This window comes from Rhinolophus sinicus, linkage group LG15, assembly GCF_036562045.2.
Source record: "Rhinolophus sinicus isolate RSC01 linkage group LG15, ASM3656204v1, whole genome shotgun sequence".
Classification (NCBI taxonomy): domain Eukaryota; kingdom Metazoa; phylum Chordata; class Mammalia; order Chiroptera; family Rhinolophidae; genus Rhinolophus; species Rhinolophus sinicus.
In genome coordinates, this window is record NC_133764.1 from 3,782,888 (window position 1) to 3,927,066 (window position 144,179).

A 144,179-nucleotide genomic window follows, 5' to 3' on the forward strand; every position below is an offset into this window, starting at 1 on the left:
GCCCACTGCTGTTGACAGTTAAGATCTGAAGGATTTTAAACAAACTGTGACATGGTCAAATGCACTACTCAATGTGTACAGCTGTATACGGTGGTCCTCATTAGAAGTTTTCAGATGACTTGGGCAAAAATGTGGAAGACATTGAAAGGGGTAAGATCAGGGGCAGACTGAACACTTACCAGTCTATGAAATAATCTAAACAAGAGCTGATTAAAAACCCTGAAATGGGGCCAGCTCAGTGGCTCAGGCAGTTGGAGCTCCATGCACCTAACTCCGAAGACTGCCGGTTCATGGGCCAGTGGGCTCTCAACCACAAGGTTGCTGGTTCGACTCCTGCAAGGGATGGTGGGCTGCGCCTCCTGCAACTAGCAACAGCAACTGGACCTGGAGCTGAACTGTGCCCTCCACAACTAAGACTGAAAGGACAACAACTTGACTTAGAAAAAAGTCCTGGAAGTACACACTGTTCCCCAATAAAATCCTGTTCCCCTTCCCCAATAAAATCTTAAAAAAAAAAAAAGCCTGAAACGAGGCAGAGGCAGTGGGGATAGGTAAGAATGAACTGGAATATAAGGGAGGTAAAAACCAACAGGACTAAAATAACTACTGGTGAAGAGAGTGGCTTCTTGCCTCCCTGTCAAGGTTATGGTGAATTGAACAAGAGGAGGTTTGGGGGTGAAAACAATTGTTTTAGATTAAACTGCTTAAGGTACTTAAGAGATACGTAGTTCCAGGTGATCACTATGTTTCTGAAACATGGGAAAGGTCTGGCGCAGAAGACCAAAATTGGAGGGGGAAGTGCATCCTTTGTTAGGCTATTTTCAAGATTTGAATTTAAGAAACTCGAAAGAACGGGAAACAAAAAACTTGCAATGCTCTAATCTCATGAAAATACGTAACTTTATAAAATTTTAGGTACATACTTTTTGTGCTCGGAATTTTCACTTAACATTTTACAGAAAAACTCAACTAAATGCCAGAACCATGGGTTCCCACCCTTATTGTCACTATATGGTGCATGTATATGACCTCAGGCAAGACACCAGCATCATGGGCAACAGTTTCCCCACCCACAGAGACCTCAGTGCTGCTTGCAACCTTACACACATATTTATACATATTACTACAGTGCACATGCTTGCCATTTTTAGTGGCTATAGTGTTCGAAGGGGCTAATAATTATAGGAAAATAAAGAGCCATGAGGAGAATAACAAATAGAGGACTAAGAGTACGTTTACAGGCACATATGCAAGTGAATTGGTACCAGAAGATATAGTCAAAGAATGAAACCTAATAGTCTTAATAACATTTTAAAGACCAAATAAAAGTTTAGCAAGGGAAACCAGTTCTTAGATTTGCATAAAAAAGGTCCTTAGAATTCAAATTCTGATCAGAAACCTGCCTTAAGGAATGTGATAGGAAAGGAGTGTCATTATCTTATACAGTAAATTATCAAGACATGTAATAGTTAAAACAAAACAAAGTAGGCGTTGTAGTACATTTAGTTGCTTTTAACTGCTCTCTGCTTAACTCACTTGCCAGACTCACCGACAATCTCCCTTCCTCTGTAAAATTTTCTGATGCCTTGGCACAGACCTCTTGTAGATAAGCCTGCGACTTTGTAGTGTACATAAACACTTCTATTCTCTCCAATTTAGTTGTATGCTTAACAAGTTAGCTGTTTGCTTTCAAAATAAGTTTGTCCCATTATGTAATTATCTCTCATTACATAATTAGATATTAGACAAGTAGAGTTGTCTTTATGAAAACTAGGTTGAATGGTTGGAGAGGCTCAAAGGCTACTTGCTAATCACACTCTTGTAGCAATGAGCATCCCTAGTGCCCACACCTTGATTTTGAAATAGTTGTCTATTAAAAAGAGCCAGGGATACATGGAGGAATGGCTCAGATCTGGGGCATTGAAAGTGCAAGGTGAACCTGAGATATCTTGTGTCAGAAGGCAATTAAGTGCCCGAATACTGGAGAGGAACGTCCATGGATGTAAGAACTACCTGAAAGGTTACAATTAGCCAAATCTGGGATAATTTGAGAAACAATGACCATAATTTACCATAATGCATTGAATCATTTGTCATCACTGCCAACTCCTTACTCTGAAAATTGGTGAAGAACTGAGCATGACCCTGACTCAAGTGCATTCCAGTTGATGAAGCAAAGCTCTTCCTTACAGAAGAATGCCAGTCAACAAATGAAGAAAGAATTATAGAAGTAGAAAACCACCATTTTGCAAATCTTGATGAAATAACTGATTCAGGCAAAGATCAATATCATTGAATAACAAAACCACCAGGTGAAAGTTTGCTGGTAACCAGGTTATCCATATGCTGCCAAGGTCTCAGTCCACAGATTATTTAACTAACAGGAAAATCATACCTCAATTGAGTAATCAAATTTTGCATCACTGATAGTGAGTCAACCAGACATTAGGTTGGTGCAAAAGTAATTGCGGTCTTTGCAATTATTTTTAAGCTTTTAAACAGCAATTACTTTTGCACCAACTTAATATTAATAAGGCTTTTGATGTGATTAATGACATACATCGGTAAAGTGTTAATGTTAATTAACAATGTTTAACTGGAATACATTAGGCCCTAACTGCTAATTTAAAGAAACTAGAGGAACAAGATAAACCACTGATTTGATTTAATAAACAAACTGATTGTAAACAATCAGTTAAATTCTGAATGTGATATATTCTACAACTGACTTGCTCCATTCAAAGAAAACGTCCTGGAAAAAACAATCAAAGGTGGGAGACTGTTCTAGACAGATGAAACAGACATAACAATCAAATACAACGTGTGAAACTTGACTGGATTAACAAGGAAAATTAAAACATGGGTTAAGCATTAGATATTAGGGAATCACTATTCATTTTTTGAGGTATGTAATGGTATTATGGTAATTTAAAAGGCTGTCACTTTTTATGAGATGCATGCTTAAGTATTTAGGGGTGAAATGTCATGTTTGTAAATTACTGTCCAATTGTTCAGAAAAATATGGCAAAATGTTAATTTTTAAATCTAAGTGGTAGATACAATTTGTTTTATTATTAACTTTTCTGTATATTTGAACATCTTCATAATAAAAAGTTGTGGAAAATAAGAATATCTGCTAAAAAATTTGAATTACATGTGGGCCAGATAACTGTAAAAATGGGAAAAATATACAAACATCTGGAATTCTCCACTATTATTATTCTATTATTTTATAAGGGCATCAATTGCTTCAGTGTATCAGTGGAAGACCTTATAAATGCATTATTTACATAAAACACATAAATGCAGGAAATACAAATGCAAAGAAAGGCTCTATGGACGACAATACTCCACACATTCGTTCCAGAGAAAAAAGTGTTATGCAAGGTATGAAGAGGCATTATAAATATTGCATCTTAAGTACAATGGTTATTTTTTAACCATATAACTATGGCGTGAGCATAATTTGAGTATTACGCAACCTGGACACAATTTGCTCTTTGTGAAGGGTAATTCCATGACATCAAAGTTAATGAATGTGAGGACAAGGGAAAGCAACAAATTCCTGAAGAAAACACTCCACAAGAAAGCCTTGAAGATGTCTTCCCTTCGGCACCTGTTTGTAGGATGTTTATATAAACAGTCAAATGAAGCCGCATGGTCAATACAAGCCTAAATTGATATTTATGATGCCAGAGTTTCTATCAATTTTTTCCTCATCTAGCCCAGGAAAACTTCCTGTGCAAAGAGATTTGATGATTTCTTAGGAATATCCCACTGTTAAGATTTAGAAATTCTGATTATTCATTTTTAAGTAGTTCCTATTACCCAATGACTGATATTTGTTAAGTATTTCTTTGCATGTATGCACAAAAAGTTATACTAATTTTATTCTGCATTCATTAATTCTTATTACTCAACTTATCTACTTATTTATTCATTAATTCAATGAATATATTGACCACCTACTATATGCAAGGCACTGAAGAAATAAGAGCAAGATGAAATCTCAGCTCTCACAATATTGTCCTATATTCTGATAGTGGAATGCTGCGATATTAAAAACAATAGTATTTTTACCTATTTCTATTTCCACCAGTTTTCCTTTTATGCTTTACAGGACTTTGACAAACTCAGTTATTATTGTTTAATGATTATTGCATCAGTGAACAGTTTCTGCATCCTTTTTCCAATGAAATTTTTCTGATATTTTAAGAGTAAACCCTATTTTACTTATATGTATGAAAAAGTACCAATTACAATTATTCCTTTAAAATCAGTCATTTCACTTTTAGTTTTTTCTCATAAACAGGCTGACTTTTGTTTTATTGAATTAGTCACTTTTCTTAGGTAATCCAAGTCCAGTAACATTTCACGTTTTAAGTTACCTATATATTCTTTCTTCATTGTTACGTCGTCTTCACCTTCATTTTTTCCCGATCCACTTTCTGCACTAAATTCGTATCTATTTTCCATTACTTACTTTTTCTAACACTGTTTAAATAGCTGCTTTTCAGTACTCCCTGGTCTTATGATACAGGGTTTGGCAACCCATTTGGCAGCTCATTCCGTGACACACTAGTTAAGCTCATGTCCTTACTTTATCTTTCATTACTTTAGAAAGCTTTCTGTTGCTTAATTCAGCTGTGATTTGCAGCACTACAGGAAGCCCTAAAAGGATCCAATTAGGAAGTTTGGGTCCTGAGCACAGTAGGCACTCAAGAAGCGTGTTTCAATGGAGGTAATGGACTTTCTACAGTAAAAGTCAAAGGGGAACCTTAAGTTATAAATTTAGGACTCAGGTGAAAAACATGAGAACTGTATATTTTCTCCTTCAGGATGACAGATGTCAAAACCTAGTGAAACTAAGGCTGTTTTAGAGATAAATTTAAGCTTGCGTGTTTAATTTTTGCCTATTTAAATCTGTACATGTTTAAGGGTTAGATACAGACATTAGTTTTTCTATCCTAACAGATCATCTTTTATTAGGGTTCTGTTCTTCAATATTTCAGTATTTAGAGGAAAGTATAATTAAACAGTGACCACATAGAAATCTTTTAATTTCAATTTTTTTTTCAAACCTACTGGTTCCTCATGGCAGTTATGGCATTAACAGGAAAAGGGAAGTAAAAAGAGGGAACCCTTTCCATACTACTTAAGGCTTCAAAGCTGGGAAGAACTAAAGGCCTGGAAGGCAGCTTTTCTTTTCTATTATCCCAGGATTTCTCTCTAGTGTGAAATCTCTACTCGATGGAAGCTTTCCCAAGTTACATTCATAAGGCCTCATTGAGAAGTATCTGAAATAGAGTAAGAGTTGGTAATTTACAGGTTTCTGACTACTCTTACTTTCACAGGGTTTCTTTCTGGAATGAATTAAACTGGTATCAAATAATATAATAATATGAAGTTTTCTTCTTAAATTTCACATTAAATTTAAATAGGTTATATCCACATTACTAATTCTGATACTTCTGCTCAGTGATATTTAACATATATTGCACTTCTTTTGAATAATATTTTAACATACGGAGTAGAAAATAAAATTTAAATGATTAAATTGTAATACCTAAATGAAGTCTCCCACATCCACTAATTTCGATGTTTGGCACCTGTATGAACTCGCTGATGCTGAATAAGGTTTGTACTCTGGGTGAAGGATTTACCACATATACGACATGCATAGGGCTTCTCTCCTGTGTGAATTCTCTGGTGTTGAATAAGGCATGTTCTCTGGCTAAAATTTTTATCACATTCATTACATTTATAGGGTCTTTCTCCAGTATGAGTTCTCTGATGTTGATTAAGTGATGAGGAATAAATAAAAGCTTTCCCACATTCGTTACATTTATAGGGTTTCTCTCCGGTATGAATCCTTTGATGCTGAGTAAGATTTGCACCCTGTCTATATGCTTTCCCACATATGTTGCACTTAAAAGGTTTTTCTCCATTATGAATCCTCTGATGTTGAGTAAGGTGTACACTCTGGCTGAATGCCTTCCCACACACACTGCATTTATATGGTTTCTCTCCAGTATGTGTTCTATGATGCTGAGTAAGGTTTGCACTCTGGCTGAAGGCTTTCCCACATATATTACATATATAAGATTTCTCTCCAGTGTGAGTAGTTTGATGTTGAATGAGAGTTGAGGAATGAGCAAAGGCTTTTCCACATTCATTACATTTATAACACTTTTCTCCAGAATGAATTCTCTGATGTCGAATAAGGTAAGTACTTTGACTAAATACTTTCCAACACTCATTGCATTTATATGGTTTCTTTCCAGTATGTATTTTTTGATGTTGAAGAAGGTGTGTACTCTGACTGAAAGTTTTCCCACATTCGTTGCATATATAAGGTTTTTCTCCAGTATGAACTCTCTGATGATTAATCAGTGATGAACTGTGGCTGAAGGTTTTACCGCATTCCAAGCATTTATATGGTTTCTCTCCAGTATGTGTCCTCTGATGTATAGTAAGGTGTGCACGCTGACTAAAGTCTTTCCCGCAGTCATCACACTTATAAGGTTTCTCTCCCGTATGAATTCTCTGATGTATAGTAAGGTGTGCTCTCTGGCTGAAGGCTTTACCACACTGGTGGCATTCGTAAGGTTTTTCTCCGGTATGCATTCTCTGATGTGCAATAAGAGATGAAATGTGCCTAAATTCTTTCCCACATTCTTCACATTCGTAAGATTTCTCTTTGGTATGGGTACTTTGGTGTTTCACGAGGGATGGGTTTTTCCTAAACTTTTTCCCACACACATTACATTTATAAGGCTTCTCTCCAGGATGAATTGTCCTATGTATAACACCATATGAGACATGATCGAAGGTTGCCCTGTCTTCATTATATATAGAAGTTTTATTATCTGACTGGGTATCAAACTGTATAATTAGGTTTGAATGCTTTTCAAAATTATTTCCATATATATCATATTTAAGAAGATACTCTTCTGTAGGGTCATCTTCTTGTGAAAGAACTGATCTCAAACTGAAATTTCTTTCATCAGTGGGAATTTCCCTGAAGGTATTTGTTGATTGCCTGTCTAATTTGTCATCACAGTCATATGGTTCTTCCAATTTGATAGTCTGGGTCCCACCCGTTGTGAGTTTGGAAATATTTTTAACTGGATTATGATCTTGGGCTTCTGTTTCCCATTCTGAAATAAAAAAGATATAAAAAGTTTTCCTCTATTTGGAGAAAGGAAACTGCCCAAACAGAAATAAAATAACGAACATGAATAAAATGCTTAAAAAGACCATGGCACTGACAACTTCATAATATGATCCTTAAAGTTTGGAAAAGGAGAATAAAAGGGCAGAAAGACAGAAGACTAAATTGAAAAAAAGAGAGGCTCCTCACTATTCAACATGGGCACAGAGTAAATAGGTTAGGTCAGGGGACAGAGCTAAGAGAAAACAGTGGATAAAATGGTGTGCGATAACTGAGGATGACTTCAATTGTATAATTATTGATAATTATATAAATTATGATTTATGTAATGGGTTCATAAAGTAGGGATGCTATCATTACTCCTTCTTCCAATCTACTCTGCATAATCCTACATAATATTCCAAAAGCAATTTCATGGAGTGCTTTCCATACCTAACACTATCTAGTAACTCTCCTGTAGCCTAAAACAATGGTTCTCAAAAGTAGTCCCCAGACTAGTGACATGAGCATCACTATCACCTAGAAATAAATTTTAAATTATTGGGCCCCCATCAGACATACTGAATCAGAAACTTTGAGAGTGATTCTGAACAATCTGGTTTTTAGCAAGCCCTCCAGGAGGTTTTGATACACACTGAAGTTTGAGGATCAGTGGTGTAAAAGAAAAAAAGTTAAAGAGAAAAAAGTTTAAAATAAATGCCACCTAGCATTCAATTCCCCCAAAATCTAGCCTTTTCTGTTCTACTACATTTTCACCATACCTCATCTTCAGCTTAACTTAAAGTTCAAAGTTATTCACATAACTTCAAAACACTTCCTCATAATCTTCTACAGGTGCCATGCTAATTTCAGACTCAGGCCTTCTCGTATACCTTCTCCATCTATTAAAAAAGCTCATATGAAGTACAGATGAAGTTGAATCATACGAAATTGTCTTTTTTGTAGATCAATATGGCTGGAACACTGACATGTCTTGGCACATCCTCAACAACTGAAGCTATTAAAAAGAAATCAGGCCACTTAGATGATCACAAAGGTTCGAGACAACCAAGAACTAGCGTAAGGTTGAACAATAAGGTTCCTCTTCTACACAAGGCCACTCCTTCAAGACTGGAAGAGGTAGCTGTTTTGCCTAATACATAGAAACAAACACAGCGAGCCATGCAAAATGAGGAAACAAAGAATATATTCCAAATGAAAGAACAAGAAAACAAAAACACCTGAGAAACAAACCTTAAGGAAATGGAGATAAATAATTTACCTGATAAGGAGTTCGAAGTATTGGTCATAAAGATGCTCACTGAACTTGGGAGAATGGATGAACATAGTGAGAACTTCAACAAAGAGATAGAAACTATAAAACAAGTCCCAGAGCTGAAGAATATAACAACTGAATTGAAAAATACACTAGAGGGGTTCAAAGCAGACTAGATGAAGCAGAAAAAAGGATCAGGAATCTTCAAGACAGGGCAATGGAATTCACCCAAACAGAGTAGCAAAAAGGAAAAATTAAAAGAAGTGAACATAACTTAAGAGACCTCTGGGACAACACTGAGCTGGATTAACATTTACATCATAGGGGTCCCAGAAGAAAAAGAGAAAGGGGCAGAAAATTTATTTAAGAAACAATGGCTGAAAATCTGGGTAAGGAATCTGACTTCCAGATCCAGTAAGCCGATAGAGTTACAAATAAGATGAACCCAATGAGATCCATATCAAGACACATTATAATTAAAATGTCAAAAGTTAAAGATAGAGAATTTTAAAAGCAGTGAGAGAAAAAGAACTTGTTATGCACAAGGGAACATCCCTAAGACTATCAGCAGATATTTCATCAGAAAGTTTGCAGGCCAGAAGGGCCTCATATATTTGCATCAAAGGAAAAAGCTCCCAAACAAGAGTACTTTATCTGGCAAAGTTATCATTCAGAATTAGAGAGATAAAGAGTTTTCCAGACAAGTAAAAGCTAAAGGAATTCACTAAACCACTCTTACAAGAAATGTCAAAGAGACTTCTTTAAGTTGAACAGAAAGAACACTAATTAGTAATAAGAAAACATACGAAAGTATAAATCTCACTGGTAAAGGTAAATATATAGTTAAGATAGTGGATTAATCACATATAAAGCTAGTATAAAGGTTAAAATACAAAGTAGTAAAAATAACTATAACTACAATCATTAAAAAGAATACACAAAATAAACAGATGTAAATGTGACATCAAAAACAAATGGGGGGGAGTAAAAATGTAGAGCTTTAGAATGTGTTGAAACTTAAGTTGTTAACAACATAAAACAGACTGTTATAAATATGGGTTGTTATATGTAAGCCTCATGATAACAACAAAGCAAAAAACCTATTAATAGATAAACAAAAGATAATGAGGAAGGACTCTAAGCATAACACTAATGAAAGTCATCAAAACACAAAGGAAGATAACAAGGGAAGGAACAGAGAACTATTAACAAAATGGCAATAAGTACATACCTATCAACATCACTTTAAATACAAATGGACTAAATTCTCCAATCAAAAGACATAGAGAGGTTGAATAGATAAAAAAACAAGACCCATCTATATGTCTATATGCTATCTACGAGATTCACTTCAAATGTAAGGACATATACAGGCTGAAAGTGAAGATATGGAAAAAGATGTTCCATGCAAATGGAACCAAAAGAAACCTGGGGTAGCTAAACTTGTAGCAGACAAAATATACTTTGAAATAAAGACTGTAGTGAAGACAAAGAATGGAATATAAAGAAATAAAAACAAAGACATAATGATAAAGGGAGCAATCCAACGAGAATATAACATTTATAAATACTTATGAACCCAAGAAACAACACCTAAATATGTAACAGACCTAAAGGGAGAGATAGAGAGCAATACAATAATAGTAAATGAAGTTAATACCCCACTTATGTCAATGGATAGAGCATCCAGACAGAAAATCAATAAGTAAACATTGGCATTAAACGATGTATTACAGCAGATGGACTTCATAGATATACCATGTTTCCCCAAAAATAAGCCAGACGATCGGCTCTAATGCGTCTTTTGGAGCAAAAATTAATACAAGACCCGGTCTTATATTATATCAGACTGGGTCTTATTATTACAGTAAAATAAGACCGGGTCTTGTATTAATTTTTGCTCCAAAAGACGCATTAGAGCTGATCGTCCGGCTAGGTCTTGCTTTCGGGGAAACACGGTACACAGAACATTCCATCCAAAAGCAGTGGAATACACATTCTTCTCAAGTACACATGGAACATTCTCCAGGACTGATCATATATTAGGCCACAAAACAAGTCTTAATAAATTTAAGAAAATTAAAATATCAAGTATCTTTTTCAATCATAATGGTATAAAACTAGAAATTAATTACAAGAAGAAACTAAAAAAAATCACAACTAGGTGGGGGTTACACAACATGCTAATGAACAACCAATGGGTTAACAAAGAAATCAAAGGAGATATCAAAAAACACTTTGAGACAAACAAAACCAGAAGCAACATAACTAAAATTTACAGGATGCAACAAAGCAGTTTGAAGAGGGAAGTTTATAGTGAGACAGGCTTACCTCAAAAAAAAAAACACACAAGAAAAATCTCAAATAAACAATCTAACTTTACACCTCAAGGAACTAAGAAAAGAAGAACAAATGAAGCCCAATGTTAGTAGAAGGAAGGAAATAACAGAGTGAAAATAAGTGAAATAGAGACTAAACAGATAACAGAAAAGATCAATGAAACTAAGAAATGGTTCTTTGAAAAGATAAACAAAATAGAGAAACCTGTATCTAGATTCACCAATGAAAAAAGAGGGCTCAAATAAATAACATCAGAAATAGAAGAGGAGACATTACAATTAATACTACAGAAATACAAGAGAACATAAGAAACTACTATGAGCAATTATATTCTAAGAAATTGTAGAATCTAGAAGAAATGGATAAATCCCTAGGAACATACAACATTCCAAGAATAAATCATGAAGAAACTGAAAATCTGAATAGATTGACTACTAGTAAGGAGATTGAATCAGTAATCAAAAACCTCCCAACAAACAAAAGTCCAGAATCAGACTGTTTCATTGGTGAATTCCAAAAAACTGAAGAGGAAGAAATACTTCCAAACACATTTTACGAAGCCAGCATTACCCTCATACCAAAATCAAACAAGGACACCATAAGAAAAGGAAATTACAGGACAATATCCCTGATGAACACAGATGCAAAAACCCTCAACAAAATATCAGCAAATAGAGTTCAACAGTACATTAAAGGGATCATACACCATCATCAACTGGGATTTATTACAGAGACACAAGGATGATTCAACATCTGCAAATCAATCAATGTGATACACTACATTAACAAAATGAAGGATAAAAATCACATATCATCTTGATAGACGCAAAAAAAGTATTTAACAAAATTATAAACACCCTCAACAAAGTGGCAACAGAGGGAACATACCTCAACATAATAAAGGCGATATATAACAAGCCCACAGCTAACATCAGACTTAATGGTGAAAAGCTGATAGCATTTCCTCTAAGATCAGGAACAAAACAAGGATGCCCACTCGCCACGCTTACTCAGCACAGTATTGGAAGTCATAGCCAGAGCAATAAAGTAAGAAAATGAAACAAAAGGCATCCAAATTGAAAAAAAAAAGAAGTAAAACTGTCACTATTTGCAAATGACATGACTTTATATATAGAAAACCATAAAGACTCTACCAAAAACGGTCAGAATAAACAAATTTAGTAAAGCTGAAGGATATAAAATCAATATAGAAAAATATGTTGTGTTTCTATACACTAACAATCAGAAAGAGAAATGAAGAAAACAATCCCATTTATAATTGCATGAAAAAGAATAAATTACCTAGGATTAAATTTAACCAAGGAGGTGAAAGACCTGTACACTGAAAACTATAAGACACTACTGAAAGAAATTGAAGACGACACAGTCTGTAGATTCAGTGCAACCCCTATCAAAATTCCAATGGAATTTTTCACAGAAATAGAACAAGCAATCCTAAAATTTGTATGGAATCACAAAAGACCCAAAATAGCCAAAGCAAACTTGAGAAAGAACAATATTAGATGCATCACGCTCCCTGATTTCAACTCTATTACAAAACAATAGTAATCAGAACAGTATGGTATTGGCATAAAAACACACACATAGATCAATGGAACAGAATAGAGTCCAGAAATAAACCCATGCATACACAATTAATCTACAATAATGGAGGCAGGAATATACAATGGGGGAAAGGACAGTCTTTTCAATAAGTGGTGTTGGGAAAACTGGACAGCCATATACAAAAGAATGCAACTAGACTACTATTTTATACCATATACAAAGATTTAACTCAAAATGGATTAGAGACTTGAATGTAAGACCTGAAACCATAAAACTTCTAGAAGAAAATTTGGCAATAAGCTTCTTGACATTGGTCTTGGCAATGATTTTTCTGGAACTGACTTCAAAAGCAAAGGAAACAGAAGCAAAAATAAACAAGTGGGACTACATCAAACTAAAAAGTTTCTGCATAGCAAAGGAAATCAACAAAATGATAAAACAAACTATTTTTTTTAGAGAGACTGGGAGAAAATATATGCAAATCATATATCCAACAAGGGGTTAATATCCAAGATATACAATGAACTCATACAACTCAATAGCAAAAATAATTAAAAGAAGAAACCAATCTGATTAAAAAATGGGCAGAGGACCCGAACAGACATTTTCCCACAGATATACAGATGGTCAAGACGCATGGGAAAAGATGCCCAACATCACTAACCATCAGGGAAATGCAAATCAAAACCATAACGAGGTATCACCTCTTACCTGTTAGAATGGTTATTATTAAAAAAGAAAAAAACAAACAAACCAAGAAATAACAAGTGTTAGTGAGGAAGTAGACTATTGATGGGAGTGTAAATCAGTGCAGCTACTATGGAAAACAGTATATAGGTTCCTCAAAAATTTAAAAATATAACTACCATATGATTGAGCAATTCCATTTCTGGACATTTATCCAAAGAAAATGAAAACACTAATTCAAAAACAATATATGTACCCCCATGTTCATGGCAGCATTATTTATCATAGCCAACATATGCAAACAACCTAAGTGTCCACCCATGAATGAATGGATAAAAATGTGGTATATACATATGGAATACTACTCAGCCATAAAAATAGAGAATCTTGTTATTTGCGACATGGATGGGCCTTGAGGGCATTATGCTAAGTGAAGTAAGTCTGACAGAGAAAGACAAATAATGTATGATTTCACTTATATGTGGAACCTAAAAAAAACACAAAAAAACAAAAACACAAATCAAAGAACAAAACCTAAGAACCAAGCTCAGAGATAGGAAGAACAGATTGGTGGTTGCCAGAGGGGAAGAGGTACGGGGTGGGCAAAATGGGAGAAGAGGATCAAAAGGTACAAACTTCCAGTTATAAATTAAGTCAGTCCTGGGGATATAATGTACAGTATGGTGACTATAGTTTATAATACTACAATGCCCATTTGAAAGTTGCTAAGAGAGTAAATCTTAAAAGTTGTTATCACAAAAAAATTTATAACTATGTATGGTTACAGATGGTAACCAGACTTATTGTGGTGAAATTTTGCAGCTTATATGAATATCAAATCATTATGTTTTACACCTGAAACTAATATAATGTTGTATCAATTACAACTCAATTTAAAAAACTTAATTAAAAAAATTGCCCAAATTTGGGACAATTGAGCATCAAAAACAAAGGAACCCCTCCCCCCCACAAAGTTACAATTAATGGACTAATAGCACATTGAATTTTTAAAAATCCCTTACTTAGTCCATATATATATGTATGTATATATACATACATATATATATGTACATACATATATATATACACCTATATACACACACACACACACACACACATATATATATATAAATATATATATATATATATATATATATATATATATACACACACAGAAAAATCGGGTAGGAGGAGGGACAACTATTCTTTACAGAAGAGTGCTACTAACCATTTAGAAGAGGTGGCTGAATTAGAAAATCATATTTTACAACTAGCAATGTAATAAAGCAACGACCATTAGTGGATGCTAAGAACCTTAACTAAAAGGTTATCAGGGAACAGAACAGTCATATGGCTTCTAAGTATCAGTCCACAGATTACTTACTAATTAGAAAGAAAAAAAAAAATGCACCTTTAAAATAGATCTGGTAGACAGTACCTTAACCAAACTGAGTATCAATAATGAGACACACTGATGTGTTTCCTGCGGAAAGGCAATGGAAAGTATATACCTATGAAGTATTCTTGGCAAAAATGTTTAATCTGAATCTAACCATGAGGAAACAATTAGACAAATCTAGATTGTGGGTCATTCTAAAAAAAAACCAACCCGGCCTGGATCCTTCAAAAAATGTCAATATCATGAACGATTAAAAAGAAAAAAGACTGGGGAACAGTTCTAGATTAAAAGGGACTAATACACAAGATAACCACGTGGAACACGTGATTCCTGGCTGGATCCTGGATTGGGGAGAAAAACATCTATAAAGGATATTTTTGGACACTTGGAGAAATCTGAGTATTTGACTATGTATTAGATAACATTATTGTATAAATGTTAAATATTTGGATTGAGAGAATGGTGGTGTACTTATGTAGGGGAATATTCATGTTCTTAGAAGACATATGTAGAAACATTTAGCGGTGAGATGTCATGATGCTTGCAACTAACTTACAAGTGATTCCAGTGCAAAAATGAAATATATGTGTGTGCGTGTAAAGAGATAAGGCAAAAGTGGACGGTAACTGGTGATTCCAGGTAAAAAATTCTGCAGGTTTGAAATCTTTCAAAATGAAGTTGTTGTGAAGGAAGAAAGAAATGGGAACCAAAAAGTTCATCAATAGGGAATATGAGACACAATAAAATTTGATGCAAGTGTTTAAAAAAAGATCAAGGAAGCTCTTTACATAATCATTTGGAACACTTATCAAGATATACTTTTAAGAAATAAAAGCAAAGTACAAATTGTGTATAGTATGTTACCATTTATATTAGAAGAGAAAAATGTTTTCACGTCGACTTTATATGCAAACAAAACAAAATAAACACCCAGAAGGATAAACTAGAAACAAGAGTAGTTGTGTGTTGAGATGTAGGAACTGAGTGAATGTGATATACATGTGGGAGAATTTTGTCTGGCTTTATATAAAATTTAAAAACATATTTTCTATATTGAATTTTTTTTTTTTATCTTGTGAATATATTACTTTTTTTAAATTAAAGTTTATTGGGGTGACAATTGCTAGTGAAGTTACATAGATTTCAGGTGTACAATTCTGTAATACATTATCTATATCTCACATTGTATGTTCACCACCCAGAGTCAGTTCTCTTTCCATCTCCACATATTAGACCCCATTTACCCTCTTCTAGAGCCCCCGCTACCCCTTTACCCTCTGGTAACCCCTAAACTATTGTCTATGTCTATGAGTTTTTGTTCCTTCATTTGTTTGTTTTGACCTTTTGCTGTTTTCAGTTTTATATACCACATATCAGCGAAATCATATAGTTCTCTACTTTTTCTGTCTGACTTATTCGCTTAGCAGTATTATCTTTTTAAATAATTACAAAATAAAAAAAGAATGAGTTAGAAAAGTGGAGGCATGGGGCTATAGGGTTTTGTCAGTAAACAGAATAAAAGAAGCTCAAAAAGAAGTTAAGGTTTGAAATTTAAGATTTTAGGAGACATTCATGCATGCTTAAATAAAGAGGGAGGGAACGATGGCACGAGAAAACTCCAGAAAAAGCTCTAAGGGATGGGACTCAAGGGTCATGGAGAAGGATAAAATGAGACATGGGGATGCTATAAAAATGATGTTTGGAAAATCTCTTCTTGAAGATGGCCTCTGTAAGGGAGTGATGCCAAACAGCTCAGTGTTCTTGACAGACTGGGATACCTTTGTGAAAAGTGATTTGGCCATATTTAGAAGTGTATCTCACCGTACCTAGGGTAACTTAGGCTCTTACGTGCAAAGATTCTCATTTGCCGGTTATTCTCTCACCTGGACTAGGTCCTTCTAAGATTTCTTTTATCACCATCCATGGTTCTTCCAATATGGGAATCACAGTTGGTCTGTACACTGTAAGTCCTGTTCAGGAGGAATATAGTGAGTTTTGTCCTGGAGATAAACATTTGTTCAAATTTTATTACTGACTTGTTATCCATGTGGACAGACTTCTCCAGGAAAACAATGGTTCATAGATGTGACCTAATGAATTAGGTCAATGTCCTTTCAGAGCTAGGTTAAAAATTTCCTGCCACCCTGGAGGATATGTGAATAGAGATAATGTTGTGAAGGAAGAAAGAAATGGGAACCAGAAAGGTACAGCCTTAGATGGTGGCCCTGAGAAGCTGCGCATCAGTTTTCAATTATCTTTCACTTCGAAAACTTTCATTTGAGAAAAGGGAATAGAACAAAGCCATTTCTGTGCCCAAATGGGATGAGTACACTCATCTCTAGGCCCCATTCTTAACAAAGTACTTTAGAGGTCCAACCCATTTTTAACAACGGAGGAAAGAAAAGATACTCTGGTAGTATGCTGGGAGGAATGGGTGTAGATGATGCTTACCTAGAGAAACCATGTTCCAATAGTTCTGTAATGTCACAGTCTTATACAATTCCTTCTGTACAGGACGCATTCGCTCCCAGTCCTCCTGGGTGATATCCACAGCCACATCTTTGAATGTCATTGATTCCTAAAACATCAAATATAACTTAATTTGGTTCAAGAACTAGTAGGAAGGGGATAGTGATTAACACCAGGTATTTGTGTGGTGGGGGCAATCATTGAATCCTGAACTTTAGTATGACCCTAAAGGTTATCTAGTCAAAACCTTCACCCAATGTATGGATAAGCAAACCTGATGGCCTTAAATGGAAGTTCGAAAATAAAGTAGAATTTATCATTGCCAATTGCCACCAGTGCATATATTTCTCAATCTAGAAAGAAAGCGTTTTGAACATAGATGACAGAGTTGAATGGTTTTGCTTTTCAAGCTTTGCCTTAAGAATAAATTTAGTGTGTTATAATTTGAACTTTTAAGATATTTTGTGCGCTCTATGATGAAATGCAGAACCCCTTTCTCCCACTGTTGCACTACTATACTTTTAGATTCTTGATTACTCTTACATGTTTTTCAAATAAACTTTAAGTTTCTTAAAAAGAATATATTGGGATTTTTGAAATCACAGTAAGTTTATAATTTAGGGAGAACTGACAGTTTTACAATATTCAAGGCTTCTTTCACATCCCACAGAATGACATAGGACACAAAGGTATTGCAAAATTTATACTATGCTTAGCCCTAGCTATTTTAAATTTTGGGGGGTAATACTGTGAATGGAATCTTTTATTTTCTCATCTATCTGATTTTTATGTATATGTAAGAGAGTGATTAACTTTTGTATGCTATTTTCTGTAAGTCATTTTACTCAAGTTTTTTATTATTGTTTCTAACAGTTTTACCTTTAAGTTTCTTAGTTTTTTTTCAGTTAAATATTCATATTACCTATAAGTAATAATTTTACACTGGTTACCAATGTCAGATCATTCATATTTTTACAGTAAACCTCTCTCTTAAGGTGGCCTGAGTTGCTCTTCCTTAAAATAACTGATTCATGATCAACAGTAACAACACATAATACTCGGCCTTTAATTACTTGTTAATGAGGAAAAATATTAGTAACTATTATTTATCCTACTGTGCTCTTATTGATTACTTACTGTAATCCAAGCTAACAAGCTTCATGTTTCATCCTCACAATGTAAGAGGAGTATTCTATTTATTAGAGTTGAATAACTCAGGCTCATAGTGATTAAATGTCTTGCTCCAAATTACAGGTTCAATGGCAGAACCAGGAACCAAACCTAGATCCATCTGGCTGTGCAGGTCAATCCTTTAACCTCAATGTGATATTGTTGTCTTAAAGTCGAAAAGCGAGGAAAGGCATATCAAAGGAAGGCAACAGATCTCATTTCCTACACAGGGCATTCACCTACCTTAACATGCCAAAGTGACTTAAGGAGAAAAACTGAGGCTTAGGTCCTTGATAGGACTTTTGGGGTCACGAAGTTAGACAGCCAGGATCGAAAATGTCCTCACACACTATGAAGGCATTTTTAAAATCACAGAAGAAACTAAAACTCACTTTGGTTACCAAGTCATTTAGCCACCCTGCCTGGAAAGCATGTCTTCCTTTGGGGTCTTCTTCTGGGGTCTCTTGGGAAAGGGCAGAGTTCTGAGGAGTAGCTAGGGAAGAGAGAGACCATGGTGGAGATTAGTCCTGTTTGAATAGCCTAGGAAACTCATCACCAAATAGATGTCTACACTTTCTTAAAGGGAGAAGTCAGAAGGAAACCAAACAAAGCTCCCCTACTTCAAAGAATCAGCAGGAAGAGACGATGACTTGTCCTAAGATGTCAGTACAGGCTTTAAAAACAAGTCTGCTCTGGGACTCTTAAGTATATGTACCAAATTCACAATTTTCTGCTAAATCCTCGTGACATAAATTTTATGAGTTGTCTCTTCACTTAATAAGGAAATGTTCTTTGGACACTTTTCTATTTATTTGAAAGTATGTTACTGCAAAATCAAATTCACAAAGCAAATGATTTATTGGCAGAATGGTTCAAACCTCTGCAGGTAAACTTCCTGAGGACTCACACGGGTAATTTGGTTGTGTCTTGGTCATTGTTTGATGACACATCTACTCTGGGTTTAGATAACGTGTTTGGTTCCAAGAAATCTAAAGGAGAATACCATACAGGATGGGGCTCATGTTGAAAACTGTTCTAACTCACTCAATGACCTCCGTTCTCCCAATTTCTTTTACAGGCTGTTCCCTGATGTGCTCTAACCACCCAGGATTCCTCCCCTCTCTGCTCTGTAATTCTCACCTTCCTCTTCCAGAATCTCAGTCAAATCCTCCACCAGTGTCACCACTTCCTCATTGCTCTCTGGGTACTGGGACTTCACCCAAGTCCTAACCTCCCCAGGCAGGATGGTCAGGAATTGCTCCAGCACCAGCAGCTCCAGAATTTGTTCCTTTGAGTGAATCTCGGGTCTCAGCCACTTACGGCAGAGTTCTCGGAGTTGATTCAATGCTTTTCGAGGACCAGCCAGGTCTGGGTATGAAAAATTCCTAAAATTCTGTCGACATGTCTCAGTGTCACGCAAGCGTCTTGAAGCAAAGACTTCCTTTTCAACACTGTGGAGTCTACTCTGAGCCTTGTCTGGCTTCCACATTAGATGGATTTGGGAGCGTGAAGAACTGGTTATCCTCTTGCTTGGGGCTGACATTGTTACAGAAAGGAGAGTCAATTTGACAATATCCTTTATTTCTGTAGTAGTGAGCCAACCGCTTGAAGTTTCATGCTAGAGCCACAAAGACATTCTATCTAGGGCTGCAGAGACCAGGGGCAGAAGAGAGTCAAGGTAGAGTTAGCAGCCTTAGTTACAAATTTTGAGCCCCGAACTTAGAGTGATGGTTAAGAGACCCTGAAACACAAGAACAGACCACATGGTCAAGAATTCCTGGTGCTCTCTGCTATACACAAACAGAAACAGACTACCCAGTGTGCACAGATAAATAAAGACTTTACCTTGGTCTCCCTCCCTTATATCCTTAAACTTGCAAGATAAATGCCACCTGCTGGGGGTGGGGGTGGGGGTTGGGACTGCCATAAAAAGGTGATGGTAGAAGCAAAGACTTGAATAATGACCAAAATAACAGATCAAACCTCCAACTTGTTGAAACAGAAATTAAACATTTTTTTACCGAAAAAAAAAAGAGAAAAGCTTCAGTATTTTAGTTACTGATGTTATAGAAGCTGTAATGACCGATTGACAAGAGACACTCTTATTACTTAGAACTGGTAGAATTTCTTAATAAAGCGCTCAAGGTTCCCAAAGGAAGAGTCAGGAAAAAAAAGGCGAGCCATTTACCTGCTTTGCATATTAATACCAGCCTATTCTAGCTTTTCTGTCTGAGGGCTGGGGAGACAAGCCGGTTGGACTGGAAAGAAATAGAAGAGGTTGGTGTGATTTGAAGCCCTTGAAGGGCTTGCTTCTAAAGGACACAATTCCTTATGAATAAATTTGAAACCACAATCCCCGAAGAAAACCTCAAACAGGCCTGACCTGGAGAGGTACCCGTAACACCTGTCCACGGATTCCAGCTCTGAGCTCTCAACGAGTCTTGTCACCAAAGCTAACTGTTTACCAAGCCCTGCAGAGCGGATGCGCCAGCCTCGCCTCCCCTCCCGTCACCTCCCCTTCCCAGCCGGTCTCCCTAACTCTTCTTCAGCTGTAGAGTCTCGGGCAGCGTGGGAGTCGGGACCCGGCGACGCGCTGGGCTGGGACTGGGCCCCCTGCTGCGACAAGGGCGCCCCCACATGGACCGGCTGAGGCTCCGGCCATGACCGCGCGGACACTCGCCCTCGGCGCCCGCGACATCATTACCTGTCGCTGGGACCTGGCGGACGCACAGCCAGAGCGGCCGGGAGGCCCCGGACAACAATGGCGGCGGGGGCTCAGGCGCCTGCGTGGCGGGCTTAGTCCCGCGCTGCAGAGGAGCCTCTGGATCCGCCACTTCCCTTCCCTGGAAAGCACAAAACGTGTCCCAGCCAGGAGACGCGCGTTCCAGCCGGGTCCTGAGAAGCGCGGCCCGGCAACCACTGCGCCTCGGTTTCGCCGCGACCTCGCCTCGGCGCCAGTGCGCATGTGCGCAAGGCGAACGCTGCGCGCCCGCTGAGCCAATCGGAAGCTGCTGCCCGGCCTTCCTTCGCTTCAGCCTCGTTCCTTGGATTTGTCTCCATGGTAACCTCCTCCGCCCATCACTTGGACTTGCTTGTTAACCTTCAAGGTTCTGAAGGAACTTGAAAAGTTTCCTTGGGCAGAGACAGGTCTGGTAGACCACTTAGAGGTTGGGGAGCTACCAACATTTGGGAAAGGAAAATGTGGATGGGAAGGGTTGGAGCCCCGTGTTAATTAACCAGAGTAAACCTGGTGCCAGAGTTCCTGGAGGGATAGACAGAGAAGATGTGGGTCTAAAAGCAGAAAGGCTCAAAGTGCTGTGAGTTCAGGCTTTCCTGTAAATAAACGTTCACTGTTAAAGGTTCTGATTCCCACCTCAGGAATCTGATTATGAGACTCTCAGACTGGAAAAAAGAACAACATCCAAAAGCATATTGTTTATAAGACTCAAAACAAATATACATAAAATGCTTGAAAATAAAAAGATAGAAAAACATATTCCAGTTGTTCCTGTTATTTACTGTTGTTTTGGCAAACTATCCTGAAACTTAATAGTTTTAAAGAACAACCTTTTTATTATGCTCATGGATTCTGTTGTTCAGGAATTTGGGATGGGAACAGTAGGCGTGGCTCTTCTTTGCTACATTGTGTCTGGAGCCGCAGTAGAAGTGATTTGATGGCAGGGAGGGCCCACTTCCAAGATTGCTTCTTCACTCACCTGTCTTGTGCGTGGGCTGAGATGGCTCAATCTTGATCTCAGCTTGGATTTGACCGGAGTGCCTACGTATAGCCTTTTCAGCATGAAGGACTAGGTGGTTGGATTTCTTACATGGTGGCACAGGGCTTCAAGGGTGGGTGTTCTAGTGAGCAAGAGAGAAGTTCCATGGCTGATTATGGCATAGCCTTGGAAGTCACATAGCATGACTTCCATCATATTCTTGGTCAAAGCAGTCACAAGTCTGTGTAGAATCAAGCAGGGGCAGATGTAGACCCCCACCTCTTGATGGGAGGAGTGTCAGAGAGTCTTAATATTACCACATCACACAAATTTGAACAAAAAGAAAGTTGTGTGATGTTGTGTGGGTAGTGTGATGGTTATGCCTAGGCTACAGGCTCCCACTATTCAATCAAATACTAATCCAGGCTTTATTGTAAAGGTATTTTGTAGATGTGGTTAAAGTCTGTAAACTGAGTTGAATTAAGGAGATTATCCGAGATAAATTGGGTGGGCCTGATTCAATCAGTCGAAACGCCTTAACAGCAGAATTGAGGATTTCTCGATGAAGACGAAACTGTGGACAAAGCTTCCAGCCTATGCTTCCCGACAGACTGCCCTATGGGTTTATTTTTGTTTTTGTTTTAAATCTCCCATTCGGTTGGTTGGATCTTTATTTATTTATTTTTAAAGATTTTTTTTTTTTTTTTTTTTAAATAGGAAAGGGGAAGAGGATTTTGTTGGGGAACAGTGTGTACTTCCGGGACTTTTCCTAGTCAAGTTGTTGTCCTTTCAATCTTAGTTGTGGAGGGCACAGCTCAGTTCCAGGTCCAGTCGCCGTTGTTAGTTGCAGGGGGCGCAGCCCACCATCCCCTTCAGGTCTGGGGTACCCATTCCCTCAGCTGCCTGATGGCTCACAACTAAATACCTCCCTGGGAATTGTCCTGGCTGAAGGGAGCTGCCTCTCATAGGTTATCTCTCCTCCCAGGGGCAGCCAGTCCACATCCAGTGGTGCTCACTGCAGGTGTTCAAAGACCTGGTCCCCTTGCCTCAACTTGCAACCTCACTAAAGGGCCATCCTGGCTTGTGTTCCCTGTAGAATCAATTGAGGCCTCTGCTGCAATTGCACAGCACTTCAACTTTTTCTTCTGCCTAATCTTCCTTACAGGTGTCATTTCTTTACAGGTATTTTTCTTTTTTTTTAAGGAAGGCAGCTCACAGTGGCCCATGTGGGGATCGAACCAGCAACCTTGGTGTTATTAGCACCACGCTCTAAACAACTGAGCTAACCAGACTCCCCTACAGGTATTTTTCTACAGAACACTATCCAATAACATTCCTGCCTGCAGTTCTGCACCTCAGAGTCTGTTTCCAGGGAATCTGCCCTGTGCGAGTTGGCACCGGCAGTGGTCCTAGGAGAGCAGACTCTAAAATGAGATTTTGGTTCTCATCACCTGTCAGCTTGCTGGCAATGAGGACCCTATTGTTTGCAATTGGTGGAGTACTGATAGCACATGTCAGGCTGTAGAAGCGTGGTCATTAAAACTGTCACCGATGTCACTGACAGCAAAATGTAAGAGCAGCGTGACTTCAGATAAGGTTGAATTTTCAACCCCAGAAAGATTGCTATGCCAAGGTCAGGACCGGTTTGGACAGGAGTAGAACCCTGAGACTCAGGATCGGTACATTTGGATTGATGCAGATAAACACCTCAAAACACCAATCTCCTGAATTCTCTGGACCTGCAAAAGTGGCCCGCTCCTCCCAGTCTTGCTTAAGGATGAGGCAGACAGAGGCCTCTACTTTGCAGTAAAATCTATGCCCCTTTCACAGTATACTTTCTTCCTCTTCTGATCACTAGATCAATAACTAGGGTCAAGTCACCACAGAACCCAACAGGGGAAATGCTGGGCCTGATAAGGGAGGGAAAGAATTATTCTCTGAAGTTGCTGCCGGCCCTAGTTGGTCTTTAGCTGCAGGAATCAGGAAAGTATAGTATATGGGTTTGGATCCTGAGGGTGCTAGAGCGAGGAGGACAGAAGATATAGTGAGTACTGGAGAGTTTATTATAGAAAAGGAGCACACTCCTGTGATAAAGATTTAAACACTCTGGCAAGGATGCCAGGAGATGGTGCTAACACACTGCTAGGATTTTGGAGAAATAGGTAACTTCATACTGAGCAGAAATGCCAGAATTGCTTGGCCAACGGCGAAAGAAGGGGTTAAAAAGTTCAGAGAAGTGGGGGCCTGGCCTGGTGGCTCAGGCAGTTAGAGCTCCATGCTCCTAACTCCGAAGGCTGCCATTTCGATTCCCACATGGGCCAGTGGGCTCTCAACCACAAGGTTGCCGGTTCGACTCCCGCAAGGGATGGTGGGCTGTGCCCCCTGCAACTAGCAACGGCAACTGGACCTGGAGCTGAGCTGCGCCCTCCACAACTAAGACTGAAAGGACAACAACTTGACTAGGAAAAAAGTCCTGGAAGTACACACTGTTCCCCAATAAAGTCCTGTTCCCCTTCCCCTCTCGCGTCCAGTGCAACACGGGCAGTGAGGGTGCGAGAAGGGGCGGTTTGGGTTAAGTTTTTAAGAAAGAAACAAACAGAGACTTAATGCAGTTAAGTCTCTCAGAAGGCCAGGGGTCTCTCAGTCTCAGAGGACTGGAGCCCAGAATAAGGCCGACTGGGGGTTTTGAATAGGTATACAAAAACAAGAGAAAGCAACCTTGTTTCTTACAAGGTCTCTGAAACTCACACATCATAACAGAAAAAATATTTATCTCAATCACCCTTTGTCAGTCAACAGCTGAAGCACAAGGTCCCACAATGTCTTAATTAAGGTATGTACCTTCTCAGGGTTAAGTCTCTCATTTTGTAACAGTTCCATTGAGCTAAGTGGAGAGAACTGATCTTTATAGTTTTTGTAACTTCTCTCACAAACAGGTGCCAGGGAAAAGGCAGAGCCGGCAACAGCTTTTCCCAGGCAGGGGGAAGGGGAGGCAAGGCCCCTTCCCATATTTTTCTAAGGCAGCTCATTGGGGGTCCCCAGTAGGTTCCGCCTGGCTTAGGTTGTATCTCCCGTGAGATATCTTACCCGTCTTTGGCTGCAAACCATCTTTTGGGGACCAGACAGAGAGACATGAGGTGTAAACATAAGGATGGAACAGAATCCCAGAAAGGCACAGTCTCACAGACTCTTCTTTCCTTAAGGAAAGACACGGGGGGACAGTTGGCTAGGCTGTTGTGTAACTACATTCCCCAATAAAATCTTAAAAAAAAAAAAAAAAAAGTTCAGAGAAGTGGGCACTCCAGAACAGGCAGAGTATGTAAGGCTGAAAAACGTTATCAGCTATGTTTCATTGGAAGGCTTGGAAGACCTTCTGTTGAGATACAGAATGTGCTGGTGGGAGGTGTTGCCAGCATATTGGGAAGCTCAGTGGTGGCTCTCCCTTGGGCGAGGCTGACAGTAGGGGATTGGTTGCAGAACTGGGCTTGCTGAGGACAGCACTTAACCTGCAGAAAGAAGGCAAGCTCGATGAGCATAACGAGTAGTGAGATCCAAGTGGAAGGGGCGGGAGGAGAGTAGAGGGAGTGCTTTATCTTCAGAGAGATATGGAGGCAATTCATAGAACGAGGTGTCTCTATAGGCACAACATATAGGCAGACAACACAGTGGTACTCCATCTGTACAATCAAATGAAATAAAGGATGGATGATTAAGAGGTTGTGGTTAATAAAATATCACAGTCTTTTGCTCCCCTTACAGACAGTTTTCAGACCCAGAACCAATTGACTGAAGAAGAAGCCAAAATGCTAGAAGGAAGGCCCCTGCAACGCCACATCAAGCATATGTGGTAATGATTTTCCAGCCCTCTCCCCAAAGGAACCTGTGGCGACACTGGGAAAAGGGGAGTACCCGCAGTTTTAAGGCTATACTGCAGCACCTGAAGCATCGTGATGACCCCTATGTTACAATGGAGGAATATAGGAGCCAGGCAATAAATGGAGTTCTGTCTCACAGCAGGTCAACAGGATTCACTGTCCCATCCAGTGGTAGTTTTCTAAGACCTTAAATGTACAATTGGAATAAATGTACTTGTAATCGGCAAGTCAAATCAGTTCCTTAGCCTGTAAGGTAAGAGCTACAAAATGGGAAAGGCCAAGTAAAATGCTCTAGAGTGGCCTCCCCATCCGGATAAGATGTAAATTAAAAAGAGCTTCACATCCCAGAGGAAATGCCCCTCTTAATGACCTAAAGGGTGCAGGGTGCTGGTCCTCATCATATCCCCATCTATCCAACAGTCAAGCCCCTCCAAAAAACAGATGGATCTTGGAGGATGACCGTGGATTACTATAAAAATCAAAGAAGTCACTTCATTTGCTTTGCTAGAACAGACTGAGACAGCACTAATACATGGCATTCAGCCATTGATCTGGCAATTGTGTCCATCGCCCAGATGAGCACGAGTGCCAGGCATGTGGGAGGCCTTGGTAAAACTTGATGAAAAACTACAGATGATGGAGATAAATCCTACAGAGTTTGAGGGGGCTGCCACAGCAGTACAATTTTTATAGGACTAGTGGTATGGGGCATGTCTGGAATTCACTCAGTGTAGAGGATGAATTATTGTATCTCACACTCCCAGCTCTTAAGAAGGAAGCACAATACCTGATAGGGCTCTTTGGGTTCTGAAAGTGGAATATTTCAACTTGGCAAACTGTTCCAACTCATCTGCTACGTGACATGGAGGCTGGTAGCTCTGAGTGGAGCAGGAAAAGTTTTGGCAGCACGTCTAGCTGCAGTACAAGCAGCCCTGCCCCTTGGGTTATATGACCCAGTGTTTGGGTGGAAAAAGAGACCACATGGTATTGATAAGCCCCACTGTGAGAATCACAACATAGACCCTTCGAGTGGTAGAACAAGGCCTTGTCATCTTCAGCAGAGAATTATACACCATCAAAAATCATCTACTGGCAAGACCTTGGGTCTGCTAAAGATCAAGCACCCGACTATGGGATGTGATGTAAATTGCCCATCGTGAACTGTGATCTGTCAGATGCTCCAAGTCATAAAGTTTGGTAGGTGTAACAGCAACTCTTAAAAAAGATGGAAGTGTATATCTGAGTTTGGCAATGGGTAATAGTCACAGATCCCAAGAGAAGGGGATCACACCATGCCACTGGGGTCACATAAAGTGGTACCAGGGTTGGTCAGGAGGTAGAGAGGAGCAGGAAACTGTAAGAGCCTTTCTTGTGGTTCCTATGGGAAGGAACAGGAGAGGCAGGGTACGTGGGTTTAGGATCGGCTAGTCTGAGTAACTTAGGCATGCTCTCTGGAATAGGAGCTGTTCCTACTTGTCTGGTGCTTGGCCCTGGAGTGATTAGGACAGGTGGTCAGTGGCTGGAGAGATAAAAAGGCGATTGGGGGTGTGGGCTCTGGACTGGTTAGTTTTCATTTGAAAAGCATGTTGTTCACTATCTGTAAGAGATGTTTACTATCTTTAGGAATTAGCTAACCCTGGGAGAGAAGGTCCCAGATGCCAAAGCAACAGAATACAGAATATTAAAGACATGATTGATACAGGGCATGAATAGGACCAAAGGCTGTAGGTAAGCTGTGCAGACCGGTGACCCAGACCTTCGTATAGTCCAACAAGGATGCACCAACACCCCTCCCTCAGTGCACACCTCTGACCCATGTGGTGGTGGCGCATTTATTACTAGGTAATTTATTACTAGGTGGTGCGTTTATTACTAGGTAATGAAGGAAAACAACTTGGTTCATGGATGAGTTGGCTCAAGATGTGGTGCTAAATGAAAATAGACTGCTCCTTATCATGCTCCAACGAGGGATGGCCTTGAAGGACATTGATGAGAAGATATTGCTCCAGTAGACAGAGCATCTGGTGATACACCTCATCATCCATTTCATATGGAAAGAGAAGTAGAAACAAGTAAGTATATACATGGACTCATGGACAATGAGGACTGGCTTGGATGGTTACTCAAGGGCCTAGAAGATTGAAAGATTGGTGATACGAGGTCGGGAGATGGGTGGTAGAGAGGGAAGTAGATGAATCTATAGGAGGGATTATGGAATGTGACAATCTTTGTATCACAAGTTAATGTTCAACAGAGATAATCTACTACAGAAGAGGCATTAAATCACCAAGTAGACAGGAAGACTTGTCCAGTTGTCCTCAGCAACTCTCTTTCATTAGTCACCCTAGTGCTGGCACAAGGCACTCATGAACAGAGTACCCATGGAAGAAGGAAGGGAGACTATGCATGGGCTGATTTGAACATCCAACCTACCAGCAAGAGAGAACAGTGCTGAACATCTGCCACAGCACCATCCCTTGAGAAGCCCATCAAGCCACTTGGTGGCAAGTTAATTATAAAGGATGCTTTCCACTTTGGAAGAGTCAGAGGTGGATCTTGACTAAAATCTTTATACTGCTGTGTTTCCCCGAAAATAAGACCTAACCGGAAAATAAGCCCTAGCGTGATTTTTCAGGATGACACCTCCTGAACATAAGCCCTAATACATCTTTTGGAGCAAAAATTAAAAAAGACCCGGTCTTATAAAAAGACGGTAGCAAAATGCCAATATCATAAACCGCAAAGAAAAGCTGTGAAAATATTCCAGGTTAAAGGAAGGAAAAGATACTTTGTAATTAAATGGCACAACTGACTATCGACTAGATCATGTAATTGAGGGGCAAAAAGGACATTTGAAAAATTACACAAGGGGCAGTAGAGTAGATGAAAGTATGACATCAAGTTGTTGCAGAAGTTGATAACAATACTGTGGTTATGAAAGACCGTATGTCCATTTTAAGGAAAATTCCTTGGAAGTATTTAGGAGGAAATAAATGGCCATATCATATGTGACCTAACTTCAAACAATTTACGGAAAAATATTATGTGTATGGTATGTGTGTTTATGTGTGCATCTACCTCCTGAGAAAGGAGATGGTACGCAGACACAAATAACAAAGGAAATGGAGAAAAATGTTAAAAATAGGTGCATCTGGGTACTAGTATTCTTTGTATTATCCTTATTCTTGCAAACTTTACACTGCATAATATCTTGTTAATGCGTTCCTAGATACTTCAATATGTTTTTCATTCTTTAACTTTTCCTGTGAAGGAATTTCAATCTTCTATCCAAAGAAAAAGTTATGGAATGAAAACAAAAATAGGAATCTAGAAACACATAAATAATATAGTGTATGTGCAAACACTTTATGGAGAAAGTGAGACAACAACTTTGAGAAACATTAATGATTATCTAAATAATGGAGAGTAAAGCCTGTATGGTAAAAATGTTAATGAGCCCTTTAGTTCAATAAAACAACTCAGAAATTACAGGTAACCCAAGTATAACACGGTTGTTAGGTTCCTAAAAAATGCCATGTTATGTGAATCCTTGTTACATGAAACAAAGAACTAGTATAAAAAAGGGGATTAGATTCTAAAAATTAAGAAAACATACTATTATATTTTTATAATTAAGAGAAATATCTTTATTAAAGCAATTTTCACCAAAAGTATAATATATTAATATGTATTAAATAATGTTTTCTTCGTCATCACTACTAAGCACCATTAACCAAGGGCGTTTTCTCTTTGACAAGATTTCTTCATCCTCTGAACTTAATACTCCACGAACAAAATGGATTTAAACTTCTAATAAATTCTAAAATTCTGCAGTCAAATCTGATACGACATCCTCACTCAAATGAAAAATTTCAAATGAGATATCTTTTGCTCTTAAAAGCTTTCATTACATTCTGTGTTATTTGGGGATTTCCCCAATTTCGAATGAGATATTTTTTGCTCTGAAAAGCTCTTATTATGCTCCATGTTGTTCGGGGGTTTCTCTAATTCTCAAACCGAGTTAGAGTGAAATCGTCTTCTAGGGTGCCGTGTTGTACGTGGGTTTCCCCCAATTCTTGAACTCTGTTAGAGTGAAACCGAGTTATAGACGTGCTGTGTTATACAGGGGATACCTGTATTATTAAAATCTCTTCACCCTCACACAAAGGCTGTGAGTAGAGGGCTTTAGGGGAGGACAGGGCAGTGTTTGTTCCAATGGATGTCTTCTGTCCCCTCACTCTGTAGTGCTTGTCTTCAGGGATTTTGTGTGCAAACTTAGTGGAGACTTCTTTGATGAAATTGGATGGAGGCCCGAGGAGAAATAGAGGCAGCATCAGCCCAACTCCCAGGAGCACCAGGACCCAAGGCCACCTCCAGAGGGGAAGCGAGAGACCAGGGAGGTGAGGATCCATGGGCACAAACTGTTGCCCAGCCTGTCCCACAGTAAAGAGACTGATTCAATCAATGCATTTTCTTCCGTTTCATAGGTTGAGAGTATTGGTCCCATTTATGGATGAGGAAATGGAGGCTCAGAGAGATAATGTGACTTAGCCAAGGCCACCAGTGAGTAGGGGCAGAGCTGGGCCTTGAACTGTGGGGTTCTCCCTCCAAGCATAACCCTGTTAGTTTTCTTTACCCCTACTCTACAAACACGGTGGCCTGGAACCTTTCTCACCTGGTCATCATGTCTTCAGCTGGAAAGGGAGTAAATTAATTGCACTAATTAAAAGAGGGTCAGAGAAGATGCTAGAATACTTAGATAGCAGGTTTTAAAAAGTCAAGGGAGCTCAGGAAAATTCCCATCTGTTATGATGGAAAATGGAACTACTCTAACTCCGGAAGTTGATGTACAAGCAAGGCTTCTCCGGTCCCCACTCCAGTCCTGCTCCTCCACTGCAGACCCAGGCAGCTATGTTACAATTTGTTCATTCATTCATCTGTGGACATCCATTGTATGGACACAGGCTTTACAGCTGTCCCTGTCAATGTAAACTGGGAAACAAAACTATGTTTTAATATGTTTTATCAACACCAACCTGGGAGCAGCGGGACGTTTTAACTGGACTGGCTAAGGCGGCAGCATTTATGCTTGTGCCAAATCCTCACCAATGACCTTTTATATTCTCACACCAACCCTGCAACACAGGTGGAATGATCCCCATTTTATACACGAGGCCCAGAGAGGTTGAGGACTTGCCCGAGGCCACACAGCAGTAGTGGTAGGGCCAGCAACCAGGCTCAGGGTGTCTGGAGCCATCATACCCATTCATCTGTGTGCAGCCACAGGGGCAGGGGGTGGGTGTTGGTTCCTGGGTAATCAGGATCCAGGGGCTACCAGATTCAACCTGAAACAGAAAAGGAGAAAAATTAAAATGTCTTAGTGCCCTCAGCACCTGTCTGCAGCCTCCCCAGCAGTCGTGGTGTTGAAAATGTTTTTTTCTAAGAAAGGCTGTATTGTGCTGCTTCATAAAGGCTAAGTTCTAAAGTCAGCTCAAATAGCAACACTTTACAGAAATAGCAACACTTTACAGAAAATCCCTCAAAGTGCCCACACCTGTGGAGAAGGATCTGCACTTTTAGCAGCTGCGGCTGCTGAGGGCCCAGCAGAGTCTTTCCCTACCCAGGCTCATTCCAGGGCATGGAGGGGTCTGAATAGCCTGTACCCGATGAAATTCTTTCTCTCTCTCTTTTTATTTTTGTTTGGAAAACTTTGACTCCTCCCTTATATAAACACATCTTGTGTCAAAATGTTAATAAAAGTGAGTAGGCGCAGAGCTGGGCCTTGAACTGTTCTGGATGGTCAACAGATCCAGTGATAATTTTTAAAAACTACCTGTATTGAGACATAATTGCCACACAATGAACTGCACATACTTAAAATCTACAATTTAACTATTGACATATGTGCACACCTGTGAAATCATCTCCACAATCGATAGTGAATGTATATATCCCTCACGCTCAAATGTTTCCTAGTGGTCTTTTTGCAGTCACTTTCTGTCCCCTCCTTTACCTCCCTTCTTGGCCAACCTCTCATCTGCTCTTTGTCACTCTTGATTAGCTCACATTTTCCAGAATTAAAAACAGATATAACCATGCAGTATGTACTATTTTCTGTCTAGCCTCTTTCACTCAGCATCATTATTTTGAGATTTATCTACGTGTTCCTTTGTCACTAGTTCCTATGTCACTAGGCCTAGCATGGCATTGCCCAGATATGTTACAATTTGTTCATTCATTCATCTGTTAATGGACATCTGCCTTATTTCCAATTTTTGTTTGAAATAAAGTTGCTATGGACATTCCTGAAAAATTCATTGTATGGACGCACAATTTCATTTCCCTTGGTTAACACCTAAGTCTGGAATTACCAGATCATATCATAGGTGTATGTTCAACTTTTGAAGACACTGCTAAACTGTTTCCGGAAGGGATTGTGTCATTTGGCATTCCCACCAACAGTGTATGAAATATCCACCTCCTCTGGCAAGGGTTCTTAATTCCTGTTATTGTATTTTCACCATTTTCTTATTTGTTTTTGCAGCGTGACAATGAGTAAAGGCTGTTTGCATTACATAAACGAAACTTAATTTGTCCTGGTGATAATTTAAAAAATGAAATGAAAAATAGAAACTACCCATTGTCATACCACTAATTATTTGTATGTATTTTCCTTTAGAATTTTTTCAGATATATGCACAAGAACACATACTTTACTTAGGAGCCACCATAAACAAACAATTATCCTACTGTTAGATATTTGTGTTGTTTCTATTTTTAAGTAAACATCTTCTTTTACATCCGGGTTGTAAAAATAATAGAAAGATTCTGTGCACCCTTTACCCAGTTTTCCCCAATAGCAACATTAGTTCAATAAGACAGCTGGGAGAGTGACATTGATACATTAACATCACTATGAGGAACTCACTGTCGTTTTGTAGCCACACTCACTTCCCTCCTGCTTCCACCCCCACTTTAACCCTCGCAATCACTATTTTGTTCTCCCATTTCTGTTTTTATCATTTCATGAATTCTACATAAATTGAATCGTATTTTATGTAATCTTTTGTGATTGGGTTTTTTTCCCCCTCAGGATAATTCTGAGATTCATCCAGGGTTTTGTTCCTGTCGTGTCAATTTTCATTTTTTTATTGCTGAGTAGTTTTCCATGGTATAGATGTAGCACAAATTGTTTATCCAATCACCTACAAATGGACACTTGGGCTGTTTACAGATTAATCTGGTAAAAAAAAAAAAAAGAATATGTATTTTTTGAACATTAACGTCTTTTCGCTGAATAATTCCCGGAAGTGTAATTGCTGCATTAAATGGTAGCTGCATATTCAGTTTTTGAGAAACTACCTAACTGTTTTCCACAGTGGCTGTAGTGTTTTATATTCCCACCAACAATGTGTGAGTGATCCAGATTTTGGTGTGGTGACTTTTTTTTTTCCATTCTGATGGATGTTTTGTGATATTTCACTGTAGTTTTAATTTGCATTTCCCTAAAGGCTAATGATGTTGAACATCTTTTCATTTGCTTATTGTATTCTGTATAACCTTTTCAAGAAAGCTCTCAAATCAATACCTTAATTTACACATTAAAGAATCAGAAAATGAGGGGCTAAACCCAAAGTTAGAAGAAATAGGAATTAATAAAGATTAAGTGGTTACAAATGAAATAGAAATAGGAAATCAGTAGATAGGATCCACAAATCAAAAGTTCGAAAAGATCAACAAAATTCACAAAACTTTACCTAGACTAACCAAGAAAAAAAGAGAGAAGAAAAAGTAATGAAATTCGAATTGAAAGTGAAGACATTACTATAGACTTTAAATAAAGAAAAAAGATTCTAAGAGAATACTGTGAAAAATGTATGTCCACAAATTAGATAGTCTAGATGAAATGAAAATTTCAGTTTCAGTGATTCAGCAGGCGGCCAGCAGGGGGCCACACAGCCACCAGAGTAAGCGTAAAACTCCGGGCGCTGAGGCTCCACGGCCACAAGAGGGCGCGCGATCCGCCTTTTCAGATCGCCAGAGAGCCGTGCGTGTTCCGCCCGCGGATTTTGCGGGGTAGGTCTCCCAGGAGGAAAACGCTTGGTGGCGGTGCCCCCATCGGCGGAGAAGGCGACTTTGTTCCCTGCTTGTTCAGGGACTTTTTTTTTTAACAGTGGACGTAGCAGCTTTCACTTTCTAAAATATTCCTGGGTGTTTCATTTTTCACGTTCTCATGTAATATTTATCAAGACTTATTTTACAATAGCCATTCATTGAGGCGTTTGAGCATCGTAACCATAACGTCAGGAAGTATTTTGTAAAATTCAGAGAAAGAAGAAAGGCAGACAGTGGTGAGAGGAATGGACAAAATATAGGTTCTTTCCAGTGCTATGTGATTCCGAAGTGAAAGGGGAAATGAGCACTCCTGTAGCATGCTTTCATTACAATTTTTAAGATTTCATTTTCCCTGTAACGTTGAAGTACTTGAAAACTGAAAAATTGCAAAGTAGGGGGTGTTAAAAAATCACATTATTTTAAGTTTATACCAAAAGAAAATTTATTATATATTTACTCTCATGGCTTTAATGGAAGCAAACTCATCAATAATATTCAAAATATACTTCTTACTGTATCTCATTTTCAGTTGAGATAATTGACATGTTATACAATTTCTCATGACCCAGTGATAATCTCAAATAATTGTTCATTAATATCAGCTTTCCCTCTTGCAGGACCCAGTTTATGACTGGTGGTGCTAAAACTTATATATCAAGTCCACTTTCTGATGTGCAAAAGAGTTCAGCAAAATTTATTAATTAGTGTTTGGAGATTGAAACATTATCTTTTAAATTTTAATACTGATGATTGTATTATCTAAGGAATTGACATTTAAACTGAGACTAAGCACTATGACTATGGAGTGGGAGTATTGTGTGGAAATTAACAGCTGATAATGGAGATAACAGTTACGCTTGATTGTGTAGTTTGAGAGGTTGGTCAAAGATTAATTACTGGATATCTCATGAAGCCATTATTTGAGATTGGAAACAAGAGGAAAAGTAATTTTTATTTGAGGTGGAAGTCCAAGGCTTCAGCGTGAATATATTTCATTTTAATTTCCTGTAACATACTCACATGCAAGTAGAGATTACACCTCAGGAATGAAATTTTTTTTTATTTTTAAAATTATAGTTGACATACAATGTTATATTAGTTTCAGGTGTACAACATAATGATTCAATATTTATATACCTTACGAAGTGACCACCACAATAAGTAGACACGAGTTTTCAGAGATTGTCACAATAGAGATAACAATGAAAGAAACGGAAGCAATTGAAGAAATGCAGAGATTTCCCTGACAGTGGATAGCCAAAGGAGAGCACAGGGGCTAGGACTGAGTCTTGGGATGTTTCAGCTAGTGCTTTTGAGGAGGACCTTGCAAAGGACACTGGCAAGAAGTATGTATAGTAGTTTGAAGATAGTCTGGAGCCTGAGATGTCAGAAGACCCTGGGAAAAAGAATCATCTCAAAAGGTGGTCATAGGCCTGTTATTCTGTTTCCAAGTAAGATGAAGACAGTCACTAGACGTATTTATGGAATGACCATGGTTATCACAGCAAGATTTATGTGTGAGGAGATTATACTAGAAAGTCAAAGGTTGGAGTTGCAAGGAAATGTAATTGAACATTCAGTTTCATTAAGAAGAGGAAGAAAGATGGGGCGGGAGCTGAAGAAAAAGTGCGCAGGAATTTTCTTTTCAAGATCAAAGATACTTAGTTTAAAATGAGAAGGCAGATGGAGGAGTGATGGAGGCAGATGGAGGAGTGATGGAGAGGTTGCTAATAACAGATTTAATTTATAAACAATATCATCAAGTTCTGAGGAATTTAGACATAAATTAGAAAATAGCTCTTAGCTTGGGGCAGATATGACTTCAGTTTTAATGAGGAGAGAAGGAGTAAAGAAAGCTATAATTGCAGGGATATTTGTAGATTTTATGGCAATGAACTATTTTGTCAACTTATTTCATCTGTGTAGTGAAAAAGTTAGGGGGAAGATGAGAATACATGAAATTCAAAATGCACGGAGAATGTTGGAAATATTCATGGAGCCTGTTGATTTAATGAGCTCGACAAGTGGGACTGCCTGCCTGATGTATTTGAAAGACACTGAGAGATTTGTGACTGTGTAGACCAGGATGAAGAGCCCAGGCCTGTGCTGTGTCAGATGCAGGTGTGGAACAGGCAGGCATTTGGGGTCTGGGAGTGGGGCTGAGATTGGCAGATGTTGTGAAAGGTGGGAAGGACATGAGAATTGTTGGTCTTGGTGTGTACACTAGTATCCCCTTATCCGTGGTTTCACTTTCCACAGTTTTGGTTACCCACAGTCAACCACAGTCTGAAAATATTAAGTGGAAAATTCCAGAAACAAACAATTCAGAAATTTTAAGTTGTGCACCATTTTGAGTAGCGTGATGCAATCTCTCGCCGTCCTCCTGCTCTGTCCCACCCGGGACATGAATCATCCCTTTGTCCAGTGTATCCATGTTGTATAAAATCCCCGCCTGTTAGTCGCTTAGTAGCCACCTTGGTTATCAGGTCAACTGTAGTGATATCGCAGTGCTTGTGTTCAAGTAATATTTATTTTACTTAATAATGGACCTAAAGCACAAGAGTAGTGAGTGATGTTGGCAATTCAGATATGCTGAAGAAAAGCTGTGAAGTGCTTCCATTAAGTGAAAACGTGAGTACAGTACAATAAGACATTTTGACAGAGACCACATTCACATAACTTTTATTATTATGATTATTTTTTCCCCCTTCTTCCACCTCTCCCCTCCCCACCCCACTCCAGTTCAAGCCGTTGTTTCTTAGTCTAGTTGTGTAGGACACAGCTCCCTGGCCCATGCTGGTATTATGAGCCTTGCGCTACTCCCAGTCGCCAGTTGTTGGTCAGCCGCTCACAGCAGCCCAGATACAGGGAGAGCTGTTGTTCACAGTCTTAGCTGTAGAGGGCGCTGCTCACTGGCCCATGTGGGAATTGAACCAGCAACCTCAGCATTAGGAGCATGGCGCTCCAACCACCTGAGCCACTGGGCCGGCCTCACCTAACTTTTATTATAATACATTCTTATAATTAATCTATTTTATTATTAGGTATTGTTAATCTCTTACTGTACCTAATTTATAAATTAAACTTTATCATAAGTATGATGTATAGGGAAAAAACATAATATAAATAGGGTTCAGTACTATCCTTGGTTTCAGGCATCCACTGGGGGTCTTGGCAGGTGTCTCTTGTGGATAAAGGGGGACCGCTGTGTATGTTAAAACTAGTAACTGTGAACTCAACTGGGCAGGAAAAATGAGGAGGGATGAGGTCTTATACATGAGAAATAGATTCTGTATACTGGGAGCTCCCATGTGGTAAGAGAATCAGGCATGGGGGTGAATGTGTGAATAAGCTGGAAGGAGGTGATGTTAAGAGGGAGGGATCCTAAAATAACTGGTCTGATAGGTAAAAATTCGGGTAATATAAACTAGTCCGATGTGTACCCCTGAGACAAACATGTAGGAATTTGAACTTCAGAGAAAGGCAGAGTAAGATTCTAATTCTAGCCATGTCCTAGTTTAGCCATATAATTCTGTTATATTGCTAATCTTCTCTGAACCATAGTTCCCCTTATTTGTAAATGGGCAGCTAATCCCTAACCAGCAGGTTTACTTTGAGGATTAGATGAACAAATGTATAAAATCCCCGGGAACATAGTTTGATTGAATACAATTTTCAGGGATTTTACTCCTCTTTGGTGCTCCTCAGATTCAAAGGGTTCAGTTAATCCTGCTTCTTATTATGGCACATTGTCATCATTTGCTGATGCAGTATATGTAATTCTTTTTTTTTTTTTAAAGGATTGACACCATTCCTTTTTTTTTTTTTTTTTTTTTTTAATTGGGGAAGGGGAACAGGACTTTATTGGGGAACAGTGTGTACTTCCAGGCCTTTTTTCCAAGTCAAGTTGTTGTCCTTTCAATCTTAGTTGTGGAGGGTGCCGTTCAGCTTCAAGTTGTTTCTTAGTTGTGGAGGGCGCAGCTCAGCTCCAGGTCCAATTGCCGTTTTCTAGTTGCAGGGGGCAACCTTGCGGGAGTCGGTCGAACCGGCAACCTTGTGGTTGAGAGGATGCATTCCAACCAACTGAGCCATCCGGAACTCAGCGGCAGCTCAACTCAAGGTGCCATGTTCAATCTTAGTTGCAGGGGGCGCTGCCCACCATCCCTTGTGGGAGTCGAGGAATTGAACTGGCAACCTTGATGGTGCTCCAAACAACTGAGCCATCCGGGAGGCAGCTCAGCTCAAGGTGCTGTGTTCAATCTTAGTTGCAGGGGGCAGAGCCCACCATCCCTTTCGGGACTCGAGGAGTTGAACCAGCAACCTTGTAGTTGAGAGCCCACTGGCCCATGTGGGAATCGAACCGGCAGCCTTAGGAGTTAGGAGCATGGAGCTCTAACCGCCTGAGCCACCGGGCCGGCCCAGTATATGTAATTCTTAACCACGTATTAGGAAGGACTCTAGTTTACAAATTCCTCACGTATATAAGCTATGAAATGCAGGATGTTACTGCTGATAATGGATATGGGGGCAGGTTTTCATCTACTGTTTACTACGGTATCAGATGGTGCCATCTTAATGTCCCCTGAAGCCCTTCTTCACTCTGTATTTTATGAGCTTGTTGTTCTTTGGAGATTCTGGACCATAACAGTAACACAATGGTCTGGCACACCTGCCGCTTTCCTGGGATTCTAGAGCAAGGCTTGCATTATGGGAGTCCCTGAATTATCTCACCTCATCCTGAAATAGATTCCACCACTGCTTGGGCAGAAATCTGAATTCATGGGGGGCAAAGCTGTGGGTCAGGACTGAGGGACTCACATTGTCTGACTGCCTCATGTGGAGGAGCCAAGATGATTGGTGTCAGTTACACTCAGAGGATCGGAGCAGCAGAGTGGGGAGGTGTGAGGCTCCTGAGTACTGGGGTGGATGTTACAGGGCCCGTGCTAGTGCGCCAAACCAGGAATACTTAAATCTGAGAAATTCAAGAATGGTTTCTTGGATCTGGAGACCAGAATCTATATGTGACATATGTCACTGTTTCCTAGAATTTAAGGTCAAGGAGGGTTTGGACGCACAATAGGGCAAATTCAAGCATGAAACTATGATTTTCATATCTGCAAAATGAGGATATTAATGTTTTTTATGAGCAGCAGTAGCCAGAGCCTTCTGAATGTTGACCCTAGAAAGGGGGACGGCTCCCCTAGGTGAAGGTTTGGGGATTCCTGACTGGTGTGTCTGGGAATTGCAGACAAGGTCTGACGGCTCATTTCTCCTTGCTCAGCTTTGCCAGCTTAGTGCTCAGACTGTCTTTGAGTGAGAATACAGGAAGACAGGTGGTGGTTGAGTTTCTGACAGTGAATCCCTAGGTCGGTAGAGACCTGTTCTTTCTCCTAAAATAACATTTCTGTTGTGGAAGAAGGGCACATTTCTCCTCTTGACTTTCGAAGTGGTTCACAGAGGTGTTCAAGCATTTGAGGTCCAGGTAAGTTTCCTCAGGACTCTCTGACACTTAGTGGGTCACAAATGACCAAAAAGTAGTCTCCTTCCCAACAATTACTCTGAGTTGTTCCAAGCTCTACTAGGGCTGTTTTGAAGAGAGGAAAGTTAAGAGTGTTGTCTTTTCCCCCCAGATCCAAGTTTAACTAAGTAACCAAGTTAGTGGACACAATGGGCTTAGGAATCTGGTGCACACAGGATATAGGGGTGAGTGTGAGGAAGCTCAAGGTCTAGTTGGAGAGATGACCTCTCAGCAGGTGCATCAATCAACCCAATGTCAGGTGCCGGCTGGGGTGAGACCTCTTCAGAGTCAAGGGGAGCACAAGAGAGGACAGCAGTGAGTCTCTAGGGTGCAGTCAGAGAGGGCAATGGTGAATTCTTTTACCAATTTTAAATTTATTAGTTTTAATAGAATGTACTTGATTTTTATGAAATTTTCAAAAGAAAAAAGAAATAAAAATTTCCTTAGCTATTGTGAATAATGCTGCAATGAAAATGGGAGTGCAGATATCTCTTCAAGATCTTGATTTAAATTCTTCTGGATGTATGCCCAGAAGTGGGTTTGCTGGATCATATGGTAATTCTATTTTTAATTTTTTTAGGAACCGCCATACTGTTTTGCACAATGGCTGCACCATTTTCCATTCCCTCCAACAGTGCACAAGGGTTCTAGTTTCTCTACATCCTCGTCAACACTTATTATTTTTTTTTTTGTCAATATCTACCCTGACAGGTGTGAGGTGATATCTCATTGTGGTTTTGATTTGCATTTCCCTGGTGATTAGTAATGTTGAGCATCTTTTCATGTACTGGTGGCCACCATATGTCTTTTTTTGAGAACTGTCTATTCAAGTCCTTTGCCCATTTAAAATTGGGTTATTTGGTTTCTTTTTGATATTGAGTTATAGGAGTTTTTAAAAAAATATTTTGGATGTTAATCCCTTCTCAGATAAATGGTTTGCAAATATTGTCTCCCATTTCATAGGCTGCCTTTTTACTCTTTTGATTGTTTCCTTTGCTGTGCGCAAATTTTTTAGTTTGATGTAGTCCCACTTGTTCATTCAAAATAGCTCAGATATGGAAACAACCCAAGTATCCAATGACAGATGAATGGATAAACAAAATATGATATGTGCATACAACAGAATATTATTCAGTCTAAAAAAGAAGGAAATCCTATCATTTGTGACAACATGGATGAATCTTGAGGAACTATTCTAAGTGAAATAGGCAAACAGAAAAAGACATATTGCATGATATCACTTATATGTATAATCATTTAGAAATAACAATTAAACTAATAGAAACAGAGAATAGAATGGTGGTTGCCTGGGGCTAAGGAGTGGGAAAAATAGGGAGAGGCTGATAAAAGGGTATGAATTTTCAATTATAATACGAATAAAGTCTGAAAATGTAATGCATAATATGGTGACTATATTGATAAGGCTGTATTGTATAACTGAAATGCTAAGAGCAGAACTCAAGTGTTCTCACAAAAAAGGTAAATATGTGAGGTCAATGCGTGTGTTAACACTATATTTTGTGTTGATACAATAATTTTATATATCTTACTGTGCATACTATAATTTTGTCAAATGACTTAAAATATCCTTTTACCCCTCTCTACAGTACAGATCTAGTCTACTTTTAATTACCAAGTATCTTTTACTTTCTTTAGTCTAGAGTATTTCCACAGCTTTTCTGTGTCAATGATGACGTGGGCATATTTTAATAACACATATCCTTCTTCCCCCATTTAAAGAAAGATTGCACAGTTTAGATTTATCTTATGTAGCTCATAATTAGATCCACTTTATTCATTTTCCGTTGAAAGATGACATGGATGATTCTATGTTGTTTTAAGGGTTAGATAATTGGAGGTGGAGGGTGGCAGGATATGCCCCCAAAATATGCCATTTTGGCATATTTTACCTAAGTCTCTTGAACAATAGCAGGTACAAGCAGGTGCACTCTGATGCCCCCTCCTGTTTCTTCCTAAAAGCAGGAGATAAAACTCCAGTGTAAAAGAACTCTCCATACTAGGAGGAAAGAATCATTTTTTTGTCAGCAGAGACAGGGAATCAAGACTGAGAGCATTCCGTGCAAACAGACCTTGTTAAAATAATTCTTATTGCCTTATAGCCTTCCCATATATTTAGTTACTTTTCCACAATTTCTGCTCTTTTTTTCAGCCTACTAAAACAGCATATAGGTTTTGCCACTTCTTTGGGTCTTAATTTCCTTATGAGAGTTCAAGTGTCATGTAAAACTTATATTAAATAAATTTGTATGCTTTTCTCCTGTTAATCTGTTTTACGAGGTCTGACAATTAGGTTCACAGCTTGACACCATGCGCGTACATTGACAGCACTGTACAAACAGCTCAGTAAGGTTTCATAACCTTGGTATATCAGTGTCTCACAGCTGTGTTCGTGTAGATGTGTGGTGGTGTCTTGCTGAGTGGCGTTCATTATTGTTGTTGCGTGTTTTTGTATGTTATTGAGAGAATGTCTGAGCTTGAATTAGAGTAATGAACAAACATTAAATTTCTTGTTAAACTTGGCAAGAGTGGAAGTGAAATCAGGGACATGTTAGTCCAAGTTTATGGGGATAATGCCATGAAGAAAATGGCAGCGTACAAATGGATTAAACGTTTTTCTGAGGAGCGAGAAAGCGTCACTGATGAAGAGAGGTCAGGGCGGCCAGTAATGAACAGAACTGATGAAAACATTGCAAAAATTTTTCCAAGTGTGTGTCAAAATAATTGGCTGACTGTAAGAAGCATAGCAGACCAAGTAAACATTGATAGCGATACAGTTAGAAAAATCTTAACTGAAAATCTTGGCATGAAAAAGGTGTGTGCAGAAATGGTCCCAAAGGAGCTCAGTGATGAACAAAAGCAAAGGAGAATCGAAGTTTGCCAAGACCTTTTGGAGAGGCAAGACGATGTTTGGGGCCATGTTATCACTGGTGATGAAACATGGGTGTATCAATACGACCCTGAAACAAAGTGTCAAAGTGCACAATGGAAGTCAGCCACGACCTCAAAAGTTCCGTCAGTCCAAATCAAGAGTCAAAATGATGTTGTTAACCTTTTTTGATATCAGAAGGATTATTCATTATGAATTTGTACTAACTGGACAGTTAACCTAGTTTACTATTTGGAAGTGCTGAAAAGGCTGCATGAAAAAGTTGGATGAAAACGACCTGAACTTTTCACCAATTCATGGCTCTTGCATCATGACAATGCACCTGCTCACATGGCACTGTCTGTGAGGGAATTTTTAGCCAGTAAACAAATAACTGTATTGGAACACCCTCCCTACTCATCTGATCTGGCCCACGATGTCTTCTTTCTTTACCCAAAGATAAAGGAAATATTGAAAGGAAGACATTTTGATGACATTCAGGACATCAAGGGTAATACAACAACAGCGCTGATGTCTATTCCAGAAAGAGTTCTGAAATTGCTTTGAAGGGTGGACTAGGTGCTGGCAACGGTGCATAGATTCCCAAAGGGAGTACTTTGAAGGTGACCGTAGGGATATTCAGCAATGAGGTATGTAGCAATTTTTCTCGGGTGAGTTCGTGAACTTAATTGTCAGACCTTGTATGTATAACTCTGACACCAGGTCTACTTCATTCATGTTTCTATCCTGTCAGCACTGGGTAATGAATGACAAAAGCTGACTGACATCAAGTAAGATTTTTTCATAGAAATGAAGTGTAAAAGGTAAACTTCACATTTACTTGGCTTTTCTTCTGCAAGCAATTTCCAGATTATGAAGCTTGGGCAGAGAATAACAGTCATAGTATCAGAGTTTAGATAAGAGGAAATAAATATCCTAGAGGAGACAGCCCTAAAGTTTGCACAAAAATTTCCCTCAACTTGTTAGCTGATTCCTAAGCTGTGCGTGGTGAAAATAAGAGAAGACTTATAAAAACCAGCACCTAAGAGGCTAAATAGATGAGCAAAGATTTTCAGCAGCTGCCTAGTACTGTAAAAACAGATTATAGTTTTAAGATCAAGCCCTACCAAGTTAGAGGGGCTTGGTAAACACTTTGGTAAACAACTTTCCGTTGAGAGTGCAAAAGAACCATGCTCTAGAAGTAAGGGCAAAACTGAAATAGACCAACTTTAACAGTCTAAAGTCAATCATAAATGGGACCAGAGTGATCCACTGGTATTTCCACTGTCTGCAAAAATAAAACTTGACCCTCCCTTCTTTAGAAGAAGCTATATGAGGTATCTCTAGAATTCTTTTCATCTATAATGTTGGGCATTAAATGAAATATTAGAAGGCATGCTAAAAAAAAAAAAAAAAGGATCAGCTGACCTAATAGCAAGAAAAATAATAAACATAGAAACTGACTCAGAAGTGATTCAGCTATTGAGGTTAACAGTCGATAATTTTAAAATAAATACTAATAAATTCAAGAAAAAAGAAAAAGAATGGAGAATTTCAGCAGACACCTAGAATCCACATAAAGATAGGACAAAAATTCCAGAAATAAAAAAATCTGACTACAATTAAGAATTTAAAAGGTGGGTTTAACAGCAGATTAAAAACAGCAGAATAGATATTGGTCAACAGATACTAGTAGAACGTATCCAATTTGATACACACAGAGGATAAAAAGGATGGAAAATACAGAAAATATTAAGCAATATCTGGAACATGGTGAAAGGTCTAATTTATATATAATTGGAATCCTAGAATGAAGGAGAAAATGGGGCAGAAGCAATACTTAAAGAGTATAGCTGAGAATTTCACTGAGAATTTCTCCACACTGGTGAAAGGCATCATAACACAGTCTGAAGAAGCTCTACAAATTATAAAAATGATTTAAAAACAAACAGAAAAATCCTCCAAACCTAGGCATATCACATTAAAACTTATGAAAACCAAGGGCAAAAATAAAAATCTTAAAAGCAGGTAGAAGAAAATAAAAACAAGACGAGAATCATACTTGACTTTTTAATAGAAACTCTGAAATCCAGAAGACAATGGAATGTTATTTCATTTTAGGTGATGAAAGAAAGTAACAATAAGAAAACCCAAAAGACCAGCCTAGAATCCTGATTCAAGTGAAAATATCCTTCCTAAAAGAAAACATCCTTCCTAAATTAATGCAAAATAAAGATATTTCAGACAAAATCTGACATAATCCCCTGGAATACTACAATAAATGCCAAAATGAATTAACCAGGCAGAAAGAAAATGATTCTAGCTGGAACAAGGAACTTCAGGAAAGAATGAGAACACTAGGATAGGCAAATATGTGAATAAATATAAATAAACATAGCTTAAAACAATAATAGATATCTTTTGGAGCTTAAAACATATGTAGAAATAAAATACTGGGGGTGCCAAAAAATGTATACACATTTAAAGAGATGTTATCTATGTATGACTTTTCGAAGTTGAATTGAATTATGGTAGCAATGTGTAGTATGACGTTTGCTTAAAAGGTGGCATTAATCAAATGAATGCTAGTGTCACCATGTGACAAGCAGGACAAAGAAAATGGTGGGAGCGCGGTTGTCATTTGGGTTGTCATTAGAGGAGTGCAAGACCATTTTGAAATGGTATTTGAAATTCAAGAACATTGTGGAAATACAACAACAATGGAGGCGTGAGTATGCAACAGAACCTCCAACTTAACACCCCTTGACTTCTACCTATGGGGAACATTAAAGGACGTGGTGTACTGTAGAAAACCGGCTACACTGGCGGTACTTCGGGAAGAAATTGAAACAGTATGCGCAGCAATACAAGTGGACACTTTGGTCAACGTTGCTCAAGCAGTAGTTTGCCATAATCAGAAGTGTCTGGTCGCTGATGGTAACCACTTTGAGCACCTCTTGTAATTGCAGATGTCAAATGTGACTTGTATTCATCTTTTGTTATCGGTATATATTGAGTATTATAATTTTAATACAGTTTTTTTTCTTTCTCAAAATGTGCATACATTTTTTTGGCACCCTCTGTATATGACAATGGAACAAAAGTTAAGGAGTATATGGAATTAAATTGTTAGTTATTTCATTGCTGTGAAATATTGAAATGTTAATTTCAAGAGCACAGCAATGAGCCAAAGATTCATAAAGAATTTTAAGGGCAATGATTTTCAAACATTTTAGTCTCAGGAAACCCTTACGATTTTAAAAATTACTGAGGAAACCAAAGAGCTTTTATTTAGGTAGGTTATAGCTATTGAATTTACTATATTTAAAATTAAAATGCAAAAAAATAAAATATTTATCTTAAAAAACAATGAACTACATGCTATTGAAAAAATATTTTTGATAAAAATAATATTTTCAAAACAAAAAATCAGTGCAAATAGTAGTATTACATTTTTGCAAATCTCTTTAATGTCTGACTATATTAGTTTGCGAGGGCTGCCATAACAAAATACCACAGACTAGGTGGCTTAAACAACATAAACTTACTTCTCACAGTTCTGGAGGTCAGAAACCCAAGATCTAGGTGACTGCAGGGTTGATTTCTCCTGAGGCCTCTCCCCTTGGCTTGCTGGTAGCCACCCTCTTGCTGCCTCTTCACATTGTTGTCTCTTTGTATGTGCACCTTTGGTGTCTCTCTGTGCATCCAAATCTCTTCTTCTGAAAAGGACACCAGTCAGATTGGATTAGAGCCCATGCTAACAGTCTCATTTGAACTTATCACCGCTCTAAAGGCCCTATCACCAGAGTCATATTTTGGGGTACTGGCAATTAGGGCTTCAACATATGAATGTGGGGAAAACACAGTTCAGTCAATAACAATATCTGAATAGAATATAGCTGAATTCTCAGATCTCTTTCATTAAGTTTTTTGCAACATCACGTCATGTAGTTTCTGAAAAATACCAATCTACTCTCATGAGAAAAATGAGAGTGAATGGGTAAATAATGTTTTAGAACTATTATGAAAATTGTTTTGAGAACCACTGCTCTAGGGTAACCACTGAAATAATACATGAGTATATAATTGAATAGAGTAGAAAATGAGATAATGAAAAATATCTGATGAATCCAAAGAAAAACCAGGAGAAATAAAAGAAGAAACAGATAAAACAAATAGAAAATAAATAACAAAATGACAGACTTACACCCAAACATATTAGTAATTATATTAAATATAAATAGATTAAACATTCCAATTAAAATACAAAGATTATCCGACTAGATAAAAATAAGACCCAAATATATACTGCTTACAACAGACACACTTTAAATACATGGACACAGGTTTAAAATAAAAAGAATGGAAAAAAGTTGTACCATGTATATTTGTTTTCTACTGCTGCATAACACATTAATGCAAGTAGTAGCTTAAAACAACTACTTATTAGTGTACTGCTCTGTAGATCAGAAGTCCAAGCATGTCGTTGCTGAATCTCTGCTTGGGTTTCAAACATCAAGGAGTCAGCTGGATTATCTGGAGACTGGAGAAGAATCTGCTTTTGAGTTCACTCAATCTGTTAGCAAAATTCAGTTCCTTGAAGTTATAGGACTGAGGTCCCTGTTTCTTTGCTGGCTGTCAGCCACAAAGTGCTCTCAGTTCCTAACTGATGCCCACATTCTTTGTCACATAGCCCCTATATCTTCAAAGCTAGCAATGAAGAATGTCACTCACACTGAATCCCCTCAATATGTCAAGTCTCTTTGACCTGAAAGAAGTCCATAATTTTAAAGGTCTGACTCAATTAGGTCAGGCCCACTGAGGGAAATTTCCTTATCTTTGAGGTGATTTGGGACCTTAATTACATCTGTAAAATCCCTTCACAAAAGCAGCTAGATTAGTGTTTGATGGAATAACTTCAAATTTCTTGCATACCAAGGGCTGAGAATTGAGGGCCCATTTAAGAATTCTGCTTAAAACACCATGTGTACACACTAACCAAAAGAAAATTGCTTGGGCTATATTAATATCAGAAAATTAGAATTTGTAACAGAAAATATTACTAAAGATAGAGAAGAATACTTAACATTAATAGTCAACTCAACAAGATATAGATATAACAATCCTAAATTTATATGCATTGAATAATATATTTCAAAATATTTAAATCAAACTGCTGGAAAAAGAAGAAAAAGGTAAATCCACAATCATACAAGTTGGAGATTTGAAGACCCCATTCTTAGTAGCTGGTAGAACAAGCAGAAAAATAAATCACTAAGAATATAGAAGATTTGAAGAATGCTACTAATGTGATCTAATTAATATTTATAGACTATAACATCTCACTGCAGAAATTTTGAGTGGAAATTCTTATTTCCACACAATTTTCATGTGAACATTGAGTATTTACCAAAATGCTGGGCCATAAAGTATCAACAAATTTCTAATGATTGAAATAATACAGTTTGTTCTTTGATCACAGTGGAAATTTTAAACTAAAAAACTGTAATAAATAAAGAGAAAACCCACATATTGTCTAAAATTAAGCAAAACATTTATAAATAAATCAAGGGTTAAGGTAGAAATGACAATGGCACTTAGAAAATATTTTTAATTGAATGATAATACAACATATTAAAATCTATGAACCAAAAAATTAACTAAAAAATGGATCATAGACCTACATATAAAATCTAAAATCATATAAATTCTAAAAGAAAACATAGGAGAAAATACTTAAGGACCTTAGGGTAAGTGAAGATTTCTTAGGACCCAAAAAATGTGCTCCATAAAAAAGAAATGTTAAACTGATATCCTTTAAAATAAAAACATCTTCTCTTCAAAAGACACCACTAAGAAAGTTGAAAGGAAAGCCAAAGGCTGGAAGAAAATATTTGCAACACATATATCTGACAAAGGACTTGTCTCTAGACTATATCATGATGGTGATGATGATTATAACAATAACCTAATTTAAATGGGCAAAAAATTTAAACAGATGCTTCACAAAAGAAAGACATAAATGGTCACTAAACACATGAAAATGTTCAATACCGTTCATCTTCAGAGAAATGAAAACTAAAACTATGAAATACTACTATACATGTTAGAAAAACTAAAATTAACGACTTATAATATCACGAGTTGGCAAGCCTAGGAGGAAAACTCATACATTGTTGGTGGGTTGCAAAATAGTACGAACACTTTGGAAAACAACTTGGCAGTTTCTAAAATTATAGGTTAACCATATGACCCAGAAATTCCAAACTTAGGTATTTATAAATGAAAATATGTCTGCACAAAATTTGTTCATGAATGTTAACAGCAAGTTTATTCATAATAGCCCCAAACTGGAAACAATCCAAATGTCCATCAATGGGTGAATGAATAAATTGTGGTATATTGATACATGGGAAGTCAACCATCAATAAAAGGGAATGAAGTACTAGGTAATACACACGTGAATGATCTCAGAATTGATGTTGAGTAAAAGAAGGTAGACACAAAACAGTATATAATTCCATTTACATGAAAATATAGAAAATAATATTTAATACATAGTGACAGAAAACAGATTAATGGTTTCTTGGAGTTAGAGGTGGTGAGAATTTTCTGGGAAAGGGTACAAGAAATTTTTTGGGTGATGAAAATATTCCTTATTTTAGTGGTGGTGATTTAGTGGTGATTTTAGTGGTGGTTATACAGATATGTAAATTTGCCAAAGTTTATTAAAATGTAAAGTTAAATTTGGTACAATTTATTATTGTGTCAATAAAGGTGACAAAAACCTCTATTGGATAAAACTAAATAGGTACTTATAGAGGAATTCAGAATGTTAAATACAAATATAAGCCAAAAAGAAAGGTTGAAAGTTAATTATCTAAGATTTCAAGAATATAGGAATAAAACAACATCAGTGAATCATATTCAAATAAAGTGAAAAGAAGGAAATAAAAGAGCATGAATCAATGAAAAAGAAATTAGCTGTATAGTAGTTGAGGTGGTTTCTTAAAAAGATTAATAAAGTATTAAATTCCTAGAAAGCCCAATCAAGAAAACAAAAAGAGGGCACACAAATTACCAATGCCAAGACTGAAAAGGGAACATCACTTGAGATCCTACAGATATTAAAATTTAAAGAGCAGATATTATGAATTATTTAAGAAAATAATTAAATATTTCAATAATATGATATGGACAAATTAAAAACTGACACAAGAGATAGAAAATCTCAATAGTCTTATGTTTATCAAAGTAATTAAATCTATAATTTAAAACTTTCCTACAAAGAAAATTCCTGGCTCAGATAGCTTTACTGGTGATTTTTACAGAAAACATTTATGAAAAACAATACTAACACCAGTAATACCAATCTTACACACACTCTTCCAGAGGACAAAAAAAGGAAGCAAATCTCAATTCATTTTATGAGCCCAGCATTATTCTAATACTAAACCTTTACAAACCTACTACATTTTGGGAAAGAAACATACAAGACAATATGGACACAGACATAAACTCCTACAGAAAAGTTTGAAAATCTAATTCAACAATATATTTAAAAGATACTGTATAATGAGCAGTTGGAATCTATTCCAGGAATACAAAGTTGCCTTAACATTCAAAAATCAATCCACACAGATGAACTTTGGGGACATTATGCTAAATGAAATAAGCCAGTCCCAACAAATGAATATTTATATGAGATACCTAAAGTAGTCAAACTCATAGAGACAAGAAGTAGAATGGTAGTTTCCAGGAGGTACGGGGAGGGGGATACGGAGAGTTATTGTTTAAGGGGTATTGAGTTTCAGCTTAGAGAGATGAGTTTTGGATATGGATGGTGGTGATGGTTGCACAACAATATGAATGTAATCATAACACTGAACTGTACACTTAAAAATGGTCAAGATGGTAAATTTTATGTTAAGTGCATTTTATCACAATTTTTAAAATTAAAAAAAATCTATCCATATAAATCAACCACATTAACAGACCATATGGTCATCTCAATAGTTGCAAAAATATGTATTTGATGAAATTCAACACCTGTCCATGAAAAAATATCTCAGCAAACTAGGATTTAAGGGGAATTTCATTGATCTGATAGAAATTATCTATAAACAAATTTATATCTCATTTCACACCTAATGGTAAAATGTTTAAGGTTTTCCTTTAGATTTAGGGAAAAAGGCAAAGATGTCCATAATCACTACACATGGAGGTCCTAGGCAGCATAATCAAGTTTTAAAAAATGCTATAACGATTAGAAAGAATGAAGTAAAAAGATGTTATTGCAGATGTGTACAGAGAAAGTCCAAAAGAATGAACACATTATTAAAATTAGCAAGTGAATTTAGCAAGGTCACTGGATATAAGGTCAGTTTAAAAAAATCTATTACATATAATATATACTATACATATTATAAATGTAATGTTATGTTATATATACTGTAACAATATACTATATGTACCAAAAATCACAAAAGATGATAGTATTTATAATAACATCTAAATATCAAATACATGGGACTAACCTAATAAAAATGCTCAAACTTTTACACTGAAAAAATATAAAAATTGCTGAAATTACAAGATATAAATGAAAAAGTGTAGCATGCTCATAGATTGGATATCTCAATATTGTTAAGGTGCCCATTCTCCCAAAATTATATAGCTGATGCAATGCCCATGAAAATCCCAAATTTTTGGCATACAGTAGTTGAAAAAAATCATTCAAAAAATATATGAAGATGCTAACGACCTAGAATTGCAGTGACAATTTTGAACGAGAACAAAATTAGAAGACATATACTGCCAGATGCTAAGACTTACCATGTTTCCCCGAAAATAAGACCTAGCTGGACAATCAGCTCTAATGCATCTTTAAATATAGAGCAAAAATTAATATAAGACCTGGTATTATATCATATTATTATATTATAGTACTACAAGTCTGTTTTCACTAAGAACCTTTTGTGTTCAATAGAACAATGAAACAGGATAATCTAGAAATACACCCTCACATAATATGATCATCTGATATAGCATAAGGGTACCACTGCAACCCAAGAGGGACGGGAGACGATGGTCTGTTCATTAAATGATGTTGAATAAATCGTGTATGTGAATGGAAAATATTTTGACCTTTACCCCACACCATACATAAAAATTAATTTCAGATTGTAGACCTAAAAGTAAAAACAGTAGATATGCAGAATAAAATGTAAGAAAAAAATCTTTATGACCTTGGGTTAAGAAAAGATTTCTTAAACTGGGCACATAAAGCACTTATAAAACAAATGACTAATTACTCTTCATCAAAATTAAAGACTTCAATTCATCAAAAAATTTATTTAGAGATAAAAGGCAAGCTGCAAGATAGGGAGATATTTGTAATGCAAGTATCTGAAAAATACCTTGTACACAGAATATTAAGGAACAAAAGAGTTTCCAATAAAAATATGGGCAAAAGTCTTGCACATGCAATTCTCAAGAGGATATTGAAAAGCTGATCAACACCTAAAAGGGGTCTCAACATTATTAGTCCCTAAGGAAATGGAAATTATACCTATGCTGAGATAACAAATTACACACTAGAACCAGGCTTTTGCACCTTACCACTCCTTTGAAACTGCTGTAGTAAAGGTGGCCTGTATCTTCAATGGACACTTTTCAGTTTTTAAGTCATTTGAACCTGCTGACCATGCTCCTCTTCTTGAAATGCTTGGCTCTGAGACAGGGATCGGAGGCTGGGTTTAGGTGTGGTGAGAGTTAGGCGGTAGAAAGGAATAGCCAATAGAGTTGACATCGTCAAGTCAACTGTTTGACAGCAGGGTTTAATTTTTCCCCCCAATTACAGTTGACATTCATTATTATGTTTCAGATGTACAGCATAGAGGTTAGACAACTATATAAGTTACTAGGTGATCCCAATAAATTTAGTACCCACATGACACATACATAACTGTAACAATATTAACTATATTTTCTATACTGTACTTTATATCCCTGTGACTATTTTGTAACAACAGCAGGGTTTTCTAAGGGTAGTATTTCAAGGTCTAACCCTCAAACTTTCCGATCAGGAAGTAGTACATTGTATCCAAAGAAGATGAGTCTCTTGGCAAGTTAATAAATTTCACTATCAAAATTCAATCAGAAGTGGTCATTTCAACGACAATGTCAAATTATTCATTTATGATGGGAGATAGCTCACATCATTCATCCAACATCTTCTTCCCAATGTTAAATAGATATTTGTCTATTGTATACATTGTAAGAGGGGTATTTTTCTTTCCTTCAGTCTCCATTGAAGCATAGCTCATCATGCCTTGTCCTTTTTGGATACCAGGTCCACGGTGTTAGAGCTTTCTAGTATCAGGTCCACAGCCTCTGGATTCCCACACTGAATCTAGGACTCTCTTAGTATTCCCAGAATTTCCACGCTTTCATTGTGGACTTGGGAGTTCCTGGCTATTTCCCCTCTCTATACTCCACAATGTTCTGTGAGGCTATACACAGAACTTTTTACCACGACCTTTACTTTTGCACCATGTTGAAAGTGGAACTTCTCTCTGAGGCTTGTGGTCTTCTCTATAACCTGGATACAAGTCTAGATATTCTTGGACACGTTTTCCAGCTATACGAAATTTCTATTATCTTTTCCAAATGAAACAGGGTGGGAGGAGTAAGGTGTTGGGTAACTTCTTTGGAATCAAGGCAGCATCAAAACTAATTCCCAAGTTCTTAGATCCATGACCGCCCTTCCCCCACCAATGCACATCCAGTGCCTAGGGTGATTCCTGGTATATAACAGGTGTCCAATAAATTAGCTTTTTCCTGTTTATGTAAATATTACATGCTTATTAGAAAGAAAAACTTAAAAGTACAGAAAAGCGCAGGAAAGTCAAAGAAACAAAAAATATCTGATACTTCCCCAACTCTGAAGTAACCATCGTTAATGCTTTGGAGACTATTTTCATTCACGGCTCTCAAAAGTTCACACAAATATATAGTTTTACATATAGTTTTATACCATACATGCTGCACTTACATTTTTATTTTTTCCCAGTCTTTTCCCCTACTTATCTCCCAACTTCTCTTCTTCTCCTCTCTTCAAATTAACCAATATTAACAGTATGGTGTATATTCTTCCATATTTGTTTCTGTGCTCATCTAATCACATAATACACATAAATACATAAGTGGGTTAACCATTTAACAAAAATGAAATATTGTACACATACCTACTTGTAATAAAGCAATTCCTTGTCATAAGTTGTGGAAAAACCTTGAAATCAACTAGTGTACATATAATTCATTTTAAAAATTACTCTCATACTATTCCATATACCAGGGTATATCACAATTCATCCAACCATTCACCTATTAATGGCCATTTATTTTGTCTCCAGTTGGGTTTCTTCTTTGCCTCTACAAACAATACTTCAATAAACATCCTTATTTCTGTTTATTCTTTGCATTGATGCTGTTAATTATATAGGACAGATTCCCAAAAGTGAGACTTCTGGGTCAAAACATTTAAAAAGTTTTATTTAAAAAATTAAATGTGTATTTCTGGACTGCTGGTGGAAATAAAAGTTGATATAACCTTTTGGTAAGAGTACATGGTTTCCCAAACCCCACTAACAAAAGATCTCTAAATTTGCTAATTTCATGAAGTGAAAGTTAGATCTGATTGGATGTTTTAATTTGCATTTCCCTGAGTTTTATTTAGATTCATAATATTTCACAGGTTAGTGATCATTTGGAGTTGCTTTTCTATCAATAGCTCTCCAGTCCAGATGGGTTAAAGACTTCAATGTAAAAAATAAAATGATCAAAATCTTAGAAACAGATTTAGGAGACTATGTATAAACTAGGGGTTAAGGAGACTCTTTTAACTAAAAGAGTAAATAAAGAATTTTAAAAAGAAAAGGTATACTTTACAATAAAAATTTTTTAAAAAAATGTGGTGACTTCTTTTACCATATAAAAAAAGTACAAAGACAAATGCTAGATTAAGAAAAACATCTGCAACGCACATGACAAATGATTAATACCTAAAATACATAAAGAGCACCTCCAGATTTATAAGACAGACAAATCAATAGAAAAATAGCCAAAAAATATATAGGCAATTCATTGAAAATAATTTGTTAAATGAATAATGTATGAAATCTGGATGAAAGTTTTCATTTGTACATTTCATTCTATCGTGAGTTTTCTTATAACTTCTAAGATTTAATATGATTAAATGCTTTTCCTCATACATGTTTATAGTGTCTTTTATGGTGTATTTTCTGGCAAATTGCTTCTGAAAGTCTTCCCACATTCATTAAATATACAGTTTATTCTTCTTCTTGTGGAGTAGACATCTGGATGATGATTTATTATTCTCTACATTAACTGAGGTTCTCTTTGATGTATTTTTTGATGTACAGTAAGGCTTGAGCTACTCCTGAAGGCTTTTCCACATTCACTACATTTATAGGGCTTTTCTCCAGTATGCATCCTCAGATGTACAGTAAAGTCTGAATTAGTTCTGAAGGCTTTTCCACATTCTTCACATTTATAGGGCTTCTCCCCAGTATGAATTCTCTGATGTAGAGTTAGCTGTGATAGAGTAATACAACCTTTTCCACATTCTTTACATGTATAGGGTTTTTCTCCAGTATGTGTTCTCCAATGCACTGTAAGGTATGAACCCCTCCTAAAGGCTTTTCCACAGACATCACATTTATAGGGTTTCTCTCCACTATGTATTTTCTGATGTTCTGTGACATGTACCATCTGACTAAATGCTTTCCCACAGTCATTACATTTAAATGGTTTCTCTCCAGTATGTGTTCTCTGATGGGTATTAAATCCTGAGTTACTTGTGAAAACTTTCCCACATTCATTACATTTATAGGGTTTTTCTCCAGTATGCCTTCTTTGATGCACAGTAAGCTGTGATGTATTAGTGAAAGCTTTCTCACATTCATTACATTTATATGGTTTTTCTCCAGTATGGGTCCTTTGATGTACAATAAGGTATGACTTAGTCCTGAAGGATTTTCCACAATCACAGCACTTATAGGGTTTCACTCCAGTATGAATTTTCTGATGCTCCTTGAGATTTACCATTTTGGTGAATGCTCTCTCACAGTCAGTACATTTATATGGTTTCTCTCCAGTATGAATCCTTTGATGTACAGTTAAGTGTGATTTTATTCTGAAAGATTCCCCACATTCATTACATAGATAAGGTTTCTCTTCAGTATGAATTCGTTGATGTATAATTAGAGATGAAGAACGCATGAAGGCCTTTCCACATTCATTACATTTATAAGGTTTCTCTCCTGTATGCATTCTGTGGTGTACAGTAAGGCATGAATAATTAATGAATGCTTTCCCACATTCATTACATTTATAGGGTTTTTCTCCTGTGTGAATTCTCTGATGTTCTGTGAAATTTGCTATACGATTGAATGCTTTCCCACATTCATTACATTCATAGGGTTTTTCCCCAGTATGAGTTCTTATATGTACAATAAGGCTTGAATTGCTTCTATAGGCTTTTCCACATTCATTACATCTAAAGGGTTTCTCTCCAGTATGAATTCTCTGATGAACGTTAAAAATTGTGGTATTCTTGAAGGATTTCCCACACTCATTGCATTTATATGGTTTCTCCTCAGTATGGGTCTTCTGATGTACACTAAGATAAGACTTATTCCTGAAGGCTTTCCCACAATCATTACATTTGTAGGGTTTCTCTCCATTGTGAGTTTCTTGATGTCGTGCAAGTTTTGATTTATCACTAAAAGCTTTTCCACATTCACTACACTTATAGGGCTTCTCTCCAGTTTGAATTCTCTGGTGCTGATTAAGGCGGGCACACTGGCTAAAAGATTTTCCACAGACATTGCATTGATAAGGTTTCTCCTTAGTATGAATTCTCTGATGTACCATAAGCGATGAAGAAGCAATAAAGGTCTTTCCACATTCGTTACATTTATAGGGTTTTTCTCCAGTGTGAATTTTTTTATGTTGACTAAGATATGAAGGCTGACTGAACATTTTCCCACATTCATTACATTCATAAGGTTTTTCTTTAGTGTGAGTTCTCTGATGTTGAATGAGTAATGACCTATAACGAAAGGCCTTTTCACAGGTACTACATTTATAGGGTTTTTCTTTATTATTGTTTTTTCCCCCTAAAGTAAGTTCTGAAGTAGGCCTTACAGCTCTGCTGCCTTCTGTATCCTTGCAATTTTTCTTCTCCAAATGCGTATCTGTATTCAAATTTAAATTCTCTGTGAAATTGTCCTCATGTGTTTGGCATTTTCTATGGGGTTCTTCTGTGATAACTCCTCGTTCTGGAAAAACGATAGACCCAAATCTAAAGCCTCTTTGACCAGTGGCAATTTTCTTGTGTATAACTATTCTCTGGCTCTGACTCTCCTGACTATTTTGCAGTCTTGATATCCTGTCATTCCATTTCCATAATCCTCCCATTCTGGAGTTCCATAGACCATTCTCTGCGAGTTTCTCTACTATAGTCTCCTGTAATAAATCTTCAGAGATATCCTCTATTACTATTGCATTCTTGGTTGCAGGTTTGGTCTCCAACTCTGGGGGGAAAAAGAAAAGTCAAATGAGCCCATGTCCTAAGTTGGGGAGCTCTCACTAAACTGAATACTGAAAAGGGAAACTTGGGTTGATAATAAATATGTGGTTTTAACTGCTTGCAAACTGGTCTTGTTTTCTAGGAAGAAAGAGGTAGAGTTAAGGGAGGCTGCTAGAGCAAAGAACGAAAGTAGTAAATTCAAGGAGTAGCTCCTCTATGAAAAAAAAAATCATTCATGGTAAAGCTCCTAGAATCTAAGTCTCTCAAATATTTCTTTTTTCATTCCGTTTAGTCAACTTGTTTAGAGAGCATTCTTCATAAGTTGTGACTACCTTGCTTCTCATTTACTCCACAAACCAGATATTTGCCCCCAACCATACTTTCTATCTTTCTATTTATTTTAATTCTTTGCTGACTAGCTAATTTTTCTTTCTTTTTAAATTTTTCATTCTTTTTTTTTTTTGGGGGGGGGAAGTGAGGGCATTCTCAAATTTCCCTGTCACAGTAGCTATTCAAGTCTTTGTTACATAACTTTTAAAAAAACTTTTAGGGAAAAGGACACTAACCTTTCAGAAAACAGGCTGAACTACAAACTAGTCAAAATTAATTTTTGTGGTTATTGATATTTCAAATAGTGATAATTATTAGAAATAGTTTTATAACCTTTTTATGTCTTGAGAACATTTCTGACAGTTTGTCAAAATTCATTTTTTGCATATGCAACTTAATATTTCACTTTTTAAAACCTTTTATGCTTTTATATTTCTAATTCATTTATAGGTAATTGTATCTAAATACTTAAAAAGAAATTAGATCAAAATCTTTTGTGGATAGAATGGTTTTATGACTTTAAAACTTATGGTATGGACGCACAGGGCTGGTCCAAGACTTGAATTCAGGGCCAACAAAGAAGAAAACCCTATAATGCAAGCATTAAAACTTAGCTCATTTAAATGCCTAGTTGAATCAAGGTGACTAAAGATTGTTAGAGCCTCATATCCTAGCAGCTCACCAAAAAACAAACATTAATCCTCTATGTAAAGAGACTACATAATCCAGAACCTCAAATTATTGTTATAGGTTTTCACATGCAGTGCCTGACAATGAAAAATATCAGGCATACAAAGACATAAAAATAATATGAGAAAAAACTCAAGAACAAAACATAATAAAAATAGATCTAAAAGGGATCCAAATAATTGAGGTCTTAGACATGAACTTTTAAAATAACCATGATTAATATATTGAAGAAAACAAGACAAGATTAATAATGTCACCAAATAATTGGAAAGTATAAAATAAGAACAAAATGGTAATTCTGGAAAATAAACAAATTAAGAACTAAGGATAGGCTAAAAGCAGATAAGGCATGTGAAAGTGTTAGCAAAATGGGAAATAGGTCAGTAGAATATATCTACACTGAAGCACAGAATGATGAAAAACTTGAAAACATTATTTTAAAAAGCATATGAGACACAAAGGATAGAATAAAAAAGTCTATCACAGGTGTAAACAAGAGCCCTAGAAGGCTAGAAGGAGAAGAGAGGATGGGATACAAGCAAATTCAAAGAAATAATGCCCAAGGATTTTTCAAAACAGATAAAAAAAATATCAAGTCACATGTTCTACAAACCAAATGAATTCTATGTAGGAGTAATACAAAGAAAACTATACAGTGGTAAAACTGTTGAAAATTAAATCTTTTAAAATTTTAAGGCACACAGTGGTAAAACTGTTGAAAATTAAATCTTTTAATTTTCAGCCAGCAGTGGCAAAAAAAGACATTTCCTTCAAGGAGTGAGAGATCAGAGGTTACAAATTACAGCCAAATCCGGCTCACTGTATGTTTTTGTATGGCCAGGAAGAATAGTTTTTGTATTTTAAAATGGGTGAAAAATATACCAAAAGAATAATGTATTGTGACACAGTAAAACTATATGAAATTCAAATTTCTGTGTCCATAAATGAAGGTTTAGCAAAACACAGCCATATTCTTTGTTTAAAATATTGTCCGTGGATGCTTTTGTGCTATAATGAAGAATTGAGTCATTGCTATAGAGACATTAAAGTCCTACAAAGCCTAAAATACCCACTTCTCACAAAAGGTTTGCTAACTCCTAAATCAGAGAGATGGCTGACTTCTCAACAGATTCTATGTAATAAGACAGAAAACAATGGAATGATACCACCAAAATGCTGAAAGAATATAAATGCCAACCTAAAATTCTAAATTTACCAAAAATATCATTTAAAAATAAAGGCTAAATATCCCATAGTCAACACATTTATAAACGTATCTCCATTCTTAACAACAACCATCTCATTTTGATTCATAACCTGAAGTTCAACATGATTAACTAAAGCTCATAAATGACAGATCCAGGTTTGAATCCAGGTGTTAAAAGTGAGAACTCTACCTTCATTATAATCCTTGTCATAATTGAGTATCACCATGGTTCCAGATACCTATGCTCACCAGGCCTCTTATTTCTTTAGTTCTGGTGGCTAGAATCCAGTTTCTTAATAGTCTCCAGCCTTCCTCCCTTAACTTCCCATGTGCTGAAGGTTCTTATTCAGTTTTCCTATCTCTTTTCCTTTTAGAGATGGGCCTTTTGCCTCCAAACACAGCTCAGTGGTTTAAAATATACCACCTAGTCAGACATCTTGCCTTGTAGAACTTCACTATTATGTCAGACTCTCAGAGGTAGACATTGTGTTCTTACTGGATTTTCCTGAGGCCTGTGCCCTTGGAATTACCCCTCTTTCAACTTATTTCCAGGTTGTGGTCCCGTCTCCTTTTCTCTGAAGCATAGTGACAAGAACACAGACTTAGTTATACATATTAATTTCCAAATACCAGTTGTGACAATAATTGTACGCATTTTACTGCTTTGAGCTTCAGTTTCTTGCTGTTAAACAGAGGTACATGTCTACTATATAGAGTTATTTTAAAGGTCACATTCAATGAAATTATATAAGTAAATTTCCTAGAAGAATGCCAGTAATAGATGTCTAATAAATTGTGACTGTTATTATCATTGTTACAATATAATTTTCTTAATGTATGGACCCAAGTTATTCGGGGAAAAATAAGTGTCCTTTGGCCAATGTGTTTTGTCATGCCTCCTTGAGATATGAGAAATACAAGCATATTAAAGGTATTGAGATATTTTTTAGTAAATTTACTAATATCCCACATAACACACAGAATAAACTTTGGGAAACCTTGTCCTCAGAGAAGTCATCCATTGTCTTCCATTTGCTCTTCTGAATATGGAACCCATGCCACAAGCACCAATATTCTATTAATTTATAGTGGCACTAGAAGTTACCATAAAATAAATGCCATGGGTCATACTAGTAAGATATGCCTGGTCAAAGTCAAGAACACTGACTAATGATGAAATGTCTAAAGCAAATATATCTTGACAAAAATTATTTCAATTTTAGAACACAACAAGTTAAAAGAATGAGGTTAAATAAAGACATATTTAGGCAAAAAGAAAAATGGAGAGAATATAACACAAGCAGATTGCAATAAAAGAAAACATTAAAGGGCATTCTTTAAGCAGAAAAAAAATAATTCTCGGTAGAAGCCCAGAAAAGCAGAGGAAAAAAAATGAAGAGAAAGGTCAGGTAAAAATATAGGTAAATCTTAATGAATATTGACTGCACATAACATTAATAATAATGTCTGATGAGATTTGACATATATAAACGGAATTAAAATATACAACTTCAGTAACATATAAATGAAATGAAGTCAAATGAAATAAGCTGTTCTAAGATACTTATATTGATTAGAAAGAGGGAAAATCTATATTATTTGTTTGTTAACCACTAAACAAATAATTTAAAATTTATAATTATCAAGTGATTATAGAGGGAAATAAAATAAATGATATATCTAAAGGAAGACATGCATGGGGAGGAAAAGAATACAGAACAGGCAAAATATTTTCATAGTTAGATGGTAGATTTAAATATTACATAACTGTATTATGTACAAATGGACTAAATATCCTAAAAGATACAGACTGTCAGATCAGTTAAAAAAAAAACCTAACAATATGCTTCTTACAAGAGAAATACAAAATAAGAGTACATATAAAAGATTACAGTGAACAGATGAAAAAAGATATACCATATATACAATAACTAAAAGAGTGATGCTATAGTAATATTAATATCAGGCAAAAGAGACTTTACAGCAAAAATCATTAACAGAAATTTAAAAAGACACTTCATAATGATAAAAGGTCGAATTTGTCAGAAAGATATAATAGTTCTAACTTTGTATTTACCTAATAATGCAGTTTCAAAACACATAAAGGAAAAAATTAAAGGAAATAAAATAAGAAAATCTACAGTCATACTGGGGGACTTAAATTTTTTTTTCTCAATAAGCGATAGAATTAGCGGACAATTAGTAAGTACATAGATTTTAGCAACATAATTAACAAATGACATCTAGAACTGCACTCAGTATCTATAGATCACACATTTTTCCAACTGCACACAAAATATTTATGAAAATTGGCCATGTGGTAAAGCACATTTTAAGAAATTTGCAAAGACTGAAATCGTACAGAATGTTTTTTCTGACTACAGTAGCATTTAAGGTGTAACAAGATTACTAGAAAACTCCCATACGGTAAAAAATTTTAAAAAATGCTTCTCTAATGAATGTCAACTATAATTTAATATATAGTACATATATATTATATATTATATATATTATATATATAATATGTAATGTTTATTATTATATATATTATATATATATATTATATAATATATGTAGGATCACAGGATGTGGAGCACAGCATAGGGAATAGAGTCAATGGAATTGTAACAGCTGTATATGATGTCAGAGGGGTAGTAGATTGGGGAAGGGTGGGTTATTACTTTGTGAGGGGTGTAAATGTGTAACTATTACATTGTTTTGTACACCTGAAACTAATAAAAAAAAAAGAAGGGAAAAATGCTTCTCAATAACCTGAGGGCCAAAGACATCACAATGGAAATTATCAAATACTTTGAACTCAATAATTATGAAGGTACTACATAAAAAAGGGGTGACATAGTCTTGATAGCTTTAAATACATTAGAAAAAAAGAATGGCTGAAAATCAATGATATAAGTATTCAACTTAAGAAGTTAGAAAAGATCAGCAAATTAAACCCTAAGAAGGTAAAAAATAGTGAAATAAGAAAGCAATGAAATAAATCAAACACACAATAGAAATGATAAAAATTATTCTTTAAAAGCCAAATGAGACTGATAAACCCTAGCAAGACTGATTAAAAGAGAGAAGACAAAAAATGAATATCAGAAATGAAAAGGGAGATATCACTTCAGAATCACATAGCCATTTAAAAGATAGAGGAGAACATGCCAAAAAATTTAAATTTTAGGTTAAATGGATCAATTCCTAGATAAATGTAATTTACTAAACTGAAACAAAAAGAAATAGGAAATACAAATAGTTCTATAACTACAAAAGGAATAGAAGCTGTAATTAAACACCTTCCACAATAAAAACTTCAGGTCAACATGGCTTCCCTGGTGAACTCCATGTACTAGAAAATGTATAACTTTCACTCTTCTCTCACAATTTTTTATTGTCCTCACAATAAGCTCATGGCCTTACTTTGGCTCATGGCCATAATATTTTACTGAGAATACAGAAGCTATCATAATAAAATGCCTCTATCACCAGTCAACCTATATCTGCCTGCACCCAACTTCTCCATCTTTCCTAATGTTATAATAGAGGAGGTGGCTTCCCTGCCTATCAAATGTAAATCCCTCCATTCCCATTCTAGATTTTAATTCCCTTTCACCTTCTCACACACTTTAGTTCTTCAGTGATCCCATCATTGTCTTGTTACATCAATTTCTCCCTCTCCTTTGGGGCATCATTCCCATCAGCACTCAAACATGTCATAAGAACTCCCATCTCAAAAATATAACAAAAGAATTTTTTCTTAATCCCGTACTTTCCTCTAGCTACTGCTCAATTTCTATTTCCCTCTTCATGGCAGGGAGGGAACCCTTCTCTAAACAGTCATCTAAAGCTATCTCCAATGTCTACTTTTCATTCACTCTTTAAAAAATATATAATATTTGATATATAAAAACAATACATATAACACATATGCAAGTTATGGATGACATCATAATAAAATGAATACTCAAATGAACTAGAATCCACTTATTTTTTTCCATCTCCACTATCACCCTAATCAAAATTACTACTGTCTCTTGCCTAGACTATTCTTAATTGATTACCTGACTTATGCCCTTAAATTCAATTTCCATAAACAGAGTTATGAGTTATTTCCTCAAATTCCTTGATTAAAATCTTTCAGTGCCTTCACACTCACTTTGATTAAAATCCAAACTCCTTACCACAGTCTACAAATCCCTGAAGAGGCAATCTCCTGTCTAATTCTCTAATCTTATTCTATACCAGTCTCCCTCTCATTTATGCTGCAGTCACAGCAGCTTCCTTCGATTTCTAGAACACATTGCATTCTTTTCTGTATCAAGTTATTTACCTGGAATGCTCTCTTTTGCTCTTCCCATGGCTGGCTTCTTCTGATTGATCAAATTGCAGCTTAAATGTCACGTCCTCAGAAAACCTCTCTGAGCACACTATCTGAAGGAGGCACCCTCATTCTCCCTCCCAATTACTCTTTCATATCCCCCAGTTTATCTCATAGCTAAAAGTTATTACAACCACTATTTAGCTTGTTTTTGTTTATTTACTTGTTATTTATCGATTTCTCAAAATTTAATCTTCATGAGGGCAGGGACCTGGTCCATCCATCTTACTTACAGGAAACCTAGTATTTAACTGCATATATAGCGGACTCCATTTTAAAACTAATCTGCCTGAATCCCTGACCCCTCTCCCCTTTCCCTCCGGGTGGAGTATGGAAAGTGTACATTGACTCTGGGTTATTTGTGAATGCTTCCTCCTGGGCAAGGTGCCCTCAATGTTATCTCACCCCCATACCAGAGTCCCCAGTATCTGGTCCCTTTCCCCTTGAACACCCCTGTATTCCTTCCAGAGGCCTAGGTCCACTTCTTAGGTGGGTATAAAATGGTGGTCTTGTGGGTGAATGGGGCAGGGATCCATTTTGTCCTGCTGCCACCCAGGACTGTGTTTCTGTAAGTAAGTTTCCTATTAAAACTCTTTAAACCAACCAGCTATACTTGTGGGCTTTGTTCTTTGGCCTCTTGGATTCTTTCACATTTGGGGGCTGCTTTCCATACACGGCCTTTTTAGGAAACACTAACCCAGTGCACAGTATACAGATGTCAATACATATTGATTAAATAAATACAGTATTTTGATTCACAACTTATCTCTTGTTTGTATTCTCAATTAGTTAAGAACCTGTAGGAAGGGAAGACGGTTCCCCCAAAGCTACAGCAGGCTTATAAATGAAGTTAAATAATGAATAAGTAGGTTTAGCTTAAAAAAAAATCAGAGCAGATTCTCAAGAAAACATTTTCAAGAAAATTAATGAAGGAAAGAGATGTCAGATAATGAACAATTTACACAAATGGTTTAAACAAAGAAAAAATACACATTTAACTGGAAAGAATAGAACTGAAGGGGATATTTTATGCATGTTTGAAATGAAAAAGGAATAAAGGAACAATTATGAAAATCATGAACCCAAGAAAGCAAAATAGGATGGCATGGAAATGAAAAGTAGAGGACAGAGAGAGGGGGAGAGGGAAAAAGAGAGGGAAATGGAGGGAGAAAGAGAGGGAAGGAAAGAGAGAGAGAAGGAGGTATATGTTAGAATCTTTTCCTTTGAGATAGCTTTGAGCAAAGATAATCCTTCCTGCCAAATATTTCAGATATTCTGCTTCATCCACAGAATAAATCCCATCCTCCTGGTTATTAACTCACCTGCATAGGGGATTCTTGAAATTTCTCTCACTACCACCCATGGTCCTTTTCCATCCTCCAAATGAGCTATCATGTCTGGTTTGGAAACTGCAAGCCCTGTTCAGAGAAAAATAAATGGGATTTGATTGTGCCTATGAGCAAGAACTACTGCCAAATTCAGTCTCATTTCTTTCTTTTTTTTTTAAATAATATTTTTTTGAACGATTTTATTGGGGAAAGGGAACAGGACTTTATTGGGGTACAGCGTGTACTTCCAGGACTTTTCTTTCCAAGTCAAGTTGTTGTCCTTTCAATCTTAGTTGTAGAGGGTGCTGTTCAGCTTCAAGTTGTTGTCTTTTTCAGTCTTAGTTGTGGGGGACACAGCTCAGCTCCAGGTCATTTGCTGTTGCTAGTTGCAGGGGGCGCAGCCTACTATCCCTTGTGGGAGTCGAACCTGCAACCTTGTGGTTGAGAGGATGCGCTCCAACCAACTGAGCTATCTGGGAGCTCAGCGGCAGCTCAGCTCAAGGTGCCATGTTCAATCTTAGTTGCAGGGGGCGCTGCCCACCATCCCTTGCGGGACTCGAGGAATCGAACTGGCAACCTTGTGGTTGAGAGCCCATGCTCCAACCAACTGAGCCATCTGGGAGGCAGCTCAGCTCAAGGTGCCCTGTTCAATCTTAGTTGCAGGGGGCTGAGCCCACCATCCCTTGCGGGATTCGGAGGAGTTGAACTGGCAACCTTGTGGTTGAGAGCCCACTGGCCCATGTGGGAATCGAACCCGCAGCCTTCGGAGTTAGGAGCACAGAGCTCCAACCGCCTGAGCCACTGGGCCTACCCTCAGTCTCATTTCTTAATCTCCTGTGCAGAGTAGCACTATAGGAAGTTCTAGAGATGCACTATTCAAGATAGTTGCCAATGGCCACATGTGGTATTTCCATTTGAATTTAGTTAAAATTATGTAAAATTTAAAATTCAGTTCTTCAATTGGACTAGCCAGATTTCAAATGCTCAATAGCCACAAGCGGCTAGTGCTTGCCATATGGGACAGCACAGACATAGAACATTCCCATCATAGCAGAACATTCTATTGTACAGTGGTGTCGTAGAGAATTACAACGGTATCTCCATGAAGCTCAACACTATGACCCCAAGTTTGCTGGGATAACAGATCATGGGAATAATCTGAGTTTTTTTAAAAAAGGAACATATTTGTTACTTTCTTTTTAGAGATACTGGTAACTTTCATTTATGGAAGTCACTAGGAAAAAACGTTCATCCTAAATCTGAGGGACTGTCAATAATCTCCAAGATTCCAATGAAATATGTATTTCTTACTGTACAACAGGTGGATCATGTAGTTAAGAGTGAGGAATAGCATAACTCCCAACAATATGCTAAGATTAAGAGATTTTAATGCCTAAACTCGAACCCAAAATTCAGTTGAGCACCCATGAGGCCCTCTATCTTCAGCCCACCTGGTCACATGGGCAGATACATGAACACAGACGCTATCCTTACCCAGGGAGACAAGATTCCTGTAATTCTCTAGCATCACATCCTTGTGCAGGTCCCTCTGTGGAGGGTCCATCAACCTCCATTCTTCCAACGTGAAGTCTACAGCCACATCTTTAAATGTCACTGATTCCTAAAATAAATAGACTGTGATCACCCAGGGAATATGCAGTTAGATCTACTAGGCAGAAGAATTTACAGAAAACGGGGGGAAAACTCCAGAAATCAGAATCACCCAATGACTGTGGAAGTCACCCAGTTGAAACCTTTAAAGGATGTATGAATCTCCCCAGTGACAAGAACTTAAAACCACAAGAGGAAGCCCATTCCATTTTTAGAGTTTGACATAACAGCAGGATATATTTTTAATACTAATTCAAATCTGGCTTTCTGTAACTTCTAAATATTGGTCCTACGATATTATGGAGTCAAACAGCATGGCTTCCTCCTTCTCTAGAAAGTCTTTAAAATGTTTGATAACAGCTAGTAGTTTCCACCCAAATCATCTTTTCTCCCTCAAAACCCTGGCCTATATATATGAGGTCGGACAATTAAGTTCGCGAACTCATCCTAGAAAAAAATGCTACGTACCTCATTGCTGAATATCACTATGGTCACCTTCAAAGTACTCTTCTTGGGAAGCTATGCACTGACACGTGCCTAGTCCACCCTTCAAAGCAATTTTGGAACTCTTCTTCTGAAATGGCCATGAGAGCTGTCATCGTATTACTCTTGATGTCCTGAATGTCATCAAAATGTCTTCCTTTCAATATTTCCTCTATCTTTGGGTAAAGAAAAAAGTCACTGGGGGCCAGATCAGGTGAGCAGGGAGGGTGTTCCAATACAGTTATTCATTTACTGGCTAAAAACTCACTCACAGACAGTGCCATGTGAGCTGGCGCATTGTCGTGATGCAAGAGCCATGAATTGTTGGCAAAAAGTTCAGGTCATCTAACTTTTTCACTCAGCCTTTTCAGTACTTCCAAATAGTAAATTTGGTTAACTGTTTGTCCAGTTGGTACAAATTCATAATGAATAATCCCTCTGATATCAAAAGAGGTTAGCAACATCTTTGCAACAAGTTCGTGAACTTAATTGTCGGACCGCGTACATTCGTCAATTATTTCTACATACTAGCAATGAACATTCCAGAAAGAAATTAAGAAAAAAATCCGTTTAAAGTAGCACCTTGCCCAAATAAACATAGCAATAAATTAACAAAAAAATGTGTAAGACTTATATACTAGAAACTACAAAACATCACTGAAAGAAACTAAAGAATACCTAAAAAAATGGGAATATTCCAAGATTCTTTTTCTTGGAAAACTTAATATTGTTAAGATAGCAATATTCCCCAAATTGATCGATAGATTCAACATAAGTCCTATAAAAATTACATCTGCCTTTTTTGCAGAGATAGCAGTGTTAAAAATAATTATTGAAATATTGGTTCTATTCAAATTCAAATTAAATCAAGTTCAATACTTATAAGCAGGACGCAGAGTTTAAGGAAGAGCCAGAGAGAATTAATCTTCTGCCAGAGACTCCCTCTGTCAGAATCACAAAAATAAACCATATGATTTATTCACCATGTCCAAAATTGTGGTATTTTCTAAGGTTCATGATTCAAAGTCTGAAATCATTAATATTTTATATTAAAGTCTAAACTGTCATATGTTAAAGGACAATTTTAAGAATCGTTGGTCCAGTAATAAACCTCAAAAAATTTATGTATTAGACTGACTCTCAGAATGTTATTTTCTCATAAAAACAAAAAGAAAAATCCAGTTTTATACAAAACATTTTTAGAATAAAACCAACTTTCAAAGTATAATTTTCAAAAACTTAAAAATTCTAAAAAAAAAAAGCAAGGGGCTGAACTTCTCCTACATAAAAATTAAAACAAACAAACCATAATTCTCCTAAAAGTATAATCAACACATGTCAAATATTTACTTAAGTCATTAATGAGAGATAAACAGCTTGACAAGTTGGTTCAAAGAGATAAAAGAAACATACCTATAGATAGTGGAGAAAGAATGCTGGAATAAGATTGCAAAAGTAGATAGAAACCTGGTGAATATCCTACAGGACAATAAAATTGTAACTTTTGTGATTATCTTTCTCCTAGTAGAAATAATTTGTTTTTTTCAGTCTTCTACAAGTTAACATGTAACTTCGAGGGTCTGGATATTAATCAATAGTAAATACTAAATCAAACAACATAACTTTCCCTGCTATGTCATATGATCCTGAGGCTGATTAGACAACGGTCTAATATGACACTGAAAGGACATATCTTTTGCCTTATTTCTAACTTTTGTATAATTTTTCTTAACACAATTCATACGTGTTTGTTTTGATATTTTTTGGGGAAAATCAGGTGGATTCTGTGTTCACAAATAAGTAAGTGAGCTTAACAAATATGATGAAATAAAACGATCTAAACAAATTAAACTCATCTTAATATTCCCACTGATGTTGATGTATTCTTGGTATTTTTAACGGTATGGGGTCTTACAGTGTGATGCAGGAATCAGACTATGTGATATATTAGGGCTGCCACCACTGAGAAATGAAATTTGTCAAATTGATGCTACCAGCCCTGGGTTTACCAGCGCTATCAAGCAAGATGGTATTCATTGTGAACTTGCAATGAACTGGGAGCTGAAGAATTAGAAACAGTAAGAAAGGAGCATTCTCTTTCTTCCCCTTATATACAATGGTAGGTATTACCTTTACCAATTCTGATTCTTCTACCTGAAGATGAAGATCTTCGTCTGGCTGGGAAACTTCAGGATTCTGAGGGACAGGATAAGATCACTCAGTGAGAGGCTGCCTATGCCTACCGCAGAGCCTCAACCAGCACCAGCAGTTGGCTGTGGATGTGGTGTATATGGGATGACCTTTTACTCTGTTATTTAGGCCTGAAATTAAGGTCCCATAGTAACTAACATCCAATCATGATCTCCTTTCCTCTTGTTTGAAATAATAACAAACTCACATAAGACTGAGAAAGACACAACTGCATAGTTTTTAAAGGAGGCGTTTAACAAAGAACCTATAAAAACAAAATAAACTATAATAAGGGGACTTCAAATGCTATATAATTCTTCTTTTTCATATGGGGATGAAATCTATTTATCAGATAGGTTCTATCTTGCTCAAGAACATATTCAAAACCTATTAACACCATCAGTTTTCTACAGATGAATCATTACAATGTAGCTACACGTCTCAGTAGCTACTCAGGAAATATTTTCAGGGTCCTCTCATAACACTGTTTTCTTCCAAACCTTAGAAACTACTCGTATATCCCTACAAGGGCCTGATTTTATAAATGAAATGAAATTTTTACTATACTGTCTAGTAGTACTTAACAATTTCAGATTTTGTGCCATTAAAAAAAATATGGATAATAAAACTATTTACTTAAATTTCATTGAGGAAAATGTTATCTTAATTTTCTCATCCCGAGTTCTTATCTAAAAAAAATAAATATTCACCGTCCAGAGAATTTATGATGATTTGAACGTCAACTTCTGATAATCAGGGATAGGTTTGATCAGGCCAATACTAGAGAGACACTTTGGATCTACTAACCAAGTGTAATATTTTGGTTTTTATCCTTTCAAGGGTATATTTTAAGGATTCTTTACATGTTACACATCCTGGCTACAAAGAATAGAAGATCACTACTACAGGTTATTATGGATCATTACTATTAGGTTGGTGCAAAAGTAATTGCGGTTTTTGCAATTATGTTTAATCTTTTAAACCGCAATTACTTTTGTACCAACCTAATATAATTAATTCTGTCTGTTGGCATTACCTTTTTTCTGAGTTCATTTTAAAAAATCACTGCTTAAACACAACTCTTATCACATTAATACCCATCTCAAACACACATGCACACATGCATATATACACTTAAATTTCTTCAGGGAAACATTAAAAGATTCAGCTTAAATACCTAATTTCCAGTCCTATCTTTCACAATTTTCCATCTTGAATCACTAGCTCACCCACTGTTCTGTGCCTAAACTCCTTCCTCACCTTAAGAACCTTCACAAATACTTTGACAATCTAAATCCCTTTTGTAATTGGGTGCCAGCTTACACCTAACTATCCTCTTAAGCTTTCCATGACCAATTTAGCCCATACTAATGTCCCGTTTCTTTCCTTACATAGCACTCACCATCTCTGTCATATTGCTAAGCAACTATCATCCACCTAAATAAATTATGTAACTATTTCTTTTATATGCCTTACCTCAATGAGACTGTAAGCTCCCTACAGCCATGCACTGTGTCTTAAACATCTTCTTCTCTCCATGTCATCTATTAAGCTTGATCACTTCTTAATGGGTAGAAAAGAGGAGATCACTGAGAGTGGGCACAGGGGAATGGTCCCTATGAATTAAGAGTATGAGTGTGTGTGTGTGTGTGTGTGTGTGTGTGTGTGTAAACATATTTTTTCCTCCAAATTTTCCTAAATGAAATTTTCTAGTTGAAAAATATTCCAGTTTACTACCCCATAAATAACCAAAATTTCCTGGGAACAATACAAATTTTAAAATACTAATCAAAAGTAAATTTCCCAGAGTGCCTATCATATCTAAAGATAGACCAGATATTTTTTGAAAGATTCTATGTCTTGAAATTTGGTTCAATATGTCAACCAAAAATAGTGAATTTTCCTATAGATTACAGCCTTTACTCACAAATCAAACAATTTGATTCAGTTACCAGAGGAGTGTGGGTAAGGTAGAGAAGTCACAAGACTTCAGGAAAAGACATGTTCTCAAACCAAGCCAACAGGTCAGAAATAAAGGAAACCCCAACTTACCAGAGGTCCAACTGAAGAAACCACAGCAGCCATTATCTGTTCCTCTTTGTTCATCTCTGTAGAAGGAGTGGAGTCCTACTACAAAGACATAGCTGAGAAAGAGAAATAAACCATGAAAATCAATCCTGCCGTGGCAATCTCAGACTCACCAAGTAGGAATCTTAACATACAAGTGAGCATGACTTCCCTAAGAACACAAGAGGGACCCCTAAGATCAGGGAGAGAAAAAAAAATTCTTGCTCCCAGAGATTGTGAAAATTTTAATAGTATTAAATGTAGTCACAGCTAGCAGGCCAGACATTGTACAAGGAGCTTTTAAAATACTTTCTCATTTGATCTTCATATCTACCCAATGAGAATTATACATATAGATAAGGAAATTGAGGATTAGAAAAATTACTTATCCAAGGCCACGCATGACTCCGAATCCGCCTAAATCCAATGCCCATACCTTTTCCACTAAATTAACTTGCTTTGTGATGTGAAAAGTTGATATAAGTGGAGCTATTTTAAAATGGAACCAGAGCAGCCATTCCAGAGGAAATGCCTTATACATCTTGCTCCTTGAGCCTTTGGAATGTTTGAACTGGGTAAAATAACCTTTGGCTGGACCATATCAACATTGTCTTATAAATACTTGTTTGTAAAACCAACAGGAAAAGCGGACATCCTGAACACAAGAACTGATGACTATGGACATTCTTTAGAATCAGTAACCAGCCACATATAGCTAAAAAGGAACTCAGCTTGTTACCAGGAGTTGCATGGCCCCTTAATTAGGGACTTTGTTATGCTTAAACATGGTGAATCTGCTCCTGCCTTGAACCAGCACCTTGCTTCCCATAAGATTCAGTATGGAGTTTTTGCTCGATAAACATAGCAGAATTTAATCTTATCTTACAGATTGTCAATCAGTAGCTCATCTGAAATATTTGCAGTAATGAACTACTGTCTTCTGAAAAATAAAAATTATGTAAAGCAAGGCTATTATAAATTCAAAGAACATTAGAGACACATGATTTAAATAGATATGCGTGTACTAAAACTTAACTTTATTGAAAGTTATTTTCAAGGACACTGTTCCTAGACTGGTCTCGTGGTGTCCGAGCTGCAGCGGCCGGAGAGGGGTGGCCGGAACTGCTTGAACATCCACATTTCAGCTTCTGTGCCTATCAAGAGTTCTAATTCACCATGGATAATCTATCACCAGAAGAAATTCAGTTGAGAGCTCACCAGGCTACTGATGAGTCTCTACAAAGCACAAGAAGAACCTTGGGTTTAGCCATTGAGTCTCAGGATGCAGGAATCAAGACTATTTACTACGCTGGATGAACAAGGGGAACAACTAAACTGCATAGAAGAAGGCATGGACTAAATAAATAAAGACACGAAAGAGACAGAGAAGACTTTAACAGAACTCAACAAGTGCTGTGGCCTTTGTGTCTGCCCATGTAATAGGACAAAGAACTTTGAGGCTGGTAAGGCCTATAAGGCAATGGGGAGATGGTGGAGACAACTCTTCTAGCAATGTAGTATCTAAGCAGCCAGACCGAGTGACAAATGGTCTGCCTCAGCAAGCAACCACAGGAGCAGCCAGCAGTGGATGCATTAATTGTACAATTAATGATGCCAGGGAAGATGAAATGGAAGAGAACCTGATTCAAGTAGGAAATATCCTAGGAAATCTGAAAAATACGGCCCTGGACATGGGCAATGGAATTGAGGCTTAAAATCGAAAAATAGAGAGGATCACAGAAAAGGCAGACACCAACAAAGATTGTATTGACAAGCCAATGGCAGAGCAGAGAAACTCACTGATAGCTAAAGTACTGCTGTACTTCTTCACCATGTATTCACTTGCCTAGCTTTTCCTTCAAAGTCATTGCCTTTTCAGAGTTTGAAATTTTGGTTCCACAGTCTTCTAATCTGATTATGTGGAAGAAGGGTGAGGAGTAACAATGCCCCTATTCAGATTTACCTCAAAGCAAGAATTATGTTTTAGATAGGAAAAAAGCTAGTTTCGATCTCAGGTAGTAAAATTGTTAGATTGCTTTGAGTTTCACGTAGATTTAGACTTTTAAAAAGTTAGAATTCTGTTTAACTAAAAGTGATTTGGAAAATTACACCTTTGTTTTGATTACTGAAAAAAAAAAGAAAGTTATTTTCAAGCATTCATGGAGCATTTGCTAAAAGTAATCATATGCCACAAAGACCACTGACCAAAGAAAATCTCAATCAAAAAGAAGAAATTGAATACACTACATTCTCTAATCATGATGCAGTAGAATTACAAATGTAAATGGAAGTGTGAAGGGAGGGAAAAAAAATAAACCCTCCTAAGTAGCTATTAAGGCAGAGAGAACGTTAAAATATAATTGCCAATGAATTAGAAAATAAGAGTATTACAGATTAAAAATGCATGGGTTTCAGCCAAAGCTTTAAAGAGATTAAATTTATACCCTTAATACTTTCAAGTAAAATATTTAAAAAGAATAAAGATATTAAACATTCAAATAAAGAAGAAAAATAATTAACAAGCAAGCCCTAAGGAAGAAATAACAAAGAAACTAATGAATAAGAAAACAAATAAAAACAGCTGTGAAAGGCAGGAGCTGATTCTCTAAATAATGAAATATACAAGTCACAGGTCAGTCAAAAAAGAGAAAATACCAATTAACCAAAAATAGAAATAAGAAAGGGCCTATAACAGATAAAACGTCTTAAAGCTGTATGCCAATAAAAATAAAATTTCCCAAAGGATAATTGTTTAAAAATTTTCTAAAACTGAATCAAACAGCAGAAAACTTAAGTAGGCCAATATAGCAGACTGCTAATTGCCTTCCAACATCCAGTGTCCCTTTCTATTTGACAGAGGCTGATCACAAAGCCACCCAGCTAGACATTTCTCAACCTCTTTGCAGGCGGGTGTGCCCATGTCCCTAAACTGCAACAAATGGGATCTGAATAAAAGAGATGGTATGCAACTTCCAGGTCACATCTCTAAAAGGAAGCTGTTTGCCTTACTGTTCCCTCTCTCCCATTGCAAAGTCCTGAAATGCACAATATGAGAGGGAACCAGCTTCCGTCACAAGGAGGATAAGACACCCTCGAGGCTGGTGGAGCAAAAAGATGGATAGAACCTGGGTTTCCAGATGACCTAATGGACCAGAGTTGTCTACCCCTACCTACCCTCATCACTGCCAGCCACCTACCGACTCAGACTTATTTATATGAGCGAGAAATTGTCTTTCTTGTTCAAACCACTTGGGACTCTGCTAAAGCTGCAAAATTAATTTCCTAACTAAGAGTGAGTGGTCATGAAAGAATAAATTAAAGGTATCAGGTAAGCAGGGTTTAGTTAAATCAAGAAAAAATGTGAATATCTTAACAATGTAGTTTATTCCATGACACTAGGGGGGTTTCACTAGACACAATGAAAAGATTTTGGTGTAAGAGAAATAATAAGTTTAGGGAAGAAAAAACACAGCGCAGTGTGGAGATAAGGCTTGGATAAAGAAAATAATCTGAGAGGATTCCTTATATTGAAGGTTCAAGGTTATTAATAAAAGAGGTTTTCCTTTATACCAGTGTTTCTCTACCTTTTTACAGACCATGGATTCCTTTGCAGAGCTTATGAAAATTATGGCTCTTCTCCCAGAAAACTCATACATATAATTACAGTGGTACCTTGGTTTTCGAACGTAATCTTTTCCGGAAGACCGTTCGAGTTCTGAAACGTTCGAAAAGAGCCGACAGACAGGCCTCATGTATCTCGCACTCAGCGGAAACCGCGTGACATGTTTGACTTCTGAGGCGTTTTCGAAAACTGAAGCATTTACTTCTGGGTTTACAGTGTTCGTAAACAAATGTTCGTCAACAGAGAAGTTCGAAAACCGAGGTACTACTGTAGAAGGGCCTCAAATCTGAGGATGCAAAAGCGCTCACAAGGCAAGCTTCTTAAAAAGGAAATTATGTGGCTCCATCCAAGACTTAAATCAGGGCCTCTAGGTGTGAAGCACAGAAATCTACATTTTCAACAAGTACCTTGAGAAATAGTTTTAAGATAACTCCTGAACCCCAAATTAAAGACCCTTCTTGGGGCGGCAGGTTGGCTCAGTTGGTTAGAGCACAGTGCTCATAACACCAAGGTCTCTGGTTCGATTCCCACATGGGCCAGTGAGCTGCGTCCTCCACAACTAGGTTGAAAACAATGACTTGACTTGGAGCTGATGGATCCTGAAAAAACACACTGTTCCCCAATATTCCCCAATAAAAACAAACGAACAAAAAACCCAAAAACTTACTTTCAGTATACAGGTGTTTACCTGAGTTCATGTGTATTGAGGGGTGACAGAGTATTGGGAGTTTTCCTAATTAACTTCTATGGAAAATACAATGTTTATCAAATGATAAGCAATAAACCATTAAAAAAAAGACCCTTCTTTACACACTTGAAAATCCTACTGAAATATTTTTACCAAGAGGATTCTAGAGCCCAGGCAAAGCAGTGGTCCTGCATTAGTTCCTTCAGCTGAATTTCTGCTTCACACTTGGTACTTCTTGAACTACTCTTCATCTCACAGTGCAGAAACAATACTTGTGCCAAGTTTAAATACAATTTAAAACAATAACTGAAACTGTTCTAACAAATATTAACAATGACTATATATCAACACCAATGGATCTTAACTTTTGGGGGATCCGTCTGAGAATCTGACCTTGTCCACAGAATAATGCACATGCATATATGATGCTGCACATTATTTCAGGGAGTTTGAAATCTGACCCCTCCCAAACCCAAACACTGACCTCCGACATTAAGAAGTCCATTTTTATAAGGTTGGAAAGAAAAGGCCTGGCTATAAGAAATAATAAAAAAAAACCTTTTTATCCAAAACAGAAAAGCAGACCTGCAGAGTGATTTAAGACTTTTTCAATTCCAAGGAATACAGTAATGGCTTTCTGCATCTTTAAAACTTATTAAGAATGATCTGAGTCACCTTTTCTTTTTAAATTTGTAAAGATTAATAAATTCCTCCTTGGTAATATGCCATGTAGATAATGCTAGACAAATATGTTTAACAACCAAACTTTAAATTAAACATTTAAAAAAAATGTTATAATCAGAATAAACAACGCGATTTAAAATTTAGTATATTCAGTTTGATCTCAATTGTGTAAAATAATGCAGAGAAAAAGACTGCAAGTGAGTAGGGCCAAACTATCCAGACCTCTGAGAACTGGGCCTATGATGTTTACCCTTTTTCTACTTTTCCATACTTTCCAAACCGACAATAAGTATCTATATATACATAGTAGTTTCCTACAGGAATAAAATTCCAGAGTGGCTGTCCACAGCCCCCAGCTTCTAATGTTGGTTTGGCTACTGTAGAAATGTGATTATAGGGAAGTCACTGAAGTACAATGAATCTGTTATTAGCAAATGAGGCATTTGCAAATTTGACATTATGCAGAGGATACCTAGGCCATTATTTCCCCAGTCATAATTTCTTAGGTATTTTTTCTGGGTGATGTGACTTTACCCAAGCCCTGTCCACCCAAGCCCTGTTCTCCCAAGCACTGCAGAAGAATTAAGGAGAAACTTCACTTGCGGTGGTTCCTAAACCATGTTCTTCCTGAGAACTTCAGTGCCATGGACCAGACAAGCATTTCCCAACCAAAGCAATGATACCATTGTCATGTCAGGGAGAGATGAGTGATCTAACAGTGATCATCTGAAATGCGGTCAAATGAGCCGGCAAGGAAAAGCCGCCTGGGTTACCCAAAGACAGGAGAACGTCCACCTGTCAAGTTACCAGATGGCCGGTTCAGAAGTCAGGATGGAGACTGTGCCTTTCTCTTTCCCTAACTGCCCTTCTCTGCCAACTTGGGGGGGGGTCCCCTCCTCCCTCCATCAAAGACGCGGGACCGGGAAGAAGGGGCAGGGCCGGTCGCTCCCCCAGCCCAGGCCCCGTGCCCGACGCTCCCGAACCCCAGCGCGGCGAGGCTGCCACGTCGGGTGCCGACCGCCTCCCGAGGCCGGCCTGGGGGCGACTGCGTAGAAGACGGGGCTGGAGACCCAGCCCCAATCGCCTCTCGGGGTGGGCGGGTCAGCTCAGGGACCGCGGAACTGGAGGGACCGGCCACGCCCCGGCCGCCGCGGGGAGCCAAGCGCCGAGGGAGGGGCGGCGGGAAAACGAGACCTGGCGCCGGGGATGAGTACCTGGCGGCCCAGCTGAGGACAACTGAGGGCACTCGCAGAGCAGGGCGGGAACGCTTCCAGCAATGGCGCCGGCTCGGCTGGGCCAGCGGCCAGCACGCCTGCACGCGTGCGCAACCGGGGCGTGGGAACTACAGTGCCCAGAGTCCTCCGCGCGGGAGCCTTTTCTTTTTCTTCTCTTTGTCTGCGTTTGTGAGGGAATTGGCTGTGTTTGTCGACAGTTTGGATGACCTGAAAATTCAAATTGAATAAACTTGTATTGAAAGACTACAACTGTGTGTAAAGCACTAACACTAGGCACTAGCGTCACAAAGAAGAATGACACAATCCTTGCCTCGGAATATTTCCCTTTAACTAAAGAAATAAAGCCATCGAGAGGTAGGCCTCCTGTAACTTAGTTAAAACCCCAGATGCCCGCCGCACAGTGGGTAGGTGTGTGTTCACGCCTTTGCATGTCTTTCATTCAAGTTCTTCACTGAAAAAATGCCTTTATTATATAGTTCCTGGGGTTTTGAACCAGAGCTTGCTTTCTTGGCTTATTCAAATAACACTAATATACAATGTAATTAATGTATTATATGATACAATTAATAAATGTGACTATATCACAATATAATATATGAATAACATCGATTATATATTAATAATGTTTATTAATATTATATAATTCTTATATGATTATTATTTTTAAAGCATGTTTTCTTTTGCCTCAATTCCATGGCTTTCATGCTCAACGGCCATATTATCCACGTCAGTCTGATAGATTCCTCAAGGGCTCTAGGGCAGCTACCCCAACAATGAGACTGTTAACATTTATACATAAAGTCACGTGTGCTCCAATGTTCATTGCAGCTTTCTTTACGGTGGCCAAGACATGGAAACAACCAAAACGTCCTTCGATAGATGAATGGATAAAGAAGTTGTGGTATATATACACAATGGAATACTATTCAGTGGTAAGAAAAGATGATATGGGAACATTTGTGACAACATGGATGGATCTTGAGAGTGTAATGCTGAGCGAAGTAAGTCAGACAGAAAAAGCAGAGAACCATGTGATTTCACTGATATGTGGTATATAAACCAAAAACAACAAAAGAAAAAGACAAACAAATGAGAAACAAAATATCATAGACACAGACAATAGTTTAGTGGTTACTCGAGGGTAAGGGGGGTGGGGGTGGGAGATGAGGGTAAGGGGGATCAGATATATGGTGATGGAAAGAGAACTGATTCTGGGTGGTGAACACACAATAGGATTTACAGATGATGTAATACAGAATTGTACACCTGAAATCTATGTAATTTTACTAACAATTGTCACCCCAATAAATTAAAAACACACACACACAGACACACAAAAACAAAAAAAAAACACCCAATGAGACTGTTTCCTCTCTAACCCATTCCTATTCTGTGTGCCTTGGATTGTCTGCTGCTTTGATCGTGTATGAGGCCCATACAGGCTCAGTCCCCTCCAGATGGGGATCTGCAGGGAAATATAAAGCTCAGTGAAACTGAACACAGGGCAAAACTGGGCTCTTGAGATGTCAAAGAGCCAATGGATAACTTTGGGCATAACCCAGTGACCTACGAACTATCAGAGGGGAAATGCAAGTGGAAAATCAAACTCCTGGAGATAACAAATACAATATCTGAAATGAAAAATATACTGGATTGGATTGGATTGGATTAAGAAGAGCAGATTAGACACTGAAAAAGAAAAGATTAGTGAAGTCAGAGACATACTCGTACAACGAGAAACTGTCCAAAATAAAACAGGAAGAAAAAAGATGGAGATGAACGGAGCACCAGTGAGTTATGGAACAATAGTAAGTAACCTAACTATGCATAATTAGAATTCCAGAAGGAGAGGAGAGAGTGAGGGAGTAGAAAAACACTTGAAGAAATAATGACTAAATATTTTCAAAATTTGATGAAACTTCTAAACCCACAGATCCAATGAAATGAAAAGACATGAAGAAAACCACACCAAGGGACATCATAATCAACTGATACAAATCAGCAATAAAGAACAATCTTAAAAAACAGAGGATCTAAGAAAATGTATGTACTGGGGAACAAAGAGAATTACTTCTTACAGAAAATAAAAAAAGTAAGCCAGAAGACAATGGAGCAACACTTTTAAAGTACTGAAAGAAAAAAAAACAGCCTATTAGACCAGAAATTTATACCATTCAAAATATTTTTATAAATGAAGGTGACCTTGTAGCAGGATAAGATGGAGTAAACACAATTTTCCCTATGCTTGCCACTAAGTACAGCTAAACCCCTCAATGTTATATATAAAACAAGTGTAAGAAGACTTAAAATCGGACAGAAGGCAGTCCAGGTAGGGACCTTGCAACTTGAGGAAAGATATAGTGGTGAGTCGCCTGGTGAGTCGCCTTGGGTTTCTTTGTCCTCATAATACCCTGGCCTGGGTGCTGGAGAAGCTGGCAACCTAAAAAAATGTTAATCAGTGCAGAGTTTTTAAAAGCCTCAAGAAAAGCCTGCCCTCTCCAGCCAAAGGACCAAGAAAAAGGCAGCCTAGTACAACAGAAAAATTTAAAGAAAATAACTACTTTAGCCAAACACTACAGACAAAACTGGTCCCACTTCATTCCCATCAGCAAAGGCTGAGTAAGGAATGTAGACTTCTGCCCTTATCTGAGTATAATGAGGTGCCCCTCTGTCCCTACAGGGGTGGTGTCAGAGAAGGCTGTGTAGGGAGCTGGGACTTTCATTCACATCTGGTAGTATTAAGCCTCCCCACACACAATGTCAGTGGCAGCCATTTGGAAGAAGCAATAGAATGCCTCTCCCTTCCTGACAAAGTATTGTCAGTGGTGGTGGTCTAGTGGGGAGCTGAAATTCTACCCCTGCCCAGGAGTAACAAGAAATTGTCCTCCCCAGAGCTGTCAATAAAGGCTGAGTAACCTGGACTCTGTCCCCACCAAACAATAACCAGGTGGTGGTGACCTTCCTTCTCTCATCAGAATGGTGTCAGAGAAGGCCTGCTAAAACATAAAATTTAAATAAAAATCAAGAGTATCATAAGATAATTCTCAAAGTGTTTCTAAGTTTGGCAAAAGATATAAATCTGCAGATTGAAGAAGCAAAGAAAATGCCAAGAAATCCAGTTTAAGCAGATAATCAAACTCCTGAGAACTAAAGATGAAGAATCCTGGAAGCAGGAAGAGAGAAAGGAGACCAAACCAGTAAAAGAAAAACAATTCAAATGATAGTGGATTTCTCATCAGAAACCATGGAAGCCAGGAGGTGGGACAACATTTTTCAAGTGCTGAAAGAAAGTGACTGTCAACCCAGGTTATGAGTTTTATCAATAGCAATGCAGCAAAAATTCTTCCTGTAATGTCTCTGCCTTTGTACTGTAATTTAAAGATACATGGGAACAAGAAAATACATTGCTTATATAAATTGTGCTAAAATTCTCCCTGGCGATGAACCAAAACTATTTGATGATAATATTCAATAATGTAAAGCAGGAAAACTGTAAGAGAAGCCAAAAGTGAAAAAACAAGAAGCAGCATGCGTTAAAATATATGATCTAGCCAATATATATACATATATATACACATATACATATATATATGCACATACACACACACACACATATATATATAAATATATAAATCCTTAGTATGCAGTGTGTAGTCAAGTGCTTTCTGATTACAATGGCAACAGAAATCCTGACCACAAGGCTGATGATTATGGACATTCTTTAGAATCAGTAACAAATCATGTATAGTTAAGGAGTAAACTGCCTTGTTAGCATCAATATAAATTTCCTTTCTTTCATTCATGTAATTATTTCCCTTTTCTCATAAACCCCTTGCCTTCACCCCATAGGTGGAACATAATTTGGGTTTCTGCCTGAATCTATGCCCCCCAGATGGCAATTCTTTTTTGATCCCAAATGAACACTTGTTGCCTATCATTTTGGCTTTTTATTTTTAGGTTAACACAAACAACTAAATATATCCCCAAAACATGGATGATCATTTTATATGTTTACTTAAGTACTCTTGGGAAAGGGGTTACATCAAATACTGAAACATCTGAAAAACTGGCTTTAATATAGTTTCTCCAGAAGTTGTTCCTCTCAGGAAGCTGCTTTTACTTTTTCTTCCTCCCAAATAAAATAACTTCCCTGCCCCAAATTTCATCAGGAAAGAAGGCTCTGCTGTCCTCATTCAATACTTCCTCTTTAACATTATCTACTTATATATAAGCCATTTAAGAAGGTGGGTGTTCAACGATTGACAACAAAAACAAAAACCTGGGACATCAATGCAGTTACCTAGTGTCCTTCAAACCTACTCTCGGTGACCTTCAATCGAATTTTCTATGTTACACTAAAAAGAGAGGAGCTGACATTCTGGTAGGTTGAGAGTTTAGTGGAAATAGTATCTTCATATACTTATAGTGGCAGTGTAAGGTGCTGCAACTATTTTGAAAGATAGGTTTAAATATGTCATAAAAATCACATGTTTAACAGGTATTTTTATTCCTGAGTCCCTATCTTCAGAAAACAATGGATGAAAATGACCAAAACATAGTAAGATGTATATGCACAAAGCTATCTATTAATATTTAATGAATCCATGCTATCCATTAGTGAAAAACTAGAATGAAGCAAAACATTCAACAGGATAATAAACAAATTTAAAGAATTAACTCAGAAATAATATTTATTAAGTAATTTTTAAATTTTCAATTACAGTTGATATACAATATTATATTAGTTTCAGGTGTACAACACAAGTAGTGATTAGACATTTATATAACTTACAAAGTGATCACCCTAATAAGTATAGTACCCATCTGACACCGTAAATAGTTATTATAATATTATTGACTATATTCCCTATGCTGTACTTTACATCCCCATGATTGTTTTTATAACTGGCAATTTGCACATCTTAATCCCTTCCCCCTTTTTTACCCAGTCTCCCAACTGTACCACACAATCACATTATTGACTATAGTTCTATGCTATATATTACATCCCAGGAATTGTTTTCTATCTGGAAATTTGAACCTTTTATTCTTCTTTATTTTTTCCCTCCTTTAAAATTTTTCAATTAGAGTTGCATTCAATATTATTTTATATTAATTTCAGGTGTACAGCATAGTGATTAGACATTTATATATAAATTATATAAATGATCAAGAAGTGATTCCCCTGACTAGTACCCATCTGGCACTATACATGGTTATTACCATATTATTGATTATATTCCCTATACTTTACATCCCCATGACTATTTTGTAACTACCAATTTGTATTTCTCAATCCCCTCACATTTTTCACCCTGCCCCCAACCTCCATCCCATTTAATACTCTGATAGATCTAGTGCCCATCTGTTATTACAATATTATTAATTATATTCCTTGTGCTATACACTACATCCCCTCTGTGTAACAACCAATTTGTACATCTTAATCCTTATGCCCAACTGCCCCTCCCATCTGGCAACCATCAATATGTTTTCTGTATCCATGAGTTTGTTTCTGTTTCATGTGTTTATTTTGCGCTTTAGATTCCACTTATAAGTGAAATCCCATGAAATTTGTCTTTCATTGTCTGACTTACTACTACACTCATCACAATACCCTCTAAGTCCAACCATGTTGTTGCAGATGGCAAGATTTCATTCTTTTTTACGGCTGAGTAGTATTCCATCGTACATATGTACCACCTCTTCTTTATCCATTCATCCATTCAGGCACACCCAGGTTGCCTTCATAACTTGGCTTATGTAAATAATGCTGCAATGAATATATGGATGCACATGTCCCTACAAAGTAGCATTTTGGGTTTGTTCAAATAAATACCCAGAAGTGGGATTACTAGGTCCCTCTTTGCCTCTTGTTATAGTCTTTGTTTTAAAGTCTACTTTGTCTGGTATAAATATGGCTACTCCAGCTTTTTGTTTGTGTGTTTGTTCCCATTTTCATGAAATATCTTTTTTCGTCCCTTTACTTACAGTCTCTGCGTGTCTTTCAATCTGAAGTGGACCTCTCTCTCAACATATAAGTTAGACATTTACACCACTCACAAAGTATAACCTCCCTCTCCAACTACCCTTCTGACATACAATATTATTCTACTTCAGCTTCAATTGTACAGCACAGTGGTCAGGCATCTACACAGCCTATGAAGTGATCCCCTTGAAAAGTCCAGTGCCCGTCTGGCACCTTACGTAATCTTTACATTATTGATTATACTTCCCATACTGTATTTCATATCCTCATGACTATATTGTGACTACTAATTTGCACTTTCTAATCCCTTCACCTTCTCCCATCCCCTCCCCATCCCATCTAGCAACCAACAGCTTTTTTTTCCTATATCTCTGAGTCTATTTCTGTTTTGTTTGCTCATTTATTCTGTTCTTTAGATTCCACATGGTATTTGTCTTCTCAGTCTGAGTATTTCACTTAGCATAATATTTTCAAGGTCCATCCATGTTGCAAATGGTTAGATTTCATTCTTTTTTATGGCTAAGTAATATTCCATTGTATAAATGTACCACAGTTTCTTTATCCAATTGTCTATCGATGGGCATTTTGGTTGTTTCCAAATCTTGGCTATTGTGAATAGCACTGCAATAAACATAGGGGTGCATATATTTTTTCAAACTAGTGTGGTGGATTTCTTTGGACAGATATCCACGAGTGGAATTGCTGGATCATATGGTTGTTCCATTTTCAATTTTTTGAGGTACTTCCATACTGTTTTCCATAGTGGCTGCACCAACCTGCAATCCCACTAACAGTGCACGAGGGTTCCCTCTTCTCCACATCCTCATCAACACTTGTTTGTTGACTTATTGATGATTGCCATTCTGACAGAAGTGAGGTGGTATCACACTGTGGTTTTTATTTGCATTTCTCTAATGATTAGTGACGTTGAGCAGTTTTTTCATATGTCTGTTGGCCATCTGTATGTCCTCTTTAGAGAAACGTCTCTTCATGTCCTCTGCCCATTTTGTAATAGGGTTGTTTGGTTTTTTGGTATTGAGTTGTATGAGTCTTTTTAAATAAATTTTGGATATTAACCACTTGACAGATGTATTATTGGCAAATATCTTCTCTGACTTGGTAGGATGCCTTTTTGTTTTATTGATGGTTTCCTTTGCTGTGAAAAAACTTTTTAGTTTGATGTAGTCCCACGTTTATTTTTCCTTTTGCTTCCCTTGCCTGAGGACATATATAAGTAAATATTACTAAGGGTAATGTCTGTGAATTTACTTCCTATATTTTCTTCTAGGAGTTTTATGGTTTTGAGTCTTAATTTAAGTCTTTAATCCATTTTGAATTTATTCTTGTATATGGTATAAGAAGGTGGTCTGGTTTCATTTTTTTTTTTTTTCATGTATCTGTCCAGTTGTCCCAGTCTATTTACCATTTATTAAATAGACTGTCTTTACCCTAATGTAAATTCTTGCTTCCATGGTCATAGATTAAATGATTATATAGGTATGGATTTATTTCTGGGCTCTCTCTTCTGTTCCATTGATCTATGTGTCTGTTTTTATACCAATACCATGCTGTTTTGATTACTATTGCCTTGTAGTATGATTTGATGTCAGGCAGCATGATACCTCCCACTTTGTTCTTATTGCTGAAGATTGTCGTGGCTATTTGGGGTCTTTTATAGTTCCATATAAATTTTAGGATTATTTGTTCTAGTTCTATGAAAAATGTTGTTGGTAATTTGATAGGGATTGCATTGAATTTATATATTGCCTTAGGTAATATGGACATTTTAACTATATTAATTCTTCCTATCCATGAGCATGGTATAGGTATCCATTTATTTGTGTCTTCTTTAATTTCTCTCTTCAATGTCTTATAATTTTCTGAGTATACGTCTTTTACTTCCTTGGTTAAACTTATTCCTAAGTGTTTTATTGTTTTTGAGGCAGTTGTAAATGAGATTTTTAAAAAAATTTCTCCTTCTGATAGTTTGTTATTGATGTATATAAATACAACTAATTTCTGAATATTAATTTTGTATCCTGCTACTTTACTAAATTCAATTATCAGTTCTAATAGTTTTTTGGTGGGATCTTTGGGTCTCTCTCTCAATATAGCATCATGTCATCTGCATATAATGACAATTTTACTTCCTCCTTTCCAATTTGAATGCCTTTTATTTCTTTTTCTTGCCTGATTGCTGTGGCTAGAACTTCCAGCACTATGTTAAATAAAAGTGGTGAACGTGGGCATCTTTGTCTTGTTCCTGATCTTAAGAGGAATGGTTTTAGCTTTTCCCCATTGAGTATGATGTTAGCTGTGGGTTTATTGTATATGGCCTTTATTATGTTGAGATATGATCCCTCTATTCCCACTTTGCTAAGAGTTTTTTTTTTTTAATCATAAATGGATGTTGGATTGAAGTGGATCTCTTGTAGGTAGCATATGTATGGGTCTTGTTTTCTTATCCATTCAGCCACCCTATGTCTTTTGATTGGAGTATTTAATCCATTTACATTTAAAGTAATTAGTGATACGTATGTAGCTATTGCCATTTTGTTATTCATATTTTTTATCTTTTTTTTCTTCCTAAAGAAATCCCTTTGATATTTCTTGTAATGCTGGTTTGGTGGTGATGAACTTGTTTAACTTTTTCTTGTCTACGAAGCTCTTTTAAAAAAATTTTTAAAAAGATCTTTATTAAAATATAACTACCATACAATACTGTTAATTTCAAGAGTACACAATAGTTATTCAACATTTATACACTTAAAGAAGTGATCACCATGATAAGTCCAGCAACCATCTGACACCATACAACACTATCACAATATTATTGACTATTCCATATGCTGTGTAGTACAGCCCCATGACTTATTTGTTTTATACCTGAAAATTTGAACCTTGTTCCCCTTCACCTTACTCCCTTTTTAATTTTTCAATCACAGTTGAGATTCACTAGTATTTTATATTAATTTCAAGTGTACAGCATAGTAGTTAGACATTTCTATAATTTAAGAAGTGATCCCCTGTCACTATGCTTAGTTATTGCATATGTGTGTCCCTTGTGTGGGTGTTTGTGCCCTCCTTTTGTAGTTGAGCCTTGATTGATGCTGGCACATCAGTGTGTGTGATTGACCCTCATGCTGTCTCGGTGTGAGGATTGGCCATGACCACAGCATATAAGCTGCTGTGTGGAGGCTGACCCCATGGAGTGGGATTTGCCCCAGTGGGCTTTGGTGTCTGCTGAGACTGCCTTTTGGATATGCCACATATGGGGCTAATCAAGTGGTGCTCTGAAGTCAGTCTCTATGTGTACTGGTTCTGGGGCCTCTGGGGAGGGGTTCCTGTGCAGGGTAAAGTCAGCTGCTGCCTGTGACCTGCTTGGGGCTACCTGATAGGAGCTCTAAGGCTGTCCATGGTTGGTGGTTGCCTGTGCTTAACCTGGAGGCACTGGGAGAGGTCACATTGTGAACCAAGGCTGGCTGCCACCACTACTGGTTCTAGGGCAGCTAATCAACAAGCCTAGGGCACCCTGAGGCCTGCCACTGCCTATAAGGATAACTGCTGAAAGAACATCTGGTATGTGAATTGGGTGAGGCAGGGTCTCAGGGAGTTAGCAGGGCGGGCCAGTGGTGTGCACCAGGCTAATGCAGATTCAGATTATACTGTGTGTGGGGAGCACTCAACACAAGAAAGTTGGCACCCACCCACTGGCTGCATGGGAGAAGGGCCCAACACAGGGACAATGGTGGCTGTCCCTTCAGCCCTCACCCTGAAGTCACACAACTCATTCTCTCCCTGTATGTCTCTGGTGCCTCCCAAGCTGCTGTCCCTCTGTCAAAGCCCAGGGTGAGTACCTGGGAGCAAGTGAGTCTGTGCACCAGCCATTTAAGAGGACGCTTGGGTTTCCTGTAGCCTTCTGTCTCACCCAGATGGACAGAATCCCTGCTGATTTCCACAGCCAGATATTGTGGGGGCTCCTCTTCCCTGTACCAGTGCTGCAGGCTGGGGAGCCTGGTATAGGCCTGTGACCCTTCACTTTTCAGGGGAGACCTCTGTGGATGAGATATGCCTTTTGATTCTCACCTGCCACATGCGGGTGTGGGGCAAGCCTGTTTTGTGTCTCTGCCTCTCCTACCAGTCTCCAGGTGGCTTTCTCTATATGTCCGTAGTTGTAGAGCTTTAGTTCAACTAGACTTCAGGTGATTCTCAATAATGGTTGTTCTGTGGTTTAATTGTAATTGATGTGGTCCTGAGAGGAGGTGAGACCCACATTTACCTCCTCCGCAATCTTGACTGGAAATCTCTGCATAGTTCTTTATCTCTCCTTCGATTCTAAATGATAACTTTGCTGGGTAGAGTAGTCTTGATCATAGGTCCTTGCTTTTCATCACACTGAATATTTTGTGCCAAATCTTCTGGCCTGCAAAGTTTCTGTTGAGAAATCAATTGACAGTCTTATTGGAGATGCCTTGTAGGTAACCAACTGCTTTTCTCCTGCTGTTTTTAAGATTCTGTTTTTGTCTTTAACCTTTGGCATTTTCATTATGATATGTCTTGGTGTGGGCCTTTTTGAGTTCATCTGTTGTGGGACTCAGCACTCTCTGGACTTGTATGCCTATTTTCTTAGCCAGGTTAGGGAAGTTTTCCATCATTATTTCTTTGGCTAGGTTCTCAGTTCCTTGCTCATTTTCTCCTTCTGGTACCCCGATGATGTGATTGCTGGTATGCTTGACTTTGTCCCAAAAGTCCCTTAAACTATTCTCATTTTTAAAATTCTTTTTTCTGTTCTGACTGAATGTTTTATGCTACCTTGTCTTCCATATCACTGATTTGATCCTCTTCTTCATCTAATCTGCTGCTGATTCCCTCTAGTGTAGTCTTTATTTCAGTTATTTTATTCTGTATTTCTAACTCGTTCTTTATTATGGTTGCTAGGTGCTTTTTACTGCTCACTGTCTCTTTGCTGAAGTTCTCACTAAATTCCTTGAGCATCCATATAACCCATGTTTTGAACTCTGTCTCTGATAAATTGCTTGACTCCCTTTCATTTAGTTCTTTTTCTGGAGTTTTCTCCTGTTCTTTCTTTTGTCTCCTCACTTTGGCTGTCTCTCTGTGTTTGATTCAATGTGTTAGGTAGATCTGCTATGTCTCCCAGTCTTGGCAGGGTGGCTTTATGTAGTAAGTTTCATGTGGGGCCCCATGTCTAAGTCTCCCTGATCACCTTATCCAGGTGCTCCAGAAGTGTTCCTTGTGTGGGTTGTGTGTGCCCTCCTGTTGTAGTTGAGCCTTGGTTGCTGTTTGCATGTCAATGGGAGAGATTGACCCTCGGGCTTATTGGTTGTGAGGACTGGCTGTGACTACAGTGGGGGAGCTGTGGTGCAAAGGCTGACCTACAGAGCAGGGTTTGCATTAGCAGGGCTCTGGTGCCTTCCCAGTCTTCCCTTTGGCTGTGTCATCCTTGGACATGGCTGGGTGATGCTCCCACCCAGTCTGAAGCTGGCCACTGGGCTTTCCAGCCCTGGGGCCTCCTGGGAGGGGACCTGCTGCAGGCCAAGTTGAGCTGCAGTTTGTGCCCTGCCCAGGGCAACCTGGCATGAGCCACAAAGCAATCCAAAGATGGCCACCACCCACGCTGTGCTTTGAGGTGCCTTTAGAGTCCAAGCCATGAATCAAGACTGGTTGTCACCAGTACCAGGCGTAGGGCCACTCAGCCAGAGGTACACGACATGCCAAAGGCAGATGCTGCTTGTTTGGGTTTTGTGAACCTTTCAGAGATTTTAGGAAAGTCCACAGCATGAGCCAAGGCAGGCCATTTATACAGAAAAGCCACTGGAAGCGGCTTGGGGGTGCCCAAAAATTAAGTGGGGTGGGGTCTCAGGGAATAAGCAGGGTGGGGCAGATGAAAGGTGATAGCCAGTTTGATGGAGATGCAGATACGGTGTCTGCCTGCTTCTGCATGCAGGGATGGGGAGGACTCAACAAAGAAACAATGGCTTCCTTCAGCTCCTTCATCTGGGAGAAAGCTGCCCCTCCAGCCCCCACCCTGATGCTAGACAATTCAGTTCCTCCCTGTAAGTTCCTGGTGCCTTTTGAGTTGCTGCCCCAGTGCTTGAGCTCAGAGCGAGTGAGTCCAGTCAGGAATAAGTCCGTGTGCAGGCCTCTTAAGAGGAGAACTTAAGACTGCAGCTGTTACTGTCTCACTAAGCCAAAATCTCTACTGGTTTTTATAGCCAGAAGTCATGGGGACTTCTCTCCCTGGCACTAGAACCCTGAGCTGGGGAGCCTGGTCTGGGATTGGGACCCCCTCGCTCTTCTGCAGCTGAGATATCCCTCCTGATTTTTAATGGTCACATGTGGTTGTGGGATCATCCCATTCCTTGTCTTTGCCTCTCCTACCAGTCTTGATGTGGCTTCTTCTTTATATCCTTAGTTATAGGACTTCTGTTCAGCTAGACTTCAGTTGGTTTCCCAGGTTAATTGTTCTATAATTTAGTTGTAATTTTAATGTGGTCAGGGAGGAGGCAAGCACAGCATTTACGTATCCTGCCATCTTGACTGGAACCCCCTACTTTGAGGTATCTTCTAAGAAATTGGACTCTATATCAGATGACTCCTCTTGTTGTCTTGCTGTCTGCTTAAGAAGTTCATGTTTCTAGGATTTTTCCAGAAAATGGGATACTCATAGCATTATTTATAAGTTTTGCTATTCTTGTCCCCTAAGATTTTTTCTGCTTTAGAAATTTGCTCAGATCAGATCTCTGTTGGGGAGAGGATGGGGGCTCAACCTATTCTCTGATGTATGACAGAAGTCAGAAACTGGTTTGTTTGTATGTGACTTCATACAACTCCAAGAAATGTCTCATATCCAACAAAAAGGGAAACAGTCTTATAAACCTGCACACGTGAGATTTTGTATGTTTACTTTTGACCTGTGGCTAAATTATATATTAATTGCATTGAATTATACTTGTGACAAACTTTTTGTTATCAACAATTGTGTTGCTCTGTAGTTAGCTTATACGTAATTTCCAAAGGACTTCAGTTAACTTTAAGACCTAGAACTGATAATAAAATGAATTAATTGTATTTTTTACCTCGAGCACATGCACACACTCATGCACATTGTTGATCTGTTGACTCAGCTCACTGACATGAAGCAGAAGCTGGACCTGCAGTTGCTTTGCCTTCCCCTGGGTTTTTCCTTTAGTTGCTCTGATTCCTGGGTTATAGCCTGTTTAACTCCATGACAAAGGATCCTGGCTTCGGCAGGACATCTCAGTCACCAAGGTCAGAGGCATCAAGAATGGACTCAGGGTTTCAGTCCATCTGTATGAGGTCCTGGCTTGTGCTCCTGGGGTCCCAGCCTGTTTGTGATCCTCCCTATTTACTGACTGTGGACTTCAAGCATCAGACATAGAGACAGCTTTGCAGAGGCGTTACTCAGCCCCACAGTTCCCAGAGCAGGTCTCTTTTCAGACAGTAACCAGGCCGCCCCAGGAGAGGATCCATGACTTTCTGGCTGACACAGATTTCCCATTACATCCAGGAAGGGTCATTGCTGGGATCCTGGGAATCATGTGCCTTGTCTTGATGGCCACAATGGTGACCATGATAGTCATAGTTATTCTCTCTATGCAATACTGGAACATAAAAATTATTTTCTGATAATGAGATCATAGAAAACAAGAAAGAAAACCCTGAAGTGAGAATTTGATGGCCTGTGCTTCTAAGAAATCTAATGTTTTACATAGATAATGAAGAATAAATTACTTTTCTGAAGTCTCCATCAATTGTTATGGATTAGACTCTTCTGTGAAAGCAGTTTCATTGATATGTGTGGATAACTAGCTCAACTTTCACCTAAAAGATTACAGATTGAGCTGACTATAAGCATAAATGTGTTAAATCAAATAGTGTGGATCTACAAAAGTATATACGTTTGTAAATATAAGCTCCATAGTTGAAATGTTTAAGTTTGGAGTCCTTTAGGTAACCACTTTTCATGAAATGGAAATAATATTAAGATTGCAAAGTCTTATTATAATTTACATTATTTGTCCTAGCAGCAAAAATGTATTCAAAAGCATTTATTGAAGTACAACATACGTACCAAAAAGCACAGAAATCACAACTCTACTACTCAATGACTTATCACAAAGTGAGTACACCTTTTGTGTACTCACTTAGTAACTGAAACACGATTCAAGAAAATAAAACAAAACTATCAATGCAGAAGCTCGTCTCCTGATAGTCTCCAACCACTACCTAATTCCATCTTGCCAAAGCTAACAATCATCTAGTTTTTAACACCACAGATTAGTATTGCCTGTTTTTATAAATTTGTGTATTTAGAACCATACAGTAAGAATTATTCTGTTATCTGGCTTCTTTTCCTTAGCATTGTATTTGTGACATTGATCCATGTGGTTTCAAGGAGTAACCCATTCATTTCCACTGATCTGTAGTATTCTTTGTATGAATAAACCACATTTACAAATTCTGCTGTTGAAGGACTTTTGGTTTATTTCCAGTTTGGTGCTATTAGCGATAATGCAACTATGGCCATTGTTGTTAGTTTCTTTTGGTGCACATGGAGATATTTTAGTTAAGTATGGACATGCAACTAAAATAGCTTGGTCATAGTGACTTCATAGGTTCAAACCTAATAAATGTCACTGAAATGTTTTCCAAAGACATTTGACCAATATGCAATTCAACCACCAGTTTAAGAGAGTTCTAATTGTGATATATCTTCTCTTCTTGTCTTGATGCCCACAGTAGAAACCATGATAGCTGTAGTTATTCCCTCTATGTAGTACTAGGAATTACTTGATTGTGTCATTCTTCTCATTTTAGCTGTTCTGGTTAGTAGGTGGTTGTATTTCACCTTGATTCATTTTGATTTTTAAATTATTAAAAGGCCTGAGCACATTTTTTATATGTTTATTAAAAATTTATATATGGGCCCAGCACATTTCCCTCATGCATACATTTTTAATAAACACATATAAAAATGTACTTATTACCATATGACCCAGCAATCCCTCTTCTGGATACCTATCCCAAAAATCTGAAAACATTTATCCATAAAGATATATGCACCCCTATGTTCATTGCAACATTATTCATGTTGGGCAAGACATGGAAACAACCAAAGTATCCTTCGATAGATGACTGGATAAGGAAGATGTGGTATAAATATACAGTGGAATATTACTGAGCCATAAGAAAAGATGAAATACTGCCACTTGCGACAAAATGGATTGATCTTTAGAATATCAAGCTAAGTGAAATATGTCAGAAAAAGTCAAGAACCGAATTATTTCACTTATATGTGGGATATAAAACTGAAAAAAAAAAAAAGGAAGGAAAGAAGAAAGGAAGGAAGGAAGGAAGGAAGGAAGGAAGGAAGGAAGGAAGGAAAGAAGGGAGGAAGAAAGGAAGAAAGAGAGAAAGAAAGAAAGAAAGAAAGGAAGGAAGGAAGGAAGGAAGGAAGGAAGGAAGGAAGGAAGGAAGGAAGGAAAGAAAGAAGGAAAGCAAGAAAGAAAAAAGACACATAGACACAGACAACAGTTTAGTGGTTACCAGAGGGAAAGGGGGTGAGATAGAAAAGGGTAAAATATACAGTGATGGAAGGAGATTTGGCTTTGGGTGGTGAACACACAATGCAATATACAGATGATGTACTGTAAAATTGTACACTTGAAACCTATATAATTTTATTAATGTAACCCCAATAAATTTAATTAAAAGGCTGTTAAAATTTATATACACTGCTTTTAAGGGTCTGTGTAATTTTTTTGCACATTTTCTACTGTTCTGTTGATCTTTCAAAATGATTTTGATGAATTTTGAAAAATAGATTGAGATTGTTCAGTTAAATGTGAAATGTCTTCTCTCATTCAAAAAACAGTATTAATGGATTTTCTTTAGATAATTAGGTAAGTTTTAAATAAGACAGCAAAAAGCCATTTAACATATTTGTATTATGTATACTTTTGCTCCCCTTTTTAATATGTTATAAAAATGGGTCTAACTTTGGGTCTTGTTAATCTACTGTTTTCTTAATTTTTTTTTGAATTTGGAAATAACCTGAAACTTACAGGAGCAATGTATTAGAAGTACAAAGGATACCCATGTTCCCTTTAGTCAGATTCACTTATTGTTAACATTTTATCTTTTCTGTTTTATCATCTGTTCTCTCTATACACATAGTTTTTTTCTGAATCATTTGAGAGTAAATTGCATACATTATAATTTTTTATCCCCAAATACTTCAATGTGCATTTCTCAATAAGGATATTATTTTACACAACCATGGTATAGTTATCAACTTCAGTAAACTTAACATTTGATGCAATACTTTTATCTACTATGCTGCTTGTATTCTAGTTTTGAAAAATTGAACCAATAATGACCTTTATAGTATTTTCCCTCTTCTACAGGATCCAGTCAAGGATCATATATTTAGTTGTCATGTTGTTCTAGTCCCTTTTAATCTGGAACAAGTATTCAGTCTTCCTTTGTCTTTTTTACATTAACATTTTGGAAGAATGCAGTCCTTTTGTTTTTAATAGTCCTCATTTTGAGGTTTGTTGAGTTTCCTTGTGATTAGATTCCAGTTATGCATTCCATAACATCACATAAGTTGTGTTGTGTCCTTCTTATGGTATCACATCTGGGACACACAATGGCCATATACCCCTTGTTCATTATATTAACTCTGATCATGTAATCAAGGTTTTTCCCATATAATATGTAATTATTTAAAATTATTACTCAGAGATTTTAATACTATGCAAATATCCTACTCCTCATCAAAATTTCCCCTCTTAGATTTATCATCCATTGATGATTCTTGCCTGAACCAATCTTTATTGTGATGGCTGCAAAATGATTTTCCAGCTTCACTTTTACCAGTTTGCATTGGGCATTCTGCTGTAAGAAAGGGCCCTCTGTTCTCCCTTGTTTATTTACTTCTTATTATCATGTGAGCTTATGCACTACTTATTGGTTTAATAATTCATTACTGTCTTAATTGTTTTGGTGCTCAGATTATCCCGGATTTGGTCAGTGAGGGCTACCTGAAGACAGCTTCTTTGCCTTTGTGACCTACTCTTATCATTTTTTTTTTTTTTTTTTTGAGTACTACCTTATTTTCTGGAATAAGATATCTCAGGCTTTTCTTATAACTGCCTTCCCTCAGACCTGGAATCAGCCATTTCTCTGAGGAACCCTGGTTCCTTTTACTGGAGAATGGTGTCAGAAATCAAGATCTGAGCTCATTGTGACTTGAGGGTTTGCTTCTAGCCCCTGTAAGTGGACAGAGCTAGGAAATACATGTATGTATATACATTTGTATATACAAGTATATGTATTTTTGCCATGTTAAGAAAATGTAAAAGGGATATGTGTGGCTGAGGTCATATTATGTTTGTGAGCTTTGATCATCTGTTAAATTGCTTTTGTGTAACAGAGTTTTTTTTATCACATATGTCTCAGTTAATTACTATGGTTAGCAAAGTTGTGATTAATACGAGTGGTTGAAAGACTATATTGGAACAATAGTGGCAACAAAACTGCAGAAAAGAGTTAACATAACAAGCCTGAGATTGCTATCTTTAGAAAGGCCTACTGATAAGGGTGGCCCATGGTTGGCATCTAGGAACTTTGGCTTTAGATGGGTCCCACCCAACATTCCCAGGAATGATAAGAGCTGTCACTGTGCCTAAACTATTGGTACAATGTGGTTTGTGCTAAACACCTGCTTTCCTTCTGGAAGTCTGTGGTTCGGGTATATGCTAGAGAGAAGGTGCCTCTGTGACCAGCACCTAATAAAAACCTTGGGTACTGAGATTCCAGTGAGCTTCCTTGGTAAACAACATTTCACATGTTATCACAACTCGTTGCTGGGGAAATTTAAGCATGTCCTGTACGGGGCTCCACTGGGAGGAGACTCTTGAAAACGCAGATCTTATTTTCTCCAAAATTTGCTCTGTGACCCTTTCCCTTTACTGATTTTTCTTTGTATCCTTTCACTGTAATAAATCACAGCCATGAGTGTGACAATATTTTGAGTCCTGTGAGTCCTTTTGGCCGATCAGTGAGCCTGGGGGTCATCTTGGAGACCCCCAAACGTGTATGTAAGGGAATGGGATGTTGCTTCAGTTTTTCAAGAGAAGGAGAGTAAGTTTGTCTTAAAGTAAAAAGTCTGGTTGTTCCAGGGTGTGAAAAAAGATAGTAGAAGACAAAACTAGAATACAAAACTAGAAGACAAAAGTAGAATACAGTAAGTTTTAGAATATTTGAGGGAAACTTTACTTGTGTTTCTTTTCCTTGTGTTTTGTAATAGGTGCAAATATTAAAAAGAAGAAATAAAACATGTTAATATTTTGACAAAAGTTGGCTTGATTTTGATGGGTTTATTCATTAAATGTGTGCAAAATATTTAATCTAAATATCATATTAATGTAACATTAGAATTTAGTTATAACTTTGCTTAAGTGATAGTCTGCTCTTAACAAGAGAAAGTAAAACTTGAAACTTTGACTTATTATTTACTGTTGTTTAGGGCCAGACACTGAAGTCATTTGCTGACTTGTAAAAAAACAACAACCAAAAAAATCCTGAAAGACTGCAAATAATTTATTTTTGGTAGAAAAGACAGTCCCAAAAGTTATGGTTTTATTGCCCTCTAGCAAGAACATTGACCAGTTTTCTATATAATTTAGCATTCTTTCCTTCACTGACTAAACATACACCAGTCTCTAATATCTATCTTTGAACCAGCCTTACTAGCCTGACAGTTCTCTCATTAACGAGTTCAATAAATCTTTGACACGTTTATATATTTATGAGTCATGTTTTTAACTTTTTAAAAATGATACTTTGACACATCTTGTCTCCTAGGTTGAAGAAAACAGCAAAATGTAATGCCTCATTTTCTGTACTGGATAATGTAAACTGCTCTTATGATAAAAATGTGATAAACAAAAATGTCTAGGAATTATATACCCTATGAAATAGTTATGTGTGTGTACCTGTATCTTTAAGAGCTTTTAACTATAGCTTTGAAACCTAGACAATATGAAGAAACCTATACAGAAGGGCGGGAAAAGAAGAAAGCTTAATCTAGAGCACCGTTGTCTCTTCCCTAAATTACTGCTGTATAACCTCTGAACTTGCTCCTGGCCATCAGTTTAGCTTGTTTCCAGTCCATTCTCGACACTGCAGTTATGGTGATAGCTTAAAAATGAAAATTTGATCATGCTACTCTCACTGGCTAAAAACTATTCAAACCCCCTCCTCCCATCCATATCCATATCCTTCAGGATCCAAATTGACTTACAAGGCCCTTCAGAATCTGCCCATTGATTCTCACCACTGCTACTCTTGCTCTCTAGGCTCGAGGTATAAAGAGCTATATCACACATAACACACCATCCTCCACCTCACACATTGCTCTTTTTGCCTAGAATATCATGCCCTCCCACTTAATCTCTTCACTGTGTATTTTTCCTTGGTATTCAGGTGTAATGGCATCTTTCTGGCTTTTTAAGATGCCAGCTACTCTGACCATGAAAAGCTGTGTTGGGTGGCCTTCTTGTGCATTTCTATAGTGTCTTATGCATTGCTGTATGAGCACTTACCGTACCATATGCAATTGCCTGTACTTGGCAGTATCTCTTAGCTACGAGCAGAGGCTGTGTTTTAGTTGCCATTTTCCCCCCAGCACCTAGTATATAGTGCCTCGCAGAGTAGTTGCTCAAAACTACTTGCTGAACAATTCCAGGTGGAGACAGGGAATGACCATGGAAGCAAGTTGCTGGGAGTGAAAAGAAGTGGTCATTAAAACTGAGGAGTTCTCACAAGAAAAAAAATTTGTAAATATGTATGGTGATGGATAATAACTAGATGTATTGTGGTGATCATTTCACAATATATACAATCATCGAATTATTATGTACACCTGAAACTAATATAATGGTATATGTCAATTATATTTCAATAAAAAAACCGAGGAGTTCAAATAATTGTATGATCAGGATGTTAGAGAAGTCACCCACACGGGCTCTGACATCACTCAGGATGATACTGAGAGTGGTGCCAAAGGAGAGGAAGCCGAAAAGCTCAGTGAATACAGAGGAGTGAGCAGGGAGTCAGTAGATGATGGGAACAAGGAAGAGAAGTGGTAGCATCAGGGGCATTAGCCTTAGAGAAGGTGTTTGTACATGAGGATTGATGAGGAAGGTTTTAAAATGGCAAGGAAAGGCTGCTGTGCCATCTCCTAAACATACAATGTATAGAGAGTGAGCTTCCTCTCCTGTGACGCTGTAAAGAAGACGGTATTTCCCCACTTGAGGATGGATGGGGGCATGTGACTGTTTTGGTGAATAAAATTGTGAGTGGAAGTGAAGCATGTCCACGCAAGACCCTCTAGATGCTTCCTTTCCTTCTAGCATGGTGAAAGTAATATTTGGGATGGTGACTGCTTCATCAGCTTGGGTCCCTCAGTGACTATGATCAGGAGAACCTTCCTGCCACCCCGTTGATAGGACACACAGACAAGCACCAAGAATCGGCATTCTAGTGAACAGGCCAAGGCAGACACGGCATTATAGTGGTTTGCTCATTTCACAATCCAGTTAAGTGATGAGGAAAATCTGGGACATCCTTCTCCAATCTCTGCAGGAGAAAAATAGCACACACGACCTCCTCTTTCTTATACATTTCTCTCTTCTCAGGACTCCTACTACATCAGGACACCTGGGAGTAGATGTGGCCCAACTCCCCCACCAGCAGGCACACCTCAGAGGATTTCCCTCTCCTACTCTCAATTATGTCTAACACAGATGACAGAATGGGACTCAAATTGAGTCAGTACACATCCATGGCTCTAAATGTAAAGGAGATGGAATGAAAGACTTAGAAACTAACCAAGGGGCTAGGATCCACTCAAATCTGTCTTGTTTCTATGGAGGGCATGAGGGATCTTTGTTTTAATGCGTATGTTCATGTGCACATGAAGCCCTTTGAAATAAGATCCCTGGAAATAAAGAGCCAAGTTCTTCAACCCTTTGGGCTACCATATACCTGAGGGAAACTACAACTCCTGAAGAGGGACAAATAAGTAGAGTCATTCACGTTCACACTGCTGCTTTTCTCGCTCTACTGCTGTTCGGCTCTGTAGTGTAGAAGGCAAAATGCCCTCATTCTGCACTATCTCAGTAAGTACAGTCTTTGTCCCTTGCCTGGGTACACATAGATCCTGGGATAGTACATTTTTTAAAAATTTCCTGCTCAGCATGCTTCTTTCCTTCCCTTCTGAGAGTACTCAATTCCCTTGGCTATAGTGATTGGTTCAAGGATGGGTATGGAATCCAAGTCATTCAATCAGAACCTACCCTGCAACTTCTAATGGCACCATGGACAATAAAATACTCTTTTCTCTGCAATCAACAGCTGTCAGGATAACTCAAGCCAAAAGCTGCCAATGACCACCCTTGCCATTCTGCCTGCTTCAAAGTGGAACCAATCTGGAGGAAAACAGCTACGACAGCCAGAGAATGATCTGATGACATCTTCTGAACATCTGAATGCTGTCATATCTGAAGCCATATCTAACCTTAAACTCTCTAATCACGATAACCCTTTTGTTTAAGTTTGCCTGAAATGGGTTTTCACAAATTAATAAGAGTCCTGGATAACCCAGTAGGTTTAAGTCACTACAACATGGGATGCATGGATCATAAGACTGGGAATTGAGTTGACTATACATAATCATGTTTTCGTTATGACAAAAGTAATGTTTAATAAGATTGTGGCTGCTCTGTATCACTTTGGGAAGATAACTATTGAGGAGCAGACTCCCTGCCAACTCAGTGGACAGGTAGCACAAGTTAGCATTAAGAATTGACACTGTCGTGAGAGGTATATGCCCTTTGTGTATATACCAGAGCATGACATTGAAGAGTAGAAAATTATCATTATAACTACAACATGCTGTATACTGTACAAAGCATTTTCATACGTGTCATCTCATAATCCCCACAGAAGCCCTGTTGTGTCCAGGTTGTGAACATTTTCTTAGGTTTTGGCCTTCTATCAATGTCACTGATGTTTGGAAAACATGTTTTGGGGGAAGGTGGGGAGGAGTAGGTTAGATAGGTTTATTTATGATGAAGTTTGCTATTGAATTGCACTAGTGTTTGCTTTATCCCCGCAGCATCCCTGGATTTTTAGGGAAGCAGCCCTTCCTCACTGCAGTGTAAGTTGTTTGAGTGGGATGGACATAATCCTCTCCTGCTCCAGGGTTTTACATGGAATCAGGCCTGATAATGAGAGCACCCCAACTCAAGGCAGTAAGCGGTTTGGTGACCAGCATGACTCGAGAAAAGCTGAGAAGCAGCATTTGGGATTTTGCTGGAGTGATTTCAAAAGAGGTATTCTCCTTGGGATTGTAAATGCTAAGAACCATACTAGCCTGGAATTTTGCCAGTAGATAGATTTGTCATCACTGGACGAGACTGATGAAAAGATAGCCGATACAGAGGAAAGCAGAGCAAAGACGAGGGTAAATAGTCCTTGATCTAGGAATGCTTGAGTGTCTAATTACACCCTTTAGATTCCTCAGATGTGTGAACTTCTCGACGTGATGATAATGTTTATGGATGAACTGGCAGGAGTGAGGTTGGGTGTGAGGTATGCACATTTTATGTTTAGTCAGCTCAACCTAAGGACAGATTATCTGGTTTCTGGATGAATAGAAGTTAAAAAATAGGAGGTGACATTGTGAAAAATGTAAAGAACAGTTCAAACATTTGATTTTTTTGAGGGCATTAATTGGAACTACAAGGCAATCCATAGGTGTCAAATTATACGTATTTCCACAGCGGAACACCTTTCCCCCTTGCCAATAACACCGAGGGTGAAAGACAGCTCATTTGGCTCTAGATCCCAAGACTGACTAGTTGGGGCCTACAAAAGAACTATGTAACGAAAGGGAGGAAGCAGGGACAAAGAGCTTCCAACTTAGGTAGGCCCTGATGTATTATGAAAAAAGTGAAAACTTATGAGAAAACAAAGATTAAGAGACTTTTAATATATGATTAAACTAGTTAATTGCCAACAATCTGAATAATGTTTGGTATTCTTATACTATAGTATTTACATTTTTGGGTGATATTAAATTATTCTCGCAAAACCCAGATGTAGTTTAAACTTTACACCAAATCAATTTTTTACCCTATGCTGCCTAGTTTTAACTGTACTTTTCATATGAAGCTCATTCTTCCCCAGGACTCCTGCTAAGTTAGGGGTGCCTGTACTTACAGGCCTGAGGACTTAGTACCATTTGGTAGAAACATCCTTCCTCTACTCTAACCTTCTCGCAGACACTTGGGCTGTGGAGGGTATTCCCAATCCATGTCTCCAGAAGTTGTGAAGCCCTGATGAACAATTAGAAATGTGATTGGTTTCTTGAATGATATGGAGATATATTATGGTTGGTCTTTCTTTACCTCTTAAAATATGCTTAAATTAGGAGAATTTAAAAGCAATTCATAAAAGTTCCTGACAATAAATAAACCACTTTATTGACAGTGGGCCAGTAAGAGCAGTCAAATTTAGTTTGCAGGTAACCAAAAACATTTAAAAAGGAGAATGCTAAGACTGCCAAGATTCATGTCAGTACAAACACATAGTCAGAATGAACACCAGGCATAAAACAACACACACAGTCAGAATGAACACCAGGCATAAAACAACAAATGCCGAAATGCCAAGGGCCAGAGTTCTCTGTTAAGCTAACTTAGAGCAAATCCTTCAACACTATGAGTACTTATACTGCAATTAGATTACAAACTTGAGTCTCTGGAACTATCAGATAGTCCTGGTGAACTGGTACTCAGAAGGAAAAAAAGCAAATTCCTCAAGGTCTCAAGGAGGCTGTGTAGGGAGAAGCACCAGAAGGAAGCTAGAAAGGGAAGCCCCTTCTCTATGATGACCTGGATAGGATGGTCACAGTTCTTAACTGGTAAATAGAAGGTATGGAAGATATGCTTATTCTTAATTTCTACTGATGGATGCTTAGCTACTTACTATAACCTGAATGTTTGTGCCCCCTCATCCATGTTAAAACCTAATCCCCACTGTGATGGTATTAGGAGGTGGGGCCTTTGGAAGGTGATTAGGTCATAAGGGCAGAGGTGCCTTGCCCTTTCACCATGTGAGGACACAGTGAAAAGATCGCTGTCTATGAACCAGGAAACAGGCCCTCATCAGACACTGAATCTGCCAAGTCTTTGATCTTGGACTTACCAGTCTCCAGAACTGTGAGATTGTTGAATGTTGTGTATAAGTCACTTAGTCTATGATATTTTGTTATAGCAGCCCAAATGGACTGACACCACTTCATTAAATTGTGTGTATATATGCGCACACAAGGGTGCACCCCCGCCCCCCACGAGACGCTATAGCACTTACTGTGTGCCAGGTCCTTTACTTTCATTATTATATTTAATCCTCACAACTTTATCAGAGAGGGATGACTTATTCCCATTTTACAGATAAAAAAACTGAGGTCCAGAGAATAAATAGCTTTTCAAGGTCACATACTTGCTAAGTGGACGTGGTAGAATTAAAACCCACCTTTAAAAAGCCCATGTTGATGTTGTTGTCAAATTTTAGCCCCCAAATGAATTTATTTTCACTCAAGCATTTGGCATATTGAGAAATAGCAAGCATTTTAGGCTTTTCAGGACATATACTCTCTGTTGCAACTACTTAACTCTGCCATTGTAGCACAAAACAGCCAAACACATGTATATGAATGAGTGTGGCTGAATTTCAAATAAACATTACTGATGGAAAATAGGCAGTGGACGGCCTTGGTCCGTGGGTCCAGGCCATAGTTTGTCAATACGTGCTGTAGACCACTATTTAGGTGATGAAAAGGGTTGAGTTCCCTTTCCTTTATTTTGTTCCTGTGTCAGCCATTCTCCTACCCTTACCTCTCACACCTTGAGCCTTCCCAACTACCTCAATCCCCTTCAATGTGTTTTTTAAATTTCTTTGCAAAACTATTCCCAGTCCTTTCAGGCCCATTTCCTATTGTTTTCCATCATTGCTAGATTTATACTGACCCATCCTTAATGATCTTGCTCTCCACCTACCACCACTTCTTTAAACTATTCTTATACTGTAATAATAGAACTAAAGTCTACAGAGAGGAAATGATAAGAAGTCACAGGAATAATGTGGAGGAGGCAAGACATGGACTGGTTGCTGAATGTTCATCAAGGATAGAATTTAGAAGAAAGAAATCTGTAACTACATTTTTCCCTCTACCTTTTCTATAATCTTCTTTTCACACAATATGTAAAATAACAATAAAGACTGACATTGGTATAGATTTATTTTTCTTTCTAAATATTTATTTGAACTTTTGCTTTTGTGTTCCCAATCCCATCCCTGATCTTTGGTCACCGATGTAACTTATGCCAATATATCATTGTGATTCCAAGCCTTTTCGATCTTCTTTAGGGTTCTGGGATATAGCAAAGACCAACCAACATATAGAGAGACAAGAACAACAAAAATGTGGGTAAACATGAAGGCCAGAAAAATGGCAACTTCTCCTTAGAGGGAAGCTGCTTATCCTCAAGTGAGTCACTGTCCTGTTAGCTATTTTCCATATCTGACAGGAAGGTATGTCCTTGTGCCTCACAGTTGCTTCAGTTCTTCTTGAATGACATCCTAAATATAACAATATATTGAACCCATCAACTACATCTCAGGTCATCTCTTTTTTCTCAAAGAGACAAAGCAGTTTACAGAAAGCAGAATAATGTAAAGAATTAAAATCTCCCTAATACTGTGATTATACAAAACCAAGGATTCAGTCAATGAATGCCAATTATAAGAAAAGAGAGACTTAAAAAAAAAAAAAAGAGGGACTTGATGAAAAACTACAGTTAAGATTTTGACCCATGCAACTTCAGGGTAACTTCCAAGGAAGTAGAAAAGGAAGTTCAACGTAGCCAAAGGGTAACAATTATCTAAATCTATGACCAGCATAATCCATGTGAACATAACTTAGAACCTGCTGTAAATACAGTCTGTTTATATTTACGTTCATCAAATTAGACAGTAGCCTCTATGGGGAGGGAGAAGATACGAAGCATATTTCAAGTCTTAGCTTTTAAGTATTTATAGCTAATCTAAATGAAATGACACTCTCAGGAGAAGTGACCATCTGTACATGTGCATCTCTACTTTGGATTCAAAGAGGAACAATTCTATGTCTTTGTGATAAGGACATGAGCCCTCTAAACTTACCAATAAGAACTTCCTTACAAAGTAAGAGCTTTTAAACAGGGCTTTGACGTGACAACGAAAAGGAGAAACTGGATTTCACAATGATTATATTGCTACCCACTCCCAAGGATTTCTTAAATTTTCACAAAAGGGTATCGGGAGGGGTTAGGGATCAAAATCTGAAATCTCTGGCTTTCACAATTATCAAATCAACGGATATAAGAAACATTTTGTTTATGGCTCAAAAATACGTACTATGCAAATAAAATTAGATGCATATGAAATTAGTCCTCAAGCAGCATTTAAGGGTCTTCCACCTAAACACGCAGGTATTTAACACAGTGATAAAACCAACTTACATTTCTTCACATTTACTAATTTTTTTAAGGTTGCTCTTCAGTGTGAATTCTCTGATGTCTGATGAGGGATGAACTGCACTTAAAGCTTTTCCCACATTCATTACATCTATAGGGTTTCTCTCCAGTATGAGTTCTCTGGTGTTGAATAAGAGCTGATGAATGAATAAAGGCTTTTCCACATTCGTTACATTTGTATGGTTTCTTTCCAATATGAATTCTTTGATGTTTAGCGAAATTTGAGCTCCGGCTGAAGGTCTTCCCACATTCATTACACTCATAGGGTTTCTCTCCAGTATGAATTCTTTGATGCTGAACAAGATGTGTGCTCTGACTAAATGTCTTTCCGCATTCACTACATTCATATGGCTTTTCTCCAGTATGAACTCTCTGATGTTTAGTAAGGGATGAGCAATGGCTAAAGGCTTTCCCACATTCCTGACATTTATAGGGTTTCTCTCCAGTATGAGTTCTTTGATGTTTAATAAGTGCTGATGAATGAATGAAAGCTTTATCACATTCATTACATTCATAAGGCTTCACTCCAGTATGAATCAGCTGATGCTGCACAAGATGTGTACTTCGATTAAATCCTTTCCCACACTCATTGCATTCATAAGGTCTCTCTCCAATGTGAATTCTCTGATGTATTTCAAGCGATGAGCTTTCTGTGAAGGCTTTCTTGCATTCACTGCACTCAAACAGAATTCTAGTATGAGTTCTCTGATGTTTAGTTAAATTAGCTCTGTGGCTAAAAGATTTCCCACATTCATTGCAACTATATGGTTTCTCTCCAGTATGGACTCTCTGGTGTCGAATAAGCACAGAATGATAAGTGAAGAGTTCACCACAGTCATTACATTTATGAGGTTTTTTCTCTTTATACGTTTTCTGTTTTTTCCTTAAGTTTGATTTCTGTTTCAATCTTTTTTCAAGTGTATGAAAGGCATAGGATCCTTTGGGAACTCTGTCTTGAGTGAGAACAGACTTCTGACTAAAGGTTTTCCAATATACACCATGCTCATGAGTTCTTTCTTCAGGGAGTGAATTCATGTAGGTGAACATTTCTCTCAAGTGTCTCTCCTGATTTCCTTGCTGATTCTCTAACCAATTTTCACATTCAAGAGTAGATTCCAAGTTGGTGTCATAGACACTATTCCCCGTCAGTCTGTCTATTATTGCAACCTTGCATGATTCCTCTTTGGAAAAATCTTGCATTGAAGTTGAATCTTTGCTCTCAGGTCCACTCTCCAAGTCTGAAAGAAATTGGAAATGCAAATTTCCTTTGTTTTCTGTGCTCAACAAAAAGGCAGTTCTGTAATAGGGAAGAGTTAATGAAGGTGAAAAAGCATGCCTTCAATGAGTAAGTGGATTTGACTCTTATGAGATGATTTGCAAAGAGAGACAAATGGAGGGAAATGCACAGCGTACGCAGAGAAAATGAATAGACTCTATCCAGGAGAGTCAATGGGGGAAATATGACCAGAGACACAGGAGAAGGAGAACCAATGCAGATGAAGCAATCTACCACCGGGTGAGTAGGAAATGAGCGTACTAAATCAGGGAGACACAACTTCTTATAGAAGACCTACTGCTATAATAAATATCCAGGCAGTTATCACTGTAGTGTTGAGGAAAGTTATAACTCCTAAGATTCCAGTCATCTAATCCTACTTACATCCAAATATTAATTTCATTTCCAGTTTAATCTTCCTTAAAAATGCTTTTATAATACAACCTTGATAAAAAATTTCCTATGATCTCCCATGGATATATTGGCAAATATATGAAATTATATATGCACAAGACTAATTGAAGCAGTGAAAACTGATAACATCTCAAATATCCTATTATAGAGAACCGATTAACTATGGTGTATACATACAATGGAGTACTATCCAACTTCTGAAAAAATGAGAAAGATCTCTACATATTCCTACAAAGTGATCTTTAGGATATATTAAATAATAATAAAAAAAACCCCGGCAAACTGCGAATGAGTGTATAGTTTGCTACTTTTGTGTAGAGAAAAAAGGGGAGATACAAATATATAGACATGTTTTATTCTACTTTCCAAAACCAAGATGGATAAATGAAATATTAATAAAAATGGTTACCTATAGGGAAAGTACCAGAATAGAGAAGGGCAGAAATGGAAACAGACTTTTCTAAATATATCTAATATAAACATTAGAATTTTTGTATCCCGTACAAAACTATGAAGCTAAAATAATTTAAAGAGTGTGGTTTAAAGGAATAAATAGATCAAACAGAAGAGCAAGTTCAGAATAAAGCAAGTATATATAGGAATTAAGGACAATATAAAGGTAATATTTCAGTCAGTGAACTAAAGATAATTTGTTTTTCCAACAAATGGTGCTATGGCTGATTAAGCATTTAGGAGAAACGTGTCCCTCATTCCATACAGCCAAATCAACTCTATTCACTCATCTATCTCCTCTTCTACCCATTTATTCAACAATTATCTATTGAATATCTACCATACACTAGGCTCTGTTCTAGACACTGGGGAAAAACAATTGCAGTTCCTAGGCACATGAGGGGAGAGAGAATTTAGTCTAACATTCACAAACACATATAAAATTGTACCTGCAGTAAGTGCTAAGAAATAAAAGGCAAATGATGCTCCGAAAGAATATAAGAAAGGGAATCTAGGGAAATGAGGTGAGGTTTCCCTGAGGTACATCACCGAACTGAAATGAAACTGGGGCTGGGATTTGGGTGTGTGTTTCAGGTAATATGTACAAAAGCACTAAAGTGAGTGTTCCAGGCAGAGGGAATGATATGCCTTGTGGTGAGAGGGACATTCAAGAAAAGCATAGTGGTTGAAAGGATGGATTATGGAATCAGAACACATGAATTTAATCCCAACTCTGCCACTTACTAGCTGTGTGACCTGGGGCAAGTTATTTACCTTTCTACTTCAGTTATCTGTAAGAAAGGGAAATAACAGTACCTACTTCATGAGTAATAATTAACACTTACCTTAAGCATTAAATGAGAATATTTATAAAGAACTTAAAACTCTGACACAGCCTAAATGCTACATAAGTGTTTGTTAAACACATAAAATATAAATTGATCTCAGGTTAGTATAGGTAGGTAGAGGCAGAGATCTCAAACAGTGGTCCATGGACCCCTGGGAGTCCGTAAGTTCAAAACTATTTTCAAACTAATATTTAGATATTATCTGAGTTTTTCATTGTCTTGACATTTGCACTGATGCTGCAAAAGTAATGGTGGTAAAACTGTCATGACTTAGCGTGAATCAGGACAATGACACCAAACTCACTAGTCATTATTGTGTTCTTCACCACCACGTATTCTCAGTTAAAAAAAAAAAAGCCTTGAAAATGTCTGCATGAACAGTAAACATTAATTTTATTAAATTTCAAACCTTGAATACACGCCTTTTTAACATTCTGGATTTATAAAACAGGAAATATTCATAAAGCAATTCTGGTTATAACACTCATGAGATCGTTTGAGTTGTGAGCTGAACTAGCCACTTTTTTCACAGACCACAGATTTTCTTGAAAGAATGACACAGATAATTATGTTATCCATGTTGGGCATTTGGCAGACACTTTCTTAAAAAATGAACAAAGTGAGACTGTCACTTCAAGAAAAACGACTGACTGTTTTTTATAAAATTTGAGCTTCCAGACAGAAATTAGAATTTTAGAAAACTTTTATCAACCATTGATAGCCTGATAGCTTCCTAATACTTAAAGAATTTTCTGACCAGGTCAGTGGTGGTATTAAAAACTGTCATTTAAAAAATATTGTATAATGTAATGTGTCAATATTTGTGTAACTCAGTGAACCAATATTTTCCAAAAGATCAATAGATTTGAATGTAAGAGTATGAAAAACTCATGGATGTGATTTCAGATGCCACATTGTTAATTAATTTTTAAGAAACAACCACTTGCCCAGTTTTGGTGTCAGATCAGAATAGCTATAAGTATCTGAAGAGGTAAAAAACACTCCTCTCTTTTCCAACTATATATTGGTGTGAATCTGGATTTTCTTCATACACGTCGACCAAAACAACACATCACAGCAAATAGCATTTAGAAGCAAGTGTGAGAATATAGTTGTCTTCTGTTAAGCCATATTTTCAAAGAGATTTGTAAAAATGTAAAACAATGCCATTCTTCTTAATATTTTTTTCTTAAAGAAGATGGTTGTTTCTATAAAAATTATGTTATTGGTATTAACATGTAATGGGTTTATAATTATTTTTAAATAAATTATCCAATAGTTTTAAATCTTTTTCAGTTTTAATTTCTATATAGTAAATATTGGTAGAAATAACTCACATAAACAAAAGCTGTTTAGGGTCCTCGATAATTTGGGGAGTAAATTAGGTACTGTGATGCCAAAACATTTAAGAACCGCTAAGCAGAGTACAAAAGTGGAGGGAGAGTACGTGTGAAATAAGGTTGGAATAAGTAAGTGACACCTTGTGCACGGTATTGAAAGCGTCCAAGATTCTGGTTGTTATTCTAAGAGCAATGGGAAGCCATTGAAATGTTTTAAACCAAGAGGTGACACCATCAGATTTGTATTTTGAAAACATCACTCTCACAATGTTATGAAGAACGGAATACATGGGAGCAAAGGTGGAATCAGGAGATTATCACTGTAGTCCAGGCAAACAAAACGATAATGCTAACAATGAAGAAATATTCAGAATGTAATTAGATAAACACAATGAAGGATTGGATAAAGGAAGAGATGGAAGTGTAAAGACTGGTCATAAATGTATGGCTTGTACAATTTGATAAGACAGTGAGTGTCATTAAGACAATTATTGGGAAAGGATCCTGTTGGGGCGATGGAGAATTTGGGCATGTATCAGGTATTCAGTATTAAATATGTTGTGTTGAGGTGCCTTTGATACAAGCAAATGGACACATCAAATAGTTACACAAATGTTCAGAACAAGAGCCCCAAGGAGAGGTCTAGGATGGAAACACAAATTTGGGATTCATCTAGATAAGAGATGATAATTTGGTTATTGAAATGGATGAGACTACTGACAAAAAAAGTAGAGGCTGCAAATAGGTGACCAGTTAGACAAATCTGACCCTCAGATATTTGTTTGATCCACACTATTTATACAAATTTTTTAGATTAATTGCCAAGAGTTAAAAATAGGGACATTTCACATGAAAATTCAAATTTTGGGTTTCTCTTAAAAAACAACTGGAAGCATACTGAGTGACAACCAATTAAGAGCAGAGGTTGGCAACTACAGCGCACTGCCTATTTTTCTAAATAGAATTGTATTGGAACCCAATCACACCCATTCATTTGTGAAATGTCCATGATTGCTTTAACCCTACCAAGACAGACCGAGTAGTGGCAGCAGAGATCGTATGTCCCACAAAGCCTCAATTATTTACTCTCTAGCCCTTTACATAAAAAGTTTGTCAGCCCTTGAACTAAAGCTAATGGAGTAATGACCCCTTTCAGCTGCGGCATGTGCTGTTCCAGTTTACTTATTTCACTCACTATATTACCTCCTGAATGCAGGCATTCAGATTTACGATTGCAGGTATATAGAGGGAAGGGAGATTCAAACCAAACCTTGAGCAATCCAAACGTTTAATTGTTCAGAAAAGAAAGTTGAGAAGATACAACCAGCGAAGTAAGAGGCAATTCCAAATGGATTAAGGATTTAAAGGAAATATTAAAAGACAGATATACTAGAAGAGAACAGAAGGAACTATTTCTATTATCTTTGAGAAAGAACTTTCTCAGCACTAATCAAAACACAGGAAATAAAAGATTGTAATACATTAAATTTGTACATTAAAAAGCATACCAAAACCAAAAGGCAAAAACTAGAAAAACATATCTGTAACATAACAAAGAATACCTCATACATGAAGAGTTCTTATAGATCACTAAGAAAATGGCAATATCTCCCCCCACCCATACACACAAAAAAGAGAAAGGTGGTGAATAGGTAAGTCACAAAAATAGACAGGCCTAGAAAGGGAAACAGACATATCCACATCACGGGAAGATTTTAAAACTCAATATTCAAAAGAACCAGATTATTAAAAAAAAGAGCATTAAGGGAAGATTTTCTTTATGCTATACATACTATAAAGTATAGTTAATTAAAACATATGGTATCGGAACACAGATAAATAAGTAAACCAGAGAGCCTAAAAACAGATCCAAGCATGTATTGGACCTGGGTTTATCACCGAGTTAGCATTACAAATCAGTGATAAAACTTATCTGTGATATTAGAAGTTAGAATAAGGTTACCCTTGGAAGGAGGGAGGTGCCTTAAAGAGATCACAAGGGTGCCTGTAGGGGTGCTAGTAAGGTCGTTTCTTAATCTGGGTGCTAGTTACATGAATGTTTTCAACTTATGAAAATTCATAGACCTGTACAGTTATATTTTCAGTTATTGTATATTGAAAAAAAGGAAGGAACAGCAGGAAATGAAGCAAAATATTAGCATGTGTTTGATCTTGGTGGTGGATACATAGGTGTTATTTTATTTCCTTGACTTTTATATGTATTTAAATTGCTAGATAATTTAAAATATTTTAAAATAAAAACACATAGGTACTTCCAATAGTCTTTCTTAAGCACTGAAAAGTGTCACTTCTTCACTGTCCTGTAGAGCTATTATTTCTGAAGCCTCCCATCTATCTGACTCACCTGAATGGCTGCTTTGGGGGGTTTTTCTCTCAAACATCAACGGTTCCCTTCCATTCTCCAAATTGTAGTTCTCAGGCTTGGAAACTGGAAGCCCTGCTCATTAAAAATTCAAAAAAGAAAAGGGACTTAGCTATTTGTGATGGGCACAAAGATCTACCCTAGAGCATAGTGCCAACCCTGATCCACCAAGAGGACCGGAAATTACAGGAAGATCTGAAGTGAAAGAAGACAGACCGCTCCATGAAGCTTAAAATATTTGCAGCAAGAGTCTGGGCCTGGCAAGGAGTTTTTATGCACTGGAAAACACAAATGTTTCTGCCTGTCAAAAAAGAAGAGTACTCTTTCTTTCCTGAGGAGTTTCCAGGGAGACACCATACGTCAATCCTTAGCTTAGGTAAGACTGGGAAAATGGGACCTCAGTGGCAGCATCACGAAGTTGGGACTGGGGAAACTAGAATTTTTGTCCTCTAATGATTTTCCTTTCTTCCTTCGTTAGTTGCTAGAACCGACTTTCTGAGGGAATTTATTACCTGAGGTTTGGGAAGGGCTTACATAGTTCCTGGTGCTCCTTATAAAAACACATATGCACATGTGCACATGTGTACACACACACAGGTGGGCATAGGGTACAAACTGGCCAGAGTGCCCTATCTCCCTGGCTCTAGCAATTGTTCAACACATGACCCTATTTGCTGAAACTCCACTGTCCTTTTTTCCTTACCTCTCTAACTAGAAGAATAATATGACCCTAGAGCTGCCAATGGCCATCTTTGCCACATGGGGGAGAATAAAGCCAATACATGGCAAAGCCAAGCCATGTGATTAAAAAAGAAATACAAGAAATTCCTGATCATATATTTGCTTCCTTGAATCAAGTTTTTCCCCCTGGGGAATGGAATCCAACACCTAAACTCTACCTAGACTCATCTGTCTTAATTAACAGAAGCCTTCCCCTTCAGGGGACGGACTCCAACACCGATACCTGAGGACTGTGGTGGAAACCCAGTGCAGCTGGGAGAAGGGAATGGAAAATAAAAAGAATATTTACCCCTGGAGGAAGGGTAGGGATACATACTAGGCCCAGCATTGTGAGTGAAGGAGGACAGAAATATTTGTGAAGTTCACACCTTCTAACCCAGGTTCACAATGCCCACCTAAGAGTTTGATCAGATCAAAGATACCCCATCCTTTTCTACCTCCCACCAACTCACTGACAGATTAACTCTTGCACAAACACAAGTAAATAACCTAATTAACTTACATCAAATTACATTTTGAAGGCATAGATGAGCAATCAATGCACATAGGACTTGGGCTATAGTACTTGACAGAAGCAAACATACGATGTAATAATCATATTCACCCTGGTGATAATTCTAAATCATGGTGTGGGGCAATAGAGTGTAAGTAAAACGCCAAAAGTCTTACTGCTGCTGGGAGGGGTAGCAATTTAGTTCCATCAAAAGACTGTGATTTAAGAAACACAACCAAGAGAGGAAGGAACTATAGACAAGAAGCACCAAAATTTATATATAACCGCGTTTCCCCGAAAATAAGACCTAGCCAGACCATTAGCTCTAATGCATCTTTTGGAGCAAAAATTAATTAAGACCCGGTATTATATTATACCCAGTATTATATTATATTATATTATATTATATTATATTATATTATATTATATCCGGTCTTATTTTAATATATATTAAATTATATTAACTTTTGCTCCAAAAGATGCATTAGAGCTAATGGTCCGGCTAGGTCTTATTTTTGGGGAAACATGGAAACACCATTCAAATTTTTGAGTCCTGAGCTGTACATATGAAAAGCACAACTTTAAGTTACCCAGTAGAACAAAACAGCTGGGGGGATAAAATGCTGCAGAGAGATTTTAGAAACTACAGATTTCTAGAGTTTGTACTTTATCCCATATCAATGTGGACAAGCTGTTACAATGTGGGCTTTTAGCTGAAAACCCATAAGGACACAAACTTCAAAGAAGACAAATACCTTAAAAGTAATTTCCCCTCCCAAGGAGTAAGGGCTGCACACCTTACTTAGGAGTAAGGGCAAAAATGAAATAGAACCATAGGAAAAATAATCAGGCAGGATCAAGGTGATCAAGTGCTACTCAGTTGCAGAAGGTAGTCAGGATAAAGTGAACTCTCTTTAGAAAACAGATAAATTTAATCACCTTACAATAAAGATTAAAAAAAAAGAAAAACCAGTGAAAAAAAAGATTCCCCCTCTTTAGACTAGTGTGAATTAGGTTTCTGTCACTTGAATCCAAGGAATCCCGATACAAAACATGCATAGACAGTTCACCATGAACCTAGAACTGAAACAGATTTTCTCTGGGCCCAAAGGGATTAATACTTTACAACTCCTAAATGGAAAAGTGAAGGCTTTGTTAAGCTATTTCACTTTCAATAAAGTAATGATTTCAGAGTCACAGGATGAGAACCCATCCTTACAAAGCGAGACCAGGTTCCTATAGTTCTCCAGCATCACGTCCCTCTGTGCAGGATCCAGCTTCCCCCACTCCTCTGGGGTAAAGTCCATGGCCACATCTTTGAATGTCACAGACGCCTAAGACACAAAACATACTTATGTTTACCATCTTTTGCTTGACAGCACCCTTTTCAGCCACCAGTGTCTGTTGTTCCTGGAGCAGAGCAGTTGAATATATTCAACAGGGAAAATGACAGTGATAAATGACAAGTATTCTAATAGTATTCGGATTCTGAACATTCTGTGTGAAGTCACTGAGTATCAGTTATGTGCTAGGCACGCTGTGCTAGGTGTAATATGAGAACCAAAAGAAATCTGACCATGGTTTCTCCATTGAGAGACTATCATTTTTCTGGGGAATAAATAGTTAAAACATGAACCAGTCAGTCAACAAAGTAGTTTGGCAAAGTAAACAAAATATAGGCAGAGGAGGAAAAAAGGCATGTCTGCATAACTCTCCTTGTGAGTCCTCAATAAAAACTTGAAGAATACATATAGCCAATCAGAAGATGAACTGAAATACAGACCTTGTGAACGGAGATGCCATGGAATGAAGAGACTGGCAGTAAAGCACCAAATCCAATAAAGCATGGAATTAATTTGAGACTAAAAGCATTAATTGAAAAATGATGGCAAATTAAGGGTACAGCTGTAACTCATATATGTTTAGTGTAAATATCATAGGATTAAGTTTATATAAGACAAAAATACAAAAGCTGTAAAGAGATAGTTACATATAAGTATTATATACCTTTTTAAGTAAGGCCATAGAGAATGGGAATAATATTCCAAGGTTGTTGAAATAAATATATATCAAATGCTGTCACTGGTAGGTAGAAAATACCTTCTATTTAAACATCATGAAACATTTGCAAAAGTAACAAAGTAAATTTAAATAAATTCCAAAACAGAGCAATAACTGATGATAGTTGAAAAAACTCATATCAAAATAATAATGAAATAAAATGCAAAACAAATGCAAATGGCTAAAACTGTACTCAGAGGAAATTTCATGGCTTTAAACACTTCCATTTCATTAAAAAAATAATGTAAATAAATGAACAAAACATACAAATCAAGTTAGAGAAAGAACAACAAACTAAGAAAAATAGGAAGAATTACAGGATAAAAGCAGAAATTAAGGTGAGGGTAAATGAAAAAAATAGGAGAGGTGGGAAATCTGAGTAAGGTCAATAGGTTATAGTACTACATACCAATGTTAATTTCCTAATTTGAGAAAATAAGAATAAAGTGAGGGAAAATGTTAACTTTTGGAGAATCTTAATGGAGAGTAAATAAGAAATCTTTCTATATTTGCAACATTTAAGTCTGAAATTATTTCAAAATAAAGTTTCCAAAAATGGAAATATATAATCTGAGACTTAAAAAAATACAAGAATCATTCCGGGGGTGGGGGGGTTGGGTGAAACGTAAAGATCACTAAGTACACAAAACATTTTGAGGAAAAATGACTGTATCCTACAATCTGCATATCCACAGCTAAACTGACACTCAATGGAAATTAACTTTCAGACCATGAGAAGAAAAAAAAAATTAGAACAAAAATGCAAAACACTGCACAAAAAGGCAGAAAAAATACAAAAGAAACGGAAAGCATAGTAAACAGAATTATAAAAATCACATGGCAAGAAAAATTTGAAACATACAAGTAATCATATTAATGTGAATTAGTTCATTTCCCTTAAAAAATTTATTTTAAAAGTCACATCCTGTTCACAAATAGGACATCCCCCCAAAATAACCCAAAGTTGGTGGGAGGGAGATGGAAGGAAATATAGTATATCACGTCTGAATACAGCAGTACAAGTTCAACAAAAACATATGGAAAAATATATATCAAACTGTTATCCTCAGTAGGTAGAAGTGGGGGACTGAATTTGGGGAGGGAAGTAATATTACTTTTATATTGATATATGTCTGTGTTGCTCACCTGTTACAATGAACAAGAATTAAACCTTTAATATTTTAAAAATCTAATAAGACAGAAAAATTGTCCAGGCAAATTCTAATAAGACAGTTACAATATTAGCATAAGATAAAAATCTCATGTAATGCAAAAAGGACAAAGAAAGTTTTTTAAAACTTTCCTAAAAGGTTGAATCTATCCCAAGACTAACAGTCTTGAGTTAAATACCAAAGTGTTGAAATATATAAAGCATTCATTCTTCTGGTACTTGTACTTTGATTTTCCTCAGACTGCTATGCCTGTGTAGTTCAGGTGGTATTAATTCCATCTCTGACTCAGAGGTGGTATGTGTATTTGTATGTGTATGTGCAGGTATATTCCATAGGTCTGCCCAATTAGAGAATTACACTTAGATCTGGACAATAACTGTTCCAGGAACGGGCCTAATCCCTGTTAAAGAGTTAATCCCTGGACTTCTGCAATAATTAGGAGGCAAGCTGCCCTTTGTCTCTGGTCCTCAACATGGGAAGATGTAAGCCTAGATTGGTAGGGCCAGCATTAGGATAACAATCTACTTGAGAGGAAAATCCATAGAGAAAAGAAAAGGTCAGTGAAATGGAAGGAATAGGTTTCTAATGTTTCTCACTTAGTCAATAAATATCTCTTTTTGCTTAAGTCAATTTAAGTTGAGCTTTTACCAGCTGCAACTTAAAGCTTCTTGACTTGACTAATAAAGTCTTCAATACCAATGTCAGGCAGTTGAGAAACAGTGAAGACAGACAAGTATATAAGGATCCTGAGAAGTTACTTTCACAAATGGTACCAATGTGCAATACATACTTTTTAGACTTGGGACCACAGTAGCAAAGAGAAAGGCCAGTGGAGGAATCTTTGGGTTGTGGTATGCCACACACATCATGGAGACCTCTTTTCTCCTACCCAACTTCTTTTAATAAAAACTTCAAACATACAAAAAGTTGAAAGACGAATACACTAATTACCCACATAGTACAACTACCACTTAAATTCAACAATTCTTAAGATGTGCCCTTGTACAGCGGATTGGAGAGTAAGTTACAGACACGGTAACATTTCACTTCTAAAATACTTCAGCATTCATCATCTTGGAGGGCTGCATTATAACTCTTTAAATTAAGCCTTCCATAGGCTTTCCTTTTCAAGCAGTTCTTTGAACTTTTGAATATTTATTATTTTCATAATTCACTTCAGCACTAAAGGTACGTTCTTAAATTCTTACTTAACAGTTATGCGTATATTGTTTCCCCTATAGAAACATAAATTTTAAGAGATATGCACCATATTTTCTTTCAAAATAATTTCCTGTTACCAAGCACAGAAATTAGTATAACAGGCTAAAGAAGGGTAATGTTCCTTACATGCCTGTTGCGTGACAATAAATAATAGGTGGAGAAGATACCTTGGGTTAGTAGAAAACATTTTCTACTGAGCCTATTAGTCACCCGAGTAGCCTTAGAATTAGAACTCATCTCTCCAGATGAGTGCCAGTGGACAAAGAAACTCCACATCAAAAAGAAGGGAGTGTGTCTGTACTCTGAGAAATAAGGTGGAATTTCAATCATCAGTAGAGACTCACACTCACCTGGGATCTGGCTGTGAGGCGCAGGGCTGCCACTTCTCCCTCTTCTGCGCTCTTCTCTTGTGAAAAGGAAGAATCCTGGGAAGACATGGCTAAAGGGAAGAAAGCATCAATGATGGGACTTAAGTCTATCTTGTGACTCAGATTTACAAGTCTAAAAATCCTTGCATCATACAAACGATGCTCCCACAAACACTGCAACTGAAGGGAGCCCAAACAACTCATGATCCTGGGATCATGGAGAATGTCCAGGAATGCTGCTACTTGGGGCTTAAATTCATTATTGCTATCATCATAACACCTACTGGTAGATGACATTCTCTAACCTAGAAATTAGAATAAATCAGTTTATTTCAAAGATTAATTACATTAAATATCAGAAAAATAGGCTCAGTTCTCAAAAATCACCCTACAAGCTTACTTAAAAAGTAGATTGCTGGATCTCACTTCCCAATAATTATCATTAGTTCAGTTTGGGGTGCAATCTAGAAATTTAATAAGCACCCCAGGGGTAATTCTGTCGTTGGAAGTCACAGACGTCACTTCAAGAACGATGGGTCGTCAGTCACTGACTTCTATGCTTGTTTTCTACTAGCATGTAAAACAAAAATATTTCCTCTATTGAAATCATAATATTATTGTGCAAAGTGAAACAACAGAAGTGGGAAAATATCTTTGCAAACCAAAAGCTAAATTCTCAGACTCACTGATGGAGACTAGGCATAATCATTTGGGAAGAACGTGTGAGAAAAAGTAATTGAGGCTTTGCTCATGCCTTAGAAGCTAACACTTCGCTGACATTTTGGGGGTGGCTTTAAAGGATCCACTGTGCACTCAGCTGGAGTGGAAAGAGGGGTGATGCCTACCAAGCCCTCCATTCTCACTCAAAGAGCCTATCCATCTCTCAGACAAAGGAGATGGACAGCGCTGTCTGCTGAGAGCCACCTCCCCAGAGGCAACTGATTTCCCTTCAGGAGGAAGAATTTGCCCTTCCACAACACAAGTTCAATACTTCAGCAGTTCTCACCTCTCTTCGCGGGCGTTTTGGCCAAATCTCTCTCCATGATCACCACCTCCTCCCGGTTCTGAAGATTCTGACACCCCACCCGCCAAATTCAGACTTCTCTCGACTGGATAGTGAGAAGCCCCCGGAGGCCTCCTGGTCCTCCTTCCTGCCTCCTCTCTGGGGGCTCTGCTGAAAGGCTTCGATCAGGTCCGGTCCGGTTTCTTCCTCACTCACGAGCCTTGCTCGGTCTTACGAGGTTGGCACCTGGAAACCCGGGGACAGAATCCCTGAGACTGGATCCTCAGATGCCTATTCTTGCTGCTTGGAACTGTCCCTTGGGGGACCGAGCAGCTGGAAGAGATGGAGATGGGGATGCCGCCGAGATACAAGGCGCGTAGACAAATCCCGCCACGCTCGGGAATCTCCCCGAAGATCCGCGACTGCCCCGCGCCCCGCCCGTGGCGTCCCGCCAGCACCACGCTCTCACCCGCGTTCCCGGGAGGCGGCAGCCGCTGGAGGGATTCAGGCCGGAGCGTAAAGGGATGGGGCTCATGGTCTGCCTTCGAGGCCCCTTTCACAAACGCACAACCCAACCCCGACTTGGCACAGATTGATGCCCCGGGGACTACCGCCGAAGCTGAGAAGAGAAAAACGGCACGAAAACGACCAACTCACCCCTCATCCCGGGCTTCACAAAGGCTACGAACTTCTCGGGCCAGCTCGGAGTCGCGCAGGCGTAGGAAGGAGTCCGGCAAAGCTGGCGGGTCTTCTCCAGCCCGGGAACTACGATTCCCAGAAGTCTCTGGGCGTTGCCAGACTGCGTTTCTCAGCAGACAGGAGCGTAAGTGGTGTAGCTGGGGAAAGCAAAGGAGCAGCAGTCTCTTTCCCTCTCGCGAGAGTATTGAGCTGCATCGCTTTGTCTGATACATCGCGCTGGAGAGAGCGCGAACGTCGGAGACTCCGAGAGAGGCAGTGCGGGTACCCGCGCTCGCCTGCACGTGGGACTGATCACAGAACTGTGCTTAGGGCTGCTGAGTTCAGCCTAAATTACTTTAATGTAAGATATGTGAGGAGTATATGACTTTTCCATAGTTTTCTCCTCCCCAAACTCTTTTACCTTCAAACAATGTGGATGCTATATTTCTAGAAACAGCGGGTTATACACACAAATCGTTGTCCATGCATCATAGACTACTTGAAATACTGAAAGTTCACATGTGTGAGATAGATGAAGAGATTCAACTGGTTTCAGCAAATTTGAGCAACAGGTTCTTTGCAGGCATAAAAATTAATTTAAATTTATCAAAAGAGGTTGTTCTCTCAAGTGAGCATGGTTTAGTCTATCATCCTGTTAGTGGACTAATCTACCCATCTCATATTCAAAATGTTTAAACTGCTTTTCCTCTTCTCAGTGAATGGTGTCACTGCCCACAAACCCATTTGCAAAAGCAAGAACCAGAATATCCTGAACTCTTCTCTCACTGCCTATTTATCACCAAGTCCTATTTATTGTATTTCTTAAATAACTCCGATTTGCCCATCTTTCTCTATTCCCACTAGTATTACCTTAGTAGTTCTGGCCACCACCATTTCACTAGGATTACAGTCAGCCTCCTAACTGATTTCCCTAACTCAAGTTTTCTTTTCCACCAATCTATTCTCCACACTTTTTGCCCAATGATCATTCATTCTAAAGCAAGAATATAACGTAGCTTTACTGCTTAAAATCCTTCAATGACTCAAAAGCTTTGAGGGAAGGTGATTTTTAGTTCCCACAAGATAGCACCCCGTATCCAGCTCCTATTATACAATGTGGCTCCCTTTCTCTGAGCCTCCTGATACTCACACCCTTGTGTAATGCCCCCCCCCCACCCTCCTTGAGTGTGGGTAGGACCAGTGACTCACTTTTAACAATAGAATACAACAAAGGTGACATATGATTCTAATGCTTGTCTTGCTAGGAGACTTCTTGCTGGCTTTGATGAAGCATGTGGTAATGTTGGGGAGGCCCACATGACAAACGGTGGGTAGCCTTCAGCCAACAGCCAGCAAGAGCCTAAACACTGTCAACAATCCACAGGTTGCTTGGGAGTAGATACCTTGATACCCAGCTGATACCTTGATAGCCTGCTGTAGAGGACCCAGTTAAGCTGTGCCCAGAGCCTCACCCACAATGCTGTGAGATAATAACTGTGTGCTTTTTTTGAGCCAAGTATTAGTAATATTGTTATGTAGAAAAAGATAAGTAATATAACATCCTAAGTTAAATGGCTAGCTCCTTTCGCCAAACCCAACCTGGAGATCCTCTGGAAAGGAAGAGATTGTTGGATTGAAAAACCATTGAAAAATTCATTTGAAAGTCTCTGGAAGACCCAGGGTGCTCGTATGTGTGTGCATGTGCGTGTGCACACACACTTGAGCATAGATTAGAAGGGAATTGTAGCAGTAGCGGGAGACTCCTAGAGGCCACAGGGGGACTGTGGAGAGTCCCTATAGGGAGTGGGGTGAGTTTTAGTATTTTATTTTGCTTGTTTCTGTCTACTCGCACATTGCCTTGGGTAAGTCTTGCCCACTCTTGCACTATTGCACACTGTAGTTTTAGAGGTGGGTTGAGAGAGGAGTGGATACTAATAGATACAAATAGATCCACTTCAAAGGGATTTATTCACTTCCTTCTCATGCTGATGTGCACTCATGCACGTGCACACACACACACACACACACACACACACACACACACACACTGAATCAGATGATTGCTGCAAAAAAGGTGTAGAGATAGAAAGTTTCCCTGAGGGATAAGATCACCTGATGAAAAGAGTGTGGTAAATGGGGAGTGGTCTTGCCCACATTTTACCACCAGAGATTCTCTGCTTTGAAAATAACTCATATACCGCTAAGTCCCTCCACCTCTCCCCACATACGAAGTCAGGCAATTAAGTTCACGAACTTGTTGCAACGATGTTGCTAAACTTTTTTGATATCAGAGGGATTATTCATCATGAATTTGTACCAACTGGTCAAACAGTTAACCAAGTTTACTATTTGGAAGTGCTGAAAAGGCTGTGTGGAAAAGTTAGATGATCTGAACTTTTTGCCAACAATTCATGGCTCTTGCATCACGACAATGCACCAGCTCACAGGCACGGTCTGTGAGGGAGTTTTTAGCCAGTAAACAAACAACTGTATTGGAACACCCTCCCTACTCACCTGATCTAACTCCCAGTGACTTCTTTCTTTACCTGAAGATAAAGGAAATATTGAAAGGAAGACATTTTGATGACATTCAGGACATCAAGTGTAATACGATGACAGCTCTGATGGCCATTCCAGGAAAAGAGTTTTAAAATTGCTTTGAAGGGTGGACTAGGCACTGGCATCGGTGCATAGCTTCCCAAGGGGAGCACTTCGAAGGTGACCATAGTGATATTCAGCAATGAGGGATGTAGCACTTTTTCTAGGGTGAGCTCATGAACTTAATTGTCTGAGCTCATACATTTTTTAGTTTTAAATTCTTCACTTGGCTCTTTTAATAGCCTTTTTTGGCTAAGATTTTCTATTTTTAATTTGTTTTGAGAGAATTTGTAATTCTTAATAGAACCATTGTTTGAAATGATGGCTACTTTAAACCCTTGTCTGATGATCCCTACATCTGATTCTTCCCAGTATTGGCATTATTTTCTAGATTGTGATTTTGCTGGTTCTTGGCATAACAGGTGATTTGGGATTGATTCCTGGATGTTTTTCCTATTATGTTAGGAGACTCCAAGTCCTATTGAAATCTTATGTTTTAGAACACAGTCAACCTATTTAGGTGTAACATACACGTTTTGGCCTACTACTGTGGGCTATGGTTTCAATGCTAATTTAATTTTTAGAGCCTTTGTAACACTATTTTGGTCTGCTTGGTTTATCTGGTGCTGCCGGGGCACCCACTTGTCCCTGCTAGTGCTGCCTGAATGAGTGAAAGGAGCTTCCCCAGTTTGGGCCAAGGTGGGGAAATAAATCTCCAATCTGTGGAGAAGAAGAGTGCTTCCCTTTAAGTGGAGGGATTCCCCCCCTGCATTACTACTACCTAACCACCTGGTGTCTCTAGGTGTGTATGCGTTGCGGGTGGGGCATAGAGATTCCTACATCGGGCTGGGACAGAATGCACTTCCTGCGCCAGGTGATCGTTGTGGAGGGATGCCCCTGCTGGTGCCATCTGGAGCCTGGTTTCTTTCCGGGGGTGAGAGGGGTTCTCAGGCATGAGGGCACAAAAAGACTTCTCTAACAGATTAATTGTAGTGTCAGGGTCCCCCTGTCAGTGCCACTTCTAGTCAGTGCCATTTCACCCCCACCTCAATTCTAAGTGAGAGAGTGGGAGTCTCAAGTCCAAGGGATAAGAGGCTTCCTTGGCTGCATGATTCTTGTGGCAGAATCCCCCTTGCAGGTGATGCTTACTCACCTGTTGTTCTGGATGCGGGGAGGAGATTCTCAGGCTGATGGGGAAGGAGCATAATTCTCCTAGCAGCTTACTGTCAAGATATATACAATACAGGGGGCGGCCGCATGGCTCACTTGGTTAGAGCGTGAGCTCTGAACAACAGGGTTGCTGGTTCGATTCCTGCATGGGCCAGTGAGCTGCACCCTCCACAGCAAGATTGAAGGACAATGACTTGGAGCTGATGGGCCTTGGAGAAACACACTGTTCCCCACTATTCCTTAATAAAAAATAAAAGATATACAAAATACAATCAATCCCCCTGCCAGTGCTTACTTGGTGTTATTGATGGAGACCCCTATTCAGTCTCAGGGAGGAATTAGTCTACCTGGTCCACCTTCTAATGCTAGATTTGGGGGTCATAAGATGTTGTGCCACCATGCTGTTCCACCAGTATCTGAAGATTTCTTTTTCTCCCTAGTTTACTTTCCTCTTTCCATTTGTCAGACTTATTTGTTATTTATACCATTAGATAGTGAACTTAGCAGGAAGGAACAGGGCGAAATAAGTCTGTGTCCTCTATGGACCCATTTATACTTAAAAAAGGAATGAGAGATCAAGAAGATATAATGACTGACAGATAAAACAATAATTATAGTAGGAAAGTTTTACATAATCATCTGAGAAACTGATGTATCAAGCACACAAGAGGAAGAAAAGCTATCAGCTTTGTAATAAAAGCTTAAGATGCTCCAGATAATCTAAACACAACTTGAAATGCAACAAATAGAGAATATACATTATATTCTAGTACACATACCTTATTCAGAAAAATCAACCACATGCTAAAACACAGAAATGACCCAATAAATTTAAAATAAATATCATATATCTGTCACAAAATATGTTATAGGTTATTGAAATATAATGCAAGCTACATTATTTTTACTTAAAATTTTCAAGTAGCCATATTTTTAAGTTTTTTAAAAGAGGTGAAATTCATTAAATAAATATATTTATTTAACCCAACATATCCAATGTATTTTTATTTTAACTTATAATCGATATCAAACTTATTAACAAGACACTACATTTTCGCACTAAGTCTTAAAATCTGTTGTGTGTTTTACACTGAGAGTGCTTCTCAATTCAGACTAGGCACCTTTCAAGTATCCACATAGGGCTATTGGCTACCATATTGTACAACACAGATCTATGCTCTTTGACTATATGCAATAAAATAGGAATAAAAAATGAAAAGAGAGCCAAAAATCTCTATTTATGAATATTCAAAGCAAAAGAAAACACACTATCAAATAAAGTTTGGATTAAAGAGAAAATAATGATATATAATAATTAGAATTGAATCAAAATGAAAAACAATCATTCAAAATTTTTAGGACACACTAAAAAAGTACTTAGAGGGAAAATTATAATTTAAAAAAAATTAGAGGGCCTGCCCAGTGGCTCAGGCGGTTGGAGCTCTGTGCTCCTAATGCCGAAGGCTGCCAGTTCGATTCTGACATGGGCTAGTGCCAGATGGTTCAGCTGGTTGGAGCGCAGGCTCCCAACCACAAGTGGCCAGTTCGACTCCTCAACTCCCACAAGGGATGGTGGGTCTGTGCCCCCTGCAACTAACAATGGCAACTGGACCTGGAGCTGAGCTGCGCCCTCCACAACTAAGATTGCAAGGACAAAAACTTGACTTGGAAAAAAGTCCTGGAAGTACACGCTGTTCCCCAATAAAGCCCTGTTCCCTATCCTCCCAGCCCCCCAAAAAATTGGAAAAAATGACTTCAGTAGTCCACTCAAGGAGCTAAAAAGAAAATATTAAGCAAAACACATAAGAAATATAGAAATGATAAAGGGTCAAAACCAATGAAGTAGTGTATACTAAAACCAACAGAAAAAATTATCAAAACCAAACACTAGTTCAATGAATAGAGTAATAAGATAAACAACCTTCAAGTGAAAATGATGAATTTTAAAAAGAGAACAGATGAATATGCATACAAAATACAAATTGAATAAGAAGAGAAAATAGAGAAACAGCAGATTGTTAAAAATGAATATGTTGAAAACATAAAGGACATAAATTTAGGAAAATATAAAATGAAAATAAAAAGGTACAAAATGAAATTGAAAGCTTCAATAGATTAATTACCATAAAAGAAATTGAAATAAGAGACAACACTCTTAGGAATGTGAGAAGGTCTTCAGTCAGAGCTCACAACTCTATCAACATCAGAGAACTTACACTGGAGAGAAACCTTGTACCTGTAAAGACCATGGGAAAGCCTTCAGCCAGAATTCATCCCTTATGCAGCATCACGGGGTTCCTACTGGAGAGATACCATTGGAATGTGATGAGTGCGGGAAAGGCTTCAGTAGAAGTGCCCATCTTACTCAGCATCAGAAGATTCACACCAGAGAGAAACCTTGTGAGTATAATGAATGCAGGAGAGCTTTCAGGTGCAGTTCAGCCCTCATTAGGCATCACAGACTTCACAGTGGAGAATCACTCTGAATGTGTGGCCAAATTCATTCAGACTCTTCACTCACTTTGTTAGATACCAAAGAATCATACTTTCACAGGTTGCTACAGTTGTGTTACAATTTTTATTTTATGAAATGAAAATGCCCTCCCCCATTTATTCCTGCAAAATATTAGCTGCCAGAATATCACAAATCCAAGTGAAGAAACACTGATTTGAAATCTGGAATAGCACAAGAGACTCTAAACATCAATCTTTATATGTGTATGTACGTATGTATTTTTATCCATACCTGAAAATGGCTAATGTCATCATGAAATGATTTTTTAAACCCTGGCCCCAGGAATAGGCTATTTTAACATAGCAAGGAATTCCAGTTGTTCAGAATTGAGCTTGTTTCCCCTTCTTGTATTGACTGGAGAAGTGCCATGTCCAAACTAAATAGAGGAACTCATGGTTGGTTATATACTCTAACAGCACCTTCCTATAAATCTGTGCCCTAATATATAGTGTATCCCAGCATATACCTTACTGTAGACAGCTATTGTCTACTTTACCTTGTCCCAGTTTTTTTGTGATCATCCCACAGAGGCAATATGGCATGTCTCCCAGCTAATAGGCTAGTTGTTGAGACTGATGACACTTCAGACACCAAGAAAATTTGAAAGTATTATTCATACAGAGAACTTCTGAGAAGAGCAGGGTAGGTGCAAGCCAGTCTGGGATGGTGAGAGCAGAAAGCAGGTTAGGCCTTTTTAGTGGCTAGGGCATGGGGCTAGAGAAGTTTCCACGCATGGGCTTGTGGGATTCAAGCTTGCAGGATTCCAGCCACAGTACTAAGAGCCCAGGAAGTATACACATATTTCCTTATCTAAAGTGCCAAATACATGGGATTGGGGAAGGGGAGAAGCTCAAATGCTATCAATGGCCAGACATCAAAAATGGAATCAGACTATTTATCCATTTTCCCAGAAAATCTTTGTTCACTTATCTCAAAATGATTTTTTAATGCTACTTTTTTTTTTCTGTTGAAGAATCTATTCTGCTCTTATCACCTCCCCCTTCTCTTGGTTCGCAACCTCCTTGGTTAATCTGAAACATGACCCAGTACGAAGAGGGTAGGGAGAGACTGAAAAAAGAGGCAGCCACTCCAGATTGGTCGGTGGCAGTTTTAATGAGCAAGGAAACTTAGGAGGCTTATCTTGGGCAACTGCAAGATGAGTGATTTTCTGCACCTGCCCACTAAATATTAAAAGTTTATATAGAAGGCTTAACTGTGTCCAGTTCAGTATTCCATCCAGATAGTCTCAACAGCACATTTCTATCTCAAGGTTGTATCCTTGGGATAGCTTCTGGGAATGGGGAAAGCAAGTGGAACACACATTCCAAGGACGGGGAGGGGGTGGGAAGGCCTATTGCCTGGGCCCAGCTGAGGACCAACTGGTGGTCATGTCTTCTCGATGACCTCCCCCAACACCTTCCTAGAATCTTCTTTCTTTACTCTTTTCCCAAGGCTGAAGTGATAGCTATCACTTCTCAGAAAGTACACATTATTTACCTTGGAAACTGACAGTCTTACGTGGTATATATTGTTTCATGCAACCCTGGACAGGAGAGTTGGGGAAAGATTGAGCCAATACTTTTAGAAAACACTTTAGAAAAAAATATAGCCTATGAATTTGTATCAAATTACCATCAGATTAATTTACTTGGGGTTGTCTGATGAAAATTCCTGTATATGGCCTTAAGAAATTTTATGTGTACTTAATGAAGCCAGGTATTATTTATTGATCATACTGTGAATATATATATATATATATATATATATATATATATATATATATATATATGTAGTTTTTCTGTCTTTCAAGTCATCCTAAGCTTAAACTGATTTTAAGGGCCTTTTTTAGGTTTCTATGGATTATTTCTTCTTACTTTTTTCTCTGTTGTAGGCATTTCTCAGTTACCCAAGAAGATTATTGTATAGGATTGGAGTCTCTTGACTTTCCCATATCATTCCAGATTTACTAGTCAGAACTTGAGATTCCCTTCTTTTTATTTTTCTTACTAAAAGGGATACTCTGAACTCTTCCTGATCACTGATTTTTCTTACCCCTCTCTTCTATTTAAAGAACTTCACAGTGTTAGCTGCTATGTACAGCTTAAAGTTTACAGGGCTAGAGTTTGAGAGCTGAAAAGCACAACTGAAGGTAGAGAAGAAAGGAATTTTGTTCTGAAAATTAGCTGTAAAATCAAATATTCTGAAGGAATGGTGACATCTGGAAATAATTTTTGATGTACCTGAAATCCTTAGTAACTTTTTGAAATTGAAAGGGGGGAAAAGGAGTCATCTTGTTAGTGTCTGTCAGAATCAGACCTCTTAAAATAATATTTATTAACAACTTAAGTAAAAAAGTCTTTCATGGGGCCGGCCCGGTGGCTCAGGCGGTTAGAGCTCCATGCTCCTAACTCCGAAGGCTGCCGGTTCGATTCCCACATGGGCCAGTGGGCTCTTAACCATAAGGCTGCCGGTTCAAGTCCTCGAGTCCCGCAAGGGGTGGTGGGCAGCGCCCCCTGCAACTAAGATTGAACAGTGCACCTTGAGCTGAGCTGCCGCTGAGCTCCACCTCTCAACCACAAGGTTGCCGGTTCAACTCCCACAAGGGATGGTGGGCTGTGACCCCTGCAACTAGAAAACGGCAACTGGACCTGGAGCTGAGCTGCGCCCTCCACAACTAAGACTGAAAGGACAACAACTTGAAGCTGAACAGCACCCTCCACAACTAAGATTGAAAGGACAACAACTTGACTTGGAAAAAATGCCTGGAAGTACACACTGTTCCCCAATAAAGTCCTGTTCCCCTTCCCCAATAAAAAAATCTTAAAAAAAAAAAAAGTCTTTCACAAACTTTGTCTTCCCTGAAGTCAGTGTTTTTTGTAGATATCTTTGCCCTTCCTCCCAAGGCCTCATCTGTGATGACCTAGTTTAGAATTAAAAACTCAGGACAGGTGTCCTTGAACAAAAGGCCTGTTTTAGAATATGAGGATTGCATGAATTGGTGGATTGTATTATAGTGAATTGTTTTAATTTTATTGTAGTCTAAATATAGTTTGGATCCTGAATATTAAAATTTCTAAGACATAGTGATAAGATATTTGAAATCAGAACAGTTCCAGAAATTTTACGACTCTTGGACTCATAGAGCTTATTATGTTTGTTTTAATCTGAGTCTTTACTAGTAGGATTTATGCTTTTACTCTTTTCTTGGATGTTTCTAACAGGATCCTCTTTTAAAAGCTGTCCACGCACACCCACTCCTGTTTGAGAATATAATCCCTCTCCCTTTACTACTTAATCTAAAACTATGGCAAGATTTTGGGGATAGTGGTGTTGAATTCTGGAGTTTGATTTAAGGCTTTAGATAATACTTTTTATTTATTTTTGCATTTTCATCTCTTTTTGGAAGGTAATCTGGATTCTTTAGTTTTTAAATAGCGCAAATCAAAATTTCTAATTTATATGGTTAAAACTGCTTATGCTTGACTGACTTGTGTTCAGTGAAGGGAAAATTACATGTTACATCTCAAATTTCTCCAAGAAGATTGCATAGCTTCCACTGTTATGATGAGCTCATTGTAGGTGACCCTGGGCTTGATGTGAGGATTGCAGGAAGAGATCTTTGTTGGTTAAAGCAGGGCTTTCTGCCTTTTCTGAGAGGGAATAAATACTTTTTTTTTTTTTTTAAATCAAGAGGCAGTTGTCACATTATCAGTCTTCAGTTGCAACTTAGTCTCCTTCAGGAACTTTAAGTGTCACTGCTTTCCTAACTACCATAGTTGAAAATAATCTCCTCTTCTGAAAACTCATGTCACTCATTATTTATATCCCTCATATATGCCTATAAAACATAATTTTCATTTGATTTCAGTATCTGGTTTTATCCCCAACTTTAACATAATTCTCCCTACGAGGAAAGTATTTTGGTGAGATCTTTTATTGTTGATTTTAAACAAAATAATACTTTCATATCATTTAAAACATTCATATAAAATAGAGTTTTCTCATGAAGTCATCCCTTTAGTGCCTTTGATACACATCACATATTAGGGGATTTCTGGATGTGTTTTGTTAAGAGTCATGTATACAAAATGTAGTGGCTTGAGATAAACATCTTGGGGAAAATCATATCATACATACATTTTACTTAATAAGAATTCAACCATATGCACCAAGATCCCCCTCCAAAAATCCCAACAGATAAATTAGTGACAATAAAAATGCTATAAAATTCTATTTTGCATATCTGTTTAACATTCTATTATTTACTTATACATTTATACATACAAACACATAACAGTGTGTGTTATCAGAGTTATACACAAAACCATGTAGCCATATTTTAAGGGCAAAGTAAGAGATTTATAAGGGCAATATCAATAATACCCTATTTTCACCTTATGTGCTGACTATAGAAGCTAACTTTGTGTAAGAGTTTGACTCCAAGAAATCCAGAGGCACAGCCAAAACATTTGTGTCCTAGTTTTATTACTCTCTTTGAATGTTTTTGCTTTGTTTGCTAGGTTGATTATAGTAGACGATATGCTAATTCATCCTAGTAGGAAGATTGCTATGATACAGCAACATGGATTATTGAGAAACACTTCTGGTTAATTCAGGGCGAAAAAATCTTGTTTCCCAAAATAAACTTGGCCTTAGGTATATGGATAATTGCCTCAGTGTATAAAGCAAACCTAGTTTAAATTTCTTTTTATGTAAATGCAAGAAAGAAGAGTTACCTGATTTTCATCCTTATCCTAGAAATGCAATTTGAGAAGTAGGCATTGATATTCCATGTCTTTCATGTTTATGAGCGTGAAGTAAGGCAGAAGTCAGTGTACAGACTGCCTTTTATTTTTTAGTTCTCCAAACCATTTTCAGAAGATTTACCTGACATAACAAAAGCAACAATAGCTAATATCTATTTATAGGCATTTATTATGTGCTAGACACTGTTCAGGCACCTTTATCTGCATCTACTCATTCATTCCTCGCAACAATGCTCTCAGGTAGGCATTCTTATTCCTATTTTCTAGGCAACCAAGGCTCAGAAAATTTGTCACTGGCCTACTGGTAAGCAATGTGGAGATGAGATTTAAACCCCAGTAGTCCAGCTTGAAAGTCCCTGTTCTTAACCTTTTTGCTATACTGCCTCTTTGCATGTGTGCATGGCTCTGAGATAAGTGTTGAGGGCTGCTGAGCTTGCGGAGCACTGGGGCATGTGGTAACTTAATGGACCTACCTGCTAGGGTCTATGGGAGCCTAAGAGACCAATGGGGACTATAGACGTCAGAACTTGCTTTCCTCCATGTTAGACAATCTGGAAATTCTTGGGGAAGGCGATATGCCAAGAATAAAGGGCTTCTATATTGACTTGGAGGTAAAGCTCTGAGAGCAGTCTTCACATTCTCCGGATAATGCCTACTTAGGGAATTGCTAAAAATATAATAAGGTACTAAATAGCATACTAGAAAGTCAGAGTGGTTTTACTTTGGTAGAACAACCCAAATTTACCTACCATTCCCTTTTAGAGAGGCCAGCATTTTTTTGCAGCTCCCACATAGTCCTTAAGATTCATGATTGTGACAGGGCCAGAGTCCTCTGAGACAAAGGACAGATTTGGGGCTGATGGTCCTTCCTGAAGAGGACTTTCTGAAGTGTGCCTCTGCCTCCTTTGTACCTGATGACATTGTAAGAAGCACACATGAGAAGGAATTCAGAAGCTTTTCTTTGGAGTAAATTCAAGAAGCCAGAAGAGAGTTAGAGGAAATTAGAATAATAGCAAATTCTTGAGATTTGTTTCCTTTTATTTTTTTTGTCCTTTTAGGAGTATGGAATGTACTTTCTGAGATGCTTTGAAATTATTCCTCTTAATCCAGTACTGTGTGGATTTAGTCATTACCTCTTGTTTACAATGAGGGATTGAGGTCTCCAATATTGGGGGAGAGGGCTGGAAAGTCACAGACGAGTTAGGGGATTTGGAGTCTTTCTTCCAAAGCTTTTCCGAGTAAGACTGCCCTTTAATGCCTTGGTTCGCTCCTTCATTGCGAGCATATTTGCCTTTTCCCTCACAAAAGGCTTTTTGCTTTGTAAGTTCTCCAAGGTGTCCGACTTCGCTGCTGCTTTGTAGGGTATTCTTTTGTTTATATCCTTAGCTCGCTTTTCTCATGGACTCGGAAAAAAGAGATGCAAGTGGTTATTTTTCACTTTTGAAATAGTCCTCTTGTTTTTCTTCCAGGGAATGCTCACATTCACTTCGTTTGTCAGCATTTTTCTTGTTCCTGGTTCGGAACCCAACTTCGCTCGCTGTAACTTCTTATTCATGAATAGGATTGGATTTGGGCATGAATTGGGCAAAGGACTTGAAAACCTTTACCTATTACTACAGCCCTTCTCGCTTAGGTGATAAAGACACAGAAATGAGTCACCTTTGCCAGCCTCTCTTCTCTTGGCCCAAGCCCTCTTTGAGATTGGGTTTATTGCGCAAGGAAGGACGCTGAAGAGTTGTTATGGAGACCAAACGCAGTCTGTGGGGGAAGGGGGCGGAGTGAGGAGGCGCCACCGCTGCTGATTGGCTAGGGAGCCATCCCGTTGCTTCCCGGGGAGACGGCCTCCTCTGGTGAAGAGCGAGAGGTTCCTGTCTGCGCTGGCGAAGTGCCTCGGGGCCCGGAGCTGTCGCCCCGGGGTCGGGCCGGGCGTGCACCTGTGGGTGGTTGCGGGTAGCCGGTCCTCTAATCCCGAGCGGAGCTACGGGTAATCGTCGACCCGAGGGCCGGAACTGACTTCCTTGCGGCCCCACATGCGGGCCCTGCGGCTCCTTCCCGAACCCTCCAGCGAGGCAGCCCCGAGGCGCCAAGGCCTCGTTACTGTACAGCCAACTTCAAGTCCCGGCTGCGGTTACTCGGACCAGCGCGGAGACGCCAGGCAGGGAGGATGGGCTGTGGCCCGCCGGCTGGTGGGGCGGCCCAGCCTTGCGGTGTCTATCGCGGGAACCCGGACACGCGAGGGTCCGGCCCCGGGCAGCACTTTCCAGGCGTGAGAGATTCACTGCCTGATCGCTGTCGGTCCAGGGAAGAAGATGGAGTGCGTTTTCCTCATTAAATCAGGGCGGGAGTGGTTGATTCCAGAGAGGTGGCACCTTAGGATTCATAGCTTGGGGCCCGCTACAGAGCGCGCCGGACCTTCTCCGTCCACAGCTGTTTGCTTTGGAGCCTACACAGGAACAAATCCTAGACAATATTGTCCTGGCCATGGAGGCTCCCTTTGGAGGTGTCTGAAATCCAAGTGCAGGAATTTCTAACAAGGTGGGCTGGGTGCAGTGCTGGTCACTACTTGCCTCCTTTTCCTGTTCAGCGCTCCGCGTTTGTATAGAGGAGCGCTGCTGCCAGTGTTCCCCAAGTGTGGGTGCAGTTCTTCCCTAATTTTGGAGACTCTTTGCCCAGATGAGTGCTATAGAATTAGATGCTATTTCGTTCCTCTCCACCAAGGCATTTAACTTCTCAGAAAGAATAAAGATGGGAACCTTTTTTGTCCCCTCCCCCAACTTTTTTTTGAAAAATATATAGGTTGATTCTTTTAGACATTTGGAATATGATCAGTAGGACTGGGAAATGTTTCCATATATTTTATTTTATTTTATTTTTTATTTTTTAGATTTTATTGGGGAAGGGGGACAGGACTTTATTGGGGAACAGTGTGTACTTCCAGGACTTTTTTCCAAGTCAAGTTGTTGCCCTTTCAATCTTAGTTGTGGAGGGTACCGTTCAGCTTCAAGTTGCTGTCTTTCAGTCTTAGTTGTGGAGGGCGCAGCTCAGCTCCAGGTCCAGTTGCCATTGCTAGTTGCAGGGGGCGCAGCCCACCATCCCTTGTGGGAGTCGAACTGGCAACCTTGTGGTCGAGAGGATGAGCTCCAACCAACTGAGTCATCCGGGAGGCAGCTCAGCTCAAGGTGCCGTGTTCAATCTTAGTTTCAGGGGGTGCTGCCCACCATCCCTTGCGGGACTCGAGGAATTGAACTGGCAACCTTGTGGTTGAGAGCCCACTGGCCCATGTGGGAATCAAACCGGCAGCCTTCGGAGTTAGGAGCATGGAGTTCTAACCACCTGAGCCACTGGGCTGGCCCTCCATATATTTTTGATATGCAAAATGTCAAATATTTTATTCTGTAGTGTGAATTAATGTTCTCTAATTTTTTAATTTCAAACCTTCCCTCTCAAACTTCCTTGAAAGAACTAAAATGATTTATATAAACATTAGGAATTTTCTAATAGAAACATTGAACTAGGTTTAAGGAATGTTTCAAAAGGAGAAGCGCTCACCGTGAACTTCAAGACTAATATATTAAATGTCTAACTTTATAAAACACTGTACATTTAAGGAGTTACTGTTTGAGAAAATGGCCCTAGTTCCCCCCCCCCCCCCCCCCGGGGTGTGTGTGTGTGGTGAGAAGGATAAATCAATGTGAGGAACCACCCGTTTGCCTTCTCCAAAGCTGGTGTTGCTCCCTTGGCATTGGGGCAGAAAATGGAAGGGTTGCTGGTGACTTACAGGGTGATCTTGGTGGGCAGAGCAGGCAACCATGAGGGTGGGGGGACCAGTACTGGATGGGAAGAGTGTTTTCATCTCTTATTGTTCAGAGAGGACAGAAATAGCTCTGATAATATCAATGGTAAGTTTCTTTCACTTTATTTAGACACTGAAGGACAAACTTCCTAATTTTTTAAGTAAGTACAAAATAAAACAAGCTTAATTCCCATTTAAAACAGGTTTCAACCTAGGGAATAAGTGCAAAAATGCAGCATCTCCAGTGCAGATACGTTCTTCAGTGCAGATGTGCAGCGTCTCTCAGGCACATGTGGAACTCTATATCCAGTGGTACACTGGTAAATTTTCAACAGCAGTCGTGTGGGGGTGAATCCCTGATTTGCAGCATTTGTCATTTTCTATCATGTGAATATTCCCATAGTGGCTGATTCCAAGCTACCAACTGCACTGAACTTAGAGTTGGGAAGAAATGGACAGTGAGGGGACCTTTCTTTTTTTCCCTTTTTTAAATTAAAGTTTCAGGTGTATAAAGCAACATAATAGACATTTAAACCCCTCATAAAGTGATAATCCACCCCCAAGCTACTACCCCTCTGACATCTTATATAGCTGTCGACTATCTTCTATATCTTCTATATACCATCGACTATCTTCCTTATGTTGTACGCCACGTTGCGTGACTATACATAACTATATATTTAGTTAGAGTTGACATTCAATATTATTCTACTTCAGCTCTTCAGGTGTATAGCGCATTGGTCAGGCATCTACACAGTCTATGACATGATCCCCCTGATGAGTCCAGTGCCCATCTGGCACCTTACATGATCTTTACAACATTGTTGATTATATTCCCCACACTGTATTAACTATCAATTTATATTTCTTAATGCCTTCACCTTTCACCCTGCTCCCAACCCCATTCCCATCTATCAGCCTGATAGATCTAGTACCTATCTGGCATCATACCTAGTTATTACAATATTGTTGACTATATTCCTTATGCTATAACCTGCATCCCCATGACTACCCAATTTGTATAACATCTAATTTGTTCTTAATCCCTTCCTGTTTCATCCATCCTTAACCTCCCATCTTAAAGAAGTCCCTCTGAGAGTCCTTGTAATACTCTTGTTTATTGGTGATTAACTCCTTCAGCCTTTTCTTGTCTGGGAAGCTCCTTATCTGTCCTTCAATTCTAAATGACAGCCTTGCTGTGTAGCGCAATCTTGGTTGTATGTCATTGCTTTTGATCACTTGGGATATTTTATGCCACTCCTTTCTTGCCTGCAAAGTTTCTATTGAGAAATCAGCTGACAGTCTAATGGGGGCTCCCTTGTAAGTAACTAACTGCTTTTCTCTTGCTGCTTTTAAGATTCTCTCTTTGTATTTAACCTTCGGCATTTTAATTATGTGTCTTGGTGTTGGCCTCTTTGGGTTTACCTTGTTTGGGACTCTCTGTGCTTCCTGGGCTTGTATGTCCATTTCCTTCACCAGGTTAAGGAAGGTTTCTGTCATTATTTCTTCAAAGAGGTTTCCAATTCCTTACTCTCTCTCTCTACTGGTATCCGTATAATGAGAATGTTGGTACGCTAGAATTGTCCCGGAGGCCCATTAAACTCTCCTCAAATATTTGGATTCTTTTTTCTTTTTGCTGTTCTGGTTGGGTGTTTTTGGCTATTTTATCTTCTACGTCGCTGGCTGGATCTTCTGCTTCATCGAATCTACTGTTGGTTTCCTGTAATATATTCTTCATTTCCATTATTGTATCCTTTATTTCTGACTGGTTCTTTTTTATGATTTCCATCTCCATTTTTATAAGATCATGGAGCATTCTTATAACCAGTGTTTGGAACTCTGCGTCTAGTAGATTGCTTATCTCCATTTCGCTGAGTTCTTTTTCTGGAGCTTTGTTCTGTTCTTTCATTTGGGACATGTTTCTTTGTGTCCCATTTTGGCTGCCTCCCTGTGTTTGTTTCTATATGTTAGGCAAGGCTGCTATGTCTTCTGGTCTTAGTAGAGTGGCCTTCTGTAGTAGGGGTGCTGTGGAGTTCAGTGGTGCAGTCTTTCTGGTCACCTGAGCCAAGCACTCCAGGTGCATCCCTTGTGTGGGTTGTGTGTGCCCTCCTCTCGTATTTGAGCCTTGGTTGATAATTGCACATCAATGTGAGGGAGTGACCCTTGGGCTCACTCGTTGTGAGAACTGGCCTTGACTACAGTGGAAGAGTTGTTGTGCAGTGGCTGACCCTACAGAGCAGGATCTGCCTCAGCAGGACTCTGGTGCCTGCCCAGTCCACCCCTTGGGTGTGTTGTACTTGAAGGCGGCTGGGTGATGCTCCAGCTCAGTTTGAAGCTGGCCACTGGAGGTGCCAGCACCAGGACCACTTTGGAGGAGATCCACAGTAAGTCTACTTCAGCCACCACCTGTGCCCATCTGGGGCTACCTAGTGGAAGCCAGAAAGAAATCTGCAAATGGAAGTGCCTTGAGAGACCAAGCTGTAAACCAAGGCCGGCTGCCACTAATACCAGCTTACGGCTGCCCAGAGGGACAGGACACACTCAAGCCAGATGCTGCTTCTCTGGGTTCTGTGAACCTTTGAGAGACCCTAGGAAAGTCTGCAGCTTGAGCTAAGGCAGGCGATCTGCACGAAAAAGCCTCTGGAAGATGCCTGGGTTTGCTGGAAAGTTGGGCAGAGCCAGGTCTCAAATCACCAGGGCGAGGTGAACAAATGGTGGAGACTCAGAAATGGCAGCCACCTGTGCTTGCGTGCTGGGAAGGGGAGGGCTCAACAAAGAAACAATGGCCTCTACCAGCTCCCCTGTTCAGGAGAAAGCTGCCTCTCCAGCCCTCGTCCCAAGCCAGACAACTCAATTCCCACCATTTGTCCCTGCTGCCTTTCTAGCTGCTGCCCCAGTGCTGGAGCTCAGAGCGAGTGATTCCACTGGTGGGTCAGTCCACACGCAATCCCATTAAGAGGAGCACCTGCAAGTGCAGCTGCATTAAGTCTCACTCAGCCACAATCTCCACTGGTTTTCATAACCAAAAATTATGGGGACTTCTCTCCCCATCACTGGAACACTGGGCTGGGGTGGGGCTGATATCTCTTGCTCCTTTAAGGGGTAGAGGGACCCCCACAGCCAAAACAGCCCTCTTGATCTTTAATGATCACACGCAGGTGTGGGACAAGCCCGTGCCCCGTCTCTGACATTCCTTCCAGTCTGGAGGTGGCTTCTTCTGCAGGTCCTTAGTTGAAAGGCTTCAGTTCAGCTTGATTTTAGGAGATTCTCAATGATGGTTGTTTTGTAGATTAGTTGTAATTTTGATGTGGTTGTGAGATGTAGTCACACAACAGCCTAGCCAACTGTTCCCCCATGTCTTTCCTTAAGGAAAGAAGAGTCTGTGAGACTGTGCCTTTCTGGGATTCTGTTCCATCCTTGGGTTTACACCTTCTGTCTCTCTGTATGGTCCCCAAAAGATGGTTTGCAGCCAAAGACGGGTAAGATATCTCACGGGAGATACAACCTAAGCCAGGCGGAACCGAGTGGGAACCCCCAATGAGCTGCCTTAGAAAAATATGGGAAGGGGCCTTGCCTCCCCTTCCCCCTGCCTGGGAAACGCTGTTGCCGGCTCTGGCTTTTCCCTGGCACCTGTTTGTGGGAGAAGTCATGAGGACAACAAAGATCAGTTCTCTCCACTTATCTCAACGGAGCTGTTACAATATGAGAGACTTGACCCTGAGAGGGTACATACCTTAATTAAGACATTGTGGGACCTTGTGCTTCAGCTGTTGACTGACAAAGGGTGATTGGAATAAACGTTTTTCTGTTATGATGTATGAGTCTCACAGACCATGTAAGAAACAATGTTACTTTCTTGTTTTTGTATACATATCAATAAAAACCTTCAGTCGGCCTTATTCTGGGCTCCAGTCCTCTGAGACTGAGAGACCCCTGGCCTTCGGAGAGATTTAACTGCATTAAGTCTCAATGATGGTTGTTTTGTAGATTAGTTGTAATTTTGATATGGTTGTGAGAGAAGGTAAACACAGCATTTACCTACTGCGCCATCTTGGTTGTCTCCAGGGGACCTTTCTTAAGAAACTTAGAGTTGGGATGAAATGGGAACTACTGGGGGGAACTTTCTTAAGAAAAATAGATATCCTGTCAATTCCTTCTACTTATCATAAGGAAAAAGGGTATCATTTCATAGGCATTTTAAGTACCTTGAAATTTTCCTGAGGGTCTCCATAAGCCGTACTCCCAAAGATTACTTTTTAACTCCAACCGATCCAGTTAGCAGGATCGCTGTTAAAGGATTCCTAGGAGTGACATTCTAACCATAGTCTATGTGAATGGTGTTCCCTGGAGTTACAGGGAGGACAGCCTCAAAGAAAAGTATTGGAAAGACTTTTGGGGACTGTTTGGGTTCCACATTTAGAAAAAACTGTGAAGATAAGGACTGGTTAGAAATGCATAAGAACACTTTAGGAAAGATGCAGAGAAGTCTTCTGTTCAAGAGACAGGTGTCAGGCAACTGACAAGTTGCCCTCATAAAAACCCCTAAATTGGACAACTGTCAGGAACGTAATTTCAACATTAAGTGTAAAATCAAATACTGCTGCTTAGGTCCTAAATATGAGGAAGTGCTCAGCCATTATACATTATGTTTATTATGTATAATGTATCAGCCATTATATATATATGTGTGTGTACAGTTCTCAGCCATTATATATATATAATATAATATATATTACACACACACACACACACGGTGCCAAAACATACAGCTATATCTGTATCTATACCTAGATATAGATACAAAACTCATACTAGAGAGAAGCCATATAATACAGTGAGTAATGGAAGAACCTTCAGTAGTCAGTGAAACCTGATTTGATATAAGATAATCCATACTAGAAAGATACCCTCTGAATACCTTAAATATGGAAGAATTTTGGCTGTGACATACATCTCCTCACTGTAACATGCACACCAGAGAGACATATGTGAATGCAGCAAATGGGGCAAATCCTTTGGTCATAGCTGTACCCTCATTATCAGATGATCGATGAAAAAAAATCTTACAAATGCTGTGAATCTGAGAGAACCTGTCACCATTGAGCTTTTATTCTACATCTGGGAATTCACCCTGGGGAGGTCACATAAATGCAGCAAAGCCTTCTATCTTCACTTAATTAGCATCAGCAGTGCGCATACTATGCATGATATATTGTCACGCAGGGCAGCCTGCGGGGTCTCAACGCAGGATGTGGTTAGGTCAAAAAGGAACACCCACGGAGCCATAGGTAGGGGAGTCATACCACTATAGTCTCACTGGAGGCTGGATTCACATGACATGCGACCTGCTGTCTGCTTTTCTGCCAACCGACCGACTCCCCTCGCTAGCTGCAATCCGCCGTGCTAACTGCAATTCTCACTTGCTAGCTCAGCCACCATCATCTTGCTAGCCCCCATTTGCTGCTAGCTTAGCCACAGCAGTTATATTAGTGGCCAATGGCTCACTGGTTACAGCTGATGGCCAACTAGCCACAGCTGATGGCCATCCAATCACTGTTGATGGCCATCTACTACCTGAGCCAGCACCTTTCCACTTGAGGCCGAGAGCCTGGAAACTGCTCTCTGGGGCTCTGTCCCCACATATATTATTAATATAGTGAAAGTGGAAAGACAATATTCATTCATATATTATTGACATCAAATCATGCACACTGGCAAAACAACAACAACAACAAAACCCAAAGCACTAGAAATACAACAAATATGAAACCATGGCTTAGAATTCTATGCTTACTCAGCATCACTATTTTTATAGGACCCCAATCCTGGAATTGAAATAAATATATAAGTAAAAAAACTTCAGTAACACCAAACTAGTTGTATACAGGATAATCCTTATTGGAGAAAATACTTATATTGTAATAGGTATGGCAAAGGCTGTAGTGGATCATTTCTAATCATCTCTAATCATAGATCTTAGAACTGAAAGAGAACTTCCAATATTTAGTGTAGGCCTTTTATTTTACAAACAAGGAATAGAGATCTGCGGTTTGTTTTGGGTAGTCAATAGCAGAGCTGAATGTCCATGGACTTCCCCTCTCTCCCCAGAACACCCCTTAGCTGTGTGTAGACTATAGAGGAATAATACTGGGAGTACAATGGCCAGAAGCATCCTTCCGCATGGGGGAAATCAGCAGGCTGAATGGGGTCCAGGAAGGAACCGGCTAACTATTCAGTGACAGTTACTGACTAGAGAATGGTGATGAGGCCACAACATAAGAGTGCTATGAATTCCTGCCGTAGGCCTGGGAGTGGAGTGTGGTGTACGAGTGCCATGATCTTCCAGAAGCAGTTAGAGACTCGCTGGATAAAAATAGAATTTCTTGTTACTGAATTGAAACCTCAGAATATCGCAAAACTGTGAAAAGATTTCTGTGCAACCATGGGTTGGAGACCACTCATTCCAGCTGACAGAACTTCTCTCATAAATATTTTCCTAGTGTGATATTTTTGTGAGTGAATGAATTAACACATTTTGTTTATTTACTTTGCACTCACAAGACTTTATTTTCTTAGATCAGTGGTCTCAACCAAGGTCATTTTTTCCCCCCAAGGGACTATTGTCAATATCTGGAGACATTTTTGGTTGTCACAACTTGGGGAGAGGGTGTAACTGGCATGAAGATGATAGAAGCAATGGATACTGCGAAACATCCTACAATGCATGGGACAAACTCCCACAACAAAGAATTATCTCACCCAAAATGGCAATAGTGCTGACGTTGAGAAACCCTTAGGCAAGTTACCATATTATGTGACCACTAGGTGGCAGTCATGCCTGCTGTTGAGATGTTAAGATCAAAGAAGTTCACTACAAGAAGAGCAGTTGATCGGAATAGCCAATGACTCTCATCTTACACACACACACACAAACACACACACACGCACATACACAAATTGTTTTTAAATTACAAAAATGAAATATTCTTTGCAACAGATTCAAATAATATAGAAGTGTATAAAGCAAAAAAAAAAAATGAGTTCCTTTGTTCCCCCTTCAAGTCCCACCCTTTATAATTAGCAGTTGATATGGATCTGTCCAGATTTTTATTTATGTGTATATGTATATACATGTATATGTATAGGAGAAGTATCATACTGTTTCTTTTGTTTTGCAACTCACTTTTAATTCCCAACATTGTACTGTGGATATCTCTACAAGTAACTTAGAACTACCTCATTTTTTAAATGGATGCATAGTGTTATAATGTATGGATGTGCTATATTTATACATGTTCTTACTGATGGACATTTGAATTATTTCCTTTTTTTTCTTATACAAACAATTCTGTAGTCGTGGCATTATTTCTGTAGGATAGATTCCTGGAAATGTGAGAGCTGGGTCACAGTGTATGTACATTTAGAATCTTGATATATTGGCAGTACTAATTTGTACTCTTAACACTGCAGGAAAGTACCTATTTTCCCATACTCTTGACTAATTGGATACTGTCAATATTTTACTATATTTTGTTCTTAATGAGGTTGAATATCTTTTCATATGTTTATATTTTCATCTGATGAATATCTTTTCATATGTTTAACAGTCCATGAATTGCCTATTCATTTCCTTTTCCCATTTTTATATTGGCTTACTTTATTTTTTATCAATTTTAAGTAGCTCTTTATGTATTTTTGTTATTAGTGCTTTGTCTAAAGTTTGTTTTTTGAATAAGGTGTGAGTTAGGGATAAAACAATATTTTCTCAAAAGGTAGTCAATTGAACTAATAACATTTATTAAATAACTCCTTTCTTTCTTACTATAATGAAATGCATATGTACATAGGTCTATTTTTGGATTCTGTTCTATTTTTGGATTCTATTCTGTTCTGACAGTTTCACGGTGTTTTATTCATTGTAGCTTTGTTACTGGTAAAGAAGGATGGAAAGAATGATAGGCAGTGTACTAGAGGCGCAAAAGCCTAGTGGTAGGAGAAAATATGGTGAGGAATTCAAAGAAGACCAGAGGCTAAAGAAGGAATGAGGGCAAGAGAAAGCTGGGGAATAATGTTGGAGCGTAGGTGGGCTCCGATCATACAAGACTCTGCAGGCCATTTTAAAATTTGTCTTTATTCTTAGAGCTATGGAGCCATGGAAGGATTTTAACCAGAGGAATAACATGATAAGATTTATATTTTATATACTGTATTTTGCTGTGTTTAATGCACACTCACATTTTTGGCCCTAACTTTCAGGGAAAAAAAATCTTCTGTTTTAATTTTTTAATTCGAATTTGTATTAGTTTACATTTTGGTGCTTGTTTTTTGTATTATAAAGGAATTTTAGCATTTATTTTTTAAACATATTATGATACAAGAAATTTTATGTAACAATTAATTACAAAACACAAGAACAGATACAAGGTATAAGAAATTTTATGTATCGGTAACAAACGTACGATATTTATACATCATAGAAGGCCAAGAATTCTTCCTTGTGGCAAGTTCGTCATAAGTTTAACAAAACCAATTATCGTGTTCCAGGGTATTATTTTGCTTATAGATATCGTTATTGATTTCTAGAGTTACTCTTTTAACTCATAAGCATATATAATAAAATAATTAAAAATATTTATATAGATACGGAATTAGTCCTACTCATGTATAATGCGCATCCTTATTTTTTCCTTCACGAATTTGGGCAAAAAATTACACATTATACAAAGCAAAATATGGTAACTTTCTCTGGGCTTCAGTTTCCAGCCATGAGTGATTGGTACCAGACTAGCCCTCCCACCATAAACTTCTCTAAAACATGACAAAACATATGAGATAGCTATTTTCAGGCAGTGAATGACAGGCAGCACAAAACTAATGATCTCTGACCAAAAGAAAAACTCATGAGTTGAGCCACATTGTCACCCAATTTTTTGTCTTGGAACAGTTTCCTAACCATTACACAGACAGCTAGAGCAGCTAGAAACTGTGGGGTGAAGTACAGAGATAAGAGAATTGTGTAAAGAGAGGGCCCCAGAAGTAAATGCAGAGGTCCCCTGCAAGTCTAAGGCTGAGAGAAACTGATCATGATCTGGGTGAAATAGTCCAAAGTTTACAAGATAACAGCTACTATGAGTGTGAAAGTGGAACAGAGATACTAGAAGTCAAGTAATGCTGAAGGAAGAGAAGTTCTTAGACATTAGAGTTCTGGCCCTGACAGAGCAGAGTGGGAGTTATCACCTTATTAACACCCCTATCGTCTAACTGGCCCAAAAGAAAGGCTTTAGGAGCAAGAATCACACCCGAGAATAAGACCTCTGGATTCCCCAGATCAAAGTTTAAAACCAAGTCCTGACAAGGTCTGCATGGGAGGCAGCATTTAGAGAGTAACTTCTGTGTAGTTAAAGGGGGCTTGGGAAACATAAGTCCAGCAACCATCTGACACTGTAAAATGTTACCACAATATTGTCGATTGTGAATATTCCCCATTCTATACATTACATCCTTATGACTTATTTGTTTTATACCTGGAAATTTGAGCCTCTTATTCCCCTTCATCTTTTTTCTCTTTTTTAAAATTTTACTATTACAGTTGACATTCAATATTATTTTATATTAATTTCAGGTGTACAGCATAGTGGTTAGACATTTATATAATTTAAGAAGTGATATGGGGACCAGATCAGGTGAGTAGGGAGGGTGTTCCAATACAGTTATTTGTTTACTGGCTAAAAACTCCCTCACAGACAGTGCCATGTGAGCTGGTGCTTTGTTGTGATGCAAGAGCCATGAACTGTTGGTGAAAAGTTCAGGTCGTCTAACTTTTTCACGCAGCCTTTTCAGCATTTCCAAATAGTAAAGTTGGTTAACAGTTTGTCCAGTTGGTACAAATTCATAATGAATAATTTCTCTGATATCGAAAAAGGTTAGCAACATTGTTGCAGTGAGTTCGGGAACTTAATGGTCAGACCTTGTATTTACAAATTATATACCTGATAAATAACTTTTATCCAAAATATAAGATCAAAGGACTCTTAAAACCCAGATAACAAAGCAATGTAATTTAAAAATAGGCAAAAATCTGACCAAACACTTTACCCAAAAGTTATACAAATGGCCAATAAGCATATGAAAAGATGCTCAACATCATTTTTCATTAGAGAAATGCAAATGAAAACAACAATGAGATACTGTTACACATCTATTAAAATGGTTAAAATCCAAAAAACTGAGAATACTATTTCTGGTGTGATGTGGAGTAACAAGAAGTTATGTTTCCTCCACCCAAACGGGGGTAAAGAAATACAGAGCATTCTTCAACCACCTGGTTTTCGACAATGTGGTAATTTGAAATCGAAACCATTTGAGCAAATGGGTGTGTCCCAGGGGAGGAGAACTAAGACGGAGCTTCAGTGGCTCCTGAGACAGAAGCATCTTCCTGCAGGGAGGGAACTTTGGTGAGTCACAGAGTATATTGTTTATAGAGAAAAAGACCCATTGTCCTTTGATCTGGCCACAAACATTCCCTGGAGGAAGGGGTAGGTTTTGGACCTAGAATGAAAATGTTTTTCCTCCCTTTGTTCAGGGATCTAGGTCAGTAGTCCTTAGTTATTATTTAAAAAATAAGTAAATAAATAAGAGGAGCCAATTCCAAGACTGCTGGAGGAGTTACCCAAGGCAGTGCGGTAACTCACATTGTAATAGAAACTGTGGATCCATCCGGTTAGCATCCTGGGCTCTGAGTCTGGCTCCTGGGTTACTGTCCCAGCTGGTTCAGAACCCAGCATCTTTGGGCAAGATACTTAACCCCGATAAGCCTCAGTTTTCTCATCTACTAAATAAGAACAGTAATAGTGATGGGGAAACTGACTTTAAAATGGTTCCCTGCCACGTGGAACTG

At 38.2% G+C, this 144,179-nt stretch overlaps 1 protein-coding gene and 1 pseudogene across 9 annotated transcripts; one reads left to right on the forward strand and one right to left on the reverse strand.

Moving 5' to 3' along the window:
* Positions 1-881: 881 nt before the first annotated feature.
* Positions 882-118,538, reverse strand: LOC109461292 (zinc finger protein 287). 9 transcript variants are annotated; one of them, XM_074320340.1, is made up of 8 exons: positions 118,420-118,538; positions 117,766-118,008; positions 116,742-116,830; positions 113,157-113,271; positions 110,686-110,778; positions 104,054-105,227; positions 54,612-56,230; positions 882-6,719 (listed from the first exon to the last, which is right to left on the reverse strand). In XM_074320340.1, exons 2-8 carry the CDS (start codon positions 117,800-117,802, stop codon positions 5,590-5,592), a joined length of 4,257 nt encoding a protein of 1,418 aa, XP_074176441.1. In that variant the 5' UTR covers positions 117,803-118,008; positions 118,420-118,538; the 3' UTR covers positions 882-5,589. The 9 variants fall into 9 exon arrangements, with proteins under 9 accessions (XP_074176441.1, XP_074176439.1, XP_074176440.1 ...); XM_074320336.1 differs by lacking the exons at positions 882-6,719; positions 104,054-105,227; positions 110,686-110,778; ... (2 more) ...; positions 117,766-118,008; positions 118,420-118,538 and adding exons at positions 64,722-64,817; positions 66,222-66,348; positions 66,807-66,997; ... (2 more) ...; positions 71,064-71,155; positions 77,287-77,334 and having other exon boundaries at positions 45,619-56,792; XM_074320335.1 differs by lacking the exons at positions 882-6,719; positions 104,054-105,227; positions 110,686-110,778; ... (2 more) ...; positions 117,766-118,008; positions 118,420-118,538 and adding exons at positions 64,722-64,817; positions 66,222-66,348; positions 68,952-69,017; ... (1 more) ...; positions 71,064-71,155; positions 77,287-77,334 and having other exon boundaries at positions 45,619-56,792.
* Positions 72,255-73,046, forward strand: LOC109461293 (synaptosomal-associated protein 23; annotated as a pseudogene).
* Positions 118,539-144,179: the final 25,641 nt, after the last annotated feature.

What these genes read in the sequence shown, in the direction of transcription:
- LOC109461292 (XM_074320340.1), bottom strand. Translation starts at nt 117,802, where the DNA reads ATGGAGAGAGATTTGGCCAAAACGCCCGCGAAGAGAG. An exon ending in GCCTCACAGCCAGATCCCAG is followed by an intron (nt 113,272 to 116,741) that starts GTGAGTGTGAGT and finishes TTTGTGTCTTAG; the next exon opens with GCGTCTGTGACATTCAAAGA. An exon ending in TAGCTCAAGCCTTACTGTAC is followed by an intron (nt 6,720 to 54,611) that starts ATCAAAAAATAC and finishes CCCTCGTGAAAC; the next exon opens with ACCAAAGTACCCATACCAAA.